General features: G+C 38.9%; 3 protein-coding genes across 3 annotated transcripts; 1 reads left to right on the top strand and 2 right to left on the bottom strand.

Moving 5' to 3' along the window:
* Positions 1-2,744: 2,744 nt before the first annotated feature.
* Positions 2,745-12,488, bottom strand: mapre3b (microtubule-associated protein, RP/EB family, member 3b). The gene is made up of 7 exons (XM_053509104.1): positions 12,396-12,488; positions 9,217-9,344; positions 8,391-8,536; positions 7,507-7,663; positions 6,875-7,020; positions 4,793-4,945; positions 2,745-4,097 (listed from the first exon to the last, which is right to left on the bottom strand). Exons 2-7 carry the CDS (start codon positions 9,335-9,337, stop codon positions 4,032-4,034), a joined length of 789 nt encoding a protein of 262 aa, XP_053365079.1. The 5' UTR covers positions 9,338-9,344; positions 12,396-12,488; the 3' UTR covers positions 2,745-4,031.
* A 5,830-nt stretch (positions 12,489-18,318) lies between these two features.
* sobpb (sine oculis binding protein homolog (Drosophila) b) lies at positions 18,319-34,437 on the bottom strand. Its single transcript, XM_053508246.1, has 7 exons — positions 34,273-34,437; positions 32,070-32,205; positions 29,573-29,758; positions 29,301-29,452; positions 26,994-27,095; positions 23,374-25,165; positions 18,319-19,197 (listed from the first exon to the last, which is right to left on the bottom strand). Exons 1-6 carry the CDS (start codon positions 34,363-34,365, stop codon positions 23,381-23,383), a joined length of 2,454 nt encoding a protein of 817 aa, XP_053364221.1. The 5' UTR covers positions 34,366-34,437; the 3' UTR covers positions 18,319-19,197; positions 23,374-23,380.
* Positions 34,438-53,587: 19,150 nt separating this feature from the next.
* Positions 53,588-128,339, top strand: LOC128534250 (glutamate receptor ionotropic, kainate 2-like). The gene is made up of 16 exons (XM_053508598.1): positions 53,588-53,612; positions 78,183-78,350; positions 79,860-80,117; positions 82,593-82,774; positions 87,272-87,325; positions 90,382-90,555; positions 105,692-105,835; positions 107,285-107,392; positions 107,510-107,623; positions 107,940-108,146; positions 116,539-116,762; positions 119,576-119,694; positions 121,782-121,999; positions 122,248-122,473; positions 124,870-125,120; positions 125,289-128,339. Exons 1-16 carry the CDS (start codon positions 53,591-53,593, stop codon positions 125,451-125,453), a joined length of 2,634 nt encoding a protein of 877 aa, XP_053364573.1. The 5' UTR covers positions 53,588-53,590; the 3' UTR covers positions 125,454-128,339.
* Positions 128,340-144,179: the final 15,840 nt, after the last annotated feature.

Raw genomic sequence — 144,179 nt, 5'->3', positions numbered from 1 at the left:
GCCTTGTACCTTCAGGGGCGGGGGTTCGATTCCCCCCGCGGGGTCTGGGTGCATGGAGTCCAGTGGCGGTTCTGTTCTACACTAAATTGCTCCCCGGGCGAGACTCCCTCCTGGCGCCCCAAGACACCCACAAAAAAAAGACAAAACTTTACATTTTGTACACACCACACGTTTTTTTTTTTGTAGTAATACTGTACTTTTACTATACTCTAGTGAAACAGGACGTGAAAAAGAACATTTTCTTTTCTAAAAAATTCTTTCATTTTTGTGAAGCTGCTTTGAGACAATGACCATTGTTAAAAGCGCTATATAAATAAAATTAAATTAAATTGAATTGAATTGAATTGAATTGACACACTTGAAATTGACATCAAAAGACTGTTGGCTACAATAATACTCTTAAAAATCTTAAAAGCTAAAAATTTAAATAAACATGCCCTACATGCAAAATGTCTGTCATTAGACACTTTATTAATCTAATCTAATCTAATCTAATCTAATCTAATGGAGGAACAATTAGCTCCTTGGTTAGTTACTGCCTCAAATTAAATGCTTTGTCACATAACAGAGTTATAGCAAATGGAAAATGTCTTTTAAACTATCTACACATATGTAAATTACACTGGCTATTTACAGTATACTGTAAATATATTGTAAATACATTGGCTATAGCCAACATTAACATAAACAATGGGAATAAATAACTGTACTTGCAACAGTTTTGTTGCAAAGCATAATTTTGTGGTTAAATTTAATTAGATCTCATGTTGTATACACTGCTGAAAAAAGAATAGAACCCTGCCCAAAAATAATAGAAGATGTAATGGATTTAATGGTTATAATGGGAATTGTATTGATTTTAATGGTAAGTATAACAATGTCTGCTGGTATATGATGGATTCTATTGGTGGGTGGGATGGTAAATCTTTTTGGAAACACACAACAATAAGGAATTTTGTAATAGTTACAATGGAAAAAAGTTAATAGTTCATAATGGTATTTAATGAAAACCATTAGAATTTCTGTTATGGTTTGTATATTAGGCTTTTATTGTGTTTTTTTTTTTTTAGCAAGGTAAGCATAGCAAGCATCATAAGCAAGAAGGCTAACAAACCTAAGAGTTAACGTTATACCACTAATTAACATAATGACATGAATACCTTAATTATACGGAGAGAACATTGTTACATACCTTTATCTTTTGCTCGTTTCTCCTCATCTTCTTTTTTTTCTAAATTGGGCACCTGACAGCTTTGGCCTTTTTCTCTCCATCGCTGTGTTTACTTAGTAATCGATGATTCGACAATCAACAGATTTCCCCCCAACGCTGTCACTCACGACCAGAAGTCAAGACTAAACCAATTCACCTCCACATTATAATAGTTTTGATTACCTATTTTTATTAGCCATTTTACACAATTAAATAAATGAAAAAATGACCCACTACCCCTCTCCCCCACCTCATCCCCTCTCCTCTCCGCTCAGCTTCTGTGCGGCTCCTTAAGCAGCAGGGGCAGCACAGGTATCATAGATAATAGAAAATCGCACATATTATTATTTTTTCCTACAAGTTCGTGTGCCGCCCCCCACGTGTTATGAAAAAATGCCGCCCTGGGCGGCTGCCCCATTTGCCCATGCCTAAAACTGCCACTGATGGAGTCTGCGTGTTTGTTGTGGGTTTCCTCAGGGTACTCCAGTTTCCCTTCATAGTAAAAAAAAAAAAAAAAAAAATGCAGATTGCAGAAGAGGCTAATTGATGTTCTCAAATTCCCTGTTCTTTAAAGTCAAATCTTCCTCCCCCAATTTTTTTTATGTATTACAATAAGCAAATTCATATGTTGTAATCTGCCTTTAACTTGGAATTTTATTCCATGTGGCATATTGATTTTATATATTTTTTTCTAAGTTTGGCAGAGTTGCATTGGTTTTTTTTTGTGTTAAAAATTTAGTTAGAGAAAAAAAAAAAAAAAATATTATTATTAATAATAATAGTTAATTATTGCGACTTTATTTAGTCTACGTTCCTTATACCCAAACCCGCATATATACATGACTATCTAAAGGAAAAGAAAGAACAAAAATGTCTTAGTAAGGTCCAAGTCATAGTAAGGCCACCACTAACCACCAGAGTAGCTTTAAAGACTGACACAGAGCATACATGGTTCTCAAAATTTATATTAAGATATATTAAGAAAGTATGTTAAAAGGAAGAGAAAAAATTAAATAAAGTCACTATGGCAAATACCATGTAGTGTACTGTATAAACATTAAAATAATTGAACACAGACAAGACTGAGGTGCAGGTTAGCATATCTGCATATAATACATAATTGGCGTTTCCAAATTGCCCATAGTGTGTGAATGAGGGGATGGATTGGCACCCAGTCCAGGGTATACCCTGCCTCATGCCCTAAACCCCTGGAATAGGCTTCAGGTCCCCGTGACCCTGCATACAGGATAAAGCGCTACAGAAGTTGTCCTGTGTACACGCAAATCTTTGGCAGACAATAATGAATATCAATGAGTATGCAAACTGTATATGCAAGTCTCTGGGATGACCATTCCTCTGGAGGATATTTCCTAGGATATTATGCAATCCAAAAAAATATATATATCCCCATAGGTGGTCAAAGAAGAACCCAAAGATCACAATTTAAACGATTGGGTTGTTAAGCTGATAAACATGTTAAGACTTTCAATTAGAGACACAAACTCTACTTAAATAAAAAAACGGTAAAACAACATTCTTTTCATTGGCAGAATACACTTTATTTTACATAGTAAAACTCCAAATAAACCAGGGACAAAATTAATGAGTTACAGACAGATCCTGTCAATCAAAATCAACCTTTATGGCATTAATGCATGTGAAACATAAAAAAAAAAAAAATACCACCGCTGTAGCTAAATTTTTTTTAAATAGTTTTTAAAAGTTTTATAGTTTAGTCAGTAACAAAAAAAAAAGAAACTTCACTAATGCCATATTTTCACTATAATATATTCATTTCCTTAATGAAATCCAAGTTGAAGGTTGGTTTAAGTTCATAGGCTATTTTATATTCATATTTAATAAATAAATATATCTCAAATTCTTACAGCTGCAAAGTGCACACTAAATTCTCATTAATCAGAAAGACCACACTATACCTTTCCAGGCTACCAAAATACATAGAAAATAAAATTAATCACCAGTGTCACTGTTTTCCTATTTTGCTTTAGTATGTCCATCCTCACACGTTAAAGAATGCAGGTGGAATACAGGTTTGTTCATACAATTGTAAAATCCGCAGGGTCTTCCTGACCACTGGTTATTCTTTCGTTTTTAAAACACTTCAATTACTTCCTATATAATAAAAGCACCCTCTCCCAACAGCTGAAAAGCAAATTCAAATCACAAAGGCAATATGCAAACCATGTGGACATTTTGCTCTCAAATAAAGCAACCTCTAAAAAAATAATAATAATAATCTCAGCAGATAATCATCAAATGCTTTAAAACAATCAGGTACAGTAGTAGTGCAGATAAAGTTAATGGTGTATGTGCATGAAGTTGTACATGTCAATATGCAAATAAGAAATTCGTATTTTCTCCATAACTTTCTGACTTTAAGGTTTTAGTTTTGGTGTACATGTCATGGCATTAGTGTTATTTAAATAAAAACTGTTTTGAGTAGCAATGCTTAATACTCTATACAAGTTTAGCCTCATGACCAATGGAATAGTGAGAATAATACTAGAACTCTACCATTAAGTACAAATGGTATTTAAAACCGATTACATTAACCAAAACGACGTTAGCCTTTCAATCAGTACACCACACCCATGTGTTAAAAGCGGAGATGTGAATCCCAATCTGGTTAAAAAGGAACAAACCAAAACAATACAAATACTCAGGGTGAGTAAATTAACAGAAAAATAAGTCAAGATAATCGAATGATGAGATTAATCTCTTCTGGATGTTGATGGATAAAAAGGGGGAGTGGAGTGAGTGAACACCAAGTTAAAGGATGTACAGATGCATGTTTTAGTGTTTAGTACTCGTCCTGCTCACGTGGCTGGTCGCCAATTTTTTCATCTTTTGGAGGGGCGAAACCATCCTGAAAATACAGATCAGAGGCAGAAATTTAAAAATGACTCATCTTTCTTTCTGAGTGAGTGTGAGGGCGAATTCTTATCACTTTAGCTTGAGCTCACTTCCTGACTTCTAATTTCAAACCAAATTGCCGTGTATGAAACTGGCATCATTGTGCAAGACCTCTTTCAAGCTTAATTTGTATTACAGCTCTCACCATGTCGTTTAAATAAAACATCTTCGAAATGAGTCAAAATCTAGCCAGCCCTTGTTTCCTTATATTAAATAAAATGAAATTAAATAGAAACACTTCTTTATCCAACAACCTCAGCAGCAACCTCATTTCCCCTCTTATCTGTTCCAACCTCATCATTCATCATCAGCAGTATACTATCACCAGCCTGATCATCGGTCATCATCTGCACCTGGTTCACGCCTTAAGATAGATGCTTTTCTAATGCTTGAATGATTCATAGGCCACTGTGTGGCTTAACAAACAAAAGCATTGCTCTAAAGCTGCCCAGATGCAGGGACTGGCAAAAATCTTGCCAAAAATTAGAGGCATTAAAGTCCTTCAGAAAACCTGGAGAACTATTCCTCAAGACTACGATAAAAATTATAAGCAATTCTGGCCCTTTGGAAGCAAAATATAAAAAAATGAGACGGTTTTGGTTAGTACTGTATATACTGTATTATGTATTATATTTGAGCACTTATCACCTCAGTAGCGTAGAGGATGTCAATAATCTTTGCAAGAACTGGGTTGTTTTCACTCTCATGCTGCTGGCAGATGAGCTCGATATCACGCAGTTTGCCAAAGTAAAAGTCTCTCTCCTTCTCCAGGCCATCTACTGTCACCTTCAGGTCCATCAGCTACATGTGGAGCAAATTTCAGCCAGAAAAAATAAAACAGATTTCAGAGTCTGATTTTGATTTTAAGAAAAATGCTAAGAACAGTCCAATAATCGATAATCAATAAAGGTGACGTATTCTACCCCATTCAAATTGGTCTTTAATCGGTGTGAACACAAAACCCATAATTAATAATAAAAAAAATAATTACCTGCTGTTTATCCTTTTCCCATTTTTTTAATATAATAATAATTATATTATTCCCCCTATTCTGACCTCATATACTAGACTCTCCCAGGTCAATCAGTGCTCAGATATGCAGAGATCATGCCCCGGGTGCCATTTTTGAGAGCTACAATAAATACCACTAGGCTAGCAGTTACTGCTAAACAGCTAACCGGGCCGTCTTCAGCTCAAAGTTGTATGGTATGCACTAATGTATACAGTACTGAAACTCGCATCCCTAACACGCATATCCTCTAGTTGCTAGGGCAAAGCTCTAACTGCACATGTTCCCAGTAGTTATAGGGAAGTGGTGCTGTGCAGTTAATGCTGGAAATGGGTCTCTCAGCAAAGGAAAAAGTATCCATAGTTAAACAATTCCCTCCCATACCTGTCCAATTCTCCTTACACCACCTAATGCCTACTTGAGAGGCATGTTAAAGGGGAGTGTGTTCATTTGTGAAGATCTGCCAAAAACTGTGACTGCATCGCGCGAGCAAATTGTCTTCTTTTGTAGGAGCGTGAACGATATGATCACTGTCTAAGGCGGAGTGGTGCACACTGACATTACGCATACCGTGGTAAATCAACACGTAAAGTGTGTACGTTTGTTTCTTTTAGGTGAAAAATACTCACAAATGACGACAAGGTAATAATGTTTATCTTTTGATTTCAGTACTGTATATTTTGGCGCATACTGTATTTGATCTGATTGAACCTTTAGGTCACTAAATATTGAGGACATCATCGTGAATTACCACTCCTATATACAGTACATATATTTTCCCAGACCGATTTTTCATTTATTATTTTTTTTTTTGGTATATGTAAAATGCAGATGTGAAAAGCCTGATAAGGAAAAAGGATATTTCATGTATATGCATTGTTTGGCTAGGAAATGCATTTCCTCGAAGGGGAGTTTGGGGGCAGTGCATTTATTAATTTAGTTTAGTATTTAGTATTTGGATATAGCTCTGTTCACTGAAACAGTAACCTCAAAGAATTTCTCTGCCATCATTAAATTCGTTCATGCAAATTATCCGATGATTAATTAACACTTTCAGCTCCTGTGTCCACATTTATGGACAGTTGATATAAGGCTTTTTTTTTATTATCGGAGGAAGATCTAAAGATGTTAATTAACTCCAAATCACTTGACAAAGTTATTGTTAACTAACGTAAATTTCTGTATTTCTTGAAACTATTTGTAATTTTCTGTCTTTATTAAATTCCTACATAAATACATAAAAAAAGAAAGAAATTAAGGTAACAGGTTTTTTTTTTTTTTGGTACCAATCCATTTAACTTTGTTATTTATAAAACCTGATTATTATTATTATTATTATTATTATTATTATTTAACCATGTTGTTTTTGGGGGAGATCGTGTAGTTTAAATATTTTTGTCTATTTTGATCTAAAGAGCTACAAAGCTGGAAATGCGTGTACATAATTTATACAAGAAAGGGTTAAAATGCGACAGACAATAATGCACTTTTTTTAAGAAATTTATCAGGAAGTAACTTAATGGGTGTAATTTAATATTGGTTAATGGAGTTGCATGCTTGTGTTTGTGTTTGTGAGTGAAACTCTCGACAGGTCCTTTTCCTCAACAGTCACAACTAATCATGCATCACTCAAATCAATAAATAAAGCATCTTGGAATTAATAACCGAGCATGTAAAGGTTTTTGTAAAGGTGTGTGTGAGAAGGAGGGTCGTCTACGCACCTGCTGGTTGAGTTCCACAAGCTCTGCCTCGCTTCCTTCATTCCGTAACACAGGAATGCTTCGTTTTACATTGGTTGGGGCAGAGCTGATCGGCTGATGAGGGGTTGGCATGTTTTTGGGTACTGTAGGCGATGTCCTCTGGGGTCCTACACCAATCAAGCATCATTAGTCCAACAAGCAAATGTGTCACAAACTTATGTTTCTATGAATCCTGGATTGTACCACTGGTCACCACTTTTAACCACATGGATCATTCAAGTGACAGTGTCATAATTAAGAGATATCCCTTTGTGCTAACTGATTATTTTCAGATATTGAAGAGATGATATGGAGCGGTATGATGAGAAATGGATAATAATTCCAGGGAAAGATAATAAAGTTACATAATGTTCACTAGAATGGTAAATGTGTACAAGGTGAGAGGAAGAAAGAGAAAATTCAACACTGTATATGTGAAGTGGTTCTTATTACCCCTGAGGATTAGGAGGGGTAAATCTGATCTGCCTATACAAGCAACCATACATACCCACTTGAGTATTAACCAAGCTTGGTTTTTTTCCCCCCCAACATGTTTTTTTTTTTTTAACCTGTGGATGAAACTCCCTACTAGATTTGGGTGTTAATGTTTTCACCTGTGTTGGGTACAGGTGAGATGTCCTGGCCTTGTCGCGCCGCTTGAGGGTCGTACTCTTTCCCATCGTAGTTTGCATCGAATAATTTCTTAAACCACTGAACAAACTCGAAGTTGTCCTGGAACCTTCCTTTTACCAGCTTTTCAACTGGGATGATCTTTGACAAGACATAAATAAATAACGTTACAGAATGGCAGCATGAGGCACGACAGTTAATAAGCGATTTTCTTGCTACATACAGTATACGGTCTCTATTGGTTTCATGCTGCCTGAATTTGCAATTATTTGCAATTATGGGGCGGTCATGAAACTTGTATTATCATATAAAAAAAAGGAAATTATTTGCCCAAATTAGGTCTCCTGAAATGTGTACATTCATGAACATTTCTTCTTGTTTAAAAAACCTGCGGTATAGTTCTGCTCAATGCTGCTAGAGGGACAAAACCAAGGCGAAGCGACGTGGAATGCTCACAAAGGGGGGTTCGCTTTCTTCATGACAACGTGCCGGCCCATTCAGCTTACGAAACGGTAAACCTTGCATGTCTGATCCCCCTCCTACTCCCGCCAACCTCGTGGCAGGCGTTTGTCGACGACGTGGTGAGTACCGAGGTGGGACTTTTTTCCCCTCAAGAGCTAAAAAGAAGGCTTCTTTAAAGAAGGTGGAGGATATGTAGAAAAGAACTAAGTTCACGACTTTTTCATTACATTATTTTTTACGACAATTTTATGACAGCCACTTGTACTACATTACTCGTACGATGCATCCTAAAGCGGACATTATATACAAATAACAGGTTTCATACACAATTGTACTAGGTGCAATAAAAGATCAATTGAAGTACAGGTGATTTCTTCCTTTATTTATTGTTGTGGATGAGGTTCACCTTGTCTACATTCATTCTCTTGAAGGCTGCTTGTAGCACTTTGAAGTTGCGGATGTACTCATGCTCCAGTTTGGCCTGGAACTTCACTTTCTTCAGAAGAATACACCCGGGGAAGAGCATGTCCATAAACTGGCAATACGCCGCACCTAAGAAACACAAGCCATTTCAATATGGGCCAAAATCTGTCCAAGTATAGACGTTATTAAAGGCAGTCAAATACACGGGGCTCCAAGTTAAACCGGGACTTGTGATGAATTTATTTTTGAGTAACGTTTTACAGAAAATTACATCCATCAGTGATGACCCTGGCTGAGGCGGCTCAGGGCCCACTGCAGTCGTTCACGCAAACATGCAGCAAGTGGAATGACTGATCCTAGAAAATCAACGCCAACTTGCGGAAGCGTCTGTCTGTACACACAATCATTCACACACACCATCTGTATGCTACAGGAATCCGGCTGGGAGTTATTGCCACAGTCCTGACCTCGCTCGGGAGGCGAGCGTTTCAGATGTGAAGCAGACTGTCTAATCATGGCTCCGGTGTACTGAAAAAACTTTGATGGTCTCCAAGCACTAGTGAAACGCTGGGATAAGTGCGTTAGTGCAGCAGGGGATTATATAGTGAAATAAAAACAGTCCCGGTTTGACCTGAACACCCATAGTAGTTGGGATTTCCTGCATTTCCAGTCTACAAATAAATAAACATTACTTTCAGAAAATCTAGTTCTCATGCTTAACAAGTGGCTAAGAGAAATAAAGCTCCGAAAGATTTTAGCAACATAAAACATTTCTTCTGGGGTCTGTGAGTTCTGTGAGTTCCACCTACCTGAGCAGAGCTGCTCTATTTTAGTGTAGCTGAGCTGCAGAGAATCGTTGACCCAAGCGAGCATGTCATGTCTGCTCATGTTCTCTATGGTCATGGAAGTGGAGAACACATTCACCGCCATCCCCCAGCTGGACAGACAAGACACAGAACAAACACGATGAGTCAAAAAAGAAAAAGAAAAAAAGCTTTTACTTCCGAAGAGAAGAACTTCTACGTCAGTTTTAGCAATTTGTATCTGAGCTCAGGCATTTTTTTCCTCATACAAATATTTTTTTTTAAAACTGAGATGTTACAAGCTATCAGAAAAAAAAGGTTAGCGCGAGTCATCTTTCTAATGTGGAGATGTTTTCTGTAAACGCACACACAATGATTCAAGGTCAGAGCAGCTTTTTATGTCAAGCACATTTAAGGAAGCTGCACTTAAAAGGTGAAAAGTCAAGGTTACGAATGAAAAGTAAGATTAGAGTCATATAGAAATCTTTTACTGAGTGTATCATATGACCATATTTCATGACCATATGTACTGTAGGTACTCAAAGTACAAGAATCCTGAGTCATAACTGAACTGGGGGCTGAGGAGCTGTGAGGAGGCACCGATACCCGCTGTGCCAGTGTGCCTCTATCAAACCTGTTGTGATGCTTTAACACCACTGAGTATAGTGAATTAGGTAGTCAGGATAGTAAACAGTGAAAAAGATATAATCTTGGCTCTATTAATGGCCCTTTAAGGTGTTTGAATATAGTAGATTCGACTCCATAAAAGTTTTTGGGAAAGCATAGAAAGCTTATTTTCTTCCAGATGTCACCCAGGGACAAAAGAATAAAATTCTTAGATTGTTTATTTAAAATTCAGAATCTTCCATGTTTTAACAATCAATCTTCGTGACAGCTGACAGGAAACACTCTGACCAGCATGGTATGTACCTGGTTCTGTTATTTATGTGAAAACACCCAGGGTGAGATCATTCACAGACTGGTAACGCGTGACATGCCAATGTAAACCAATGACATAATGCAGTACAAGACCTATATCATGGCATAAAGGATCATAATAATAAAAACCAGCTAACTGTTTACTAGTTTTGCACATAAATAAAGCTCTGATAAAACAATAGGGCAGTGTCATGATCATAAGCTACTGAACATCTAAAACCTCAAACTGTGTATAACCCAGTATGGTTTTAAATCTTGGTAATATGACAATAAAATCTTAAGTAAATAAGGAACCACAATAGATTTCATTAAGAGATTCGGCTACAAATGTTTTAAGCTGAAGCTCTTGCAATCCTCAGGAGACGATGAAACACTAAATGAGCACGCAACCTGAATAAGTGGAACAGAAAAAGACTATTATGGCATTTTCTTTCACAACCTTTCCAGACAATCTAGTTAATTGAACCCTACCTATCAAAAACCATCTCTGAATTCCTAAAACCTTTATGAGTGTACCTCATTTATTGATTTATTGCAAGGAATGACTTTGCTGAACCTGTCCGAACACGCCTACGATCCAGCATGGCCTGTGATGAGGTGTTACTTGATACGACTCTGCTCTTCCTTCGAAAAATGCACTAAAGACATGGATATTAATAGCTGCAAAACAATCCATGCAGGAAACTCTACTATCTGTAATGCACACATTTAAATTTTATTTCCCCAACACAGTGGGTAGGTTAGGTACCTAGGTGCAGTTATTACAAACCATTATTACACCAGCAACCTGTTGTAACTCAACCAAAGTGGCACATTAAGATATTTAAATTCAACTAAGATATTTAAAGATTCCTTGATGTATTGAAATTCCTTTGTGTATCAATTCATGTATCCACATTGATTCCAAAATCGATTTGCAGTTGCTTTATAATCCTGCAGGTGGAGTGACAAACTATTCACTCACTGGCAGGCAGAACAGCATCCTGTGTGGTAGCAGCAAATGATTCAGCAAGTTTGTATATTGTTTTATACAATAAATAGACCAAAAAATATATACATGCTTCTACAGTAGTTATCTACGCTCTCTGTAAAAACTCGAATTGAATTATTGCCCCCATGTGCATGTCTGTAATGTATGTTTCCTCTAAAGATGTCACACCATCATTGATGATATCCATGCATTTTTTGTGCATTTTTTTTTATGTTGATGTGTGTAAACATATACAATATTTAAGTGTATATACATACAGTATATGTATATAAAGTCAGGATATTTATAAAAATGTTCATAAGAAGATATTTATAAGAAGATTCACTAAAGACTGGATAATTTTTTTTATATTCCATACAAATACAAGGAAATATACAAGACCATCAAAGATTAAATTGTCCACACGTTTTGTGTAGTTACTGAAAATTGACAAATATTATTGAAATGCTATGGTAATTTTAAATGGCTTATTTTTTTTTTTTTTTTATAGATTTACAATGACTGCCTATATAGAGATCTGAATCATAACACAAACATGACATTCAGACACCAGCTGGAAGAAAATTTGATTGATCTGACCTTCTTATATTTTAATCCAGTAGACCTGCTGTATAGTAGAACAGAAATGAACTTTGCACTTTCTGATGCTGCAATGAATTTGCAAAATTGCTACTGAACACTTACAAGCTACCAGTAGGTCAATGCAGCAATTTTTAACAGGTAGGTGGGCTCGATATTTGCATAATCTCCGCCCATGGTTACGAAACTCCGCCTATAGGGGGCTCTAACGGCCCATAGAAATGATGTCTATGATATAACTGGACATAACACAAACAACTTTCTAATCCTTTTTTTCCCTAAGGCCATATCGGAATATATTGCTTTTATTAAAATGATTATGTTCTGCACATCTAGTAGGTACGTTGTATAAATAAGCAATTAAATAAAATGTTAAAAATGAAAAAATAAATATTTTTTGCGCCTTTATATAACGCTGCAAGTTGCATAATAGCCAACAGTAATTCTAAGAGGTTTGCACATCATGTAGAAAAGCTATTGTACACTATAATACTTCTAATAGATCTGATGCACTAATCCCAACTCCACTGCGTAAGTACCCAAGCTATGCCTAGCGTTAGCACCTGTAACGATAACACACACTTACTGCTAACTATCAGAATATCACACTAACTATAGCAAAATAAACATTTACCGACATAACGCTAAACCAAACAGCATTATCTATTTTACTCACAATCCTCAGAAGAGGGGTTTGTTTGTCGCGTTAGGTGTCCCTGGGTGCGTTGTTGCTGCGTGTTCTATTCGCGCATGCGCTGTTGCTAGCTGCTTGTTTGTGGCAACACGACGCACGAATCACAGCAAAAAGATTCAGCCATCGAAGTCCAGCGCTGACTTCCGCGTTCGTCACAGGGGGGCGGGACTTACAGCGGGAGTAACTAACGGAAGAAGTTTATTCCAGGTTAATGCTATTAACCAGGCTGTCGTCAGGGGATAAAAACATGGCAGTTAGTATTATAAAAGAGCAAAATCAAGAAATAAAAAGATAATGTAAACAATTCACAAATAAAATATACATTTGCAGCTCTTAATGGCACATCCGGTTTTTTCCGTCTGTTTTGGACAATTAAATCTTTATATCAGTTGAGGAAAGCAGATGAGCCATATACATATAAGATCATAATGAGGTTAAAATCAGATATAAATGAGATGCATGAAACAAATTAGAAATATTATAATTTTATTGAACATATAAAAAATCCTCAGTTGACAGCAGGCAATATAATAAATTTACAATTCACAAAATATAACAGACACCAGCAAAATCTGGCAGATCAAAAGACACAAAATGATACAAAATGTCATAAAACCTGATATTAAGAGTCACACTGCTCAACTCAAAGTATGATTTATACAGGAGTTACACAAAGTCCACAGCATTGTGACAATCTTCCAGTGAAAAGAATCAGTCAAAACGGAGATAAACATTTTTTTAAAGGAAAATTGGTTGCCTGCTGTATGTAAAGGCTACAAGAACGGGCCAATGCCGGGAAAAGTTGGCATTCTGGAGTTGCTTAGTATCTAATGCACCAAAAAAAATATATATATTAAAACATTTGAGATTTACCTAAACACCATTCAGTTACTCCATTCCCAACTTTCTTAAGGCTGAGAGATGGGCTTGAGCTCATGGGCTGGTGCTTAACTGACTGATGATGTGCTGATGGAGACTCTGGAACGTTGTAAACATTTTATGTAAGTAATTATGTAAATAATTACCAAGATAACCTTTCCACAAACCAACATATTGATCCTAATTTATAGAATATAATTAACCAATGTCTCTAAAGTTACATGTTCTGATAACTACTGGTAACACTGACACTCTATAATAAAACTACCGGTTTTTAAAAACTGTCAGAGAAGATGCAGAAAACGCCTAAATCTCATTCAAGTCTCAAAAAAGACAAAGAAAAGATTAACATGAGATCTCATCTTAAAGGTTCTTTGCTGTGGAAAGCGGCTTACAAAAGTGCTTTGAAGTTTGTATCATTAGATATACCCTTAAATTCTTATTTTCGTTATCTTTATTAAGTTTCAGCTCAGAAACAGATACGATTAATAACAGAATGCAAACTACATTGATACTCTGCTTAATATTAATATTAAATAATCTCTTATGAGAGACCTGTAATTATCAATATATTTTAAATCTGCTGTCCTCAAAAGTGTTGTAAAGAACAAATGGAAAATCAAATGACTGAAGTTTCTTGAAGAGCCACCTTTATCTGGTTTCTCAGTAAAATGTGTTCAGTAAAACCTGCTGGGATAAATTTAGCCAGTGACTCATCATTATCTGGGTTGGTAGTATTATCTATGGTAGACCTGAATGGCAGATAAAATGGTGATTGTTTTGATGGTGGATCACATGACCGCGAGACTGTGCGTACATTCCATAGGAGTTTATCTGACTTCTAGTTGTTGATGCCATCACTTGGTCACGTGTAATGTCCCTAACAGCACCAACGCTCTTATCTAAAAAATGATTCATAGAGAGGAATATTCACTTTGGTAACTTGCTGTTTTTTCCCTGAGAATTGAGACCTATTAAAAGCTCTTGTGGCAACATGTACACCGATTGTCACTCATGTAGACATGTGGAGAAAACCATGGCAAGCGAGAGAGAAATCCAAATGAAATTTTTTTTTGTCATCTAACCAACCATGCACAGTATGGTATGCAGTGATATGCTTAAACGCCTGGCCATGACCTAAAAAAAGAAAAGATTTCACTACAATAAAGTACATTGCACTAAAGAGTACAATTAAACTTTATGTTTCATACATTCTAGGAAGTTAAACCATTCTGTCTATTTGTCTGTATGTCTGTCCGGCCAGATTTCGTCACAGCATCATGCAAAACTGGCTGGACAGAATTTAATGAAACTTTGCCAGTCCTTTTGTATTTGCCTGAAGTTAAACCTGAAATACAAATGTTAAGTAGAATTACCGTTATGAGCAGTTTTTTGCCAGATTATAAACCACAAGTTTTGACAGCATACTGCGCATGCTTCAAACTGTGGGTGCGTCTTAAATCCCCTAATCCCCCCGGCCCACCCTACCCCCCCCCCCGACCCCCCCCCCCAGACATTTCTATTTATAGACAACTTCATTTCCATAAAAAAGTTCGATAAATTCTATATTTTCTATATTGCACTGCTAAGTTTTTCTTATTTTTCTTATATTATTTTGTATTGCACAAAACATTTTATTCTTTCTTAGTGAAATTTATTCTTCTATTTTCTTTTCATGTTCATTTCCTAATAATAGTCTTTTATTTTAATGTCACGGGCAGTCATCTAAGCATTTCACTGCATATCGTGCTGTGTATGACTGCATATGTGACAAATAAAATTTGAATTTGAAATCGACAGTTGAATAAAATTTAATGAATCTTTTGATTAATTAAATATAATTAATTTCATTGGTGAACAAATACTTCTGCTAGTTAAGTATATAATTGATATGTTTGTTAGCAGTGGTGTGATTGTCCATGTTTCAGAGTGCAGTTGGTCCTATTTATGTGTAAAGTTTGAATATAAGTTCCATACCTATACTATGTATGATGAGATTTGGTCATGGTTTATTGATGATGTAGCAGATTGGTTGAGGTGAGTTCAATTATTTTGTGTCTTAAAAAAATAAATCTGCTACACAATGCGAAAATAATATTGTAAATGATATTTGTCTTCTTCTTCTTCCTACTATTATTATTATTATTATTATTAGTAGTAGTAGTAGTAGTAATAATAATAATAGTAGTTGTAGTAGTAATAGTTGTACAAGGGTGAGTCAGAAATGATCCGCACTCCGGTTATATTGAAACGTCTGTTGCCCACATTTCATTCAAGGCTACAGTCTCCCCAGTGACTGCTGTGCAAATGTGAACGTGTTACATCAGTTCATCTATAACAAAATGGACGCCCCACTTGTGATTTGCATGAAAGAAGGGCAGCACGCAGTGGTTAGTTTTTTGTGGCCTGAGGGTGTACCTGGTGCCAAAACAACTCACAGAAGAGCATAAACAGAAGTGTTTGGATATCTGCAAACAAAATGTAGACTAATATTACAGTATAAGGAAGGTGAAAGTTTTTTTTTTAAGGAGAATCATTACTGGTGGCGAGACATGGATTCATCACTACAAGCCTGTGAGTAAACGGCAGAGTATGGAACGGAAACATTCCCAATCGTTGACCGAGAAAAAGTTTCAACCTTAACCATCAGCTGGAAAATTCATCACTACTTACTGTACAGTTTTCTGGGAGTCTCAAGGGCCAGTATTGGAACATTATCAGGAAAAAGGTTTGACAATCAACAGTGCTCGTTAGAGTGAGACACTTATGGAAGAGCTGAAGCTATTTCTCTTTTTTTCGTCCCTCTCATTATTATATGAGAATAGTAACAGTTTTTGTTTTTGTTAGAACCTTCTTAAACACCTCATTTAAACACCTCAATACATATAATACACCTTAATAAGAACACAAACATGGACCAGACCCGAATTAACTTCCATGTCACTGTGTAACAAGATAAATAATTGATGTACTTCAAAATTTAGGCTGATCTGCATATATTTTACCTATAATGCATTTAATTAACTTAAACTTTGTGATCAAAATCAGTACTCCTGGTGCAGGTCTTCATGCTCTAGGTGGCAGTGCAGGTCACTTCATCAGCACATCCTGGTTGGTCCTCTTCCATACTCAGCACTAGAGTCTGACACCCCTGTGGTGGCTGTTTAGATGGCGATTACAACTGTTGTTTATTTCCTCCAGCGGATCTGCCACAGTTCAAAACTTTCCAGTTTTATCCCTGATTTTAAATATAATCGTAATGGTGTAGATGGGGTGTGCAGATATATACTGTAACCTGAGTAATACATGAGCATTTACACCAAAAACAAAAATGCAAGAAACTAACCTGCCCAAATATGAGGTGTGTTCAAGTCTAACCGGGACTTCTGATTGTGTAGAATAACAGTTACAACAGACAAAACTCCCTTTATTTCTCTATATAATCCCCGGCTACACTAATGCACTGATCACAGTGTCTAACTAGTGCTTGGACACCATCAAGGTAGAAAGTTTTCATGAAAGAGCCATGATCAGACCGCCTGCTTCCTGCCCCAGTCTTCCAGGAACTCCTTTAATTAGCCCAAATATGTGGAAATGTTTTGGAGAGAGGTCAGGACCGTACAGGGGATGTGGCAATAACGCCCAGCCAAGTTCCTGTAATGTGCAAATGGTGTTGGTGAATTATTGTGTGTACAGTTCCCACTGACAGACGCCTCTCTTCTGGAAGTTGGCAACAAGTTATTTATCGATTTTCCAGGATCAGGCGTTCCACTCGCTGAATCTTCACGGGAAAGACTCCAGCAGGCTCCGAGCCACCTCAGCAGGGATCGTCATTCACAGACATACGGCCTTCTTTAAAACGTTAGAGTCTCATCACCGTACTGTGCTTAAAATCTTCCGTAAATATCAAGCTTTAACGCCTTCATTCACAGGAAATTTCAGTCAAAGTCCCGGTTTAACTTGAACACATCTCGTATCGTCTGTTTCAACAGATAAACATGCACGCACAAAAGCACCAGATTTCTGACGTGTTAATTAAAGTTCGGAGCGTGACAATATGTCTAGACAATGTATCTGCAGAGGTTTTCATGTTCCCATCTTAACCCGAAGTAGAAACGGCTCCTCCCTACCGCCGAAGTCTACAACAATTTACGCACTCAAATACGACATGAAAATTCTCAGAACTGCTCAGATTTCACAGTAAGAGAGCTTTTGGGACCAAGATTGGGAGTCAGATTACTCCGAAGGCTTCCTCAAAAGGCTCTTAGAGACCATAAAACTCATACGCACAACTACAAAGAGTGAAAGCGGGAGTGCACTCAGTTTGGCCCAGTTTCTCCTCTGTAGGAAGGCACGTGTTTGTAAATCACCCTCCCAGGTTGCTAGTTAATGTGATAGGGGAGAGATGTATGACCTCCATCAAAAGAAAATTCTGAAGACAGAAAAAAAAAGGGATCTAATTTGCTCGGAGGTAATTTTCCTCTTTCATATCCTTTTACTTGATAAAAAAAGTAAAGCTGTGCTGAAAACCGGGATTTATTGCCAACTCTGCAGGAAAGGTGTTTACAGCTAGTGATGCCAAGAACTGAGTATCCCTTCTTCTTCTTTACTTATTTATTTATTTTTTTTTTTTTTACATTTTAACCAACTGCTTATTGCACAATCCCTTAGTTATAGAGTATCCCTAGTTACACATTCTGGGCATTGCTCTATAATGTCTTTATTATAATGTCCAGTATGATGTCTTTTAAAGTCTAAAATAATGATATGCCACGATGCTATTTATGTCGAACTCAAACCTAGAATGATTAAATCGTTGTATAATTTGAAAGACGTCTCTTCCTGACTTGGCAGAAATGCATATAGGGAAAAAGTTTACTTTGCTGCAACATTACTATTAAGAATTTGTTTTTTAAATGGTCAAAACGTAAATAAAATAATTATAATAAATAGTAAATAAAAATAAATAAATAAAAAAGAAAGAAAGAAACCAAGAAAGAGAAAAGAGACTGCCCCCCCAAAAAAGTATAATGTACAAGTCAACATTTTATTCAAATAAAACAAATTCTATACTCAAAATGAATATGGCAGAATAATAAAAGTGGCACGTGTCCATTAATAGAGTGCAGTCTGTAAATGCTTGACAGTTTTTTTTTTTGTTGTTGTTGTTTTTTTTGTTTTTGGCTGTGTAATGTAGCACACTGGATATGCAATGAAACATGGATTAAAGTATAGAATTTCAGCTTTAACATGTCTGACAGGGAAGATATCCAGCCCAGGCAAAGGGGCTGTGATTGCTTCACGATTGATCTAACTCAGGTATAAATAATCTTAAATTAAATCTATGTAATCGTACAAACACATAATCAGTGTTCCATTATGTATGCACACCATACGCTGTACTGTGAATAAATGCTTGTGTGTGTGTGTGTGTGTGTGTGTGTGTGTGTGTGTGTGTGTGTGTGTGTGTGTGAACATAAACAATGTTACAGATTGGCAAATAGGAACAGCGCCTGCATGTGTAGACCGAAAGCCAAAAACATAAACGTACATCTGAAGTGTCTATATGGATCACACACACGCACACACACACACACGCGCGCACACACACACATATATATACACACACACACGGCACTGATTCTCGCTTCTGTCTAAACCACTGCTGGAGGGGAAATGACTGTCAGCAAGCCCGTGCTGAGGATTCATTCCCTAGGCCGGAGTTATGAAGATATCCCATAGCTGTGGTGGACAAACATCTGGATGCAGCTGTAAATTACGAGTCAATAAGGTTTTCATTCAAGTCTCCGTTATCCCTCATCAGTTCCAGCACCGAGGGAAGGGCCTGCGCTCTGTATCTGACTTCAGATACGCAATAAGGAAGTTAACTCCATTCACAAATGATCTAAAAGCAGTGAACACACAGAGAGACAGAGAGAGAAAGAGAGAGAAAGAGAGAGAGAGAGAAAAGAGATTAGTACAATAAAATTTGTAACTAAACAGAACAGGATTTGGAAAAAGTTATGTTCTAAAATGCATGTTGAAAATTCTCAGACTATTCCAATATGTCCGGTTAAGGACTAAGTGTGAAACAGCTCTCAAAAGTTTGTGTACGAAACTAATTCTGTTCAGATCTATATATATTTACATATATAATTCTCTTGGTTTTAAATGCAAGGCCAGTGGATTGCAAAGTGGAACATTCCGATATGGCAGCATGGAAAAATAATACGCCGCTATCAATTCCAGTTGACATTATTCCCAGTATATTGGTCAGGTCTGCTGCAGAGGTTATTAAAGTATAAAGTAACAGCTTGGGAAGCGTATGCCCTAAGAATGATTTTGAAGGGTAATGTTGCAAACACACAGGCCTTGTTTTTTTTTGTTTTTGTAAGAAACACAGTAACACCACCACAACAATGACTGAAGAATGAAACATGAATCACTCATGATACAGTATATTACATAGATATAGTGCAAAAGCAAAATTTACACTGCTGTGAAAAAGTATTCGCATACTTTATAGTATACATTCAGAAAAGGAAAATAGTATGATGTATATTATATTAATATCACAATATTATCATATATACACAAGTTTGTCTTTTCCTAAGGTATGTATACATTTTTTTGCCTGACACCATATATGTTGTTCTGTTTTTTTTTTTTTTGCATCTTTGTCACACTTTAATATTTGGGATTATTAAACAAATTTTAATATTACACAGGTCAGTTTTTTCCCTTAATTAATTAAATCATAATTTAAGCACTGTATTTTGTATTCAGTCCAAATTAATATTAAAATGTGTTTGATGATCTGAATCATTTAAGTGTGACAAATATGCCAAAAAATCAGGAAAGGTGCAAATACTTTTTCACGGCACTGTCCCTCACTTTCTCCTTTTATTTATCATAGACACTGCCTAAACAAAATCATAAATGTAACCCCAATTACTGGAGGTAAATCAATAGACCCCATTATTTCTTTGTGTGGCTTAGTGGTTAACTTTGGAGTTTTCATGTTCTGGTGGGTTTCCTCTGGGTACTCCGGTTTCCTCCCACAGTCCAAAGACATGCAGATAAGGATAATTGGCGTTGCCGAATTCCCCGTAGTGTGTAAGTTAAAGTATGTGTGTGCCATGCGATGGATTGGCACTCTGTCCAGGGTGTACCCTGGGTCATGCCCCAAGTCTCCTGGGATAAGCTTCAGGCCCTGGCGAACCTGTATACTAAATAAAGTGGTATAAACAATGAGTGTTTCTTTGTTTTATTTAAGTAGATATATTTCCTTAGTATTAGGGGCAGTGGGAGCTCAGCTGGTTAGGGCTCTAGGATTCGAGCCTCAGGTCCACCAAGCTGCCAATGATAGACCCTTGAGCACGTCCCTTACCACTGTCTGCTCCGGGGGTGCCGTATCATGGCTGACCCTGCCCTCTGACCCCAGCTTCCTAACAACCAAGGGATAGGCAAAGAAAAGCCGTCCACTGTGCTGTAAAGTATACAAGACAAATAAATGCTATTTGTTGTTTGTCTGTTTGTTTGTGAGGACCTTTGGCAAAAAAAAAGGTCATTATGGCAACACTTACTAATCCTTAATTTTCACCTTAGTAACCAGATGGAAATATTTTTACTCGAGTTGTCAGAATTGATGTTAACGCTTGTGATTGATTCCAAATTACATTCAAATTGAATATGTGTAATAGACTGGTGACCCAAACTTGCTTCTGTCAAGAGCTACAATCATCAGTGCATACTTGGGTTCAAAAGCACACTTTATTAATAAAGACTGCCGTATGCTTTTGATTACATTAACTGCTAAAATTTGAAAAAAATCAATGTGTTTGTTGAAGTGATCATTTCACATAGAGATTAATACTATACATCAACGAACACATTTATCTTTTAACAGCTATAATAATTAGTCTAATTTTGCCAAAAACACCCTTTTTCTCTGAAGACCGGAGATCCTTAAGACGTCTGACACAATCCTATCATTGTGGGGACTTCTGGTTCCTTTTGGTCCTCACAAATGGTTAAATACACATACACACAATATCCCACAGACCCCTTATTTCTGTAGTAACCTGAGAGTACTTTGTATGGAGGAACCCTCCAATAGTAACATCTGGATCCACACACACACACACTTTATTAGGCAAGCTAGTGTCAGGGGTTTTCAGTTTTATATTTTGTTTCAGTTATTTTTTCTACTGCTGAAACTTTAGAGCGATATGACTGTTTAGCAGTTCTGCGTCATTACGTGGGACAAGCACTAGCACCGTGTAGTTTTACTTAGTAGTGTGGGAGTGTTGCAATTTATACATCCGTTAAATCTCCCTTCTATAAACAAATACATCCACAATTTGACTTCAGCCATAATGAAAATGATTGGTCATGGTCATGAAGACTCACATAAGCATAGGTAATGTTATAAAATGTGGATTTTTTTTTTTTTTTACCCATTAGCATTCATTCATCTTCTATCCTGCTTATCCTGTACAGGGCTGCGGGGACACTGGACCCCATCCCAGGAGACTTCGGGCACAAGGTGTGGTACTGTATACACACACTATGGGCAATTTTGGAGTGCCAGTTAGCCTAATCTGTATGTCTTAGCACTGTGGGAGGAGTCCCTAGAGAAAACCCACCATCAGTATGGAATAAGATCACTGTCAAAAATATTCATGCGTAAAAAAAGATTTGTGTGTAATTCTGTCTTTTGTCTGAGTCGGATTCCAAAATCTACAGCCACGACAGCTTACAGATACGAGATTTTGTGTGTTTGTTACAATGCAACTCTGAAATAAACAAAACTCGTTTTTACAACTCCTCTGTTTCACGGACGAATTGCGAAATTGCGAGGGAAGAGGAATCGATTCGGCGCATGCGCCCCGCCACCGTTTTAAACTCCTAAAATCTAATCTACTATAGTTAAGACATTTCTCTAATTTTACTTCTCTTAAACATGTCCGAATCTGTGAAAAAAAAAAAAAACGTACCTGAGACGATGAGAGAGCACTCGGCTGCTGATCTGGCATTTTGGCGCCAGTGGTTTAAAACAGTGGCGGGGAGCATACGCCGAATCGATTCCTCTTCCCCTGGATAGTAATGCCTGTGCATGGGGTCTTGATGACGTATTTTTGACAGTGGTTTAACACACAGCATTCGTGTGCGTAATTTCGCAATTTGTCTGTGAAACAGAACCCGAAGCAGGATTTGAACCCTTGACGCGAAAGGCCACATTGCTAACCACTAAGCCACCCTGCTGCCTACAAATTTACACTCACACCAAAATGTATTTCTTGCCTGATAGCTACATTTTCTTTGGCCTTTTGAAGTAACAGCAAACTTTATAGTGTACAATCTGACAAAAATATCCGGGTCCCCCGCAGTATTAGAAAGAAGGGAGAGCAGCTGCCTGCCAAAACCAACATTCAAAACCAGTTACCGAAGCATTTCAATCAAAGAAAAAAAAAATAACATCATATCTGATAACATTATGTCATCTAAAACTACACTGTGGACATATTACCGTGAGCATGAACCTCCTCCAATGTGCTGCCCGGTTCATGACTCACCTCCCCGCCTTTTTCATGGCTAACATAAGCTACAAAGCTAACTAGCGTCAAACCCAAGGCTGAATCGCAAATCCCTCTTTATCCCATGAACAATAGCACTACTTGTGGAATGAGGGATTGTACGCCCTACATACATACTATTACATACTATTGGGATTCAACCCCAGAAGAGCCGAGGCTATTCTCAAGCAGAACAAGTAGGAACATAAAGAGAAACTTACAAGATTTACAGGAATGTCCTTAACCTCCGGATTTTATTTTCCAGGCTACATAGTCCTAGTAAACAACTTTTATCTCTGGTTATAGAGTTAATATACTGTAGATTCTATTACCAGACAAGGGACCTAATCTCTATGGTTTTAGCTTATCCATTAACGGTTGGTTAATGGATAAGTTTAAATGCCTAACTGTTGATGTAACCTCAACATTGTGCTCAAGCTTTAACAGCGTGTCTGTATGTAGTGTGTGTATTTATGCAGTTGCATATATATATGTGTGAATACCTGTTCTTCATTTGTTCTGGTCTCTGATCCTCAGGCATCTCCTCTTCAAAGCAGGCTCTATTTCGGCATGCACGCCGCTTTGCTCGGAAAGAGGCGTATGCCCATGTGAACTCTTGTCCCAGCTATGTGTAACCACGTGAGAAAGTGTGTGTGCAGTTGTCAGAGTGACCGTGTGTGCACTCTTTTCTCGTAATTTTGGCGGGATGGATCGTGCATATGCGTGTTCGTCAGCTGCGAGAGCATCACTCTCTACAGCTCCCCCCCTGCCCTCGTCCGAATGGTCCGTTTGGCAGTCTGTTTGCTCTGCTGGACGGGAACAGTTTACGCCTGGTTCCCGCCCCCCTGAGAGGTTCTCTTTGACATCCTCAGATTCAGGATGTGGGCTTGTTCTTTGTTTTGGGTCAGAGTGAACTGTCGAGGGGTGCACGGAGTGTTGCACAGAGTTGCAGTTGTTCAATAGGATAGCTGCTGTGGGGGTGACTACGGATGTTGTGTTGAGTGCGTTGTGGAGTATGATTGAAGCCCGTGGGTTCAGCGAATCCGCTGGGGAAGATGCGTTTTCAGGGGCTGAATTGGATGTGTGTTTTAAAGTGCCTGTGTAAGATTTAGTGGAGGTTTGCTGGCCAAGCGGATCTTCTTCGTCCCCATTCTCATCCCATCCATTCTCTTGTTCGACCCTATTGTGGTCGAACTCTGTTTCACCCTCCTGCTTTACTCTGCATATTGCCCTCTGTATCACCTGTCGTTCTCTAACTTCTTGTCTCTGATCTTCTGGCAATGAGGAGGTAGGACTGACCTGGGGGTGACAAGATAAGATTGGGAAAGTGTGTGATGAGAAAGCAGGAGAATACGGGTCAGGAGATAAAGCCTGCTCTGTCTTTACTTTGTGCTCCACTGAAATGGCATCAGTAATCTCCTGATCTCCAGACATCTGCTCCCTAGGTAAATTTTCAGAGGTGACCGAAGCTGTATCCCTTCCTGTTGTCTCTTTCTCCTTGTTTTTACGAATAACCCCGGCATGTCCGAAAGCCCCTGAGCTCACCGGTATTGGTATCGGAATTGGCACAGGAACAGGGAGAGGAACTATAATCGGATATGGCACCAGGACAGTAGCTTGTGGATATGGCAGACCCAAAGTTGGCAAGAGTGGTGGAATGGGGTGAGGGTAGGTAGATGCACAGGGTATCATAGACCCTGGATATGGGTGCAAGAGCTGTGGTGCGGGAATTGGGCGAATTGTGGGCGTGTGTATCTGTGGAGATGTGTGTAAGGGCCTCTGGTGTGGACTAGAGCCTGGGTTTCGAGGCTGTGCATGAATAGGTACCCGGTTAAAGGATGGAGGCTTTTGTATGACCCACGGCTGCTCTATAACAACACGTGGGGAAGGTGTAGATGGCATCGGAGGGCCAGTCTGGATGTGAGAAGAAACAGAGCTTTCTCTTTCTTTCTGCTGAGCTAAGACAGATGCTCTAACTGAGGACGATGACGAAGACGACGATGACACAGGCGTGGAAACTTTAGGTGACACTGTTTCTTTGCTGTCTCCCTCCATAGAAGGGTTGTTCCATGATTCCGGCGTCAGCAGAGTGTCAGTCTCTCCGGTCGGACGGTTCTCGTTTTCTGGTTGGCTTGGACTAGAGCCAGACGTTGTAAGAGCAGCTCGAGCCTCTCGGTAGAAAATGTCCATTTTATACTGGTTAAGGCACTTGGTACTGCAGAACTGCAGCCTGTCGTCACCTGCACCTAAGTCCAGGTACTTGGTGTGACGCACGTGTTTGCACCAATCGCACACCTGAAGAAGTCAAAAGAGAAATGTTAACACATTATTTTAAATCATGTAATTGTTTAAAGGAAGAAAAGTAAATAAAATTCATAAAGGACGAACACAAACGAACGTTACTTCAGTGTTGCGGTTGTGTTTCATTCTAAGAAAATTGTGTCTCACAGCTTTTTACGTTTCAGACACATGACCTTGCTCGGACCTTGACCCCATTTGGATTTATTTCAGAATGCAATCTGGTGATAATTATAATAATAACAACAATAATAATGAATCCTAAACAAATGGCTGGATGGACAACCCTAAAACATGATGTCCGCACCCTCTCGAGGTGGTGATCTATCCATCTATCCATTATCTGTACCACTTATCCTGTGTAGGGTTGTGGGGGGCCTGAAGCCTATGAGAGGGAACTTTACGCATCAGCATAAGACAGACTACCCCCTGTATGGGGTGCCAACCTGTCGCAGGGCACAAACACACACTTGGCTTCCATATGGGCTAATTTTGAAACACCAGTCGACCTACACCACATGTTTTTTTTCCTGGAGGAAACAGGAGTACCCAGAAGAAACCCACCAAGCACGAGGAATATGTGCAAACCCCACGCTTGCAGGGCAGTGGCAAGATTCGTACCGCCAACCCTTGAGGAGTGAGGTGACTTTCGAACTGGTTATAACTTTGCTTAGGGTACAAAGAACGCGTTAGAGACTCTTTTCTGTTCCTGAACTTCATCTAGATGTCCGAGTCATTAGCAGTCTTTAAATAATGACATAAGATCTACTTGGGTAAAAAACTCTGCCCAACAGGGGTTTGACTGATGATACTTTTAGTCAACAACCAAATGAGCCAGTATAAGAATGCATTTATTTATAGAGAACTTTTGTAAGTCACTCTGGATATAGACGTCTGCCAAATGGTGAGAATACACGTTAAACCACTAGGATACCATACCACCAGTTATATTCTTTTGCTAGTTTTGCATTTACAATTGTGTAATTCTCTTTGGTTGATTTTCAACCTTAAGTTTCTTTGGTATGGTGTCTAGAATCAAGCAATTTATTTACACAAGCCTCAAGCTCCAGTTGAACAGGCTAGCCTTTAATTCAGGAATGCAAACCCTGCCGACTGCAGGGTGGTGGCGCAAGGTACAGTAGTGGCAACAATTTGCAAATTTGTACAGAATGTAAAAATATTGTAAGTAAATATTCCTCCATGCCTGGAGAGAAATGCGAACAGAATCTACAGTACTATGCAAAAAGGTCTTGAGCCACCCATCATTTATTTATTCATATTTTGCTTCCAAAGAGCCAGACTTTCCTGTACTGTATTTTTAATGTAGTCTTAAGGAATAGTTCTCCAGGCTTCCTGAAAGACTTTCCTGTCTCTCATTTTTGGCAGGTTTTGTCTTTCATTTTCAGTCCAGTCGCTGTACCTGAGCAGTTTCGGAGGAAAGTTTTTTTTTGTTGGTTTGTTAAGCCACACAGTGACCTATGAATCATTCATGCATTAAAATAAATAAAAAAAACATCTTAACAACTTAAGGCATGAACCAGTGAGAAACCGGTGCAGATGATGACTGATGATCAGGCTTGTGATTGGTATACTGGTGATGCTGAATGATGAGTGGTTGGAACAGACGAGAGGGGAAATGAGGTTGCTGCTGAGGTTGTCACATATTGTAACCAACCAAATTTTTTTATTTGTATCATTAGACTCTTTACAGCTCTTTTAAATCTACATAACTAAATTTGAAAAAATGTGAGGCGACTTGTTCACAGCACTGTACTGCACTGTATGAATGCATTGTAAAGGAACCCCAGTGCTTATGAGCACTTACTCGTGTGTTGCTGTTCATCTTAAGCATGAGCTGCGGAGAAGTTTCCTCCGGTTGACCAGGGGGAGGAGAAGACTCGTCACCATGCCGGTTTTCATTTTGAGCCTAAAGAAATGTAAAAAGTACAGTTGAATTTTAATATATTTGGTGAAAATCCTAGCTCTCTGGGTAGACGTGTGGATGGTGACTACCCACTGTGTGTTACTGTGAGTGTGTGTAGTGGCTGCTCCAGATTGCAGTAAGCTGATCCTGTGTTGACTGTACCCGGTGCTCTCCCCCGTCTCGCTGGTGTATGGAGTGTGAAACCTGATGCTGTTGCGGTAAAGTATGTGCTGCAAGAGGACACCACTCTCCCCATGGCAGCCCTTACTCCTTCCTCTCGAACAGGCTCTGACTTGATTTTCCATCTCTCTCTCTCTCCCTCTCTCTCTCTTTCATTTACCTCTCCTACTCTTTTTCTGACTTCTTTTTACAGGGCGTTTTATTGCAGAAATATACCTAATAGTATCAACAATGCGATATCTTTCCGGGAAACAGATATTTTTTATTTCCGTTTTTTAAATCGCTGTCGCCGTAGGTAGGCCAAAGTGATAAAATATATTTACAACATACCTGCAGCTTATTAAGCTTTAAGCCCAAGTCGACAGCTATGGATTAAAGGTGAATATCTGCAAATACGCCCAATCCGTGAGTCTGTCCATTTCTAAGGCTGGGTTCAACCACAAGCTAAGCTGAAGTCGCCTTATTAAAGGTGACCTCACATTCAGAAAGGATTAAGAAGCTGCCCTAGACAGCACGCACGTTAGCGCTGAGTGACCATAGCCGTCGTCGAGTAGTCCTGGCAGTCGGATCCGCGAATGTTAAGCAGCTGCTAACGGCACTGAATTCCGTCAGTCAGGAGACACATGGCTCGCATCATGGGGGTGTTAATGCTAGAGCTGAAATACCCCTCACATAATGCATTCTTCAGACCTTAAAATGCATCTCGTTCGCTTTTCCTCCGAACACACCGTTTCGGTGTCTATGGAAATGAGCTACTGCTGAGCCACGCCCCCACCATGAGCAACAAGGTAGAGGAGGAAGAGAAGGGGGAGGGGTTCCCTCATATGAGGTCACTTTAGTTAGAAAAAGTAATTGGCTTGAAAACATTTTTTTTTAACGTTTTTATTGTATATGCACATTCGAGACTCATCTGAATAAGTAGTTCTTTTAGGTTTTTCATAGGAAGTCCAAATTCAGCTCAATTAAACAAAGGCATTTTGAACAGTTTGTTCAGGTTTTATGAATAACCATGCTGTAAGTGGCTCCAAGATTCTGTTTGAACTATCTCTAATTCAGATCTATCCTACAAGTCTAGATCGCACTTGGGGCTTTTACCACTTTAGAACCAGATTTAAAAATAGTATTTTTTCCACTGATCAAGTCCAGTTTTGGACTCCTACACAAAGGGTCAGTTCTGCTATGTTTATCCAAAGCAGATTTAGTGCTCCATGTGTTGTCTGGGGCTTGATCAGATTACTCTCACATTAGGACCCCGGAATTGAACAGAATTGTTCCAGGCTCGAGTCTCGAGCACAGTCCAGAGTATGGTCCGAATCATATATGGAAGCCAATCGTACCTAAGCAGTAAAGTAGATCACTGATTAGATGCGACATTGTCAGTGTCATCGCCCCCTCAACCCCAACGCTCCCCTCCTGATATCTCCATGTGTGCATGCTAATCTCAACTTTCGACCCACACAGCCATAGCTGATATAGTAGGAGGACGTTGCTCTTGATGTTTTACTGAAAAATCTATAATATTAGGCATAGCGCGAAAATTAACTCCCCCTTGTTTTCTTCTTCTATTGTGGTTAAAAGCGGCGTGCACTTGTGTAAATACACTAGTGTACCCGAGTACGGAGAACAAAAACAATGTGACCAGCAGGGGAGTAGGGAGAGTAGAGGAATCATTCCTGGGCATGGTACAAATCGATCTTGCGTAATGTGAAACGCCATTTCGGTAAAATGTTTGTTGAGTCTCACTTTTTCTTAACACATTATTGTTTTGCTAACTAACAGAAAGTGGCTGTGATTTGTAATGTCTGTGGAATCATTTAAGTTCTTTAGTCAATAAAGTGGGCACATAGTACAAATTGAACTGTCGCCTAACATTGAATGCATCTGCATCCAAACATGCATTCAAAACGCCCTTAATTCAATATACATGGAAATCAAAGTTTTTAAATCTTAGGACTTCCACATAAATGCCATAAAGTTGCCCCCGATACACCTCGGGCTGCCTGAAACACCCCGCATATCCATACTGACCTTGTTGCGTTTAAAGTAGGCTCGGCGGCACATGGCGAAGCACTTCTCGCTACAGAAGCTCTTGAGTTCAGAGCCCATGACCAGAGAGTAGCGTTTAAGCCCCTCCTTCTGACACCACACACACACAATCTGAACATTCTGCTGCTCCTCCACTGAGAGAAAGAGAGAGAGAGAGAGAAAGAGACAGAAGGGTGGATTACAAATCTATTCGTGTGACACTGTACATATTTATACATGATGTAATGATGGATTTTTGTGTAACGTGACCACACCTGCAGATGGTTTGATGAGCGGGACCACGACGTGGGTGCTGTGTAGGTCCTTCATGTGGGGGGAGAATGAGGACGATGAAGGAGAGAGTGGAAATCCGGCAGGTTCTTTCACTCCGTTTTTAGCCGACGCAGATGAGCCTGACGTCAGCTTACTCTCGATTACAGTAGGCTTTGGATCTGAATTTTCTGCAGGTGGGGAGTAAATACTTGAAATAAATTACTTCTGTAATTTTTGTGTGACTTTAGAAAAAAAAATTATCGTTCTTTAATTATTCATAAATTCATCTTCTATACCTCCTATTCTGTATACAAAGATGCCATCTCAGAACACTTTGGGCATGAGGAGGGGTACACCTTGGACAAGGTGCCAATCCATCACAGGGCACACACATACTACGGGCAATTTAAGAATGCCAATTTGACTAATCTGCATGTCTTTGGACTGTGGGAGGAAACTCTAAGTACCCGAAAGAAACCCATCAAGATGGGGAGAACTTGCAAACTCCATGCACACAGACCCGATGTGGGAATTGAACATGGACTCAGGAGGTGCATGGCAACAGTGCTAACCCCTACGCCACCGTGTCACCCGCTCTTTAATTAACCAAGTGTTAATGAATTCTTCTTGTATTGTACTAAATAAGTCAAAAATGCTGGAAAAGACGAGATTTCAGCAGACCTTAATTCAAGGAATGTTCAAGTCAAACCAGGACATTTTATAGTTCAGAATAACAACACACAATTACGAGAGTAAAACCTTCCTTTATTTCTCTATATACAGTAATCCTCTGCTACTCTAATGCCTTTATCCCAGTGTTTCCCCAGTGCTTGGATACCTTCAAGGTAGAACGTTTTCTCAGTATGCTGGAGCCGTGATCGGATTGCCTGGTTCACACCTGAAACGCTGGCCTCCCAGGAACTCCTTTAATGTTCCTTTCCTTTAATGAAAAATCCTTCTGTTTTTGTAGGACAATGCATGACCTTATACTGACCCCACACCACTTTACACATCACAGGAACTCGACTGGACGTTATCGCCACATCCCCCGTACAGGCCTGACTTCACTCCAAGCCATTTTTTTACATGTTAGGGGTATTAAAGAAGTTCCTGGGAGGCCAGCACTTCAGACGTCTGATCATGGCTCTGGTGTACTGAGTAAACTTTCTACCTTAATGGTATCTAAGCTTTTGTGAAATGCTGGGATAAGTAAATTAATGTAAAAGGAGATTATAAAGAGAAATAGTTTTACTCTTAAAACTGTTCTGTTGGTTTATTTTTAAAAGACAAGTTTTAGAAAAAAACAAGTCTATTACATATCATACAACAGTAATAAAGCACTGCAAACTATAGGTTCAATATAATGAACACTGTAAAAAAAAAAAAAGCTTAACCATGGTGTCAAATACCGTCCACTTCATCTAGCATTTCATATTGTAAGTTTAGAATAAACCAAATGTAACAACACTTAACCCATTGTTTTATTGGAAGCTTCAAGCCTTACTCCCAAGTGATGCATCAAAAAAAGCCTTGTTTTTTTTTTTTGTCCGGAGATGCTAGTTTGACCTGACAATGCCACACTTATCTATTCCCAGGAGTCCAAAAAAATCAAACCTGCCCCTGCTCTCTGGGTGGCCAGGATGGCATACACTCTCTCCCCCCTTATTAATCATAGTTTGACTAGCCTAACACATGCATCTGTAAACTCATGCATGTGGAAGTGGGTGGATAGCGCTGTCCATTGAATGTCTTACACCGATTTTTGATGCAGCTTGAGCGGCTTTGTGTGTCTTGAGAGGAGCCCGTCGTAGAAGAATAATAGCAGAGTGGGACCTTAATGGGTATTAGTTTGGTTTTTTATATAGTTCTTTAATATTCATTAGTTCATTCATTAATTTATAGCGGAGTGGGACCTAATAATAGCGGGGTGGGACCTTAATGGGTATTAGTTTGGACTAAATTCAAACTCAAATTCTTTATAGGAATAAAAGATTTGAAATGAGATTTGGTTTTTTTAAAGTAAGCATTACCATAGATCAATTTCAAAAGGATTCATAAACAGTATATGGCCAATGTTTTAGGTTCTTTGAGACATTTTTATTAATAGTATCAAATCTTGCAATAAAGATTTCTAATAGAGAATGGTTTTTATCCAGTTTACCAGTATCGGCACCAAATCTCCGGAACATCCAAATACATTTAATACATAGACATTTAAGATAAGGATGGCGAGATTTCGTTAAGGGCTCATGAAACTGAAAGCAAGAACCAAGTTCTATCGATGCAACTTGATACAAAATGCCGAATAACTTCTTTAACTGCTGCCAGATTGTAAAGAATTCAATTGAAAGCCAATGGGAATATTCCTGTATAACCAGTAAAGGCAGCCATGCTTTTGGCTTTTGAAATTCTCCGAGATTTGGACCATCATTGGCGCTCGTTTCAGAGCCCGGGTCTGGTATCCAGCGTCTCTGTGCACTGAGGTGTGTGAGCTCTCACCTTTAAGCACAGACACTTGATGGCGTCTTGCTCTGCCGTTGTGACTCCTGATGTCAGCGGGCTCTGATTCCTGCAGATCAACTTTATCATATCCGTACCAGCCCAGCAATTCATTCATTGTGCTCTCTGCGAAGCTCTGTCTCACACACACACACACATACACACAATTGGTAATTGGTAATAGTATGGAGAATTAGTGAAATGTATACACCATCCAGTGCTCCATCTGTGGTTCACAGAATTTGACTGAAAAATGATGCAGCCGCAAGGAAAAAAAAAAAAAAGAAAAAGTTCTGAATCAGTCTTTGTTATTTTATTCTAAATGGTCTGACATAAAATCTGGCTAAACACTCAAGAGACCTCTCGCTCCCTCGCTCGGTCTCTCAGTTTGAGATTACAGAGGTGGGTAATTTGATTCATAGTTAGCTGAAATCTGAGGAGGACACGGAACACCACAGCTGGGTTTGTGGGCTTCCCAGAAATCCCCCACCTTCCTTCTTCGCCTCATGTCCCCTACTCCTCCAGTTCCCCAGTTCTCCTTCTCATCTTCTCCATTTTCCCTAAAGGATCCAATTCCATCCCCGTCTCTACCGCCCCCCCTTCTTCCTTCCTTTCTACTCCTCTGGTTGCTTTTAAAGCTCTCACTTCACTCATCTCTCCCTGAGAGCTCACAACCAAAACAAACAGTCGCGGGAGAACACTGGTTCGCTCTCTGCCCGCTCGCTCTCTTTCTTCTCCCTCGCTCTCTGTGTTACCTGACTCTTCAGCCCTTCTCGAGTTTCACTCTTTCTATCAAAAACAGGCAGTATGCTTGAGAACAGGGGGATTCTCGCAGGATGGCATATCTGTTACGTCCACTACTCCGTCACTCGATCCGCAAACAGGCCTGCCCATAAAACTGCAACAGTGTATGGGTCTGTGTTTATACAAGCCAGGCATGGATTTTATGTTTTGTACCAGTTTCCTGAGCTTAAACGGATAAATGGGATGCACTGGGTGTGCAGCCTGACCATCATGGAGCCTGAAAAACCGCATCAGTTTCTATTTCTCCTGAGCTCACGCCAAATCCATGCGTATTATTTTACTTTGTTTTCTCATTAGTATGAGGTGGGTCTCCTTTATTTTTTTTCACTCCAATCCCTTTGGTGTTGTTCTTATTTCTTCTGTGCAGCTCAGACAAACATCTGCTTAGAGAGAGAGAGACACACACACACACACACACACGGAGCAAGGGTGAACCCTGTCCCAAAATCCAAAGCAGTTGTAGCCAAAGGCAAGAAAACCTACAGTGACCCCCGCTTGAGCCCCGGCTGCGCTTACATCAGGATCGTGTACGGTTTCACATGTTTGGATTAAAATTAGTTAAGTCGCAACCCAACACCCGCCGGCTCCATGGATATCATGTGCAGTGATCCAAAATCACTCACACAAAAGAGACCTGCGCCCGGTTTCCTCCCACACAGACATGAAAACCCGCTCATGTCTCTCACGCAGATATCCATCTGTACGATTTACAGGCATGACATGGCACACAATGGTCACTTTTAGGAAATAGAAGCAACACCCATGAAAATCATGTGTAAGTACAGTAGGGGATGTGTCCAAGACTGACGGGAAGTTTTAATAAATACAAGATATTATTAAACACATGATAATTTTCTGTTTCGCGCGTTATAGCTATGCATGCATGTGGACACATTTTACATCAAATCACGTCTTTGTACTTGATTCCAGATTTTGTTGCAGGTGGGGTGTCTGGTGTGTGCCTGAACACACCTTATTACCAGCTTGATTACCGAACCAACACTATAGAAAGTTACACGAGAAAATCCCCAGAGTGGAATCAGACACCTGTATAACTTTTCATACTCGGGGAAACAAGTTGAACATTAAGTCTTAATCTAAGCCTAATAAGTTTAATTTTCAGCTCGAAACCTCTGGCGCACATCTGGCACAACTAACGCACATCACTCCACTAGGATAGACATTCCTGCAGTGTGATGTGATCGGATTCACACCTAATCCTAATCCTGAATCTCTAGGATGGTAATAAAGTTGATCTTGAAGTTGAATAAAGAAGACAATGTGTGTAAAAATCAATATATATAAAATAAAATAAATTTAAAAAACCTCGTGCGCACTTTCCGAATGGAAACCGCGCGTCATGAAGGCGACCCCATGTCCACCTAAAGGGGACTCGTACCTTCATCTCCTGGCTGACCTCTCGCTTGACGGGGTGAGCAGGCTTCCTGCTGCGCTTGCTTTCCGGCGGTCTTCCCTTTTCCATCTTTGGCATCGTTTATGAGGGCGCGCGAGACGGGCAGAGAGACGGACGCGGCCGCTCATGGGCAACAACAGTGCGCCAGAGTTATGCGCGCTCACGCCGCACCACGGAAAAATGCGCGCACGCGACAACGGAGGCGGGGCTTCTGTTATGTAACCCAACACCTGGAACCCATTCAGCTCCTGCGCGCGCGCTCGCTCTCGCGCGCTCTCTCTCTCTCAAGATTCAGGATTCAAATGTACTTAATTGGCAGGACAAATATTTACATACGTATTGCCAAAGCTTAGAAATTAGTCACAAGAAGATAACAGGAGTAAAAAAAATAAAATAAAAATAAATAAATAAATAAATAAAAACAAACAAACAAACAATAATAATAATAATAATAGAAACAACAAAAATAATAACAATAAGCAGAATAATAAGGTAAAGAAGCATAAAATAATAAGTAAAAAGAGTAATTAAAAGAGTATAGACAATTAGTTCTGCATATAATAATAATAATAACAACAACAATGATAATAATAATTGGGGGTCAGGGGTAGCTCAGTGGTTAAGGCATTGGACCACGGTTCGGAAGATCCCAGGTTCAAACCCCACAACCACCAAGTTGGCACTGTTGGGCCCTTGAGCACGGCCCTTAACTGCTCAGATGTGTAATGAGATAAAAAAAATGTAAGTCGCTCTGGATAAGAGCGTATGCCTAAATGTAGTAATAATAATAATAATAATAAAGTCCCAATAGGGAATAATAATAGGGAGTATTATCAGTATACTGTATGAGGGACAAGGAGGAAGACTTATTATGACCAGAATAAGCAAAAAAGTGAAATGCCATTTATGTTTATAAAAGATGTTTCTTATTTACTTTCTTGGTTGAAATGATGAAAAATACCGTTTTAATTATTCGTTTTTCTGATACTATGATTATTTAAAAAAGTTTATAATAATTCATGCATTGTATCATGTGGCTTAGTGGTTATCACTTAGTGGCTTACTGGTCACCTTGCACCTCCATGTCCTGGGTTCAATTCCCACGTTGGGTCTGTGTGCATGGACTTTGCATGTTCTCCCCGTGTTTGGTGGGTTTCCTCCAGGTTCTCCGGTTTTCTACCACAGTCCAAAGACAGATTAGAGTATTTGGAGTTCCCAAATTACCCAGAGTGTGTGAATGTGTATGTGTGAATGTTGACCTACCATGATCGTGCAACATGGGAATAAATACAGTAATCACCACTGGCCTCCAGAGTCCCTATTTGGACTACAGAAGTTCCTAGATGTATGGATGGAGAATAATAATAGTAATACTCTTTTTTACTCAAGTGCCTAAATGACTTTTTCTCCAAACGAACAAAAAACAAACAAACAAAACAACAACAACAATCTTTATTATATAATATTTTCCCTATGCTTCCAAAGTTCAAGTCCAAGTTCAAACCTCCAAGTTGCCACTGTTGGGCCCTTGAGCCAGGCCCTTAACCCTAAACTGCTCATATGTATAATGAGATAAAAAAGTTAATCAAATGCAGTAAATGTAATTTGTGCCACTTCATTTTGTAGAGCATTTATGAGATCAGGCGCTGATGTTGAACAAGAAGGCCTTTCTTGCAATCTCTATGGGGTTAAGGTCAGGGCTCTGTGCGGGCCAGGCAAATTTATTTATCCTTAGTCCTTGCTTTGTATAATAAAAAGTTTTTTTTTTTTTTTTTTTTTAAGAAACACTCCCGACCCATGACACTAAACAAAAAGATAAGGGGCATGACAGTGACTGTGCACAAATCGAGCTCCATGAAGGCATGGTGTCTTAAGTTTGGAGTGGAAGTTGAGTGTAGTGACCAGAGCCCTGACCTTAGGGCTGGAACTGGAGCCTCCTTTTCACCCAACATAACTGCCTGATCTCACTAATGCTTTTGTAACAGAATGATCACAAATCCCCACAGCTACCCCACAAAACCTAGTGCAAAACCTTCCCAGAAGAATGCACAAGTGGAATATACTGTATGTGAAATGGGATTTTAAAATGGGTCATGTATTAACAAATTTTGGCCATATGTTGTGTTTTGGAAGTATAAGTTAGTCTTAGTCTTGGGTGTGCATGTGTATGAAACAGAAATCAGAAATGAAACATTTTTCTCTCAATACGGGACTTCATGTTTGAAACAATCCACAAACTGTGCAGCGTGCCCTTTTTCAATGGTGCTATAGCTCAAATTTCGGACCCCTCCGTAGCTCTGAGGATGATATCTGATCTCAGATGGCTTGGAATCAATGCAGCTATGATGGTAGAGAGTACAAGTAGGCTATGAGTTAGGATTTGTAAATATATAGTGTATATAATATTCTGTAATGAACTGAATAGGGATATTCAGTTAATAATAGGGTTACAAAATAAAAACAAATCTTCTAAAGTAATAATAGAATAAATTTAGTCTTATAATCTTAGGGAAAAACAAGTTTCTTAAATTTTTCTACTAAAAGACCAATCAATGGTTCTCATTTTCCCCCCAAAAATTATCAGGTTCTAGACAGAAACATGACATGGCATTTTAATGACTCCTAAATCTAAACATCAGTCTAGCCTGGTAGTCACCTCCGTGTTGCCACTTCAGGCTCCCTGGTTTGATCCTGAGCTCGGGCCACTCTGTGCTGAGTTCCTGTGTATGATCTCCCAGTGCCCTTACGGGTTCAGATCAGGTTCTCCAGTTACCATCAGTCTCTCAAAAAACATGTCAGTAGGTGAGTTTGTTAAGATAAATTGCTCGTGATTGTGCATTTAGGGTGTGTCCCCACTGCATGTACAGTGCTCATGGGATTGGCTCCTGACCTAGAATGACCCTGACTAAGGCTAAGGCACCTACTGACATGTGAGTGTGTGAGTGAGAAATCAGCATTACTGTAATTGTCATAATTTAACATTTACACACTACGGGCAATTTGGGAACGCAAATTAGCCTAATCTGCATGTATTTTGACTGTGGGATGAAACCAGAGTACCCAGAGGAAAACCCACCAAGCACTTAGAGAACATGCAACCTCCATGCATACGGATCCCACCCTGAAGCAGGATTCAACCTGGCCCCTGGAGGTGCAAGGCAACAGTGCTAACCACTATACCACCGTGCCGACAACTGTGATGATTAAACTAAAAATATTATTTATTAAAAAAAAAAAAACCTTTACAAAAATTGCAAACAAACAAACAAACAAACAAGACCTGTATAATCCAGGGATGATGTCACTGTTAACATAAATAAGCTTGTAAAAGTATAACTTCTTTAAAAAAAAAACACTTCACAAATCAGTTAAAGAGTCAGTTTTAAATTAAGATAAAAGAGATAAGCGGAAACTTGCTACGTGCTGCCATCTTGTGGTCACCTACTGAATAGACACGGATTCATTTAAAGAATCTACTGTACTGTATTATTAATGTGATTTTCCAGGAAAAACACTGGCTCACATTAATAGACTTGTAAACATATCATGGTAGGTTTTTCATAATTACTTTAGACTACAGATCCAAAAAATACACTTTGTTGTAATGTAACCTTGTTTTTAAAACTTAAAATATATAAATCCTATTCCAGAGCTGTGCCCAGAAGGTATCATTTCACCATTTCATAAGCTACCAAATGAAATAAATATAAGAGTATGTTCATCATTAGTTTTGCAATAAGATTACAGGAACATTAGAGTTTAATTAGAGCAGACTAAGCAGCCTGAAGTCCAAATGTCTCCTGGAGCACACTGCATAGGGGATGTTCCTAACCTAGTGCCCCCAGGTAGGAAGCGAGGCACTGTTTGGGATTGAGCCCATAACACGTCACAGCTGCAGTGCTGTTATAAAAGTCGTGAGCATTTAGTTCAGAGTCACTCCTGAGGTACAAAAGAAGCAGGTGAACTTCTTCATCACATGATGGCTCACATTACGGCCTTGCACCTGGGGTTAATCTTCTTCCTAACCTGTTTAACAACACAGGTATGAATTATTATTATTATTATTATTATTATTATTATTATGTGCCATTACACTAGATATAATGACACCAGGTCTTTAGTTTTTATACATATCGTCAATAGAAATAAGTGATAAGTGATAAGAATAAGTTAAGTGATGATGAGAGCAGGTAAAAGTTAAATGAATCAACATCACTTTCTATAAAATTTATTTATAAAAATATTATTTGAGAGGATTCAACAAGGACAAATTTAAAGCTAAATATTCTTTAACAATCCAGCTTAGTCTTTTAAAACAGAAGACTGCAATCTCTGCATTTTGTTAACTTATTAAATGATAAAAATACCCAGAATACTAACACATCATGCAGTTTCTTTAAGGGATTTAAAGGAAATACATTGTAAGATGTCGCAACGTTTGGTCTAGCGTACTCGTCCTTTAAGCATTATTAAATAAATAATTTACTTCCCCATATCCGTGTCCCAGTTGGAGATCAGGTGTCCCCAAAGCCGACATAGAAACTTGATGCTCCTCTTATCCATTATCTTTTTCCTGCAAATTTTGTCTGCTTGTGGTTCTGCTGCGTCATTGTGGGTTCCTGATGATACCTAGACGTTCACAAAAAATGTAGTTGTCACTAAGAAAACTTTTATTATATTGTCTGTTCATGTTTTAGATTTTTGTTAGTATAATAAAAAAATATAATATTATAAAGCATTATGCACCGTATTGTATCGATCATATTATAACTGATGATATCAAGAAATAAAACATTCCTGGAAAAACTGCATTTAAAAAACAAAATAATTAAAAATACTTTTACAATTAAATATACACTGAGAAATGTAAATGATACAAATTTAGCCTGAAACTCTACGGAAACACAACTAATTTTTAAAAGAACTACAAGTCAGTGACATCAAGTCCTCGAAACTCAAGGTGTGCCAAGTTTCGACAGGAAATCTGACCCTGTAGATATCACTCATGACCAGGTTACTGGCTTGACAACTTCGCAATCGGGATTATTTTTTCCCAATGTACAACGAATTAATGAAGGCTACTACAATACAGGCAGATTATTTGACTACAAACTGATAAAATATGCCTTATTATTAGTTATTATACTTAGTCACTTATAAAACAACCTAGATCCAATAGGATACTTGGAAGTACAACAATAGCTAGGACGTGTACTCAGGTTATTACAAGAAGTAATTTGGCTAAATACTAGCTGCAGTTTATTTACAAGCTAGCTAGCGACTCTCTAGCGACTCTCCCTCTAACAGCTAGCTACTGAATATGATGCTGTTCGGCTAATCAGGGTTATGCACCAAATTAGCAATGGATCTTTTTTTTTTTTCAATTCATTTGCCATGACATTTTTTTTAAAATAATTTTTTGGGGATTTTCCCTCGATTTTCTCCCGATTTTCAGTCGTATCCAATTCCTCCCCGTCCCTAGGGGTCTCCCACATCAAGCTTCTACTACCCCCTTAGTCGGGTGGGCCGCAGATTATTATGTGTTTCCTCCGACCCACGTGACATCACCGATCGCATCTTTTTCGAACTGCTTGCTCACGCACCATTGGTGGCGGCGTAACACACTCGGAGGAAAGTGCTATCCACTCCTTCCGCTTGCGTGAGCTCACAGACACTCGGCCAATCGGATCTCTCTAGGCCTCTAGGCTGTGAGAGGTTAACAGCATCACCCGGGGGGTGAGCACTTTACCACTGCACCACTTGGAGGCTGGCATGATGTTTTAAAGAAGTCACCAAAATGCAGAAGACACCAACACCACTTGGACTCACCTTTGGGATGAACTGGAACACAGACTGGATCCCAAGCCTCCTTATGCAACATCAGTAAATGATCTCATTAATGCTATTGTTGCTCAAAGATCATAAATCCCCACCTGCCATTACTTCAACATCTAGTGAAAAGTCCTCAGAGGACAAGGTAAAAGCATATGAACTTATGACTGTGTGACGTCCACAAACCCTTGACTTTCCCGAAGACGTGTTGGAAATGGGAGAAAGTACATCTCTATTTTGATGCTGGTGGTGGGAATGAAAACCTTCAGATGAAACGTTTGGTATAATTTTCATTTCTAGCACGAGCTCAGTGCATGCAGCTGTGGGAAAAAAAAGGGATTTCAAATTTGTTTGTCAATGTTGATTATACTACAGTACTGTATATCGGAGAGATTATTCATGTTATTTATGTTCATTAAGTGGAACACAACATGAAAAAACCTAGACGAAGACATTTCATCACAGGGCAGTATAACACTCTCTATCAGTCCCCTTCCACATACATAAGGAAAGTCAAAGATGCCAGCAATTGTCTAGTGTCACTATGATTGACAAGAAAGGAAGAGTACAACAGACCTCGAACCCAGGAAGCACAGGACAGTTTCGTTTCCTTGGCTGACAGCCACAGACGTCTCTTGCATCATCATGGATTCGTCCCCACAATCTTTACATGATATCACGAGTGCTCTTTAGTTGCACCACATATTATCATGTCTGCAGGTATTTTAGGATTTTGCAGCATCTAAGTAAGTTGTTTTAAATGTGCTTCATAAATAAATGTAACTTTGGGGCAAATAATAAAAACAAACAAATAAATAAATTAATTAATTAATAATAAAAATATTATTATTATATTGAAAAACCAGCTTAAGTAAAGATCTCTTCCAAACAGTTGAGACGTCCCTTCATGGTAAAGGTATCAATCCGTATAAAAATAACAACAACAAAAAGTAAAATAACCTGTTAACACATCTTCAAAAGTTCAACACATCTTTTAATAATATTTAGTGACCTGAAACATACAGTAGAACATTAAAGGGTTAAAAAAAAAACAGCAAGAATTTCAAGAATCCCAAGACTTTTTGCTATGCTACAAAGCTGTGTGCTGCTTGCTAATGATTATGATGATGATGATGACGATGATGATGATTTACTTCATATCAGTAGTTCATTTTACATGAGGCTTGTTTAGTTTTGTCTTCACTTCGGCCAAAAATCTGTAGATTTGCGTTTATGAGCCATAGATGTTCCTACATCGCGTATTTCTTTTGCTAGCAGTTGCGTTTTTTTGTAAACGTTTTTATCTCATAAAAATTACCAGAAAATATAAATAAAAATGTAAACTATTGTGCATCCTTGTTGTTAGCCCAGCGGTTTCTGCTAGGAACATAGTTGTACGATCATGATTATTGGCTTGTGTAACATCTATGGAAAATTGTACAACAACTGATTACAATTTCAACATCCAAACATTTCCACAAGCAACATTTTACAAAGCGTACAACTTTGTTTTTTATCCCCTACTCTATAGGTGGTGTCTCAGGTCACAATGTCTCCAAACATGACTGCAATGAACCACACAGTTAGCCCTGTCAACAGCACGATGGCAGCAACTCAGACGACGACCGCTCCGGCTGGCGCCGCCTACCAGCTGCAATCCAGCTCCGTCTTTGTGCTGATATCTGGAGCCATCTTGACCGTGCTGATTGATAACCGCTGCTGAGCCACATCTGTATACGATGATCAGTCTTCATCTTCCACTTGAGTCTTGCTGGGAAATGAACATAAAGGTCCTTGTGCTGTTCCAGCACTTCCACAAAACCCCTCTGAAAGAAAAGCACCCCTCTGGATTACATCTACTATGTCTTAAAGAAAATTGTTTGTACTGAAGAGACGAAAGTGAACATTGTTTTTCTTATAGTGAAATAGTTTGCAGTAGTGTTTTATATCCCCTCATTCAAATTGATTTTTACCAAAATCAGAATGTATGCTGAGAAAAAAACTTTTATTGATTTCTTTTTTAATGTAAGGCTGTATTATATCAAAATCTTACCTGAAGCCTACAACTGTTTTCAATTGCTGGATCTTTTTCCCTGTGTGTTGGTTAATACCGAGTAGAATTCCTGCTAAGGAAACTTAGGAACCAATACACTATTCCCAATGTAATGATGAACATAATGTGGAAAATCTATTATGATAAGTTATGATTAAAAAAAAATCTGTTCTTATATAGCTTTCTGGGGAAAAGAAATCATGCTACAGTAACACTTTACATGCAATGTTTGATTAGAGTTATCCCAGATTACCGCCATGGCTGGATCGGATGTCTGTTTAAAGCTGATATATGAGGTGTTTGGTGTCTTCTATACCATGACACCAACACAAAGGCTGGACTGAGATGGGCGTGTTAGATTTTATTTTGCATAATTCATCATGTTTAAACAATAAACAAGCTTCTATGAGAACTCCTAAGGTCTTGTAATTTCTAGAGTAAAAACAACAACAACAACAACAACAACAACAGAAAAAACAAACAAAATGCATTATTTAAATTTCTTAAATGGGTTCTTTTACCTATTTGCAATCACATTAACATTCATTCGCTTATATTCACCTGTTTACATGCAATTACAGTACAAACATACAAACACACCATTACTTACTATATTCTTAAAAATAACCTAAAGATCAATGTAAAATAAAAATAAAAAATCTTTTGTTTTAAAAACATTTGTTGTTTTTAACATTCCACTTTTTTGTGCGTTTTTTTAAACATCAACTGATAAAGGTGTAGAGGACGGGAAGTGTATATCTGTATGTGTGTGTGTGTGTGTATATATACGAGGTGTGCTCAGCAGCAAGCGATAAACAGACAGACCATGACCAAACCTGAATCTGCTGAATGGGTATAACAGTAAATCAGTTGTACACGGATGAGTGAAAAGGTGACAATGAAAGAATAGAGAGATGAGTAATGGAACCAGGCGGGGTTAGGGAATAAAAGAGAGGGGGATAACGCATGCATTGTTGGTCTTGTGTTTAACAGGATTCCCACAGTGCTGACAAATATTTAATCGGTGAGTTCAAGAATCTGGGAAGAGGAACAGCTGGAATGAAATCAATAACAGAATAAATGTGTTCTTTAGTCTCTATTGTAATTAAAATGTTTAAACACATTAAATTATTAAAATGTTTAAACATATTAAATTTGTACATATTAAAAATGCAGTATGTACTGTAGTTTTGACAGAATAAATGTGTTCTTTTGATCTTTGTGATCAGGCGTCTTTTATAGACAGAGATCAATTGATGATAATAATATTAATATTCTTATTAATAATAATGATAATAATAATAATTCATGGTCCAACTAGTATTAGTAGTAGTAGTGAACCATCAATACAATGGGAAACAATAAAATCCTTCTAAACATTAATTACCTATTTTAAGCAGTTAAACTCTTTAAAATATAAAACATTACTATACAGTATTTAATATAAATTACCAAAATGTGGCTTAGTGGTTTGATTCCCACTTTTGGTCTGTATGCATGGAGTTTGCATGATCTCCTCATGCTAATGGGTGGGTTTTCTCCGGGGATACTCCTGTTTCCTCCCACAGTCCAAAGACGTGTAGATTAGACTAATTGGCGTTCCCAAATTGCCCCTAGTGTGTAAGAGTGTGTGTGTATATGTGTGTGCCATGCGATGTATTGGCATTCCATCCAGGATGTGCCCTGCCTTGTGCCAGGGGTAGCTCAGTGGTTAAGGCATTGGACTACGGTTCGCAAGATCCCAGGTTCAAACCCCACAACCACCAAGTTGCCACTGTTGGGCCCTTGAGCAAGGCCCTTAAACCTCAACTGCTCAGATGTATAATAAGATAAAAAAAAATGTAACTTGCTCTGGATAAGAGCGTCTGCTAAATGCCTAAATGTAAATGTAAATGCTCTACGACTTCAGGCGCCCTGCAACCCTGTATACAGGATAAAGACAGAATATAGCGGTAGAGACAAATAAGTGATTAAGTAAATCAGGTAAAGTCATATAAACAATGATCAACAGATGAAAAAGTGGAAAAATTTCAACAATTACATATAGGATTATATAAATATTATCTAGTTTAAGCTTATCTTATAAATATAAAGGTAAAGAACAATGGCAATTTGGAAATGCAGATCATCTATATTACTTTGTATGTCTTTAATGTACAACACATGTCCTGGAGTACACAGGGGAGAACCACAAAAATATAAATCAAACACTCGGACCAGAAATGGGATTCAAACCCCTTAGTCCCGGAGGTACGACACAGTGCCACCTATAATCACTGATTATTGTTAAAATAATAAACATAACAACACTGACATTAGGCAAGTTGGACCCTATTATCCCTTTCAATAAGCTTGAATTTGTTGTTTAGCTAGAATTTTAGTGAATTAATAAAATCAGTTGTCTCCGGGACACGAATAGGTATGAAGAAGTATTTAAAAAAAAATCTACACACAGATGTTGTTTAGAAAATGATTTGCCCTGCTGGGGTTTGATGAGCTGTAAAGTGACCTCTCATGCCAGCTCATGTTTCTGTACGCTGGTAAAAGAGCAGGCCAAGCTGTTTTGTTCACATTTAGCAACACAGTGAAGCTTCTAGGCCCAAGCCCCCCTGTCCTGGTGTATTTCCGACTGTTTGTGTGTGTGTGTTTTTTCCCTATAATTCTTTCCTGATTTATCAGGAATTTAGGAAGGTGTTACACTAACTAGATTAGTATATGTCAAATCTAAAAAAAAAAATAGACAGAACAACACAAGACACCCTGAACTCCATGTGTCCTAATGGCCTTATACAATGTGGTGGCCATGTTAGGCCAGATGCAAATCTAGGGTGGATGGCTTTCATGAAAAAATGTCCCCGTTGGACAAAAGGCACACACCAAAGCAGTTTTTTTTTCTTCTTACTTGCTTAATTACTTCCCATTATGCCCACTACCTACTGTACTATTTGACCGTTTGTAGTGTCCGGTTTGTAGTGTCCTTTTTATGCGTATGCCTAATCCTCCTCCATTGCCTTCTTATAATGATGATGTTTATACCGCCATGGCCAAAAGTTTTGGAAATGAAACAAGTATTAATGTTTACCAAGTCAGCTGCTTCATGGTTTTAGATCTTTGCTTCATGGCTGTGTTTTTAGGCAAAATTGTAAGCTGAGAAGCAACCACTTTATAGATGCTTTACTAAGGCTTTACTGGCGGGAGGATGCAGTTAATAAAATCCACAAATTGTGACAAGCGCCAAGATTTGATTATGGAAAGATGGGCTGCCATCAGGCAGGATGTGGCCCAGAAGTTGATTAACAGCATGCCAGGATGAATAGCAAAGAAATGGTTAAAAACACACCCTACCCAGGGGTGCCAATAATAGTGAGCATTTATTTTGTTCATTCAATTCAAGTTGTTATTCTGACCCACTTGATGTGTATAGTTCCAAGGATAGAACTGTCGGAGAAATCAAGATCTTGATCTGTCTTCAGTTGCCCCAGTGTACTGTATGTTCAGCAGTGTTGGGAGACGGTACTTTTTAAAGTAAAAATATTTCTTAAAAAAGTAATCAGTTACATTACAGCGGTACTTTTTGCTAAAAGTAACTAGTTAGAGAACTTTTCCATTGCAGAAAATGAAAACTCCTTCATGATTCTGCATGCATGTTGTTTTAGTCAAGACCTTTATAATTATTCTACCATCATCTCTCAGCGAAGTTTGGCTCAAAATCTCTTAACTACTAATACCCCTATCTCATATATGCGGTCTCGTGTGCTGGCCGTAAGTACGGTTTATCATGATTGACCGCGAGTTTTGGCGCTGTGATTATGTTTCCATCTTTCTGTGCGTCAGTCCGCGCATAGTCAAACCACACAGGTGAGATAGGGGTATAACAGCAGGAATAACAGTGGGGGCGGGTTATCGGGGGCGGGGCTTGTAGGACGACTTTCACACACACACACACACACACACACACACTAACAAATTGGGAATGACTGCTATCTGGCTCATGAATTACTTAAATTGTCTTAATAACGGATTACCTTTTTTAAAATGTAACTAAATAAATGAGTACTTAAATAGCGGACCTAATGCGTTAGATTACTCGTTACATCAAAAAAGTAATCCAAGTACTCGAACGCGTTATGTTAGAGTACTATGCAGTGCTTATTACTTACCAAAAATAGTCTAAGGACGAAATAAGGTCTAAGGAAGGAAAAACGCTGACCTGGTGGCAGGTTACAGACATGTACAGTTGTTACTGTATTTAAGTACATATTCCACAAATGTGTACTTTACTTGAAATTTTTTTATTAGAATATATATATTTTTTGCTCCACTACATTCTACAACAAATATCTGTACTTTTACTTCACTACAATTTTGTATATTTTAATGTGTCAATTTATTAATATATTGGGTAATCAAGGTAAAGCATCTAAAAATGCTGGCCACACATTCGACAAGCAAAGATCAGAATTATTTTCTTAATTTATCTCTATGGCTATCAAATGCTAAAACTTGTTCCTTATGGTATTGCCACTGTTTTCTCTGGCTATGTGGCATCATCGCTTCGAGTCATTCAATAACAGGAAATAATTAACCAGTTGTTTACCAGGGCTATGCAACTTGAGTCAGCATGATATCAGTTACAGGCACGCAAGCTGTAAAGCCCATATGCTAAACTATAATAAGAATAATGTCACATCTTTTTTCTTAAATGTATACCCTACTTTAAACATCTTCATGTACAGTAATCGACTAGTTGTCCTATTACATTACCTGCACTCACTACATTTGCCGTCCATCAGTAATGTGTGTAAATAAATAAATAAATAAGATATAATAATTGATTAATTTAACTATATGAAACATCAGTTATTATATTATCAGCCATATTCCAATGCACATGAGACTGAAACTAGAGCATTTTCACATTTGATGTGAAACATTCTGAAATTTTTAGTACACATATCCGCTTGTTAACTCATGAAAAATGCATATACCGCGTGAGGGTAATATTACTTTGAGTTTGGACTGATGAGAAGAGAGGGAGACTGCACTCTTGAGGCCTATTTCCATAATTATGTAAATGGCACAGATGGTGAATTAAGCTCCTCAGTTTGTAGTGTGTATGTCAGAATATTGTGTACATATTTTTGTCATTTGTTTGTTTGTTGTCCCCATGTATCGTGAACTTGACCTTACTTTAAATTTTTAATATATCAAAGCGTAATTTGTAGCAGAAAGTCAGGAAAAGTTTTTTTTTTTTGCTTCGCCAGATTGCAAAGCATAAGTGGCACATAGGGATAAAAATCCGTTGTCTCTAGTTACTTCATTTTTTTCTTCTATAGCATAAGAAATAGCACATTCAGAGGGCTTCCTCGGAAGACTTACATCTTTTTTTAGTACAGTGCTCTTTAAATACTTGTAATTAAAATACAGTATGTTTTCACTATGACATTGTACATTATCTTATTGGAGTATGGTGCAGATGTTATGGAGTATGTGCAGGTACAGGCGATGATCAGCCGTGTACTCCCTATAGTGCATGAGCACATGGAAATAGCCCAAGTCGAGCAGCACAAAGCCTACAACCAACAAGCACAGTTCTGAGAATCCTAACTGGCCAACTGAGTGCTTCTACTGGTGCTCAGCATCAAATGTAAATCGCCTTATAGCAAAGTCCCTACACCATCGTGAAACGAGTGGGGCCAGTCAATTACAGACTGCGACAGCTGGGTAAAAGAAAAAGAGATAAGCTATAATGTATTCATCTTTTAAAAAGGTGGATAACAACTGCCAGATGTTTCGACCCTTCCCTCTCTTTCTTCTCAGTGAAACGCTCCAGCATGAAGAGAAGCTCACCCTATCTTTGGACCAAGAGCTAAATAAGCTGGTCAACCAATTTCTTCACCAAATCAGGACTCACTTATATGTTGTGGCATGACATCTACCAGGAGTAGTTGTTTGCAGAGCCCAGGAGGCCTGGCATTGTGCCATCAAAACCAAGGTTGCTAAAATGTTGCATGATGGCATCTTGGAAGAGTCCACTAGCCACTGGTTCACCCTCGTCATGGTAGTACCCAAACCTGATATGTCCCTTGGGTTTTGCAATGACTTCTGTTGCCTAAACCAGGTCTTAGAGTTTAACACCTGTCCATCGCCACAAGTGGACAACCTCAACCTCACTAAACTTTCTGTAGGAACCCATTTAATTTCGACAATTGACTTGACCAAGGGCTAGTGGCAGGTGGCTCTAACCATGGAGGCAAAGAAAAAAAATCTTCAAAGGGCTCCACAAAGCAGACAGCAAACTTGAAACTTGCCACCTCGTGCTGATCAAGACACAGGACCAGTGGCTACAAGTCGAAGTGGTTCACACCTATCCACACCTATCTTGGGAATAGCTAGCTTTTACAGAAGCTTTGTGCTTAACTTCTTCTCTATGGCATACAGCAAACCTTTTTCGATCTCCTTAGGAACTTGAGAAGGATGGCAGAAGCAGAAAAGGCCTTTTAACTTCTGAAACCCCACCTCAACCTGGCGGGCCAGCAATTCACCCTTGTGACCAATCATGTTCCTTTACCCTGGATGGCAGTGACTAAAGAAACCAACCCATGGATTGATCGCTAGTTCCCTGCAGGATCACTCGTTCTCAATCTTTCACGGGGCCGGAACAAAACATGGCAACGCAGACAGCCTCTCCAATTTGTTAACTGTTGAAAATGCTTATGTTGTACTGTACATTGTGACATGTTGCTCAAATAAGCACCTTGTTGGATCAATTTATTAACTTTTAATAAGAATGGGTTTGATTTTTTTTTTTTTAATGAAGATGGACTACATTATTGTGATGTCCCATAGTGGATTCTCTCACTCTTTATCTCTCTCTCTCCCTCTCTCTCTTAAGCATCCTTATCCACACATTTCCCTCACTCTCCCAGTCTAACAAAGATTCTCTTCAGCCTTCAGGATAAATGCAAGTCTATATCAAAGCCGGCTTTCTTCCCCATTCCCAATTCACTATCCATTGCATCATTGTGAGTCATTACTCTAACCAGCCTGGAAGTATTTTAAAAGAACATTAAAGCCCACATACTGCTCTGTACTTCTTACTTTTGAGGATGAAAAGATTACAGCACAAGTTCTGTAATTTAGAGCAATTTACAGTATAAGTCAGAACCATACCAGAAGGAAATGGATTTCTTGATCAAGCTAAAAAAAAAGCCTTAATTCATATTTCAGTGTCTTTTATAGGATTGATATTCACGCCATATAGTTACCCAGTATAGTAATTACATTTAAATATAAAATTTGAGGAACTTTTTGAAAAGTGGTTTGAGATATGAACCCAAAATGAACCGTGGATGGGTTTGCTGGAAGGAAAAGAAAACTTGTTAGGCTTTTAAAATAGAGTTTCAATTTTTCTCATAGGTAATAATGCCATTTTAAAAATAAAAAAATGCTTCTTGTAGATATCAGTCTTCTTTTGTGTTTTTTTTTTTTCTAGACTTTATCTTTATATACTGTACTGTGCAAAAGTCCTGCAAATCAATGCTGTACATCTAGGATGTCATGCACTCTATAATAAAAAAATGTTCCCACTTTCTGACCAGCACACTTCTGATAATTGCAATACACCTCTATTAATACGAAGAAGTGATATAATATAAAGTCCAAATAATAACACATTATTTGTACACGACAAGTATTAGCTAATTAGTAAAATTAGCAAATTGGCAAACACTCGGATATCTGTCAATCAATGTATGTTAAAGAGTGCAGATATACAAAGGGCATTCATGGCAAACTGGGACTTGTGATGTAAAACCGATTGACATTCACAGGACACTTTAAGCATAGTATTGTGATAAGACTCTTAGCCGCAGAAAAACAATCCCGGCTGAGGTGGCTCATAGCCCACTGCATTCATCCTTTGAAAATTCTGAGAAATTTGAGTTGAATGCTTGATCCTTGAAAATCGACAGATATCTTTATTTTTATATCTCGATATTCTTAACTGTGCACAGAATCATTCACCAAAACCACTTGCACATTACAGGAACTCGGCTGGGAGTTATTGCCAAATCCACCATACACTCCTTACCTCACTCCAAGCCATTTCCACATGTTTGGACCGTTAAAGAAGTGAACCAGGCAGACCAATTGTGGCTCCGGCATACTAAGAAAGCTTTCTACCTTGATGGTATCCAAGCACTAGTGAAACACTGAAATAAGTGCATTAGTGTAGCCGGGGATTATATCGAGAAATGAAGTGAGTTTGTCCTCTCATAGGTACTCTGTATTTTGTTATTCGGTTTGACTTGAACAGCCTTTGTAGTGCAGCTGTTGCTATTTATTTGTGTTAGCTACTGTAGGTTTTTGTTAGCTTTCAATTTTCCTGGCTGATTGGTAGCTGTTGAATAAGAAAACCTGGCTGGCGGGTGAGTAAACAGCTAGACAAAAATTTTGAGAAAATATATATAATAACAGATTTCCGACAGCCCAATTTTTCCCATTTAAGCCAAATTTAATCTCATAAATTTCCCATGTCAGTACATGGTGCATAATACATTCTTGATTTCTATTGTTGAGCCAGCAATCAAATAGTCATGCATGCAGAGAAAAGCAGTGAACAAGCACTGTGAGCTGTAAGGGAGATTATTAAAGACTGGCACACTACATCTGCAGCACCACCACAACAAACACAGCCCCTTATGCCCTCAAGGTGGTGCCAGAACCATGTAGACATGGACTAGACACTCATCAAATGCAGCTGACTTAGACAATGGAAAATAAAAATGGTTTGGTGAATAAGATGTCTGGGAGACAACGAGTGTCTATATACACCATCTCTATACAGTTTTCCTGCAGCTCATGAGTGAAACCCTACTACATTGGTGTACAGTGTCCACACAAAATAATAAAACACATACTGTATCACTTACTATATGTGTAATCCTAATGATAATACATAACAGGATTCTTTACAGTGGGTAGCATTGTTGCCTCACATTGTTGTCACGCTCCTGGGTTTGAACCAGAGCTTGGCTAATTGTCTGCACATCTCTGCTTGGCTTTCTCTTCAGGTTCCTCACACTCTCTAAAAACATGCACACAGGCAGATTGGTTATAGCAAATTGCCCCTTGGTGTGAATGAGTTGATAATTGGCTATGATGGACTGGCATCCCATCTAAAACGTATTATCTGGCCTTTTCTATGCCGTGTTAACTGGGAAAGACTCCGGATGCAGGATAAAGCCATCACTAAAAATTAATACATTTTTCTTCACTTTCCCACTCATTTACTCTCATTAGCATTTATCCTGTACATGGTCACGAGAAGCCTGGAGAGAGACTTGAAGCAGGAATCAAGGCCTAGACTCTGGAGGTGTGAGGCCATGATGCTAACCACTATGCCACCTTGTGCCAGATAAATGTTTCTTTAATTCTTTGCTATTAGTTCTTTAGTTTGTCCCTCTGGAGGGTTTATATAGAACCCTAAATTAATAATTATTATAATTCCTTTTTAAAAGGTTTCAACGATACCCCTCTCCTGACATTCGGGGGAAAAATACTTTGTGGCCACGACTTTCTATGGTGCAGGAATGAGACACTATTTTGTGGCCATGACTTAATAAACCTGGGAATGAAATAGTATAATGTGCTATGCAGTTAAGTTGATGCTACAACAGTATGCAGTGGCCAAACCTTATTTACTATTTTATTCCATTGTGTTATTAAGTTGTGGCCCAAACATAAAATATCTCATTCCCATGCCTTAATAAGTAGTGGCCACAACATAGTGTCTCATTTCATTGCTTTAGGAAGTGATGGCTACAACATAGTATTTCATTCCCATGCCTTGGTTTGTTGTGACCACACCATAGTATGTCAATCCCATGCCTTATTAAGTCATGACCACAACAACGTTTCTCGTTCCCATGCCTTAGTAAGTCGTGGCCATAAAATGTAGTTTTCCCTGAGGGCCTCCATTAAAAATAAATACAGTATTATGGAAAAAAAATATAACGAGATAGTATGTCATAACCACGACTTACTAAATCAGGGGAACGGCATGCTACTGTATGTTGTGGCCATGACTTAAGAATGTGTGGTAATGAGATAATTCATAGCATCTCGTTCCCACACCTTAATTAAGTTGTGGCCACAACATAGTGCACAGGGTCATAGGGGGCCTGGAGGCTATACCAAGCAACTTACTGATGGAACATTATTGTGGCAACATAGTAACTTGCCTTAGTAAGTCGTGGCCACAGAATATTTATTTTTTCCTTGACTGACACCAAAGGGTCTCTCCAAGTCCTAGCTTCTGTAGCACTTTTAAGAAACAAATTACAAAAAAAAGGATCTATTGGTTGCAGTGTGTTTCTACACCACAGTAAAGTCGTGACCACGGAATTCTTATTATTTTCCCCTACTGAATATCACCAGAGGAGCTCTGTACGTCTCCTTTCCAAACCCTAGCACTTTTTTTTTTTAAAAAGGGATATAAATTATATATTTAAAAAAATTTAAATAAAATGGGTGCAGTGTGTTTCTTTGTCATGCATAAAATGTAGAGGTTCTTTCATTCTTTCTTTCCTTCCTTTTTTTTCTTTCTTCAGTTTTAATCAGTTAAGTACCCTGGAAAGTTGCAAAGATTTATGAATGCCGTATTGATTTTCATTTTCAACAAAATAATAATAAAAAAAGAAAAGAAATAAAAAAAATCTAACCCATTCAGTAAAACTTTCTGCAGTGTAAGGAGAAGAACAAGACCTGAATGAATGAACAATGAATTAGAAACTATGGGATACCACACGCCTCTCTCTCTCTCTCTCTCTCTCACACACACACACACACATTCACTCCACACACACACACACACACACACACACGGCTCGACGTCACAGGCGGTGCGGCAGTGCAGTATACCCGGGCGCGTGGGCAGCTTCTCTCTTTCTCTCTCTCTCACACACACACACACACACACACACTCTCTCTCTCTCTCTCTCTCTCTTTCTCACACACACACATTTTTCTTGGGCCTCCGGATTTTTCACTGTCACAGATGGAGGTCGCACTGGAGACAGTGTGCGTCCATGCCGTGATGTCTCCGCCACGTCAAGAGCCTTTATAGCAACACACACAGACGCACGCGCGCGCGCGCGCGCACGAACGCACGAACGCACGCTCGCGCACACACAGAGACGCACGCACATGCACGAAGGCGCGCGCGGAGGTCCAGGCTCGTTTCCACCTGTAAGATGGAACAGAACCAGCGGCGGTAAAATGGGCAGAGTCAGCGCGCGGATCGTCGGTTCCTCACCGAGACCACCAGCACCAGCACCACCACCACCACCATCACCACCATCACTACCATTATCACTGCTGCTGCTGCTTGCGCTCTTTACGCGCTGCAGTCTCGCCATGCCGCACGTCCTGAGATTCGGTAAGTCCTCCTCCTGTCCTCCGGTCCTCTGTCCCTATCTAAGTTCTCATGATAGTCCAAGTTCTTCAGTGGCGACCCATTGCACAGATAAAAAAAAATAAAATAAATGTCATCATGTCTCATTAGTTAAAACGAGCAGGTGCTTGTTGATGTGCCCACAGATGCATGGCAGAGGAAGACTAAATAAGATCATAAGAATAAGATTCAGTTATTTAATATCCACATGTACCTTTCACAGCATGGTGAATTAAAAAAAAAAAAATTTCTCGCATACCCCAGTTAGGCATCTGGGGTCCGAGTGCAGGGTCAGCCAGGATACAGCATCCCTGGAACACATAGGGTTAAGTGTCTTGCTCAGGGGTTCAACAGTGTCAGCTCGCCTGTGCTGGGGCTCGAACCCCCGATCTCTAACGCAAAGCCTTCATGTTAGAGCCACCACTGCCCCAAAGAAATCCAATCTACATCCAGTCTAACTAACATTCCTTGCACATTACACATGCAATGCATGTGTTTTACTTTATAAGTGTGTGTGTGTTTGTTTCAAGCCCTGATGCCCTAACAGCTGGTTGATGTTTCTAAAATGTCTTGTCTGCATCGTTTAGTCTGATACAAAGCCTTGAAATATCCTTCAGTGTGTGTGTATGTGTATGTGTATGTGTGTGTCCTCGGATAAATTCAGACATATCCTCGAAAATGCCTCCTATCTGTGGCTTCATGCTAGAAGCCACAGCGTCCATAATTCACATAGGTACAAGATGAATGACTTTGAGTCGGCTTGTGACACATATATCAAAACCCCAACCTTTTGCCTCTCTCTCTCTCTTTCTCTCTCTCTCTCCTCTGAGGATCGCATCCCATACATGCGTTTACTCGTGCAGGCTTTCTGCTTTTCCTGTGCATTAAAAGAAAGCATTAACCATGTATAGGCAAAAAAAAAACAAATAACAATGCAGAATTCAACAGCATTGTGCTGGAACGAACCTGTGTAGCTCTTGTGTATTGTATTGTGTGCACTGTTCTAATGATCTGTGCCATCTACATCCATCATTGTCAAAGTAAGCTGACAGTCTCATTCTTTCCAGTGCCCAAGTCCAGTGCACACATGCTCCGTAACGTCTTTTGCTGCCACTGATATTAGGCTCAACGCATTGATCTTTCAACACTTTCTAACACACCAACAAGGCAGTGTGAAGCTTACATCCTACTTTTAAAAGATTCTTCGAGCTTTGTATTTTGTTCACGCAGCTGGGCGACCTTGTATTGACACGCAAAAAAAGGAGAAATGTTCCAAGATTCATAAAGCATTTCCTCTTGTGTGTAAGGCTACGACTTAACTGTAGAAAATGAAAGACATAAAAAGCAGTGCTATATCTGGGACCTGAACAAGAGTTTTATTGGCATTATGATAGTGTTTTTGTAGTGAATGGTCAGCACCATGGACAGCTCCATGCTGAACAGTATGTACTGTAGTAGAGCTTAACAGTGAAAAATGAAGAAAAAATAAACAATAATCTGACAAAATTAAACCTTGAATCAAAGTATAACATTTTCATCCACATGTTAAACTCATGTGTGCATGTTTAAGATTAAGAGTGCACTCAACCTTTGTTGTTATAATGCGCTCCTCTCTTCTGGGAAAAAATATCCACTAGATTTTGGAGTGTAGCTTTAGGGATTTATGATAATTCAGATACAAGAGCCTTACTTAAGGAATGTTAGGCTGATGAGGCTCCAGTTCCAGTTCACGCCATACTCTAGGTGTTTCTTAAGCTGAGTTTTTCACAAGACACAGGATCATTATTATGCTAGAACAAATTTTTAATGCTCCAGCATAGAAAGAAAGTAATTCTGTCACATATTTACTGTTTCCATCAACAAGAAACTCAATTTTCCAGACTTCAAGGCAGCCTGCAAACATGGAAGGCATGCAATACAACTCCTAACAGCACTCTTTTTTTCCTGCAACACCTGTGTTCAGACAGGCAGCACCTAATTAAAAAGGACTCTAATCCTCAGTTCAGTGCAAAGTATTTAAGCTCTAGTCTGACATTACCAAACCATTGTTTTGCCTATGAGATTTGGATTTAGACTCTGCTTGTTTTTTGATTCTGATTATTGGTTTTGCCCTTGAACATTCTGGTTGAGCCTCGCCTGACTCTTGCGTATTCTTGACCTCGATTCAGCCTTGTGTTTTGGATTGTCTGTTATTGATAAATAAACCAATGCTGATCTGCACTTGCATTTAATACCGTGCCACATTCTATACAACCAAGTCCAAGAGTTTAGGGACTTGGACTTGGAGTTTATGGTGTGATGGTCAGGTGTCCATATACTTTTGAAAATATAGTGTATCCGTAATCCAAGCTTTGATTTTTTTTTTTTTGTGCAACGTTTTCCCGTTCAAACAGTGACTTAATTATAAAGACCATAAGTCAGCTAATCAAATAGCTGTGTGTACAGAAGGTTTAACCTCCAGCCTAATATTAAAGCATACTGATTAAATGATTCAGAACCTGCAGAGAAAATATAAAAAAATGGCGTGTGGTAAGCATTACTGTTTATTCATTCGGAGCAAATAAGTTATATAAATTCACTCTATGGGCAGATACAACTTTCTGAAGCATGTAGCTGAGAAATTGAAGATTAAGCATTTTGCTTAAGGGACAAGCAGGGACTTTGTGGCAATGCTCTGGTCTCGTAGCACAGTACATTAACCTCTGAGCTGCTAAAGGGCCTGCTAAATTAATAAATACAAATCTTTATACTTCTGATTATAATGTTTTCTGCACAGCACTACAAATAAACTCTTTAATGGTCCTCTGTCACCAATATTGTTACGTTAAAAAAACCCTTTTTGGAATCTGATTACCCAAAGAACCCCTTAAAACTCTATGAGGATCTTTTTTTCTATACTGTGCAATTGCAGCAGTGTTGTAGGATTATTGCTTGTCACACTGTACAAGGTGCAATTCTACATAATCTGCGTGTAAGATAAATATAGTTTCTACGCTCTGCCATGCTGGGTGTGCATTGCTGCACAGGTTTGTAGCTCTTCGACTGGAGAGGTTTTTCTTTTTTCTTTTTCGAAATAGTAAATAAACTCTATGAAGAGCCTTTGCATGCTAATTAGCTTGTTACACACCTGGAATCTGTAATTAATCCTCTGTTTCTTTCCATTTTATCTCCTTTTTTTGTCCTGCTGTGATATAAAGTGTGATGAGACATTAGAGAGGGATATTCAGTCTCCTTCTGCAATTTAGCGCACTTCTCTTCTTTTAACTCCAGTGGCTTTTGTTCATGTTTTTGTCATTGCTGCTGATCTGTCCTGCGCTGTCAGGCTGTATGGTCTTTTTATGCATAATCTTACAGTTTACAGAGAATAATCTGAAAAAGAGAAAATATCCAGTGAGTGGCGGTTGTCTGAGCAAAGATGCCTTGTTGATGCCAGAGGTCAGAGGAGAATGGCCAGACAGGTTGGATGCTGGCTGATAGAAAGGCAACCCAGACTCTGTATGTCAAAAAGCACCTCGTTACACCAGAGGTATGGCGAAAAAAATGTATCTCTAAATATACAACCTATAGAAATTTCAAGTAGATGGGACAGGCAACAGAAGACAACAATGGGTGCAAATGGTCTGCTTAGTCTCTATTTCTGCTGTAACATTCAGGTGGTAGGGTGAGAATTTGGTGCAAATAACATGAAAGCATAGATCCATCCTGCATTGTGGTGTAATGTATATATAGTTTTATACACTATGTAGGCAAAAACAGGCACTACGTAGGCATTTTTTTATTGGACTGTCTTTGGCTTTGATTGCGGCCGAGGCATCATAGCTTACGTATTGTCACGACATTTATTACCATCCAGAGTCGCATTAATTTCTCTCCAAGATCTTGGTGTAAGTATTGATAATGGGAGAGTCAGACCACTGCATAAAGCCTTTTTCCAGCACATCTCACAAGATTCACAATGGGTTTAAGGTCTGAACGTCTCATGCTCCCTGAACCACTCTTTCATAATTTGAGCCCAATGAATCTTGGCATCCTCATCCTGGAAAAATGGCCATGCCTTCAGGGAAAAAAACAAAAAACAATCGATGGAAAAACCTGGTTAATTAATACGTTCAGATTATCGGCTGACCTCATTTTCTGAGCACATGACATTGCTGAGCCTACAGTAGACCTGACCAACAGAAGTAACCTCAGATGATAGCACTGCTCCAAAGGCTTGTACGGTAGGCACTAGGCATGATGGCCATCGCTCTGGGAAAGGGGAAATCTGGACTTATCAGACCAAATGACCTTGTTTCAATGCTCCACAGTCCATTCTTTATGCTCACTAGCAAATTGAGGCCTTTTCCTTGATTAGTGTTTAGTCTTAATCACTTGAGTTCTCTTCACGTTGTGCGTGTGGAAATGCCCTTACTTTCACAATTAAACATAGCTGTGAGTTTTACTGTGTTTTTTTTTTAGTCATTTGGTTTCACTAAGAGTTTAAGTGATCTCCTATCAATCTTATCAGGGTGTTTTTCCCGACCGCATTTCTTCCTCGATGATGATGGCTCAACATTAATAATGCGTTTTACAGTTCCTAACCCAATTTCAGCAGCTTCAAGAATCTCAATAGTTGTTTTCTTTTGCTTGACACATCACACTAAATTGACCCTTCTGAAACAGAGTGACATCTTTGCCCCGACCACAGGATGTGTCTTCTGACATGGGGGTTTAAGAACTAAGATGCTACTCACTGCATCATTTAGGGTTAAATAACTTGTTGTCAGCTGAACCGTATTAATTACTGCAATTATTATCCAGTGGAAGACTCTTAACTGTTTGCTTAGTTAAATCCAGATGTTGGCTTTTTTTTTTGCCTGGGTGTTATCACAGCTTATGCTTATCACAGCACTGCTGTAAATAACATCGTCAAAATCTTTAAAAAAAGGATTTGTTTCTATCCACATCTACCCCGTCTGCTTATCCTGTTTTTTTTTAGTTCTTTTTATACTTCTTTCGCTTACCTGATCTCAGCATGAAACTGCTATTCCTGTCGAAATTCCTATTCCCATGATAAACTACCAAAAGGACTATAACCACTGCATGATAGGAGACAGATATTTGCTCCAGTCATGAGTGATGTGAAGGAGTTGAAAATGGAAAAGAAATGCTGATAGCAAAGACCGATCTTGGTCTTCCACCTGACTGCCCTGCATATGCAGCATGTTTCACGGTGTTATTAGTCGGATTAGAAATAAATTGCTTCCACTTCCTTCTTGTGATGTATATTTTCAGAGACTTTTTTCCGAGACTGATGCCAGGTGAGCCTAACAGACACTGGCACATCATTTAATATAGGCTCCTAATGTAAATATACTTCGTACATTTGCCCTCGTTGACTTATTTTATGACTAAATCGATTTATATACAGATACATATCCACATTTGTTCATATACAACATTTACATAAAAAACAGGGTACAGACTGAAAGATGAATATAACATCGAATTTGAAATAGAAATAGAAGACCCAGTTCGACCCAAGGTAAGGCATAACAGAACAGAACAGGATATAATGCTTGTCAGTTGTCTCTATTTTTGTAATCATAGCGCAAGCGTGAAAATATGATATGAGTCATATCAAAGGCAGGAACCTAGTGAAGAGAAAGCAGTGTAATGGTTCGTATGCCTGGTTGAGGTGGAATGAATACATTATCAGGAAATGTGGTGAGGCGTAATGGACTGGTCTCAGGACAGCATGACACACGGAAGAAAGTGGAGTCGACCTTCTTCTATATACATGAGCTCACAAAAGCCCATAATTGGGGAGTGACTCACAGGGAAGACAGAGTGTAGGCCATTTCTCAACCTCAGCATGCACAGCCAAATTCACTCCTTAGGCTTGTGGCCATAGAAGGCTCTGACATCATCAGGATCTCTGGACTCTTTTCTAATTAGTTGCTTGTTAAATCATAACCTTGTCTGTCCAGTTGTACAACCATATGTGACAGCGTCATGCTTGTGCAGCCTACGTAAAAGATCACAGTGTTTATGTAGTCATGACTACAATAGAATATGCTGTTTGAGTCCCATTTATGTTTTATTTTAATTAAAAGTAAACAGTGTTGCGATAACAGCTAATCCACCATCATCTGATCCCAGTACATAACATTATGGAAAGCCGACAGGTGAACTAAGCAGCATTGATCACCAACTTTACAGCAGTAAACTGGTGATAGGATCGTGGACACCAAACGTTCACCCATGCAAGTGGGGTCCGATCCCACAGTGCAGCAAAAATTGCTGGAAAATAAGTCAGTGCTGGTGATTGGACCCCCAAAGGCACAAGAACACCCAGTGCACTACAACCCGGCCTCCAAACTCCTCAGATCTCAATCCAATCCAGCATAACATGGGATAAACCGGACAAATAAGTCCAATCCACAGAGACCCCACTCTATAACCCACAGCATCCATTTACATTTACGGCGTTTGGCAGACGCCCTTATCCAGAGCAGCTTACATTTTATCTGAGCAGTTAAGTGGTTAAGGGCCTTGCTCAAGGTCCCAACATGGGCCACTTGTTGGTGCTTAGGGCTTCAACCTTGGACCTCCTGATCAGTAGTCCAACGCCTTAACCACTGAGCTACTATGTCCTAGCCTAGTCAGATACAATAGCACACCACCAGAGCCGTATCCTGAGGGGCAAGAGCTGAAAGAGGAAACCAAAACGACTGGTAATGATTTTATTGTTATGACTGTTCATTGTACAGTATACAGTACCATATATCATGTCTGGTTACGTCTGGTATAAATTCTCTCCATCTAGGAGCCTATGTAGTCCCACTAGGACCGTGGAGGCGAGTGGTGACCATTGTGTTTATTCCCATTTCTTATACGACCGTGGTACAGTGGGACATCACATTCCTACATGGTTCAACTTTCATGGTTTGAATTAAAGCTAGGTAATGTGCAGCAATACAAACACAATGTTATCGGGAATTAAAATTAAAACAGTGCTGTTATTTAATTATTCCTGAGCACTCGGATATATTTGTGATGCCAAGTACCAAATAATGTGTTTAATAATTAGCACTTATGATCTGTGCTAAATAAAAGAAAACAAATAACAAGAAAATAGCAGAACTCTTTTAGTGCCAAACAGTTTTGAAATGGTTTTACGAGGAATCATAAACAGCAATTTCCATTTCCATATCAATAATTACATTCTTTAAAGCGCATTATTGTACATATGCGTTTCTATGAATTCCTGAGAACAATTATTTAAGAATCATAAAAAACACCTGCTATCGATATACACATAAAAAAAAGCTAATTAGACGCACATTTTTTATTTTAAAGCACAGCAGAGATATTCTTTATGGAGCTAAATTAACCCATATTTTCTACAGAAATATGATAAAAATAAGCTTTTATTTGGAGTCTCAGCAAGTCAGCAAAACAAATAGTTATTTAAATGAACTTGTTCTTCTTAAACGTTCTCTGCCCCATGATGTGTGAATGTTTTCCACGTATTATACATTTATGAGAAGCGTTCAAGTCAAACCAGGACTTTTTTTTTTAATGAAAAAAAATGTAAAACCGATTGACATTTACAGAAAATGTCAAGCATGGTACGGTGATGAGACTGTTTGCTGCAGTAAAACATTTGAACAGTGCAAACTTTTTAAAGCAGGCTACAGTATACATCTGCGAATGACGATTCTAGCCCAAGGTGGCTCAGAACCCACTGTAGTCATACGCATGATTATTCAGTGAGTGGAACATCTGATCCTAGAAAATCAACAGATAACTTGTTGCCAACTTGCAGGAAACAGCTGCTCGGCTGGGAGTTATTGCCCCAGGTCCTGTTCAATCCTGACCTCGCTCCAGGCCATTTCAACATGATTGGGCCGTTAAAGGAGGTCCTGGGAGGCCGGCGTTTCAGACGTGATGGAGGAAGTCCAATCATGGCTTTGGTGTACTGAGAAAACTTTGCACCTTGATGGTATTCAAGCACTAGTGAAACACTGGGATAAGTGCATTAGTGTAGCAGGGGGTTGTATAGAGAAATAAAGGGAGTTTTTACTCTTGTTACTGTTTTCTGTTACTTGTTTTACCTGTTAGCCTTAGATAACAGGGAGCATATGGTGTATAAACCTGTACGTACGTACTGTATGAGCTGTTACTATGGGAACATTAACATAAAAGGATGAGTGCATTAATACATGATTTACCATGCACTCTATGTTACAGCTGGAATCAGGGATTTGGAATTTTGACAAGTCGTGTTTGAAACAAAATCAGAATATAGAAACAGAAAACACAGTCTGGTTTCTTCAAACACATTTTGTCATAGTAGAATGCTTGTATGAATCCAATATGACTCTCGGGTTCGTGTGGTCGCTAAAAGATCTCCACATGCTACATCCCTAATAATATTAGTCCAAAATAGTATAAGAATAGGCTAGGCCTAGGATAAACTTACATTTAGGCAAATATACAGTACATGTAAGGAGTCGAGTATGTGAGAGCTGCTATATGGCTGGAACTGTGCTTGGAGATGCTGTTGCAGAACCTTCAACACCTTCTAATAAAAAAAAAAAAGAAGAAAAAAAATCTAATTTAACATGATTAACAGATGTTTGATAAAGGTTCTGTCGTGAACCATATAAAACTAGGTTCTGTCTAGTATGATTAATAGCCATTTGATAAAATGTCTATGATTTTGAGATCAAATAGCATTTACATATTAATAGTATGTCTATTTTCTTACAGTAGTACACTACATTTATTTGTTTTACTACAATAGATTAGATTAGATTAGATTGAACTTTATTGGCACTACACGTTTGTGAATGGTGGGTTGTGTGGACGTGTAAAAGACCTTAGACATTGCACTAAAAAAAAAACCCCTTTAACATCCTCGGTAAGATATTGTAAATGCAATGTTTTTTTTCTCTTTAAAATTCTTTCCATTTTTTTCGTCATATTATGTATTATCTTATTGATGGTGGCCTGTTATAGCAGTATAGAAGATAAATGAATTAATGTGTAAATTAAATTTCTATACATACGTAATTCTATTAAATGAGGTATATATTATATTATATTATATTACATATGCATACAACCACAATGTTTATTATTATTTATCCTAATCATTTTTTTCCACTTGATTAATTTTAATTGAAAATTTAACAATTAATTTACATAGTTTTGATGTTGATAGACACATTATTTTTTCCCAGTGTGTTGAACTGCACAACCGACATTTTCGACATTAAGTGTAACCCTTTTAGTAAGTTAAGTACTCTTGACTATCCAATGAAATAATTTTTACCTAAGGGCGTACTGAATGAAAGGACAAAAACGTGATGTAATGCGAGGTTCATGAATTGAGGGTGAAAAGGTGTTCGCGGTTACAGCGCGTAATGTACCGCTGCTCCGTGAGAACACGCAGTTGACAGCACATTCGAGTCTCATTTACACAGTTTACTTTCACGCCAAACACTGAGTCACTTAATCTATCATTCATCAGATTACTCATCAGAATCCACGCACACACGCATGCATGAGCAAACATCAGTGGAAGAGTCCTCTAAAAATCTGTTGATCTAAAAGCCTAGAGAGAGAGGGCTTTGAGTGAACACTAGAGTGGTACAATATTTACCAAATGCCATGCTGTGATTCTGTTTGTCATTCATTTAAACGCCAGTTATAGACTCTTGGCTTGACATGGTGAAAATCTGGCCTGATCAAATTTCCATTTTCCATTCGCTCATTCATTCATCGAAGCACAGACGCACTCATGTTAGTCAGGACGCCCACAGCCGCTAATAAATCTAGTGATCCGTTAAACAGCTTAATTACTGTACATAATGAAAGCATTCTGTTATATATTTAGCAAATGATGTTATATGATATTTCCAAATGATACGTCCGGTGGGCATAATAATGAGCTTTTAGCAGGTATGCACTTAAAAATGTGTGCAACATGCATAAACTGTACTACGATGATTCACGGGATGTTGAAGGAAGTAATACAGTGATCTTAGTGTTTGTAATTCGTTCTAATCAAGAAATCATAATTGTGAATTCCAGCAATTTTAGGAAGATGATTGCAGTTATTTAAAGCGCTATCTCAGCATATGAATGCCCCGCCTCACAGATTTTCACCTTAAGAACTGAAATTTAGCAAGTAATTAGCTCTGCCATACAAGGCATTTCCAATATCCTGTACGAGCGAACGAACCAAGCTGGTTTTGCACGATTTAGTGAAGACGGGCCCCCAAGTGGCGTAGTGGTAAAGTGCTTGCCCTATCATCTGGAGATCATTGCTTTGATTACATTTACATTCATTTCAGCATTTGTCAGACGCCCTTATCCAGAGTAACTTACATTTTTATCTCATTATACGTCTGAGCAGTTGAGGGTTAAGAGCTTTGCTCAAGGGCCCAACAGGGGCAACTTGGTGATTGTGTTATTTGAACCTGGGACCTTCCGAACTGTAGTCCAATGCCTTATCCACTGGGGTCCCCATGATCCCTATAGTCGATTTCCGGGTGATGATACCTGGAAAGTACAGTATCTCTAGAGCAAACACTTCTAAGATGTTGTTCTTTTATTAATCACAATAATCCATAAACTAGCATTTGGTGCGAGGGTAAGACGAAAATTTGTGATCCGCTGTGATTAATGTAAGAGCACTTAGTAGCCTCTCGCAGCCGCGGGCCTAGATGGATTTGATTGAGCTCACAGAAGCCGAAGGACCGGGTAGTGTCCTCCGAGTGTCCTCGAGTGTGTTATGCCAACCAACCTCCTCTATTTATTTCATATTTTACTTTGTTTACATGTCTTTTCTAAATGTTCTGATTGTTTCCATATGCAAAATATGATTATAGTGTTGAAAATATTAGTTAATATTAGTAATATATTGGTAATATTTTTGGGTGGCTGGAACAGACTATCTATCTTATCATTTACACTATTTACTATGGGATAATGTGTTACGCAATACAAATTTATGCCTTACCACTGTACTAAATGCTAGTTTATAGATAAGTGTGATTACTAGGTAAATATACTAGAATCCTGTTCTTGCTCTTATAGATATTTTCCAGGTACTGTCCCTGTCTGGAGCACACAGCCCCATATACACTGGTTTCTGTTTAAATGTAAGGGTATTTATATAAAGAGAATAATTTATTTTTTTGAAGGGTACATACACTAGGGGTTCATAACACATTTATAAACATTATATAAATATTTAATAGGGCAAGTACTGTAGTATTTATGGCTTATTTCACCCCAAGAGGCAAGAGAGATTCCTGATGTCTTTATAGCAAAGAGAGAAGAACCTGCAATTATTATGTGACCGCTTTAACCTGATGTATTTATTTTTCTTTACTTTAGGATTCAGTCTTTACTAGCAAGTGTTAGGAATTCTTGTATAAACCGGCCACCTGTCATATTTCCTTTCAGGAGGTGTAGGTACGGTATCTATTTCTTATATAAGCTGGAAACCGCAAACTGAAGGTGTCCATTTTTCGGTGGCAGCTGGTGATTTCTAAATATAGGGGAAGCACAGGTGTCTGTCACTAAAGCATTTTTCTTTGTGTATGTTTTATGAGAGGGATAAGAGGATTTTATTAGCAGACAAGGCCAGCACTATTTACACACGGTCACAACAGGCAGTCAACTGTAACAAGAGAGCTGAAACGATGTGGGCTTGCTCCTTGACATGTGAATTAAATCTTGTGTATTAGGCTGCTTTCTTGTTTAATTCTCTGTCTCTATTCATGCGTAAAAGACTCAAAAGGCTTTCCCAAAATCAAGTTGACATCATTAGGAGTGTCTAGCAAACGGGGGTAAAAATGTGTATGTTCGATAAACTGAAAACGAAAGCACATGCTCACTAACTTGACAAAAATGTTTTAGGTCTGGGTTTGAGTCCCACATCATTGTCTGCGTGCATGGACTTTGCATGATCTCCCTTGGTCGGTTTCCTCCGTGTACTCCGGTTTTCTCCCACAGTCCACAGATATGCAGATTAGGTTAACTGGTGTTCCCAAATTGCCTGTACTGTAAAAATGTGCATGTGAATGTTGACCGGAGATACAACCATGGTCGTAAAAATGGGAATAAATACAATAGTCATCAATTGGCCTTCACGATCCCTAGTTAGACTACAAAGGTTCCTAGATGGATGGATGTATCTTTAAAATGATGAGAGTCCTGTTACTCAACATTTTAATAATTTGAATTTCGGTAATCTCCCAATCGTCATGTGGAGATGCTTGACCTGCAGGAATATTTAGGTAGTTTTTGATATGTTGGAAGCAGTGGCACAAGAATGCACTATGGGAAGAGCAGTATGATGCTCTAGACCAGTGGTCTCCTCTTTTGCACCATGAAACAGTTTTATGTAAGGAAGTTTTGCCAACTGTATAAATGGAAGATTATCTGATCTCTTTTCAAACTAAAACACTTTGCAAACTTTATCAGTCAATAAAATAAAATAAAAACCCCACCATGTTTTAAATTCCTTGAACACAGCCTGTACCCATTCATCTACAGCACGGAACTGTCCATGGTCCTGCAGTTGGGGAACGCTGGTCTAGACAATGTGGATGTTACTTTGAGATGTACTGTACCACCTAAGCATTGTTGCAGGTCAAGTACACCCCTTTATGGCAACTGTGATTCCCTAATAACAGCATCCTCTTTTAGCAGGATAAAATGTTCTGCCAGAAATAGTTTGAGGAACTCTGGATACTGGCTTTGTTTCTTTCTTTCTTTGCAAAACTCTTACATGATAGCCTCGACTCTCAGAGAAGCTGCGCACTTAGTCGAAAACCAAAACTGACATGTCAAAAGCCTGTTGTTCAACGAATGTAAATCTTTGCTCCATTAAAACTTAAATCTGTCACAGGATCTCATTAAAGCTTTCCATCAGAGCACTAGATGTCTACTGGCTTCTCTGTACATTTTAAAGTATGCTGCGATGCTTACCAGTAACAATTTGCTTTAAATAAATGAACAGCACACTGTTTTCAGCAAGATATTTCATTTTTTTATCTGCTAAAATATTAAATTCTACCACAAGAGATGAATAATGAACACAAAATTATTAAAATAAACATTATTGTAATAACATTTTAATGAAATTTTGTTTAAGGTCAAGTTTGCTTGCTGCAAATATTTACAAGTAGTAATTTAGCACAATTCTGGCACATACGTCATTTATTGCTAGTGAGTCTTTAGAGTGTTTCCATCCATTTTTCACACCAGTTTGGAGGTTACAGAGCGGAGATGGATCAGGTTTTAGCATGCAATGCACACAAGAAACCTACAGGGAAAGGCTGAGGGAGGGAGAGCGGAGGGAGAAAGCAGCTGCATGGATTCAGGAGGTCATGTTCAAAACTCCCAGCTGGAATAAAAAAAAAAAAAACATCAACCTTGAAAGTGTACTTCAGTTGGTGTGAGAGTTGTGGTTTAAAGATCTGAAGATAACATCACTGTGAACTGTAATTGCCTTGAGGACCGTATGCTGACAAATGAATGAATTAAATGTCACATTGAATTAAAATGAACCGTGTTCAGTAAAACATGAAATCTCCACCCCACTGATCCAGGTCACGCCATTAGTATTTAAACGGTTTGACTGCAAAGTCAGATAAATCCATTTTGACTGGTTGTAAAAATGTATTTATTTATTTATTTTTTCATAATAAGCAAGAGGTTAAAGAACTTTATTATTGTGTTAAAATTGATTTTATCATTTCAGTATGAATTTGTTGTTATTATTATTATTATTATTATTATTTTGCCCAAAGCTATATACAGTATCTTTGCCACCAATGGGTAAATCAGCCTCCAGTTGTATTTGTGCTCATGTAAAAATGATTGAAGAGGAATGATGTGTCACATGTACCTTACAGCACAGTGAAATATTTTTTTGTATAAACCAGTTAGGGGGTCAGAAGTTGGGGCCAGAGCACAGGGTCAACCAGGATACAGCACCTCTAAAGCAGATAGGGTTAAGGGTTGAACCCCTGACCTTCTGAACCATAACCAAGAGCCATAAATATTTAAGCCACCGCAGTTGAATATAAATAACCTTTCAATTGAACAAACTATTAAAAGTCATCATTCAACCTTTTCTGCACCAAAGACCAGTCTTATGTAAGACAATTTTTCACAGACCGGCCATTGTACGCTCGTAACAAGCAGAATTAATACAACATACCATAGTGGGGTGGAACATACCATAGTGGAAAGGAGGTGAAGAGGCGGGTACAGGCAGGTTGGAATGGGTGGAGAAAAGTGTCCGGTGTGTTGTGCGATAAAAGAGTATCAGCGAGAATGAAAGGAAAGGTGTACAGGACAGTGGTGAGACCAGCGATGCTCTACGGCTTAGAGACAGTGGCGCTGAAAAAAAGACAGGAGGCAGAGTTGGAGGTAGCAGAGCTGAAGATGTTGAGGTTCTCTTTGGGAGTGACTAGGATGGATAGGATTAAGAATGAGTTTATCAGAGGGACAACCCACGTTAGATGTTTTGGAGATAAAGTCAGAGAGGCCAGATTGAGGTGGTTTGGACATGTTCAGAGGAGAGATTTTGAATATATCGGTAGAAGGATGCTGAGGTTGGAACTGCCAGGCAGGAGGTCTAGAGGAAGACCAAAGAGGAGATTTATGGATGCAGTGAGAGAGGACATGAAGTTAGTTGGTGTGAGAGAAGAGGATGCAGAGGATAGGGTTAGATGGAGGCAAATGATTCGTTGTGGCGACCCCTGAAAGGGAACAGCCGAAAGACAAAGAAGAAGACCATAGTACAGAATCATTGTGTAAGCCCTAAGCATGTTTCCTTACAACAAGATGGTCTTATCTAGGAGTGATGGGAGAAAATGACACCCGAAGTGCATTCCTCATGTCCTGTCTGTACCCTCCATATCACACAGATAAATTGTTGGAAATGGAAGCAGGGTTTTTCAGTGCTTTTGTGGCGATCTCAGGGTATTCCACCTTGTTTTTAAACCAGAATGTCGGCAGAGTTGAAGTTGTCTCAAAACACACTTTTAAGGCCATTTCTATTATACAGAGTGGGTTTGGAGCATATGAATCATATGTTGCTAAAAAAAACCTGTAATTTAAGTCAGACTCTTGGCATTTTCTTTTAAATGTACTTTTCTTTTTGTTGGTAGTCTAAGAGTCTCATCTGCTGTCTCACCATTCGGTATCACTAATTTTAGCTCATGTTAGCTTCATTTTATCAGGCATCAAAACCGATACAGAAAGAAATGTAAGAAAGTGGTAAAGATGAAGGCTTATGGGAGATGATCTTATCAATTTAAAAAATAAAACACTGCACACTCTTTCGTTCAGTGCAGCCCGAAATCATCTACAGCCCGGTATCTGTTTGCAGCTCAGCAGTCGACCACTGCCTTACACAACACATAAATTGATACATATGATATACAGGGTATCTGAATTAAATATAAATAAATCAGCTTGATTCCATTAATTATGTGATGGGGGATAAGTACATGAAACCTCCTGACAAATGACAGGAACTGCAGTTGTGGTATGTTGGTTTATGAACGCAATTACCAATCATGTCACGTAATACATTTCATGAACATAATCTGTTTTATTAAGTGTTTATTGATGTGATATGCTAATTGATTTGTCTTCATTATCTTGGTCAGATATGCAATGAAATCCAAACAGTCAGATCTTAGGAATGCTGTTCCGTACGACGGCAAAGGAATCTTAAAGAGCTAATCAATGAACTGAAAATCTGGAAGGACACGCTTCATCTCCTCCATACTCCCATTTCTTATGTTTGTTGTTCTCTCTCTCTCTCTCTCTCTCTCTTTAACACACACATACACAAAGATGCACCCCCACACACTCACACTCTCCAGCTAAGCTCTCAGCTGGATTTATGGATTAGTTTTTTTTTTTGGTGCACATTTTCTATGACCTAAATGTTGTAAGTCAGGTATCCCGCAGAGACTTGAATAGCCTCTTTATTTAGGCTGGTCTGAGAGCCATAATTGTGTAGTATAGTAGGTCAGAATACTAACAAGGTTGTGACAGAAGCAAATCCACACTCCTAGCTGAAAATATAAAGGTTAGGCTTTAAAACTATACATGGCTGGGACTTCAAGGAAATGCAATTTGTACCACAGTGGTGTTGTAATCTTAACTTACAGTATATACATGGTCAGAAAGTGTTTATTGTATATTAGTGTATATGTTAACGGCATATAAAAACACCCTTAGCAGTAAGGCAAATCACAGATTTACATTAATATGCTCTTCCTAGGTTAAACTTTAATGATCCTGTTGTACTGACCTGAACTTGGCCTTGTCTATTGAATGCGTCAACATTTTAATGCTAAAATTAAAATGATTTCAAAAGACACTAGAGACAATTCCTGGAGTAAGTGTAATATAGGGGCGCTCGATGCATGCTTTTGCGGGGCAAAACTATGAAAATGGCTTTGTAGGCCATAGGGTTCCTGAGATATGATCATTCACCTATCCTGGGTATGTGAGTGTGTGTAAGTGGAGGGAGCATGGTTAGCAACGGTGCTGGCTGCATGGCTGAGTCACACAAAGATAATGTAACCCAATATCTTCAATCGCATTGACTGTGGTGCTTATTTGTTGATGTCTTGTGGAGTTTTAATTGTTAAAGTTGAATTGTAAAAAGTCAGAAGACATGGCTGAAGGTTTCAATATACTGTAGGTTTTGTGGGTGTGTGAACAAAACTGAGTGAGATTCAGCAAGAGAGAAACATAGACAGTTATTTTGCTATATTTTTCATCTAGAATGGCATTTATTTTCAAAGGGGAGAATTTGGAGTACGGTTTAGAAGGGGGTTAAACGGGTTACCTATTTTTGATCGACATGAAATGGTTGAAAACAGTGGAGAGTTTAATCTTTTCTGCTTGGACCAAAAATGAGCCCTCACTGTAAAAAGTGGGACTGGGCTTAATTAACAATTGTTAAATTAATATTAGTGACAAGTACATAATAAAATTTACTAACTGCATTCTAAAGTCTAATTAAGCTGATTTAAACAAATGCTGATTATTATTAATTCTATTGCAAGTCATTTTTTTTTGTCAGTTTAGGTCAACGAGGAAAAATGGGGAAATTTTAATTCTATTTTTCTGGCCACGTCACAACTAAAGAAATTTTGTAAATTTTACTCATTTAGAGAGACTAGGTTCTACTGCCATGCAATTTCCGCCAAAGTTTTTAGTCCAGACAAGGTGCCACATGCTGCAGGATATGCATTTTTCTTAAGATGAGATTTGTTTAGTTAGAAATAAGTATGTACAAATAATTTTGTAGCAATTTTTTTTTTTTTTTTTTACAGACAGTTGTAAAATATACAAATTCTATTTTGTGGTTAAATTCAGTTAAGATCTGTCCTCTCAGTCTGTTCTAAAGCAAAGATGTCCTTTCAGTCTGCTCTGTTTTTATTTGGCTAGCGTGGTAGTTAGTTCAGTGTGTGAATTTTATTACAAATTGTGTTATATAGTATATAATATTCTTTAAAGAGACAGCCGGGCTATTCAATGTTTCAGAGTGTTAGCGTTAGCTTCCCCACTCTAACAAGTGATTAGCTGACCTTGACACTGAGGTCTAACTGCAGCAGTTAACCGTTGCTCTAGAGGTGAGTAATTACCTTAAAGATTTACCTTTTGTGTTTTGAATTGAGCTATAAAATATTAAATTAAAGGGGACACGTGTAGTAACAGAATATTGTATGTTTCTTTATGATTAAAATGGCTCACCTTTGTAATAGTCTCATAATGCTGTTTGCTAGTTTTAATGATTAAAAACTCCTGATGTTTCAGATGAAACATATTTGGCAGTATAATCTTTTTTGATACACAAAGTATACAGTTACTGTCCATTTTACCAACTTCTGATGCTGCAAAAATGTTGGACAATGTTTATTGCGTCTGCAAATACAAATGTTAAATGCTATCCTGTTGTTTTTATGTCAACCCAGCACAAGCATTTAAGTAACTTAGAAATATTACAATTGTTTTAATGAAGTGAAATCCAATATTATTAAGTAGATTTGATTTTTTATTTAACTGTATTTAGGTGCAGATGAAGATTTATCTGTAAAGGTAAACCAGGTTCACTTAAATATTTAATTAATGTTAGTCAATTTGTCTCAGATATTCAATAAAAATAAATTAATCTCTTCCAGATTTCTCTCAGATATCCATTAAATGTAACACATTGTTTCTAGTAAAGGTAAAACTGTTTCCTTAAAATTATTTAATTTAGCGTAAAATATTTATGCTGAATACATTATATTTTTAACAGTTAATATTAAATCCAACACAATAAAAGACTTGATTTCATTTATAATTAAATATATATTTTGTCTTACATTTAAATAATTTATCCAATGTTTCTTACTCATTATTATTAGTAATAAAATTTACTTAAATATGTTAGGTGTCAATTTGTTGCCATAATTTTTTTTAAGTAAACCCTACTGTGGGTCAGATTTTTTACAGTGCTGGTATAAAAGCAAAACTCCAGACAAACATAAATCTTTAGGAACCAGAATTGAAACAGTAGCTGTGGGTTCAGGAAACCTAGTTACTGTATCTGTGCTTCAGTAGCATTATGTGGTAATGATGACTGAATACTGATTGAGTCTGGCAGGGATGACTGTACCTGAGAACTTTCACTGCTTGACTTTCACTGTTTGACTTTCACTGTTTGACTTTCACTGCTTGGTCGATGGGATGCGGTGTGGAGGAAACTTTTTTTTTATATGTTGCTTGACTGAAATTAGCTAATTTTGGCTAGCTAGAAAGCTAAGCTATTGCACACCTGTTCGTTAGCATGGCTAAATACCCAGGGAGTGAAAAAAAATCAATAGGATTTCTTTTGGCCATTTAACATTAGTTTTCTTGAGAGTTGTTGCTGTTTCTTGACAAAAAATAGCTAACTTTGGCTGGCTAGCCAGCTAAACTACTTCACACCTGTTAGTTAGCTAAAAGATACGGAGAATAAAAAAGGTAAGAAAGGAGTGAAATTTTGACGTTAATAAAATTTTGTCAGAAAAAAAAAAATCTCATCAGAAGTTTTGCACGCGTTTGTCGGCACATTCAATTTGGAAAGCGTGTGAGACTACACAGGCACACGTTATAGTACAGGAGGACTGCTTTCAATAACAAGAGCGCAAGAAAAACGTTCACGAGAGTACAACAGTTGAACGGTCTGATGAACTGTCTTATTTTTACAAGCGCACTCGTTATTGAACGTAGCCCTGTTGTACTATCACATAGGCTCACGTAGTTACATCCCAGGTAGGCAGACGCAGCAGAGGAGAGAGTCTATCACAGGGTTAAAGATGGCTGCATGTTTTTTGTGAGGGACAGTTACTGCTGGTGACTGTTAGGATAAATACTAGTCCCTAAATAAAAACATTAGACTCATTGGCAACCACTTCAGTCACCATCTGGGAAAAAACTGAGCCGAATCAGAAAAATGTGAATTTTGGGAAAACTGTCGAAGGCCCCTCTAATAAATATGTTATTAATAAAATAATAAGTAAGACATAGTATAATCACTGGGATTGTGAAGCTTGGTATAAACAGAACATTTATTTACCATCAGAGTATTATTTATCAATTTATAATACATATGAACCGCTCAATCATCCAGTGAGCAGTTTTCTGTTTGATTGTCTGTGATTGGTCACCGTCAGATCAGCCTCCGAAATAAACGATTCTATACCGAGAGCAGAAGGTTCAGAGTGGCGCAACAGAAACATTATTTTTTATTGCGTTTATTGCGTTACATTATTAAAAATCCTGTGTTAAAGGATCCAATCTACAAACTCTGCAAAACACCGCCAGCGCTAATCGTCTAAAATCTACAGTAGTGCCTGCGTGCTAAACCTGCCCGCTCACCATCAAGTTGAGCTTTGAACCTTTAGAGGCATTTGTGGCGCATTTTAAACAATTTTACATTTTCATTCCGTGTGGTGGGAGTGAATTATTTGCAAATTTGTTTGGAAATAATAATTATATCGGAGGACAGAGATATGTGTTGCTCAGGTAAATGTTAAACTCTAAAATGTTATTTAAAGTTAGTTTATTTTGTTTAAATGCTGTATTTGGCTTTAATGTGAAAAAACTAATGTTATATGCTACATTTAATTCTTTATTCAACTTTTTTAAAGGTTTAAAATTGTAACAAAATCATGGGAAAATGCAACATCGAAACGGGATATTTATAAAATCGTGATACTTATACAATCGCAATTTTAGACAAATCAGCACCGAGGTCTTGTAATAATATCGGATCCGGAGGTGGTATGTTGTCGCGTAGGACAAGCAAAACAATTTTGAGCCCCTTTTTCCTATAACAGCATGCAATCTTTATTGAAAAACAATTTCAGCACTAAGTCACTGTTTACTTCCACCCTTCCATAATTTCTGGTTTATCTCTGATATTTCTGTATGTATTTCCTATTAAACCATTTGAGACCTACTTTAGAGAAATTACTAATCTCTGATAACTACTGTATTTATTCATGTTCAATACATGAACTCTCATTTCAAGCTGAATGAAAGATTGTAAAACTTACAGTAAGGTGCTCGTGGGACTTGACCTTTTGCATGGTTGCCAAGTATGGCAGGAATTTAGCAGTGAAAGAGGTTATAATAAAGCTGTGAATTATAATTATAGTGCTGTTAAAATGTGAGCATATAAAAGAGAGATGCAGAGATAGGAAGAGATTCATCGCTACATAAAGTAAAGACATTTAAAAGGGTTTCGAATGCTAAAAACTGTATTAGGGTAGCACTGCAGTCTCACAGCTCCAGTGGCTCATTGTGCAGATTTACACATTCACCTCATGTCTGAATCGTTCCATCTGTGTTAACGTTTTTTTTTCACCCCATGTTGGCAAGTACTGTAGACTGACTGGTCTAAATTTTACCTAGGTGTGAATGATTGTTTGAGTGGGTGTGTGAGTTTGGTGCCCTTCAATAGACTGGCATCCTTTCTTAGGTGTATTGTGACTTCAACCAGGATGAAACGGTTACTAAAAAGGAATGAAGGATGGGTATAGACTTATTTCCCAGAAGATTCACGTTAAACAGGAAAGGCAGTACAGTCGGTGCTGAAGGAGGCTGCCATTCAGCGCATCAGAAAGACCTATTCATAGTGTCCAAGGGCAGATAAACACAGACAGCTGAGAATGGTGTTTTCAAGGACAATGAGATAGCCCTTACACGCTCACATGTGGTGCATGACGAAAAAACTGAAACGGATTAAATGTAACGCCTTCTGTAATTATAAAACATGCCTATTACAACAGTTATAAATTGCAGAATTTATTTGCAGCAACAACGTATTGATATTTTTGTCTTATTTTTTTCCTTTAGACCTGCCATTCAAAAAATATCAATTCTAAAGGTCTTTACACACCAGAGGCAAATTTTATAAGCTATTTTTTTTCTCTTTTGCTTGTCAATAATATTTTTCAAACCAATAAACACGCAATGAAACATTTCATATCAATGACGGAATGTCCCTGTGTGAAAAGTGAAAAGCGACATTTTTTTTCTTTTTTGGAACGGAACGTTACTTAAACACAAACTTTTGTTACAGCGATGCATTTTTTTAAAGGCTGTCAATATTAACATGTTAACGCATGTGATTAATCTAGAATTTTTAACGCATTAATATTTTTTTATGCTAATTATTCATATGACCCAGTTTGACCTTAATGTCTACCCATATGCAATGAAGACCCGGGTTCGATCAGCATCATCGGTGGGTAGACACACCCTATACTACCCAGCCACTGCATGCAGTTTTGCATTTCTTTATTCCAACAGTGCACATTTATACATGTACAGCTGTAATACGGGTAATGTAATAAAAGTAAATCTGAGTATTTTAAAATTGTGATTAATCACAAGGACAAGGACAAGGACAATATGTGGAGACGGATAGCTGAAGAGCTTTGGTATTGCAACGATTTGTTTACACCGAGCTCAGTAGTTTTTTTTTTCTTTTTTTATATTAAATTAATTAATATTTTTGTATTAAATTCTTGTACTACGTGTACTTTACACATGTACTTTGCACTTTACTGTGCAAAAGTCTCGAGCCACCCCTTATATGTTCATATAAAATGAAATGAAATCATACAAAAATGGATTGTTTAGGTAGTATACTAGCAGTATACTCATCACCGGCCTGATCATCTGTCATCATCTGCACCTGTTTCTCAAGGGTGCATGTCTTTGTTGGATTTTTTGATGCTTAAATGATTCATAGCTTAACAAACAAAAGACATACATATTAAACTGCTCAGGTACAGGGACTGGACTTAAAATGAAAGACAAAAGTCCTTCAGAAAGGCATACATTTTCTGTATTATATGTATAACATAAAATAAATGCACCAATACTGTGTTTTGGCTATTTGATCACGAATTCCAGATGGACGATATAAGGTCTCCAATCTTCATCTCTCATGAAGAATGGAGACCTTATATAGTCCATCTGAAATTAGTTTGAAGATGAAGCCTTCTTTTTCCAGATACAATAAAAAAAAAATTCTCATCAGTCGAATGGAAGGTCATCTATTATAAATCATTATAAATATGAGAAGAAGAATATAAGAATTTTAGTGCAAAAGTGTTAATAGCATTTTGAAGATACAATAAGTATCTATGGGAAACTCAAAGTATATCCTACTTTTATAAGCTTTGAACCAATATATATACACATATTCACATACAGTGGTGTGAAAAACTATTTGCCCCCTTCCTGATTTCTTATTCTGTTGCATGTTTGTCCCACTTAAATGTTTCTGCTCATCAAAAAACGTTAACTATTAGTCAAAGATAACATAATTGAACACAAAATGCAGTTTTTAAATGAAGGTTTACGTTATTAAATGGCTGATAACGTAAACCTTACGTTATCAGCCATAACGTACTGAATGGCTGAAGAAAAACAAAATGAAGACTTTGGAGTGGCCTAGTCAAAGTCCTGACCTGAATCCTATTGAGATGTTGTGGCATGACCTTAAAAAGGCGGTTCATGCTAGAAAACCCTCAAATAAAGCTAAATTACAACAATTCTGCAAAGATGAGTGGGCCAAAATTCCTCCAGAGCGCTGTAAAAGACTCGTTGCAAGTTATCGCAAACGCTTAATTGCATTTATTGCTGCTAAGGGTGGCCCAACCAGTTATTAGGTTCAGGGGGCAATTACTTTTTCACACAGGGCCATGTAGGTTTGGATTTTTTTTCTCCCTAAATAATAAAAACCATCATTTAAAAACTGCATTTTGTGTTTACTTGTGTTATCTTTGACTAATAGTTAAATGTGTTTGATGATCAGAAACATTTTTTGTGACAAACATGCAAAAGAATAAGAAATCAGGAAGGGGGCAAATAGTTTTAATGTTTAATGATAGATTAATAATAGATTATTGTTTTGTAGTTAACATGTCAGTGATCATAATGTTAGGGCTTATCAGATTAATCCCACCTGATAGAAAGGCTATGGCAACTTAAATAGCCACCTTTTACAATCGTGCTTCACAGAAAAGCATCTAAGCACATCAAACCTTGAAGGAAAAGACCAGGGATGTTAGCCAAGGACAGGAATCAGAAGGAACAGTAAGCACAGGCTCACTGGAACTAGACAGCTAAAAAAATTGAAAAAGTTTTTCAATCTTCAATTGTCTAGTTAATGGCAAGCCTGTGTCCATTGAAGCCTTAGATTTCTGACCATAAAGGAACAAATAGGAAATATAGGGTTTTTTTTATTTAACCCTCTTCATATGCTCTGAACCATGAGGCAAGCTGTCATGGATCGTTTTATTCGTGCTGTACACTGAAGGAGAAAGAAATAGAAAGTGGGGGAGTTTGGTGAGAAAGGAAATGACCATGCAGTATGGAGGTAACACTGGGACTAAAAAAACCTGATATATGAATTAAAGCATGGAACAGACAGTATACAGAATATATGTTTATGTAATGTGTAGTCAGAAATTCTGGTTGGTTTTTAAGTAGAATCATTAGCACCTTTTCACTCTTACAGCATATTGGGTGTTACTGGTGGCAGAGAGTGGTCGAGAGAGAGAGAGAGAGAGAGAGAGAGTGACCATAGATTGTTCCAGATGGTGCTTTATTAATAATGTATTTCCTTGGTAATTCACGCTCACTGGTGTATACTGTATGCAATTCGCACTAAGCAGTGAATTGCCTCTAAACACACAGTTATCAGGGGAGTTAGCGATAAACGAGAGCATCGGTCTTGGCAAGCAATGGGTTTCTCGACGCTCTGTGGTGCAATGCACTTGAAAATGTAAACTGTTTATGTAGCGCGAGTAAAAATGTAAAAGATCACTTTACATTTACATGCATCCAGTTTTTTTATTTTAAAAGGTGGATTAAACTGAGACAATAGATGCGACAGTGTGAGACAAGATTTTAAACTTCATGACTGTCTTTACTACAACATGTAATTCTAATATTTTCTCATAACAGGAGGCATTTTCGAGTCTATCGAGAGTGGCCCGTCTGGTGCTGAAGAACTGGCCTTCAAATTTGCACTGAACACCATCAACAGGAACCGGACGCTGCTGCCCAACACCACGCTCACCTATGACATCCAGAGGATCAATGTCTTTGACAGCTTTGAGGCCTCAAGGAAAGGTGGGGAGGAGAGAAAGCTTCACAAGCAACGCCACAAGGCTGTTTTGTTTCATTTAAATATATCATTAAAAATGTAATATGCTTTATCTTACAGTGGTTACTAATATCCTCAAGGGGTTGCGAGTGGGCTGGTTTGTTATTATAATATAATCCTAATTATACCCTTTGTGTTCCCCTGAGACACTGCTCCTCTTTCGTCGGCGTTGGTAGAAATCACATAATGAACATGGTTTAGAGCCTAATCGGTGGCCTCTGTGGTGGCTTTTGTTATTTACAGAACAGCATGCATAAAATCAAGTCTGTTTTCATTTGTTACAGTTTCACACTGTGCCTGCTTTTTTTTTGCACCTGCTATAATACGCATTATCCGTGCCATTTTGTGTCGCTGGTGTTTTAGCTTCTAACACCGTTTTAGACCCAGTTCCATGGAATGTTTAAATAACTGATAATTAAAGGTCCGGTATTTTACTATCAATTTACCAAGTTAACACAGCCCTCAGAGCTCCCACAAAATGTGTGTGTGTGTGTGTGTTAATGCTCCAGATGAACTACCCTTTAGATAATGCGTTTTTCATACCTCTGTCTCCCTCTGTTTCACCCCTTCTTCAAATGCACTGTTTCAATGTTTTGCGAATGAGCTCCTGCTGAACCACAATCCTTCAGAGGACTGAAGATCTTCTTCCCATTCCCTGGGATCTTCTTTCCAGGTCAAAATAGGGGAACATCTAATTACTTGTTTAAACCCTCGTATAAAAATGTAAAAGGACAAAAACAGAGATTTTTTTTTGATTAGACAAGCACAGTGTATGTGGTACAGTTACGCACTGTTGACTTGCACCTTGTGAGTTTGATACCTGTCTCGGGTCTGTGTGCATGGAGATTGGAGAATGTTCTCCCTGTGCATGGTAGGTTTTCTTTCAGGTACTCTGGTTTCCTCCAACAATCCAAAGACATGTAGATTAGGATAATTGGTGTTCCCAAATTGCCAGTAGTGTGTATGCATGTGTGTGTGTGCTCTGCATTGGATTGGTACCTTGTCCAAGGTGTACAGTCCCTGCCTTGTGCTCCTGTTCTCCTGGGATAGGCTTCAGCCCCCCCACACCCCTGTATAGGATAATACCCCATTTAACCTTACGTGGCTTGACTCGGGGTGTTAGGCACCATGAGCCATTGTGAGTGACTGCCCAATGTCCTATGAGGTTCCGCCGGGTCCATGAGCTTCTGCGAAGACCACCCAACAAAGTAAACCCTCTTATTTTTTATGCGGAGAGATTGGAAACGTAGTCATTTCGCCAAAACTCGTTGTGAATCGGGATGAACCATACTTGACCGCCCCGTGAAACTATGCTACCACATAAGCGGTGTAAGTTGTATAGACAATAAATTAATAAATTCACTGTGCAGATTCATCTTAATGTAAAAAAATGCTAAAATGTAAATTTGGCTAAATTGATCACCTTTAAATATTTTTTTTTGTCATGACTGACATCCTTTACCTTCTCTCAGCAGCTTGTGAGCAGCTCTCTTTAGGTGTTGCAGCCATATTCGGGCCATCACACAGTTCCTCAGCCAATGCAGTCCAGTCCATCTCCAATGCACTAGGAGTGCCACATATCCAGACCAGATGGAAACACCAAATATCGGATAATCGTGACTCATACTATGTCAGTCTTTACCCTGACTTCTCCTCACTCAGCCGTGCCATCCTGGAGCTCGTTTACTTTTTCAGGTGGGACACAGTTACGGTGGTGTACGACGACAGCACAGGTGAGAAGGGAAGCTAATCAATAATGTAATAGATCTTTTAATAGATTTTAAGGGGTTTGTTGTAAAAAGTGTAAAACTAATGGTTTCTGTAACCGTTGCGCCAGATGGTTGTGTTATATCATGTGATAAGGTGTATACATTTATTCCATGGTAAATGGTAAAATATGAAGATGTTACATTCACATGCACATCATTCAACAGAAGTGATGATTTATTTTAATTCCTTATCCCTTTTATTGATCATAGAAATAAAATTAAAATAATGAAGACTGAAAGTATTACCGGGATATTGTTATCTGTAATCCTGCTGTGCAATTTGTTCTGAGAGATTAAATCACATATCCTATGACAATTTAGTCCGATTATTAAATTACACCGCAATAACTAATGATGTCAATTACTTTTCGTCCTTATGTAATTACTCTATATTAGGATGTATGACACAGGAGGGATCCAGTTCTACTTATTAAACCTGTTTTTACCACATGCAATAAAAAAAGAGGAATGTTTAATTTAACTACAAAAATAATACAGACCATTTTATGTGGCATTTAATCTTTAATGGCATTTAATCAAGCAGCGTAGGCTCTAGGGAATAGCTGATTTGTCTTTTTCTTCCCTTTGTGTGTCATAGTGTTTATCCCATGGATGAGAACACATGCTTACAAGATGAATGAAATAATGCATAATATGAATAGATGAACAGAAATTCTGAAAAGGTCCCACTGAAAAATTATAATTGAAGTAGAATTCATAGGAAAAACAAACATGACACCTATACAGCATGGACTAGGACTAAGGCAGGCTTGGGACAAATTAAAAAGCGACTGGTCGCAATCCAGTGATTTTAATGTATTATGCAACTATGCACAAAAAAAAAACTTGTCTCTGACTCCTCAGTCTTAATCCCTAAAAAAACACCTGTCCAACAAATCCCACACAGGTATAGATCTTTACCACTCACTTTTCCCAGCTCTGTTCACAAAATACCACACCACCGCCTCCACATACCCCCACCAACTGTTTCAGGCCGTCCAAGCAACAATCACAGCCACCTCGAACCAATGTCCAAAGTTCCAGATATCAGTGGGTGATCAAGTCACGCATTGGCATTCGTCGTGTAGTGGAGCAGTGTGTAGTCTGAACAGACGGATGGTGAAAATCTATTAAATAATTCTGCCTGCAACTTGACAACCTTTGTGTTTGGGATGCTGAGAGGTAGTCGCCACAAGTGGCCAGGGTGAATTAAGTTGTTGGTATTAGATTCACTTCTGGTCCTAGCTCCTTGCATTCCAGAATGACTGTTGCCAAAGCCACAGGGATCATGGTTTAAAGATATTGAAGTGGTATATCTCTTGGTCATGCCCTCTATCAGTTTGTTTTACCTACAGTAATAGGCAACATCCAGACTCACTGTGTGACCCTTACCACTTGGTGAGCAATTTGGAGCTCGTGGTAGGCAATGATATGGAAACTCTGCAAGGGAGTATCCTGAGGGATTTTCCTGTGTTAATTCCCCTAACGTGTGGAGTTTTGCTCTAATTTGAAGAATTACCTGAACTTTACTCTTGCTCCCCGAAGGTCTAACAAGAGAGAAATAGAGAGGGAAAAGGGTGAGGCTTTTCTGCTCCATATACTGTACTCCACCAAGTTGAACTGACACCGTCATCTTCTAGCTTTGCCGGATATTGGCACTGGACCCATTCTGCCACCTCCTCCGGTACTGGAGTAATGAACTGCTCCATCGCTACGAGATTGACTACATTGAACACTCCTCTGCCAGCAGCCAATTCCAACAGGCGTCTCTTAGGCTAATGTGAAACAGGAGGCCAAAGTCCCTAAATGTCAGCAAGTGGAAACATTGCAAAATAGCAGGCTTTAGGTCAGGGTACTCCAGCAGGTTTGCGACTAACGCTGTGGGGCCAGTAGCGAAAGTAGCAAGTGACCACCCACTTCCATGCTTTCACAACCTGCTCAAAGACGTTGATGAATGCTTTCAGGTCGTTCAGCAGGCTGACATGCTGTCTAGGCGTAGAGGAGCGCATGGGTAAGATGCTCCTGCTCCGTGCATACTGTACCTCAGGGAGGGCCTGATGTTGTCAAGAGTCCCACTGATCTCCACAAGTGGCGAGGACATTATGATAACAGATCTTTCTCAAGCTCCCGGGTTTCGGAACATTCACAAACCAGCAGTCAGCCATGCCCCTGCCTCCATGATATCCTTCATATTTTAAATACAAAGCAACAGCAGAAAGACAAAAACAACAACAATCCCGACAGCTTGTTTACTCGTTTTAATGTGCTTGAGGATTTTTTTTAATCCTCTTAGCAAAAAGATCCCATTAGAGTGGACTGTATGTTCACCAGTATTTATATAGCTGTGAAATATCACTTAGTAGGTGAATGTGTGTTGAATGAATAAATGCCTGAACACTCTCTCTCGCGTGCTCTCTCTCTCTCTCTCTCTCTCTGTAGGTTTGATTCGTCTGCAGGAGCTGATCAAAGCTCCCTCCAGATACAACATCCGTCTGAAAATCCGCCAGCTCCCTGCAGAGTCTAAGGATGCCAAACCACTTCTTAAAGAGATGAAAAAAGCAAAAGAGTTTCACGTCATCTTTGACTGTGGCCATGAGATGGCTGCATGGATACTCAAGCAGGTCTGTTTGATTTTCTCTCCATGCTTTCACGCTCCCCTTCTTACATCTTTCCCAGACTAATTCAGCAATCTGTTTTCCTCCAGTGTCTTTTTTTTAAATGGTGGTAAACACAAGTACTTGTGGCATAAAGTTAAACCTGTAACATGTTTGGATGTTTTTGAAAATTATTTAAAGTTAAGCAAATACAGTGACCAGGTTAACCTTTTTGTACAAAAGGCCAAAATTCCAAAGTCTTTGCTCTGCATTAAAGCGTGTATTCACACAGAACATTCATGGATTTGATCTCAGCCCCAAACACAGTATTGGTACTGATTTAATGTTTTTATGTTATACATATAATACAGAAAATGTGTGTGGCCAAAGAAACTACTTTTGAAGTTCATGCAACATGGAAGTGACCAATCTTGCTTCCCTAAAAATTTGCTAACTTCAGACGTTCGGAGACATGGTTGCCCGAAAATTTTTTCGCATTATACTGTCTCGCTTCCAAGAATAATCATTTAAAATGCTAATTATTCATATATCTTCATGAGTATTGATACTAAAATTGGTGCTTAATTTTTTAGGGCAAAATAAAGGATTCCCCCCCCCAAAAAAAAAATTATCTGTAGTGTCCGTAACCATGTCGAATTCATGTAGCAATATCTTAACAATTTTGCATTTTAAGTTAATACACCTTTTCAGGTTCATGTCTTTGTCGAGTTTCATCATTGAAAGATTTTAATTAAAAAGTTACGGACACTACACAAAAGGCCAGGAAATTGTAGTTAGCAAATATTTCTTTTTATCTGATAGAAATATATTTGTATGCATATTTACAAAAAAAAGAAGAAGCATTAAGTATTATGAAAAATAAAGTGTTATATGATCCTATCTGAAAAGACACTTTTTAGTTGTTTTGGCCGTCTATATATTGTATATAGTACTAGTCAAAAGTTTGGAAAAATTGTGTTATCGAGTGAATTTGGTGACAAGTTGGTCACTGCAAATCAATTCACAGTTATTGAAGGTTTTGATTAAACAGTGTAATATGTATAAAAAATTATGTAATTCATGCTATATATAGATTACATACAGTAGTGCCAGAATTATTATTGAGTTCGACTTTGCAGAATAACAGGACACAGTTTTGAGGGTAAATATGCAACTTTACACAATCGAAAGAATTATTTAAGTTTATATGAAATGTAAATTTGTATGAATCAAAATGGTCAGTTTGTCCCTGGTGAGCAAGCCGAGGGCGACCGTGGCAAGGAAAAACTCCCTGAGATGGTAATAGGAAGAAACCTTGAGAGAAACCAGACTCAACAGGGAACCCATCCTCATTTGGGTGAAACAGAAAGCAGTAAATGATCTGCATTTATACAGTGTGTAGGGTGGAAGGCAGTTCAGCTATAATAGCTGATGTTAATTGATGTTAATATGGAGTCCAGGTAGTTATTGAAGACTCAGGTAGACATGTAAGAAGTTCCAGTCATGAACTATCGAACTGTCAAGTCCCCAGAGAAACAGTTGCCAACACCAGTCAAGGCCAGAACCAGCTTCTAGGTAGAGAGAATAATCCCCAGACACCAGACGCATCCCAGAGAGACACACGGGGCATCCATGTGACGAGATCTTCAGCCAGAAGCGGGGCACCAGGATGGGTCAGACAGGTCTGGAGGGCAGAGGGAGTCTGGATCACTGGCAGCTCAGGAACGACATGTGTAGCTCGACAGAGAGAGAGAAAGAGTGAAAGGGGGAGACAGGAGGAGAGAGGAAAGTGAAAGAGGGGGGGAAAGAGAAGAAGAGGAGAGATGGCAGTTAGGTATGGTCACAGTCACACAATGTATAATGTGAATGTATATTAACTGTAGAGTGCAACCAAGGCCTCTCTCAGGACTAACTATAACAGAATAACTAAAAGGGAGAGCCAGAAGGAAACACAAACATGAGGGGGAACTGAGATGTAAAGCAAACAATCACCTCACCGTCAGCAAACATAAGTGATCAATGAGAGTGAGGAAGACAGCATCCAAACATACCAGTTCACCATAATACTCTACGTCCATGAGTCCCGCAGATCTGTTCCTTTACCTAAGGCAAATCTATTTACAAAAATGCTTGGCTAAATAAATAAGTTTTTAGCCTGGACTTAAACACTGAGACTGTGTCTGAGTCCCGAACACTATTTGGAAGACTATTCCATAACTTTGGGGCTTTGTAAGAAAAAGCTCTGCTTTTTCCCCGACTGTATTTTTCATAATACTGACAAGCAGCCTGCATCTGCACCGTTCATGTTGACACCATGGGGTAGGAAATCCAAATGAATGATGCCTTGTTTATTTTGGCCGTAACTTTAACTGCTGAAGCGACTTCTAAGAATTTTTAGTTAGTGGTTGAGTCTGTTCAATTCTCACTGTTTTTGCATGACAACTTCTGGTTTGTCTTGAACGCCACTCATAAAATGAATATCAAGCAGTACCCTAGGTGTTCCTGAGGCTTGTGTTCACAAAACACCTTAAAATTAGTTAGCGTTAGTTTTAAAAAAAAATTTTTTTTTTTATGTTTTATACAGTCTATGGGCCAAAAACCTAAGTAATTTAATTGAGTATGTACTGACAACAGAATATATGATGATGCATAGAGAATCCTTAACACTCTCATATTACCACTAGAATAAACTATGGCATTATATACTGTATAGCATTACAGAAAAAGAACAGAAAAAGATTTGTATATTTTAAATCTACATAGCCATAAATATTAAAACAATATATAAAGTGTTGTTAATCTTCTGCAAATAACATATGTTTATGTTTTTTTTTGCACTATTTCTTTGGTTTTTGGCCCTTGTGTTGCTGTTAATATAAACAGCCGAGTTAATTGTTTCCCTGACACCGTTGTGTTTTATCTATTGGAAATCTATTAATACATTGTTGTTTGTGAACAGCAGGTCAACCTGTCTACATGATTAAATTCCAGTTTATACAACGGGGCACAGACAGGATGAATTTATAACATTAATAACCCAGTAAAGAGACAGGTTCAGTCCTTACCTTTATTTTGGGTTCAGGATGGTCTCGTATACAAGACTTCTAAAGCTAAAAAAATATATATATAAAAAAAATTGTTCAGTTCCATGAATACAGTTTAATTTTACACATACTGTAGACTTTAATAGGAACACCAGTCCATCTGCTTATTTGTGTAGGTGTCAACATCACATTGGGTAGAACGGATAGAACCGAATAGAAGAGCTTCATTTGATGTTCAAACATCAGTTTGGAGAATAATGTGATCTTTAATCATAGCATAGTTCTTGGTACCCGTATAAAAAAAGAGCTTCATTATGTCAATCATATGTTTTCTGAAGAGCACTTTTGATGGTCAACTGTGGGAGCTCTGATGGTCACCATTTTGACAAGAACTGGCTCCACCTTAATATGGTTAATCAATAAATGGGCCATATGGGTGGAGCGAACAGCCTGGCTGTTGGTTAGAACATGCGTACTTACCTCAGTTATCACAAGCTAGCTTAGCTAAGGTAGCTAACATTCATTTTTATGTCTTTGATTAAACTCCATCATCCATACCCGGCGCATCGTCCCATGTAGTTTTCAGATCAGCCACGCCCCTAATTAGGTATAACTTTATGCCTGATTATGGGATTAGTGTAGTTGCTAACCAGTGTTGGGCGACTTTACTTTTTAAAGTAACTAATTAATTTACAAAATTACTGTCTTCAAAAAGTAATCAGTTACAGTACATCACAGCGTTACTTTCTGATAAAAGTAACTATTTCGAGTACTTTTCCATTGCAGAAAAATTTTCTTTATGATTCATGCATGTTGTTTTAGTCAAGACCTTTATAATTATTTTACCATCATCACTCAGCGAAGTTTGGCCCATAAATCTTTCGCCAGTTTTGGCGCTGTGATCACATTTCCATCTTTCCACGCGTCGGTCCTCGTATAGTCCAACCGCATAGGTGAGATAGGGGTATAACAGCAGGAATAACAGGGGGAAGGGGGAAACGGGTTAGGGGAGAATGGGAACTCTAGCTATTGACACCAAAACCATTTTTGTACCAGACTGCAAACATGTTTATTTCAGTCGGGCATTTAAACACGGGGCTCTATGGGAATGGACTCACCTTTTTGAGCCCTGCATGGTTTGGTGTTTTTTTCAGAACCGGAGGTTGCCCCTTAGTTGGTACCAGATGGCTGGTTTAAGTGTTTAATGGGTTAGTGAGTGAACTGTGACTCATTCAGTGTGTTTTCACTCTATTTTGCATAAACTCTAAAGTGTGTTGTGTGTAACAGTCCCTGGAGATCAGCAATTTCTGAAGTACTCAAACCATCTGGTACCAAAAACCAGCATCACTAAGATTACACTTTATGTATCTGATGTTTGATGTGTATATTAACTGAACCTCTTGACCTGTATCTGCATAAAATGATGTGTTGTGCTTTTTTGCATTTGAAGTGTGTAATGTTATTGTGTCGTATTGTGTAGGCTCTCTCTATGGGGATGATGACAGAATATTATCACTACATCTTTACAACACTGGTGAGACATACCTCACACACACACACACACACACACACACACACACACACACACACACACTCAAATTATTACTATATACTGTCTTATATAGTACATGTACATGCAGAAGCTATTTATAGGCCTACTTTTCTGACACAGAGAAAAAGTGTTCATTATACACCACACCTGCATACAAATTTATACTGAACTGCCTGAGTGGGTTCATAGTTGCAATATTTCACATAAATCCAATTTGAATAACACGAAGTTGCTAAAATATATGGAAAATTTATAGTACTTTGAAAAAAAGTTGTTTTGCAGTAGGCATGATCCATTTCTTGTGTCCAATTTCCACCCATTTTGTTGGGGCACTCCCCCATCTACCAACCAGGAAGTGGGTAGGCTAACACGTGCTATCATTGGCGTACATGAAGCCACAGATTACGTCTTTCTGAACTGCTGCTCACGCAAAATTATAAAGTTGCGTAACACAATTGGAGGAAAACGCTATCCACCTCTTCCGCCTGCACGGGCTTAAAGATGCCCATTTTTGGTTAGTGTTGCCATGATTGATGTGGGAGTGCGAGGATGCCACCATCCACCCCACAAGTAAATGTGGCCAGTCAGTTTTCTGGATTCACGGCTATGGGATGGTCGTAGCATCGTGTAGGAATCGAACGATCGCAAAGCCCAGATGATAGTGGCGAATTTGTGTCACGATTGGGGTGTATAGGCGGATATTGATCGCTGTGGGCGGAGAGAGCAGGCATAACGGCAGAGGGGTATTTTACCAAAAAGATTCTTTTAATAAGAGTTGTCACAGAAATAATAAATACACAAAACAAACAAAGGAACAAACAAACTCAAACAATACTTAACAGAATGGGGTTAAACATGGACTCTCTGGGAGGACACAGACAAAGGGACACTACTAGGCACTAATACCTGTTACACTAGGTTTGATATTAGTAGTGAAACACAGGCTAAAGGGTGCCTAACACGTTCTGTGGCGAAACACAGGCAGAAGGACGACTAACACACATCCTGTGGTGAGACACAGGCAGAATGACGATTAACACGTAACAGGACACACAAACTATACGTGGAGCTGAAACTGGACACAAGACAAAACACCCGACGAGACGGGAAAGACACGTAGAGACTAGGAGAGACACGTAGAGACTAGAGACAGGAGAGACACGTAGAGACTAGGAGAGACACGTAGAGACTAGAGACAGGAGAGACACGTAGAGACTAGAGAGAGGAGAGACACGTAGAGACTAGGAGAGACACGTAGAGACTAGAGAAAGGAGAGACACGTAGAGACTAGAGACAGGAGAGACATGTAGAGACTAGGAGAGACACGTAGAGACTAGGAGAGACACGTAGAGACACGTAGAGACTAAAGACAGGAGAGACACGTAGAGACTAGGAGAGACACATAGAGACTAGGAGAGACACGTAGAGACTAGAGACAGAAGAGACACGTAGAGACTAGGAGAGACACGTAGAGACTAGGAGAGACATGTAGAGACTAGAGACAGGAGAGACACGTAGGACTAGGAGAGACATGTAGAGACTAGAGAAAGGAGAGACACGTAGAGACTAGACACAGGAGAGACATGTAGAGACTAGAAGAGACATGTAGAGACTAGGAGAGACATGTAGAGACTAGAGACAGGAGAGACACGTAGAGACTAGGAAAGACACGTAGAGACTAGAGACAGGAGAGACACGTAGAGACACGTAGAGACTAGAGAAAGGAGAGACACGTAGAGACTAGAAGAGACACGTAGAGACTAGAAGAGACACGTAGAGACAGGAGAGACACGTACTGTAGAGACCAGTAGAGACGAGAGACAAAGAGAGAGACGGGACTAGGGCTAAAGACATGGCAATCAGCTAGGCATGGCTTTTAGCTAAACATGGTTAAGCGGTACTTAACCATGGCAGTCAGCTTCACATTCACCTAGCTAAACATGTCTTTAGCTCCAACATGCGCTAAGCTACACTTACCTAATAGCTCAACACACACTAGGGACTTGGGGCACAGAAACAAAGAGACGGAGGATACCCCGTGTTTCCGTTGCACCACTTGGGAGCTGAACTGATTATCTTTTAGGACGGAACATGACACGAATAATAATAATAATAATAATAATAATAATAATAATAACTATACTTTTTTTGATCTTCTCTTCATGCTTGCTGGGTTTCCTCCGGTTTCCTCCACCAGTCCAAACGTGTGCGGATTAGTCTAGATGGTGTTCCCAAATTGCTCGTAATGTGTGTGAATGAGCGTGTGAGTTCTGTGTGCTGTGATGGACTGGCACCACACCCTAATTCTTCTTCTTCTTCTTATTTAATAATGTTTTAATGAATAGAAAAAAGGCGGATGTATAAATAATCTGTATGTAAACAATCTGTGGAACGCACGCACGATGCGAAACAAATTAATTACTGGCCCTGCGTTCGTCTGTGCTGTGTAATTGAAGGCTCTCCAGCTCTTTTTCTCTGTAAAACATGGCCGTCCTTGAAGGACTTTCAGTAATCATGCCAGCTTTTCCAGGCTGCCAGACTACATTCTCGCACATTTTCTTTTTTCTTTTCTCAGTACTGAGCACACACACACACACACACACACACACACACGCACACACGCATACGTTCTCTCTTTCTTTAATACTAAATATTGTATATACATTTCCATTTCTGTGTGTAACTGTGCGTTATAACTCAGTAAAGCAGTTGTGCATTACAAACAGAAGAGGAGTAGCAGAGCACAGTCTAGAGAAAATGGTTATACAATATCTATCTATCATTACAATGAACATGAATTTCAATTGCTTATTGTTGCATTACAAAATTCTATACCATTCTAACCACCCTATATACTTTTATACCTCATAAGTATAGTGCATTATTGTATGTTATGGCGTAATTATTGTTTTATTAGTAAACATACAGTATAGTTCACATCATTCCTGCTTAATGTAACGCTTACACAGTAAAAAACAAAAACAAAAAAACTAACAAAAGGTTTGGATTTCTATTCTAATAATCTTATGATATCTCAGGATTTGTTTGCGTTAGACATGGAGCCGTACCGCTTCAGCGGCGTGAACATGACCGGCTTTCGGATCCTGAACACCGAGAGCGCTCAGGTGTCTTCGATCATAGAAAAATGGTCCATGGAGAGACTGCAGGCGCCGCCAAAGCCCGACTCAGGACTGCTGGATGGATTCATGACGGTGAGGCAGACAACAAAAACATTCTAATAACGCATTGTGCCACTTTATGTTGTTTCTATGGCTAAATCAATAATGCGTTAAACCGTAACATTTGTATCACAGGCTGCTGGTGTGAAGTAGGAAAAAAAAAATAAAAAGAGGCTGAATTGCTTCGAGAATAGATGGCTTCTGCAGAGGAAATGGGGGATCTAACAACAGGGAACACATGCATGCTTAATTTGGCTGCCTTCACACACACGCACGCACACACACACTCACAAATACACACACACACATACAGTACACACACACTGCCTCTACAGGTAGCTGATGTTTGAGCCAAGGTCACCACCTGGTGTTAGACATAATGGCCATTTATCATCTCTGCCAATTAGTCTCATGCTCTACAGTAGAAAGAGACTTGGTTCCAAAATCATTTCGGGTGTGTGCATGTCGCACACACACACACGCAGAGAGAGAGAGAGAATAAATAAAGCCTTTTAGGCTACCTTTATAGGTAGGAAGACGGTGATAAGGTGAAGGGAAAGCTGATTTTCCAGAAATGTCCAGATTCACAGTTGTTGTCCTCAAGGATAATTTGCCCTAATAAGTTGATTTTAATAAGTTGAGGCCTGAAATACCGATGCACTTTCTGACCCACCTGTTACAAATACACAGTATACTGTACACTCACTGGCTAATTCATTATATACAGCTGTTCAACTGCTCATTAAAGTATCTTAAAATATCTAATCAGCCAATGGCATGGCTGCACATCAGTGCATTTGGGCATCAGAATGGGGAAGAAAGGTGATCTAAGTGACTTTGAATGTGGCATGGTTGTTGGTGCCAAATGGGCTGGTCTGAGTGTTCCCGAAACTGCTGATCTAATGGGATTTTCACGCACAACCATCTATAGGGTTTAAAGAGAGTGATATGAAAAAAAGAAAATATTCAGTCAGTGGCAGGTCTCTGGCTGCAAATGCCTCTTTAATGCCAGAGGTCAGAGGAGAATGGCCAGCATCTCTGAATCCTCAACACATGGAAGCTTGAAGTAGATTGGCAGCAGAGTGCCACACCACACTGAGCTAGAGTAAGAACAGGAAACTGAGGCTACAATTCACATGGGCTTTCCAAAATTGCACAATAGAACATTGCAAAAATGAAATGTTGCCTGGTCTGATGAGCCTTGGTTTCTGCTGTCAGATGGTAGGGTCAGAATTTGGTGTAAACAACATAAAAGCATCCTGTTTTTTTTTTTTTCAACAGTTCAGCATGGTGGTGGTGTAATAGTGTGTGTGGGGGGGAGGCTTCAATTTGCTATGGAACATAAAGATTGGATTTTGGAGTAATGGAAAAGGTCATGTGGTTTGATGAGTCTGGATTGACCCTATTCCAGAGTGATGGGTGTGTCAGGGTAAAAGGGATGTGCATCCATGGTGCCTACTGTACGAGCCTCTGGAGGCAGTGTTGTGATCTGGGGTTGCTTCAGTGAGTCCGGTCTAGACTCAGCAACATTACGTGGCAATAAAATGAAGTCAGGGCAGCAGGAATCATTTTGACCCAAGAACTGGACACCACAGACTCCTGAGCCTAACCCCATTAAAAGTTTTAGGATAAAACTATGAATAGTTTGATATTGCATAAGGTTGAGGAAGGAATGCCAGAGCGCGTGCATGTTCGTAATCAAAGCGAACGGCGGCACAACAAAAGGTTAGAATGTGTGACTTTTCTAAACATTTCTGGCCATGCAGTGTACAGAGCAATTTTCATGGTACATTCCAACAATTAAGTCTGCAACTACTGGAAACCCAGTGGAATAAAAGATCTCATTAGATTCTAATTTCTGTGCTCAGTTACAGTTCGTCCTTGTTTTTGACCTTTGCCTGACTGTAATTTTCAATTACTCTCCTGGCTAAGTATGACAAACAGAAATAATGATCTAAAAAACGATCAATAGATGGGTACCAGCAATTAGGCCCAGCAGACACACAGGCTGGGATTACACAAGGAAGCATGTAAGACTTTCCAAGGATATACATCGTGATTCAAAGTCAGAGACTGTGGAGAAGGTGAATTATATTTGACTGTTTTTTTTTTTCTTTTTCTCTTAATGGATTTGACTAGATTCCAGTGATGTTTCCGAACCTGTAGCAAGGATACTGCTGCTGAAATCTTCAATATATGCTTGGTTAAGATCATAGTGAATGAGTAGAAGTGCAAGTTTTTACAGTTGCTATTATACAATCCTTTAATTCTCATGTGCTCATAAATAAATGATGTACCACTGACAAATAAGTCTTATAAAAGGGTATTATGTACCGTATAAGAGGCGCTCATTTCAAACACGGACTTGTGATGATATTTCTTGTGAATGAAGGTTTAAAACAGATTTATAGAACACTTTTAGCGAACTCCGTTGATGAGACGCTGAGCAGCAATAAAACATTTAAATGGTGCAAATGTTTTAAAGATGTTCATAAGTGTGTAAGTGACGATTCCGCTCGAGGTGGTTCGGAGCCCGCTGCAGTTGTTCCATTCAACATTCCAGGATAACTTGTTGCCAACTTACGAAAGCGGAGACATATATGTCTGTGGGAACTGTACACACAGTCACTCACCAGCATCACTTATTACCACAAGCCATTTCACATGTTTGGGTCATTAAAGGAGTTCCTGGGAGGCCAGCGTTTTAGACAATGAGCAAGGAATAAGTGCATTATTGTAGCAAAACGGTAACTAGAGATATGAATGTAGTTTTTACTTTCATAACAGAAATCAAATCAGAATCAAAAGTCCTGGATTGACACCCCTTGTACTATAGAACAGGGTGCATAAACTACTGTAGTATCTTTCAATACTGGTTCCTTCTTGTAATTGCCTTCTTTGAGATGGAATAGAACCTAGAGGCAAGTGACTGCTTGAAAAAAGACTTCTAAATCATGTAATTCTTACGGATGGATAAAATAGCACTCCAGAATTTACTAAATAATAAATATGTCCGAAGGTTTGAGCAGGATGGTGATAAAATGCTTCATTAAGGGGCTGTGTTTATGACTTCCCCGGAGATATATATCTCACTCCAACTCTGCCTGTCTATTGATCCAGTTTGTCGCTGTCCTTGGTTTCCTGAAACTGTTTAAAAGTGATCAATGTCCTGTGACTTTGGGCCTTTTCCAACGTTCCTAAACTTGTTCGTGAGAGCGTGGCTAATTGAAGTTTTTTAATTTCTTAAAAGATATAGTTTGACTATATCTCTTCATAATATCCTATGAATTGGATACGTATTAGCCATGAAATGTTATGATGTACTTACGAGTCACTTACGATAGACTTTCGAATCTGTTACGAACTGTGTTAAACCCGTCACTAACTTTCTCAAATTAAAAACAGCTTTAATTTCCCTTTGTTCTGGCACGATTGCTATGTTTTTTCTACGTTGTGGAGTTTTTAATTTAACTACTAACAACACCCTGGACCCTCCTGGTTTAGATACCTCCCTACCATTAAGCATTTAAATCCAGATGGTGCAAAATATCGTTTGCCTCCAAATAATAAGCACTAATAAGCACGAACAGTATCTGCAGGGCTGACCTTCAAATCACACGTTCAGGTGCGATACAGTAGGTACGTTATCTTCCTGGTCTTTCAGCTGAACTGAGAAGGTTTTAATCCTGAACATTGTTTTAAAGCACTTCTGTCCTAGCTGGTTAATCCAGTTGTCATAGAAAAGCATGCATTTGTCTGGAAAAGGGCTATCAGGGAAATCCTGGTGTCACAATGAGCCTGAGGGTTCCCTCTTCCTTACTAGCTCACTGAATCCTTATTTAAATATTCTCAAAATAGGAGTTCAACGTTTATCGTTTTACTTTTCGTTTTACTTACTGTATGAACAAATCCCACTGGCCATATCTCAGGAGCTGGACATGATACAGCAATAAACTTGGCACCGAAATGGTGCTTATTGAACCATGAGTCTGAAATGATGTTTGAACTCAATCGCCCAAAATGCGACTTAATACCTGATTTAATGTTATGAGTCACAATTTATTATATTACTTCTTTTCTTTCTTTTTTATTTATTTTTTCGATAGTTACTAAAATGGTGAGTCTAAAATTACCTTTGTCTTATCAGTGCTTTTTCTTCAAGGCTACTGTTTCCCCAGTCACTGCTTTGCAGGTGTGAACATGTTGCATCAGTTCATCTGTAACTGCGGCGCGAGCAAAAGTGGCTGCTCCAATTGGGATTTGCAAGAAAGAAGAGCAGAGTGCAGTGATTCATTGTTTGCGGTCGGAGGGTGTACCTGGTGCCGTTATTTATCGAAGACTTTGTGCGCAGTATGGAGAAAGTGTTTGGATATCTTCAAACACAATTTGCACTGATACAGAAGAAGGGTGAAAGTTTCTTAAAGAGAATCATTACTGCTGACGAGACGAAAGGATGGGACGGAAACATCCTCATTCACCTCGGTTGCTAGGAAAAAGATCAAAAGTCAACCACCACCTGGAAAATTCATCATTGCTTACAGTTTTCTGGGATTCTCAAAGGCCAGTATTGGAACATTATCAAGGAAAAGGAAGGAGCTGAAGCCTAAACTTTGGATTAAACTCAGAGGACTGATATCCAATGGCGTCGTGATGTCGCCCACACTGCCGATACTTTGCAGAAACTTTGTTTTGAGGTGTTAAAGCATCCTTCCTATAGTCCTGATTTCGCTTTATCGGACAGCCAGTCCCCTTCAAAGCAGCCCTACGAGGATGGAAATTCACTTTTGATGAAGAAATGAAGACAGCAATTTCATTCATGGCGTCAGCCTAAAACATTTTTTATTGAGGAAATAAGGTGGAGTGAAAAGCAAGGAGATTACAGTATATATATAAAAATATATATATCGAATTTCAATTAAAGCCTGATCGAAATATAGGTCCTTTTGATTGATCTACAGATGGACAACTATACATAGTCTGAACATTTTAACACCTGTGTGTATGTAGACGAGGAGAGAGAGTGACTGACATGTCTGAAGAAAAACAATTATTAGTCTTATCATATTTTGCTGTTTTGATCCTGTGTCTGAAATCACAGACCCTTTGACTTTACTATGACACACACACACACACACACACACACAGAGTCCTGACAATCATCTCTATAGTGGTTGCTACCAGAGATGTGGGGTTGCTGTGGAAACAGCAGCTGGCGCAGTGACCTGGTGGAGCTCCTTTGCAGCAATTTCAGCCCATCCATCAGTGCAGTGATTTATTGCTGTCTAGAAGCTCCCTGCATGAAGAGAGACGGAAAGACATGTTTCAAGAGGGGGGGCAGAGAGAGCAAGAAACAGCTGTATTAGACTGAGACAGATGTCTCCAGTTCGGCCATAGGAAATGAAGCAAAATCACCAGGAAATCAATTGTGTATCAAAAGTTTCATCAGGAGTTTTCTGTCATGTTAAAATCCCCTCATTGCTGCCGGAGCGTGTCTGTTTAGCAGGATGGATGCATTGCTGTGTAGACACAAATCACATCTTGGACCTTCTTTTTGATCTTCTAGAGTGGGGACAAAATAAAACAAAAATGCAATGCGATACTTCAGTTGTCGTATGGACAATAGAGTTCGGAAAAGCATGCGATAATAAAACCCATTAAAGATAATAGGAACACTTGAGAACTTAGAGATTATGCAAATCATAATAAGAAACACTTTAATGCCTTTTTGGGATCGTTGCACTCAAATAGCAATTTTTAGAGGTAGTGGGTAATTCAGTGGAAAAGGACAAAACGAGTAAAATCATGCATTTTGCAAAGTGATTGAATACCTACAAGACTTTAATAGTCATAACACACACGACATAGCCGACAAAGGATGTGGACCATCACACATGTAAGTTTCTTCCTCACACGGTTGCCACAAAGCTACAATAAAAGCACACAATTGTATAGAATGTCTTTGTACTTTGTTTGTTGTAAGCATTACAAATTGTCTTCACTGGGTAACTAAGAGGACCGAATGTGTTCCAGCATCACAATGCGCTCCATGACGCTCCATGGAATATGCGGATACGATATTAGATTTCTCCCAGATTTTCTTGCAATTTTAAACCTTTAAAAATGTTAGAGCGCCACCTGTAGGATTATAAAGAAATGGTGATGTTTTATCGCCTTAAATGCCTCCAAAGTCTTAAAACTAAACTTGACAGTGAGCGTGCAGGTTGAGTGTCTACTAGAGGCTACTACTGTAGATTTCCGACTAATTAGCGCTCACACTGCTTACAGAATTTGGATAAAAGGGCAGATCAGAAGCTTTTAATGTACACAATTTTTGATAATGAAACGCCATAAAAAATGTTGTAGCTGTCGCTCAATCGTATAGACATCAAATATGATCTGATCCCACACAGCACAAGAACTAACAGATGGTTAATAATGAAGAAAAATTAGCTATACATTAGCTACATGGGACAATGGAGATAATTATAATGTTAATAGATAATGTTATTAGGGATGGGAATACCGCTGGTAAGTAATCATATGGCTTAAATGAATTAATCAAGGGAGAGAAATGATTTAATGAATGAGGATTGTTTGAGTTATTGTTGGTGTTCGAGTGAGAGTATACTGAAGAAGAGTAGCGTGAGCAAAAGATAGAGAGCAAGCAGGTAAAGACAAGACGTTCTGCAGAAGATCCAGTATCCTTGCTTTCAGATTATTTTTTCGTCCTCTGGTTTCAAACACCTTGCTGCACACCCTTAAATATCTAATGTGTAGCTTTACTTTGGTGTGTTTTTTATGTTTAATTTTTCGTAATTATTTTGTTTTTTAATGTATAATTTCTCGTCCTTTTGTACCCCAAAAGGACATACACACACAACATGATTGCAAGAGACCTGCAGTAATAGTCTGAGCAACCTCAGGCTACCTAGTTATACCTTCTATTTGTCTGTAACAACATAATGCATCATTTGAGACTCGTAATATCAAGAAATGCACATTTTAAATATGTAAATATATTTAAGTTGCGATAAAAAAAAAAAATAAAAGAGAAAACTATAAAATGTATAAATTAAACAGGATGTGCAGAATGTGAATGTGCAGGATATGGCATAAAGTGGGACGAAGTGATGTGAGTCACCCGCAGTGTTACTGTCCATGTTTTTAAGTGCAAGTTGGTCCATTTGCACTTCTGCATGTGCGCAGTAGTGCAAATGTACAATGTGGTGAGTAATGTACAGAAGTGTGCTCCAAAACATGTAAGGAAACAAGGCACGTCCAATCGTTTGAGTCCTATGTGATGTTCTGTGGTGTATTTCAGGAGTAGAAGGGAAAGTAGAGAGGTTTCCCTTTGTCTTATTACATGTATGCCATAGAATCCTTGTTTAAATAAAAAAAATATCAATCATTCATGTGACTTGATACCTGATTTAATGTGACTGTCAGATTTTCTAAAACAATTAAACAAATGTCCCACTAACAGGTCAGGACTAGATAATCACTGTCCTGATGGTTGAATTTCGCATTGACATAGTACAAACAAAAAAATCTTAAATTATGGTAAAATGCAGACATTCAGTTATATTGCAAATCGATGCAACAGAATATTATATACCGTGACAGCTGTATGCCAGAATGCTCGTTTATGTCTTCATTTTTATTTATCAGAATTGAGTCTACACTTTTTACACTGTGTTTTCACGCCCCAAGTTGCATTATATGCCGCTAGGAAACTTAATTAACTTAGATTTCTACTCTATCTATCTCCTTATTAATAGCCTGTTCTCTCAATTGCTTGTGGTTACATTTAGCTACTGGGCCATTTTATTATGTGTGGGTTTCTTTCTTTTTTTTTTCCCTTTCTGGTAATTGTTAAAGTGATTTGCACACAGTGAACAAACACCTCTGGTTTACCATTGAGGTTGTGTGTATTGTGCGGAATTTACACCACATCAGCTTACTTGTTGCGTATACTGTAGGATGTAGTACATCTAATACCACTTAATTGTGTTATTGATTTCAGGATAGGTCAACATTGTGTCAAGGTGTGTATACATGTGTACATTTTTTTGTGTGTGTGTGTGCAGTCCAATTAATTAATATTATATTAATTATATTATTATTTATTATATTCATAAAATTAGGCGGCACGGTGGTGTAGTGGTTAGCACTGTCACCTTGCACCTCCAAGGTCCGGGTTCGATTCCCGTCTCACTGTGCATGGAGTTTGCATGTTCTCCCCGTGTTTGATGGGTTTCCTCCGGGTACTCCGGCTTCTTCCCACAGTCCAAAGACATATAGATTAGGCTAATTGGCGTTCCCAAATTGCCCGTAGTTTGTGTGCCCTGTGATGGATTGGCACCCTGTCCAAGATGTACCCCGCCTCGTGCTCTAAGCCTCCTGGGATAGGCTCCAGTTCCCGGCGACCCTGAATACAGGATAAAGCGGTATAGAAGATGAGTGAGTGAGTGAGTGATATTCATAAAATTGTAATCAATTAAAATGATTTGAAATCAATGTAAATTTTCATCTTTAGGTTAATATGAGAATACACCACAATAACTTGCAGAATTGTACAACATTTGTAAGAGAGAGAGAGAGAACGTGAGAGAGAGCGTGAAACAAAAATCAAAACACTTGCTTGGAGGTGGACATAAACAAAAATACTTCTCTATTCTCCTTTGTCAACACGCACAAATGCACGCGCACACACAGACACACAAACACACACATGTGTATGCACATTGAAATGCATTCTGTAGTGCTAGAAGAGACATCTGCAATTACTCCCTTCGGAGCCAGAAGCGATCATTAGCTTAGTAATGCTTAGTAATACATTTCACACAGTGACAGCTGAACTGCACACACACACGCACACACACACACACACGCACACACACACACTATCTCGTTCTCACACAATCTCACACTTCACTCTCTTTACACAGTGAACAATTCTGTGTGTGTCTGAAGATCCAACCAGCAACGAACCGGGTGACTGATGATGAATCTAGGGCAAGCTGTCGCGTCAGCACTGTGTTCCTGAAGATTAATGTAACATACTGTACGCCAGTGGGGTTAAACGTTCATTCACCCACAAGTATCAATGGATCACGGTTCATATCATGCAACAGTCATCCTACACTAACTGTATAAGATAAGGTTTCAAATTTATAGCAGTATTAGTGTTTATGTAATTGTATTATTGTAAGCAATGTGAAGTAGCTCGGAGTTATTTCAGCCGGGTTATAATTACTCTGGAAATTGAGGCAAATTAGTGCTTTTATTATTGGGAACCAAATGCAATTACAGATCATAGCATAAAATACGTAAAAAAAATTTAGCTGTATTAATGTGCAATTAGAGCAAATCGTTTGTGTGTTTGTTATTTTTAATAAACATGCAATTACATTTTATATGCCAAAGAAATTGGTTATCTGTAAATAAGGAATAAAAGTATGACCTATTATTTTCTCTAATATTACATCCAGAAGTACTTTATTCCTCCTATACCATAGCCATTTGCCAATAATAACCTTTATAGCTATTCCTTTTTAATTTCCTGCAGGTTTTCCCTACGTTTTGTCATCTGCCAATTCCTTCTCAGCGGTCAGATCTAGCCTATCATACTACTGTACAAACTAGGAAGGGTGGAGGATAATTCATGCTTCTGCTTTTTGAATTGTATGTTTTGAACTGCTGTTTATGTTAACATGTACCTCGGGAGTATTGACATCTAGTGTTATGTACAGTATACCACCCTCAGAAATACAGCGCACATGATTGCGTTCAAAACAACAAGACCAGATGAACTAAGTGTTAAGGTGCTATCCATGCACTTTTACTGTACATACTAAGCACATACACTCACTAAACACAGCAGTTGGGTCAGAGGTCACCGTCTCGCCAATTGACTGTCATTTCTCATGGAATAGGCGCTCTAAGCTGCCTTTAAGTCCTCTTTTCGCACTCTAGGATTGGCTCCTATTTCAAGGCTCTGGCAACCTAAGCAGATAGACCAATTCACATTCCTGTAACTATTCATGACACAGAAGGTGGAAAAAAGGTTATTTGTACACCTGACTTTGTCACTTTATCCAAAAATAAAAGCCTGCCTCGGTCTCAGGTGATCAGTTAATTGTACTTAATTCACTCCAGCTTTAGCACTATTTAAACGCTGCGGTACACCTAATCTATTCTTTATAATGTATCTGTGGTCTAATATACTTTATACAAGATATATGTGGTCTGATTTACTTTATTCAAGATATCTGTGGCCTGATCTGGTCACTATAACGTATGTGGTCTGACCTACTATATTTAAGATGTTCCAGGTTAAATCTACTCTATATCAGTAGTCTGATTAGTTCTATATAAGTTTTCTGTGGTCTAATCTACTCTATGAGGTGGCATATATCTCATATATCTAATATCTGATCTATAAGATATCGGATGTCTGATCTGTTATGTATAAGATATCAGCAGTCTGATTGGCTCTATACAAGATATATGTGGTTTGATCTACTCTATATAAGATATGAGAGGTCTGATTTACCCTGTATAAGATATCTGTGGTCTGATCTACTCCATATAAGATATGAGAGGTCTGATTTACCCTGTATAAGATATCTGTGGTATGATCTACTCCATATAAGATATGAGAGGTCTGATTTACCCTGTATAAGATATATGTGGTCTGATCTACTCTATATAATATATCCATTGTTTGATCTACTCCATATACGATATCAGTGGTCCGATCTACTTTATGTATGATATCAGTGGTCCCATCTGAGGTTTACAAGATATATGTGGTGTATCTGGATCTACTCTATAAAAAATACCTGTGGTCCTATCTACTCTATACCAGTGGTCTGAGTAGCTCTTTAAAGGATTTCCATCATCTGATACTCTATACAAGATATCACTGCACAGTGTAGATCAGACCACAGGTATCTTACATACAGTACCTGTGGTCTGATCTACTTTGTGTAAGATACCTGTGGTCTGATCTACTCTGTGTAAGATACCTGTGGTCTGATCTACTCTGTATAAGATATCAGTGGTCTGATCTACTCTGTATAAGATATCAGTGGTCTGATCTACTCTGTATAAGTATCAGTGGTTTCTTATATAGCCACAGATATGGTTCCCACTGGTGTTTGTGTCTATGCCAGTCATCTGATTGGCTCTAGATACGATTTCCGTCATTTGATCTCCTCTATATAAAATACAGTATCAGTGGTCTGATCTACTCTATATAAGATATCAGTGGTCTGATTTACTCTGTGTAAGATATCTGTGGTCTGATCGACTTTATATGAAATATCAATGGTCTGATCTGTTCTGCATATCTGTGGTCTGATCTGTTCTATACATCTGTTTTCTGATCTGCTCTATGCAAGATACCTGTGTTCTGATCAGCTTTATATAGGATATAAGTGGTCTGAGCTACTCTATACAAAATCCCATCTCGCCCCTGTCACTACCTCTGCTACCGTATTAAAGAGGTTTTAGCAACGACCCGAGTCTGCTTCCGTTCCATTCATACAGAACGCCGAGGCACAACAATCGTGCAGTACTTCCTGCACTGAACCAGCTGTGTAAATAGGGCTTATGATTGACAGGATACCCCTCCCACTCGGAGAGCACAGCCGGTTTAGTTCAGAGAATCGAGCTCTCACTTTTCTGTTGTGCCACTTACAAACAAGTTTATAGTTATGTTTAATGTTTAATATGGAATGTCTGTGGAGTAAGCTAGTTCCTGTTATCACTTTCTTTATAGCAGCTATAAACAGTCATTCCCTCAGCAGACTCTTTATTCTGTCTCTTGAAGTGAATAAAACAAAAGCACAGCCTGTCAAGTGACTGAAACACCACTATTAAAAAACTTTTCTTTTTTTTTTAACCATTGCTATCTTCCCGTGAGCCTGTGAGTTGCTTCTGATTATTTGATCATTAGTTTGATGGTTTTTATGTTCTTGTTTTATGACTTTATTAACAGCTGTATATCTGGAATGCATTCTGTCTGATAAGATACATACAGTACGATGCTTTGCATGATAATGTGTCAATGTTAAAAAACAGTAAGCAGCACAGAGTAGATTGTAACTTTCTGGAGCATCTCATTCTAAAACTGTTAGTCCGTACCGTTATTATCAACTTTCTGCTTTAAGGACGTTCTTCTCTAAGGCATCTTGCAAACAATAACAATTTAACCTATAACAATCGTAATGACATGAAGCTGATCTATATCTGTACAGTAGCTTTTTGTAAAAAAATCTTTTAAATGTGAACTTGAATAGTGCGCTGTATATTAAATCGATGTGGTGGAGACATTTTAGATAATATTTTTTTAATTTAGTACTGTAATATGAAACTGTAAAAAGGTCTGCACTTGCACTTGTCAAAACCTGAAATAATAATGATGGAAGAGTTTCTTGTGTATCAGTTAATGTAATTGCTCTGTTGCTAATCATTAGGATTTGATTTATTCACACACACACACATGACCGAACCACTGACAAGTTGCATTTCCTGGTACAAAATATTACTGTTTAGTAATTAAAAAAATTTTCATTTCTGTAATTGTGATGGACTGGCATCCGATGGCGGGCGATTAATTCAGCTTTGTGCCGAGTGTTACTGGGATAACTTTTGGATACGTGACTCTGATAGGCATAAAGACATTACTGTAGTCCAATGAGTACAAATTTTGAGTCTAAATATGAAAACAAAGATATGACTCAGAAACCAAACTATCAATTAGCATTTAGATTACCGTTGTCATAGCATCAACAGTATCAAGAACCAAATTAAACTCAATTTCTATATGAATAAAAGAAAGAAATATTCTGTCTCTATATTAATCAAAACTTGCTCTTTCAATAATATTTATGGAGGACCCACAAAAAAATTCTGTTCGTTTGTCTGTCTGTATATCTGTATGTCTATCCAAATGATTTTGTCACAGCATCACACAAAATTGGCTTGACAAAATTTAAGGAAACTTTGCCAGTCCTTTGGTATTTTCCCAAAGTTAAATAGGGATAGGGTTAAGGGCCTTGCTCAAGGGCCCAACAGTGGCAACCTTGTGGCGCTGGGGATCGAACCACCAACCTTCCAATCAGTAACTCTGTGCCTTAGCCCTCTGAGCCAACACTGCTATATTTTTGGGATGAATATACTGTAGCTAGCACTTTTGCCCTCTAGTTGTGCGTGGCTGCACGCGTCACTCAACAGAGCCATAAAACACAAACAAATGCGCGACACAACATGGATTACTCCATAAAAAGCTATGTAATTTTTGAAAACGGAATATTTAAAGATGAATGGACGGGCCCTTGTATGTTTATTCTTTCTGAACGACGTTTAAAACCAGTTTGTCTCATATGGTCAGAATTTGCTCTGCTAATTAAATCAGTCATGTGAAGCGCCACTATGAGATATGAGTCACTGGATCAAACATATCCTCAGGAGTTCGTGCTGAGGGCGTGTAAAACACCCGAACTGACAGTTTAATGCGCTTAAATCTAAATGTGGAGTAAAAGTAAACAGTCAGGTCCCGGATGTTATAATCTCCTTTAAACAGGGAGTGTATTTGGCTGATGACGAAAGAACTAAAACTTAGTGTAAACAAGGCATAAGATACTCAACCTTACAAAATGTTATTTCTTTCAAATAATAAGTTTAACAGAAAGACATGTACGTGGCCTTCAACCTGAAATAATACAGTAATATCACTGATTACATTAAAACTGATCAGATTATTTGTAGCTCCAACCTTTTAACTATTTCTACAAACTATTTAACCGTCAACAATGGGTACTGGTTCTAGTCTCGAGCAAAATGTTTGAGGATCAACAAGCAACAACAGGCGATGAAACAGAAAACATGCAGAGCTTAACTCATTCGGGCCGGACGCCTTCTGTAGTGAGAGTAAAGTAGTAATGATGTTTCTATCACCTACAGTATATTCCAGTCCCTACTATAGTACGGTTTATTTTCTTGCTTATTGCAGCGTTTATGGGGAGTTGGGTTTCGGCCTACCTGGTGACATCATAGGCTATACATAGATAATATTGCATGGCTAAGCTGAAAGTTAGTGCGAAAATGGCAGCAATAAATGGGACATGTATATAATCCTGCTGAAGTTTTGGAAGTTATATTTAGAGAAGCAGTTAGCGGTTACCGCTATCACCTTGCATGTTCAGGGTCTGTGTGCATGTTCTCCCGTGCTTGGTGGGTTTCCTCAGGGTACTCAGGTTTCCTCCCAAAGACATGCAGATTAGGTTAATTGGTGCTCTCAAATGGCCCGTAGCGTGTGAATGTGTATATATGTGTGTGCTCTGTGATGGACCGTCAATGTGACCCTGAATACATGGTAAAGTGGTATAGATGATGAGCGAGCGAGTGATTTTTTTTGGTCCTTGCTTTGTTTATAAGACTAGTTAATAATAAAGAAAATGTTTTGTCTACATGTTACTATATGCCAGTGATTTAAACAGTACCTTCATTCCCTTCTTTGGGTTGTATGACGTTGATGTGGGGAAATACAAAAGCCCCAAAATAACCCGGGCCAGGACATCAATCGTACAGAAAGAAATAAAAAATCCTTGGGATTGAAGGGGTTAAGTAAAGTCACTAATCAAGTAGAGACTGCAAACATGACTGCTGGCATGAATACCAAACAGGATGTACGCATAACCTTAACCGAAAATCCAACTGAAGGCTCGGCATGGCATGAAGCAGTACACCATGACATGGTTTCTGTTACAGTGTGAAAGTGCGTCTTTTGACAGAAACAATTTCTGCAGATGTAAAGGATGAAAGTGTGATATTGAGGCTTAAGTAAAGCTTACCCAGGGCTTGGGCAGACATCGGATGTTAATGAGAAGAGGCGAACTGGCATCAATCCACACGAGCAAGAGCTGACAAATACACATATGCTTGCTCTTACAAATTGCTTCAATTCTACATGCCAAAACCCATCTACATACAGAGAATACAGTACACGGTACCGCGCAGGATGATTGCTACGCAATGCTGTATATGTAAAATATAACTGAGTTCCCTATAGTCAGAAAAGCACCTTGGGTTATATTCAATTTTATGTATCATCATTCCTTTTGGTGTGTGTGTGTGTGTGTGTGTGTGTGTGTGTTAACAGACAGATGCAGCTCTGATGTACGACGCGGTACATGTCGTAGCAATAGCTGTGCAGCAAGCACAGCAGATCACTGTGAGCTCTCTACAGTGCAACCGGCACAAGCCCTGGCGCCTCGGAGGGAGGTTCATGAGCCTCATTAAAGAGGTACACACACACACACACACACACATATATATGCATTTCTCATACACATGTACAGATGCACTGTTTATAGTGTATAAAGCAATTTTAAGTACACTTCATCCAGAATTCTCCCAAATGGCCTTTCAATGCATAAGTAAATTGTGTGAGAGATATAAATAAATGCTTGCATGGTTAGAAAAATAAATAGTTACAGATATGTAATGCATGTCGTTCTGTAGTGAAATAAACAGAACGGTTCATAGTGTGCAGCTACCAGTTATTTGTGATGAGCGTACCGGTTCTGTTTACTGTAAGGATTCCCGTCATTATCATTGTATTGTGTTCGGGGTTTTGTGTTATTTTGTTCATAGTATGTTCAGTATTTTGTCTGGAACAGGACTGGATCAGACTATTAAGTCCAACAGTACTTCTCTACTTGCTTTATGACATCCTTAGTATTTTGACACGGTCGTATTTTTAGATGGCATTATCATGGGCACTTTGTGCAAAGGCCGCATGCCGCCCCATCCCTTTCTTCCTTTGTTGCGCTCTCTATCTCTTGAACTTCAACCTCTTCTTTCTTTGTCTTTGTCTTTGTCTCTGCCTAATTCTCTGACAGCTTTGAAGTCTGACTTCAGAAAGTGTCACTTTCAGAACAATGAACAGAGCATCTTCTTTGTAGTGCAATAATGTGCCCAGATGTCAGCGCTGATACCCTTTTGGTCACACTTCTTATTATCAGAGAGAGCGAGAGAGCGAGAGAGAGAGAGAGAGAGAGATTGATCTCTTAACAGAATGTGTTTGTAGAATGTTATCTTGCTATAGGTTATATAAATATATACTGTATGTGGGGCGTTCAAATGAAACCGAGACTTGTAATGAAATTTTTTGAAAGACTTCAAGCGCAGTAAAGCGTAAAATATTTGAAGGGGGCAAACATTTTAAAGAAGACCATGCGTCTGTGAATGACCATTTTGACCGAGGAGACCCTGAAATTTAGCGGGTGGTGCAACACCTGATCCTTAAAAATTGACAGAAGAAAACAAATCTGTCTGTGGGAACTGTACACACAATCATTCACCGAAACCCCTTGCACATTACAGTTATTGCAACATCCCCCTTACAGTCCTGACCTCACTCCAAGCCATTTCCAGATGATTGCTCCATTAAAGAAAGTTTCTGGGAGGCAGTCTGATCATGGCTCATCTACCCCGGTGGTATCCAAGCACTAGTGAAACACTGGGATAAGTGCCTTAGTGTAGCAGGGGATTATATAGAGAAATAAAGGGAGTTTTTATTCTGTGCGCAATCAAAAGTCGCGGTTTAAATTAAACACCCCTTATGGTAACAATCCACTTTTGAAACCAACCATACTGGATTTATTCTACTGTGTGTGAAATGAAAAGCACAGCTATTTCCACAGCTATACAATTTTAAAACATCTAAAACGCCTCATTGTGTTCTCTGAAGGCTTCGTGGGACGGTCTGACGGGACGAGTTCTCTTCAACAAAACCAACGGCTTGAGAACAGATTTCGATCTAGACGTAATCAGTTTAAAGGAAGATGGCCTGGAAAAGGTATTGTGTATTTCTCTCTCTTTTTCTCTCTCTCTCTTTTTCTCTCTCGCATATCTGTGTACAGTCTACATTTGTTCATGTGAATATTAAATATGCGTACGTCCTTTGGATCAACAGATTGGCACATGGGAGCATCTAAGTGGCTTAAACATGACAGAACATCACAAGAGTAAAGCCACCAATGTTACAAACTCTTTGTTCAACAAATCACTAAAGGTCGCCACTATTCTGGTAATGACACACACTTTTAAAAAAAAAGTATTCATTTTTTTTTTTTTTTTATCTCTGATTGTTTACTTATTATATTGTTTAAGATGATGACATTTCAAGCTGTGAAATGAAAAACATTAGTCTGCATCTGCAGGTTCCACTTTAATTTAGAACCAGATTCTAAAACCACTTACGATGATCATCGTCGTTGATAATTTGTTTTTTTTTCGTTCTGCACTCTACAAAACAAAGATCACTCAGAGCTCATTTCTAATTCCCTCTAAGACAGTAGAGTTTGAGGATAGTTTTTCATTCCCTTTATTGCTTATACATACAGGAGGAACCCTATGTGATGTTTAAGAAGTCGGATAAACCTCTCTGTGGCAATGACCGCTTTGAGGGCTATTGCGTGGACTTGCTGCGTGAGCTCGCCGCCATTCTCGGATTCCATTATGAGATCCAGTTGGTAGAGGATGGAAAGTATGGAGCGGTGGAGGAGAGCACGGGCCAGTGGAACGGCATGGTGCGAGAACTTATAGACCATGTAAGTCTTTGTTTTGGTTTCACAGAGATGGACTTCATAGAGTGTCCCTCCATAGATTTCCATAAATGTCGTGTTTATTTATATCAATCATCCATAAAATTAAAACCATTAACATTAAAACCACCTAGAGTTTAGGTTCTTCTCATGTCACCGGGGTGGCTCTGGCCCTTTGGGGTGTGGCTCTGCATTCTTCTGGGGGTTTGCTGTAGTGTTTGGAATCAGATCCCTTGGGTGTTGTGGGTTGCGGGGTGGGTTCTCAGGACTTGTTTGTCCAGCACATCTCATTAGTGCGCGGTCACATTGTGATCTGGGTTGTTTGAGGCTGGGTTGACAGGCTTGGGCTCTTTTCCTGCTGTGCTGTGTATGTGGTGTGTTGTGATGCAATGGGTGTTCTGTTGTCTTTCTATCTGCTCCAGCATTGATTTTTGGCTGATTTGTGATGCTTTGGCTTTTCCTGTGGAATCGGACCAGTCAGGCTAGCCTTTGCTTCCCACGGGCTTGGGTGAGCCTTGAGTGGCCATGATCTTTTCACCAGTTTGCTCGTGTATAGTGAATATACTGTATGAAAACTGACCAAAGACAAATTTACAGTTTGACAAACCGAATGTACATCGGATAATAGATAGATGCCACAAACTAAAATATTTAAGGTTTCATATACTGTATACAGACCTTAAATCGATTGGACCTAACTGTATGTGGCACATTTGGTATCCAAACATCATATATATATTGACTTTCCAGGCACAGTAATGGATTCAGTTGGAGAGTTTATTAAAGTACCAGACAGTCCAGGCCAGTTTGCCAGGTCAGCACAAAATGGCGTAGCAAGAACAATAGGGTTAAGCAGATAATGAAGAAAAACATGGCCAAGTCTTCAGAATTATTTGCATCTACAGTAACCTGCAGTTTAAATACACAGTTGTTGGCCAGAAGTATGAAAACAGCATATGATATGTATTATACTGTAGTTCTCCCTGTGCACAAAACAGGTGACTTCCCTAATTAGCTCTCGCCTATCTGGCTGTAGAGTTGTACTAATTAACTGAACAACTAGTGAAAAACTGTCTACAGTATGTAACAATGGTCTTCAGCTCCTGGAGCTACAGTATGGCCCTAGGTCATCTCCAGACATAAAGCCAATAGAAAACCGTTGGAGAATGGTGAAGAAGGCAGTAGCAGGCAAGAAACGGTCTTCTGTACATGATCTTCAGGAAGCAAACAAGCAGGCATGGGTTGAGAAAGTGACACCAGAGTACTGCAGACGTCTTTCTGACTCTCTGCCCAGTCGGATCCAGCAGGTTTTAGAAAATGAATGACTTCATATTAAATATTGATTATTGAATATTTTGGCCCACTAAATGAGAGCCTCAAGCAGTCTAACGTTTTTTGTCGTTGATGGTTTGCTAACTGTAATACTGCAAATTCACAGCTTTTGTGGTTTTTATTCCCAAGTATTGGAGCAGTGGTAGATGAGTGGATTAAGGTTTTGGGTTATGATCAGTAAGACAGCGGTTTAAACCACAGCTCCACCAAGTTGCCACTGTTGGGCCCTTCTGCAGGGCCCTTAGCCTTGTCCTTTCCATGACCAGTAGTGGGTGTAACACGTTAAAAAGTAACGCGTTAGTGTACTTGGATTACTTTTGTGATGTAATGAATAATCTAAGACGTTACAGTCGTAGGTCCGCCATTTAACTACTCAGTTATTAATTTTTTTTTCAAAGATGTAATCTGATATTTAGAAATTTTATGTAATCCGTGAGCCCGACAACAGTCATTCCCAATCCGTTATTGTGTGTGTGTGTGTGTGTGTGTGTGTGTATGAGAGTCGTCCTACAAGCTCCGCCCCTGATAACCCGCCCCCCTCTGTTAGTCCTGCTGTTATACCCCTTTCTTACCTACAGTATGTGGTTTGACTATGCGAGAACTGACGCGCGGAAAGATGGAAGCCTAAACACAGCGCCAAAACTCCGGGTGAATCATGATGATGAACCGTACTTAAGGCCACCGCGTGAAACCGCGTAGGTGAGATACGGGTATTACTGGAGTAGTTAACAGATTATGGGCCAAACTTCGCTGAGTAATGATGTTAGAATTACATTTAGGCATTTTGGCAGACGCTCTTATCCAGACATTTTTATCTCATTATACAGTACATCTGAGCAGTTGAGGGTTAAGGGCCTTGCTCAAGAGCCCAACAGTGACTTGGTGGTTGTGGGGTTTGAACCTGGGATCTTCTGAACCGTAGTCCAATGCCTTAACCACTGAGCTACCCCTGTTTTTGGTTTTGACTAAAACAACATGCACGCGAGTCACAAAGGAGTTTTCATTTTTTTGTTATGGAAAAGTAGTTACTTTTATCAGAAAGTAACTACTACTGATGTAACTGATTACTTTTTAAAGATGGTAATTTTGTAATGTAATTAGTTACTTTAAAAAGTAACGCCCCCCCCCAACGCTGATCATGACTGACCCTGCGTTTTCTGACCTCAGCTCCCATGGTTTATGTAAAAAAAAGCATTTCGCTGTGCAGAAATGTATATTTAACAAATAAAAGATGAACCTTAACTATATACAGTACAGTAATGGTAATAAGCATTATTACTGAATCAGGTTACGAAAGCTACACCATTCATCCCGCTCTCGCATTGCTTCTTATAGCTCTTGGATTTGGCCCATGCTCGCTGCCAGCTCCGGTTTGGCTCTCTTTCTTTACTTTCCTTGAGCCTTCGACCCATATCTGTTACTGCTGTGATAACACAGCGAAAGGATCCTTCTCGACAGTGGAGGCATTATGGGTATTGGTTTGGCTGTGCATGTGTGCATCCACAATTCCTGCTCTCAAAAAATGAGTGGCTGAATGTTTTTTGGATTTGTCTGAAATTCTAATCGTAATCAGATAATTTGATTTGATTCGATTTTGGAATTAATCCATCAGGGTCATGGTCATTACAAGGACGAGGGTCTGACACTGGTTTTCTTCAGTAATGTCCTTTTAAGGTAAAAAACATATATTTAATAGAGATTTATAACAAGAAACTGAAGGAGTTTGTATTAGATTTACGAACGGCGGCAGTAATTTCTTTATGTTTAACTACAGTATTCCTCAGGGCATTTTTTTGTATCAGCCTTATCCGGAAGTATGTACTGGCATCATAAATATGATGCAGGTTTTTTTTTTTTTTTCAATAAAAGCATATTGTATATGTCCTGAGAGCACCTGGTCCACCATGAGAAGTCTTTTGTCTTTGTATCCACAGTCTCATTATCAGGAACTAATTAACACACAGCACCCCAGGGTGAGCTCCCCGACTGAGGATCTGTCCTGCCATAAAATACATTGTCTCACTGCCATGTGGTTCTCTGGTCTTTATATATTTCAAAAAGGCCCGAGGGTATAAAAAGGTATGCATTATGTAATGCAAGATGAATTCATCATTGTACGTTATGTCTGCAAATCCACTGGCTCTGTGAGCTCTCTTTGTTTTTTTATTTAATGTGTGTAAATAGGGCCATTTATTACTTTTACTAACTAAAATATTATTCTTTGGAATCGGTTATGTTATGTTAAGTTACAGTATTATACACTCGAGTCAGATTATACTTGGAAATATATATTTAAATCATAAACCTATAAAAAAATCCATCTATCATCACTTTAGAGCATATAAGGTTTTCCATTCATCCATCTCTTTAGTCCAAATAGGGATCGTAGAGGCCAAGGGTGACCTTTGTATTTATTTCCATTTTCACAACTGTGCTGGGACTGCCGGTCAACATTTACACAGTGTGGGCAATTTGGGAACACCAATGAGCCTTATCTCCATGTCTATGGACTGTGGGAGGAAACTGAAGTACTCGGAGGAAACCCATCAAGCACAGGGAGAACCTAGAACACAGACCTGAGGCAGGAATCGAACCCAGACCCTGGAGGTCATTGCAACAATGTCGGACCAAATTCCCAACTTTGTGAGGTGGCCCTGATCTGGTTCCAATCAAACTCTACAGTAGCATAGTTTGATTTATTGAGAAAGCAAAGCTGAAAAGTGACATTGTAAAATAGGCATGAAGCTAAGGCAAAGGACAGAGCTGAAGTGATGTGGAAATGTGACGCTCTCTGGAGAGTTGGATCGATGAACAAAGAGAAACAAATGGTGGAATTAGATACACAATAAAACACTGTGGTTCTTTCTCTAATCATCTAGAACAGGGATCTGGACCGTGGTCCAGACCCAAACCGAATCACATGTCTATGTGGACTCTGATGCTTTTTTGATAAATGAGAATAATTAATACACTAGTAATCTAGCATTTTTTTCTCTCGAGGTGTGCGCAGCTATAGGCGTCATTAAGCAGAACCAAATATAAATGAAAGTGTAAGACAGCATGAAAAGCAAACTTTCAAAGAGGACCAGAGAGATTGTTGGTCTTTCGGCTGCTTCCATCGAGGAGTCGCCACAGCGGACCATCCGAAACTGCACACAAATTATACACCAGATAAAACCCCCTATTTCATCCAGGCTTTGGACCAGCACAGCATCCAGTGGCTTGACTTTGGGCATTGGGTAGGAGCCTAACCCAGGCCTTCTGCATGGTAGGTGAGCAACCTATCAATGCTCGATGAATGGACAGATTACACACTTCCTCACTCATTGCTTTATTATGAGTACACCCTGGACAGGGTGCCAGTCCATCGCAAGGCACATACTGTACACATACACACACTACAGGCAATTTGGAAACACCATTTAGCCCAACCTGCTTGTTTTTGGACTGTGACAGGAAACCAGGGTACCCGGAGGAAATCCACCAGGCATAAATAAAACATGCAAACTCCATACACACAGACCTGTGGTAGGAATCGAACCCTAGAGGCGCAAGGCCATGGTGCTAACCACTACGCCACCATGCCACCCATGGACAGTATGTTTACTCTTCCTGCGGGAAGTTTAAAAGCAGTTTGTCTCATATTCTCAGAAACCGTGGAGATAATAAAAAAGCAGTAATGTGAGGAGCCACTAGGAGACAAAACACAGATCATTAGAGCAGACATATCCGCAGCGGTCCGAGCTGAGGGAGCGTAAAATACCTAAACTGAAAGCTCAGTATGAAAGAGCAACTAGAGTCCCTTCACATTCATTTACAGTCCTGCAGAGCGCAAATGAATGTTCGCTCAACGTTGCATGGATTTCGGGGCAACACAAAAAAACAACATTTACTGTTAGGACATTATTAAAAGATTCTATTTTCTGTTCAAAGAAATATGATTGGGATTGGAATACTTTATTTAATTGTCTAACACATAGTTTATTTTAAAGAGTGTTGTTAGTATCCCATACAAATACAGGAAAATATACAAGGCCATCAAAGATCTGTCCACATTTTTAACGTAGTTCAGAAAATTTACTATAAATATTACTGAAATGCTAGGGGAAATTTTTATTGCTTTTTTTTAATAGACTTTCACTGACTGCATAGAATGTGTAATGATCTGAATCCTAACACAAACATGAAATTTGGACCTCAGCTGGGAGAAAACTTTATTGACCGGACCTTATTAAATTTTAATTCCGTACCTTTGGTCTAGCATTTTATCGAGTGCAGCCTGAGTGATTCTTGGTTTCATGATTGCCAAAAGTAACTTGTTTTTTTGCTGTATTTCTCTAAAAGTGCCTGTACAAGTGATATTGTTATAGGTTGTTTAAACTGCTGTTGTTTAAACCGGCTATCCAGTTGGACACTGAAACCCCATCGGCTATTGTTGAGTTTTTTTCCAGTCTTATTCTTCTCTGCCAGCAGCCACATCTGAAATGCCCCGGAGCTAGTAAGCTTGCTTGGGATCAGGCAAAACAAACCAAATCCCCTTCCAATTGGGATGAGGTAAAGCACCAGAAAGCTGTAGCAAGAGCTCTGGAGCACCTGCTAGTCCTTGTGCTTTAAAGAAGTTCCTCAAGTCAAAGAAGAGCTGGATTTGATTTCCTTGGCAAAGGGCAGTGGCGATGTACAGTTTTTTTTTTTAATTACAGTGATTTTCAACACTCTTGCCAGCATAAATGATTTAAATACAATAAAGTACAATAAATAGTTTATTATAACTAATTTATAAATGTATAGACTCAATCATTAAATGATCATTGCATCACGGCTTCTATCACAATAAGGTGTTGGTCCACCACAAAGGATCATAACAGTTTCAGGGAGCTGTGTTTAAAGTGAATGTCCATAACTATTATTACATTTTTACATCTTTAGTTTAATTGTACTCTCGAATGCCCTTTACTCATTGTAGCGAAATGTTCCTATTTTAGGTCAAGGACAGCCATACAGTATAAACACTTCACTGCTTATCATACTGTTTTTTTACTTGATAAATAAAGTTAGATTTTTGTTTTTCATTTAAACACTCCTGTAAGGTAGTGGGTTTGATGACACTCTGATTTTTCGGGCGGACTTAAAACTTAAATCTGTTTTTAGATTAGATCTGAGTCACTTGTGTACGTTCGGTAGGTGGTCCTAGATTGGACCTAATGTGTATCCAATGTGTGGTCATGTGACTGGAATAAGAACGGTCCAATCAGAATTTGTGCTGCTTTTTGCTTCTGCGCATACAGAATGACATTGTCTGTTGCGTTCTTCCTTCGTTTGGAACTCAGCAAATACAGATAACTAACTGCTTGTCGTCCTCCAGAACAAAATCCCAAGCATGTTTTTGCCAGAATCATATACGTTGTTTGAAATGAATACGTCGTTGCACAGATATGTTTTGTTTTAACCCAAGCAAAGACGTTTTGATGTGCTTATGCATTTTATTTTACAGGACTCATGCTTCCATGATAAAGTCACATGAAAACCAATCGTAGTTATGAATGCGAATCGTCATGACATGCAAATCCGATCCGACCAAAAAATAATCGGAATTGAACTCAATATGGCTTGTAACGTGAACGTAACCTACTAGATCTCTTGCAGCCTGTGGATCGAAAGAGACCACTTGCATCACTCGACATGGCCAGTCAGGATAAATCTTAATAAGAACACAATAACTTTGTCAGGATTTGAGGGAACTCTTTTCGCAAGTGAACCAAAACTATACCAGCAAAAGCCTCCCACAGCATAACAGCCTTCTGCCTTTTTTTAGCTGTTGACTGTCTGTATTCCTTTCTTAATTGGGACATATGGGGAATCTTAGCCCTGGGAGATAATGACAGCTGGAGGAGATGGATGAGAGCTTGGCAGGTTGGAGGAGCATTGTTAATCTTTTCTCCTGGGATGTTATTAACACACACTGTAGCCAGAGCATGTCCATGTGTGAAAACACTCCATCATTCAATGCAGTCAACAATCCTGAATTAATTACTGATGTAATCCTTTATTATTTCCCTTAAATTAAGTGTGTCATCAGCTGAACACTGGAAGCTCACACTTGCTTCATTGTGGATCTCATCTGGATATTTAAATGATGTGTAACATACAGTACAGTTGCATCATCATTAATTACTTTCAATATTAATAACAGGACATTTTTAAATATTGTTTGAGTTAACCAATTCAAATCATATTAGAACAAATAACTGGATTAAAATAATAAATGTGTTTAAAATGTATGCCACAGAGAAGTATGACATCATCTGATCATCTGATGGCCTTGGGACAAATCATTTATGAGTTATAATATGGAGTTCTGTTAGTTAGTAACTTAGCTGAATGCAGGCAGACATTAATATATTGAGAAATAAAAATGATCTCAGTAAGAAAATCATTAATTCATTCAATCATCCTTTATATCGCATAGCCGGGAGCCTGTCCCAGGGGACTTGGGTCACTAGGAAGGGAAGACCCTGGATAGGGGTTTAACCCATTACAGGGCACATACTCACTCACCCCTTGACCCTGGAGGTGTGAGGTCACAGTGCTAAGTACTATACAAATATATACATGAAATATACTATGTAGGAATCTATAAAAAAAAAAAATTACATGTTTTTTCTAACTATTTGGGAGAGTGAAGATAGTATTGGAAAAATGACAATTATGACAATTTTCAAGCTAGGACGGACGTGAGATGTACCCGAAATTATAGCATGACTCATCTGTTATTTTAAAGGTACAAACCAACGCAAGTCTTATATAGTCATCCATAAATATCTCCCTCAAGCAGCCTGTCATTTCATTGTGCCCTGATATTTTTTTCCAGAATTATGTCATTTCATACTGTATCTTGTTAATTTTGTCTCATTAAAATACATTTTTGGTAAATTTTGAATCAGCATTTCATATGAGCTGGTGAAGGCTGTGATAAACTAGCCAGACCAGAAGGAACGAGTCCATTATTTGCGAGCTATTAATCAATGTTTCTTAATTGCTTCTCTCTCTTTGCTGTTTTGTTTGACAGAAAGCAGATCTGGCAGTGGCTCCCCTGGCCATAACGTATGTGAGAGAGAAAGTCATCGATTTCTCCAAGCCCTTCATGACTCTTGGCATCAGCATCCTGTACCGCAAGCCCAACGGCACAAACCCTGGCGTCTTCTCCTTCCTCAATCCCCTTTCCCCCGATATCTGGATGTATATTCTGTTGGCTTACTTGGGTGTCAGTTGTGTGCTGTTTGTCATAGCCAGGTAACATGCCAACTTTGGTGGAGAAAAGAACAAAAAATTCAGTTTTTTCACGATAAGAACATTCTCAAAAAAACTCTACTTGTTTACTGTATATTATTATTTTTCTTTCTTTCCTTCCTTTAACCGCAATACTTTTGAGTGGTGTCCTATTTCTAACACCCTCAGAAGTATTGTGGTTAAAGTCTCCCATGTGTCCTATTTCAGTGTTACTGGAACTATGATATCTAAAAAGAAAAGCCATAATTGTCACCTAAGTTGGTTCAGAATATGCATAGAACAGTTTCTTTTATGACACTGTTGTATGATGGGTAAGTTTGGTGCGCCTCATTATTGTAAGCCTCTACATACTGTACCGCTGATAAAGTTGATGTTGTGGTTGTTTTTTAAGGTAGGAGGTAGAAATTTGAACATCATCAGGAAAAATAATACAAGGATCTACTGTAGTAATAAAGCACGAGAAAGGTCACATGATCTTAAATCAAAATGAGTTCATATAGTCAAGCTCCAATTATCAATAACTTCAACTGGTATTCTAATGTACACTCCCTGATTTTTGTCAATAACATTAAACTTTAAATTGTTTCACATCATCATACAAAATGTAGTATAAGGCAAGAAGAGAATGAGAAAACAGAAAATCTCCCCTGCCCACCCTTGGGAGAAACTTTAATGAACGCGTTTGAATGGTTGGATGAACTTCCCATTTAAGGTTTTGTTGCAGCATCTCAGTGGGGTTCAAGTTAGGACTTGACTAGACTGCTACAAAACTTTATTTCATTTTGTTTTGTTTGAGCCATTCTGACGTGAACTTTGCCCTTTGGATCATTGTCCTGCTGCGTAACAGAATTACAGTTAAGCTTCTAATCACAGACTGGCTGAGATTCTCCTTAGAGAGCAGAATTCATGATGTTATTAATTATGGCAAGTCGCCTAGGCGCCTAGAGCAGCAAAGCATCCAGTCACTATTACATAACCACCATGTTTGTCGCTTGGTTTGATGTTCTTATAAGGGAATGTTGAGTTAACTCTATTTCAGATGTAACAGGAACCCATGACATTTTAAAAGTTTCATTCTTGACTCATCAGTGTGTAGAGCTTTATTTTAATTTTGTCAGGTTTGTCAGCTTTTTTTTTTAAATTGGGCATTTGTTAGACATGTCTTTATGTTCTTCATGATTAACAATTACCTAGTAATTTCCTTGTGGTGGAATCGTCAACACTGACCTTTACAAAAGGCGCACAGTTTCATACATATAATTTCTTTGTGACTTTCTGACTGAGTCATCAAAAGGTTCTTGGAGAAATTTTAGTCAACTAGCCACTTATTACCATTACCATACTTTTTCTCCACTTGGATATCATGGCCCTCAGTCTGGTTTTATGGAGTCCTAGAACTTTAGAAATATATATATATATATATATATATATATATATATATATATATATATATATATAATTTCTTTTTTTTTTTTGTTTAGTGATTTATTTTCTACATTCTACAACAATACTGGGGCTTTCAAAACTATAAAATAACATACTGTATGGAATTAGGTAATTACGTAACAACAAAAACAACAATAAGTTATTTAAAAAAAAAATATATATATATATATATATATATATATATATATATATATATATCCATAGTTCTATATTTCAACCTTTTCATCTTTTTTGGAATTTCTTTTGGTTGTGACATGGAGTGCTGTTTGCTGAAGTCTTAGAGCTCCTCCAGACTATGTCTGTTAATTCTCTAGCTGAAATACTCTTTAGATAATGCATTTTTAGTACTTGTTGCACTTCTCTTCCAAATGCACCATTTCAGTGTCTATGTAGATATCTATATATGTAAGTACTGTCAAACCACACCCTTTCAAAGAGCTGCAAAGCTGAGACACTTCTTATATGAGGAATAAATATGAGGGAAAGCATAATTGGCTTGTTTAATCATAAACTAGACATTTGGTGAACAGTTTACATCCAAGTCATGTTTAAATTTAGCAGAACCAAATTATCAGATCAATTAGATTTTAATAACTGGCAGAAATAATTACCTCAGGAGGATACTTTTTACTCCGTGCCATCGGGTGTTGGAAAACTGTTTCCCTTCAATAAATGAAACGATAACTTACACACTGTAATTTTTGTTTCGTTCCAATAAATCTGGGATTGACTCTCCATGACCAGGCCTCAATTCCAGTCCTGCACGTTAGCAGGGTTCGGAGATTCACCTGCTCTAACGCTCATTACTCGACCTGGTAATGAGCTAGTGATTTGAATTGGGTGTCTTTGATCAGTTAAAGCATCAAATCATGTTGGACTCTGGACAGTCTGGACTGGATGTAGACACACCTAAGCTCATGTGTCTGTTTAAGGTGATTCCTTTCATGTTATAAATTTCATTGGGCCAGGACACACATATACATCAGGCAGTAAAAAACATCTTTTTTTTTTAGTCTTAAGTCAAGGTGAAATGCTTAATCATCTAACAACAGGACTTCCTTAGAGAGCTCCTTAGAGAACAGAGTTACAGCTACTGGATGTTGAGTGCTTATTCATAATTTAATAAATCTGCTGAATTATTTAAAAGGGAGGCATTTTTTTGGCATGAAATGAATGGATAATGTAGTGTAATAAAATATTCAAATATCCTAATGGTTTTTAAGACAACTCTAGATAAATCCTTTAAACAGTAAAGACTATACATTTAATGGAATTAAGGATCAGTCAATCCAGGTGTTTTATGTATTGCAGTTTAAATTTCCCTTTAATGCCTGTCTAATCATCTTTTATCTCTTTTTTCTCTAAATCAGGTTCAGCCCGTATGAGTGGTATAATCCTCATCCCTGTAACCCTGATTCTGACATGGTGGAGAATAACTTCACTCTTCTAAATAGTTTCTGGTTCGGAGTTGGGGCTCTCATGCAGCAAGGTAGAGGCTTCAGCCTGTCTGTGCAAAATTTCTGGCTCACTGTAGCCCAGTCGGCTTCTCTGGGGCCCCCTTCTGGTTCAGAGCTGCTACTACAGGCTGCAAAGGACTCTGTATGTTAATGCACTGTAGAAGTTACTGAGATAAAGCTGAAGTTTATAAAAACAAATAACACTTTAGCTTTATAAGTCTCAACATTCTTGTAACAGTGATTCCCAGAATATTTTCACAACACTGATATTCTAATCCGAATTAGAGACAGAAAGATTTATCAGGAAGATTTAGTACGCTAAACATCACTGCTATTCATTTAATAAATAAAAAACATTAGAAATAATTGGCGGCATGGTGGTGTACTGGTTAGCACTGTTGCCTCGCATCTCCAGGGTCCGGGTTTGATTCCTGCCTTGGGGTCTGTTTGCATGTTCTGCCAGAGATTGGTGGGTTTCCTCCGGGTACGCCGGTTTCCTCCCACAGTTCAAAGACATGCAGATTAAACTAATTGGTGTTCCCAAGTTGCCTTTAGTGTGTGAATGCACATGTGAATGTTGACCGGAGGTCGTACCACGGTTGTAAAAATAGGAACAAAATCCAATAGTCACCATTGGCCTCCATGATCCCTAGTTGAGATCCCTACAGAGTTTCATGGACAATTGATGGAAAGAAAGTGTTGCAAAGGCCGGTGCAGTGCTCTTTCATACTTGCACTCAAAAGAGTAACAGCACAAAAAGGATTCACAAAAAAAAAAAAAGGATTTACATATTAGACTGATTTTACCTAAGTTAAATTTAGGCAGTTTAATTTCTATAAACTGCATAAAATTTATATAGTTTAATAAAACATCTTTTAATCATGACATGAGTTTATGATACCAGAAAACAGTGTAAAACCACAAAACCACACATGGCTTAGCTGACCTTGCTTAAGAATTAATGATACGTGGATGCCCAGAAGTCACTGTTTAAAGTCCTCAGTGAAAATATGGATCTTAATATGGAACACATAAAGGATGATACCGCCATACACTTCACCCTGGGGGAGGAACACTACAGAGTCCCTTGCCACTGTGGTTTGCCCCATAGAGGTCAGTGGGAAGTAGTGGCGAGGTTTGAAGTTACCTTGAGTGCATGAAAGTGAAGACCCAACAAGGTGTTGTTTAGTTGGGCAAGAGATAAATCCTCTACTCTAAGAAAGAGGATTAGACCCACCATTGAAATATGTTTGAGTTCTGACTTTTTTCAGAAAAAGACTTTTTTAATCAGGATTTGATTAAAATTTAATTTTAAGTTTAATAAGTTTAAAGTTGTAATTCAGATTTAAAAAAAAAAGTAATTTAATTGAAATTTCACAAACAAACTTTAATCTCAAACAAAACCTGAGATTAAAGTTAGAATTTTAAGATTAAAGTTAGAATTACGAGATTTAAATAAGAGTTTCTGGACATTTTTTCCTAAGAAAAAAATCAGAATTCTAATTTATTTTAATTAATTTGTAATAAAAGAAACATCTCAGAAAAAAATCAAGAACTCAAATAAATTGTTTAATGTGGCACTATTTTTCTTCCATACTGTTTAACCAAAATATGTTTTAAAAGGAAGGGTATGCAATTACATGCTAGTGTGCCATACATTTTTTCCATGTTTTTGAAGTGTATGCATTGTAATTACTAAATGTCTAGAAATGACTTTTAAACCTACAATGTTCTTGTTATAATGATATGTCTCAATTTTAGTTTATTGATAGAGAATAAAAATAAAAGGAGCTGGTATGCATGATCTAAATTACAACAATACTTATTTTACGAAGCATTCTATAGGTAAGTGAAAAGGTACCATTAAACTCTGCTGGCAATAAATTATGAAGCTGAATTATGAACTTTGTACTGTAGCACAAAATTTTGCAAACCGTAAATCAAAAGATAAATACTTTTTATTTTAGAGGATTTAGACCTGCATAAAGCAATAGATACTTCCAAGTACACTGGCTCACTCCTTACCAGGATTTCCCTTTTCATGTTTTCTATTGTTTTCTGTTTTTGTTATCCTTCTCAACACCATTCGCGCTCCTCTTCAATATACTGTCCTCTACAGGGTCTGAGCTCATGCCCAAAGCTCTCTCTACCAGAATAGTTGGAGGAATCTGGTGGTTCTTCACCTTGATCATCATTTCATCATACACAGCAAACCTCGCTGCTTTCCTCACTGTGGAGAGAATGGAGTCTCCCATTGACTCAGCTGATGACCTGGCCAAGCAGACGAAGATCCCCTATGGTGTAGTTGAAGATGGATCTACCATGACGTTCTTCAAGGTGCTACGGCCAAAGTTAACGTCAGAGTTGTTTTCATTTTTTTTTTTTTATTGCCGGGATACACAGTCTATAAGTCTGCTTAGAACTCAGAATGTTTTTTATCTGTCTTATAGGGCCTAAGACAGAACCTGTCTTGCAACTAAATGACCAGAAATTACTTGATGCTTATGAAAGCAGTCCATAGGTAGCAATTTTGTTATTAATTGTTTCAAGTGAATGTTTTTTTTCTCTCTATTCTACTAATGTAGAAAACAAAGATCTCTACTTATGATAAGATGTGGGAGTTCATGAACAGCAGGAGGCAGTCTGTGATGGTAAAGAGTGTAGAAGAGGGCATCCAGCGAGTCCTGACATCTGACTACGCGTTCCTCATGGAGTCCACCACAATCGAGTTTGTCACTCAGCGCAACTGCAATCTCACACAGGTTGGAGGCCTAATTGATTCCAAGGCCTATGGAGTGGCAACACCTATGGGTAAATACTACACTCTGGACCTGGAGCTCATAGTACAACTGTGGTATCTGCATAACCTTTATTTCACACGTTTCTAATATAATTTAAACTATAGGAATTACAATTAAGGGGCTGGAATGATATCAGAATTAATTAATGTTCTACCCCAGTGGGCATGCAGACAAACCCTTACATCTTATGTAGAAGGCTTTTAAAACTCAAGACGTCTTAAGCGTCATCTTCATAAACATACAGTATGATATTACTACAGTATTTACTGCATTTCATGTAGACAACTTTAATTGGTCTTTTATAGGTCTCTGGTTTGTTTGGTCCTGAAGATGTCTTATAGTCCTATACACAACATGACCTGTGCATATAATAAAGTCAAGCATACTCACCATACAAATTTACTAATATGTTAAATAATACAGTACTGTGCAAAAGTCTTAGGCACCATATTATATGCTGTACCAATTTTGTTATATATGTTTATCATGCCTGCATGATTATGTACAAAATCATTCAGTATTTCCATATATAACTTAAAAATTTATAAATAAATATCAATACAGGAGAACATATGCATGACTGTAAAAATATATAGTACAAGACCAGTTTTCAGATGAAAACAAAAATCTTAATATACGCTCCTGGGATTTGTATAAAAATAGAAAGAAGCGAGTGTGATAAAGAACTCATATTCTCCAGCAAGCTCAGTAAAACCTAACAGCTGTTTTCTTATAAAACTCTGTGTCTAAAACTCCTGATTTTAAGCAATGAGTTTTCACTCCAAATATTGACTGTTTATTCTATTACTCTTTATTGCTCTTTATAGAAGTCTCTTTTATGCAGAAATGTTTTTAAAGCATCTTTTGTTTATGCCATATTTTTGTATGTGCGCAAGACTTTTGCACAGTACTATAGGTAAAAAAGCTGTTAGGTTTTACTGAGCATCCTGGAGAATATGAGTTGACGCTCCTTTCAAATCCCAGGAGCGTACATTAGGTTTTTTGTTTTCATCTGAAAACTGGTCTGTCTTTTACTATATATATATATATATATATATTCTTTACAGCCATGCATATATGCTCCTGTTAATTTTATTTATTTATTAATTTTAAATTATATATACTGTAGAAATATTGAATAATTTTGCACATAATTATGCAGACATGATAGACATATATAACAAAATTGGTACAGCATATAATATGGTGCCTAAGACTTTTGCACAATACTGTACTGTATATAGAGAACATTTTTAAGGAATTAACAGATAAGTAACATCTGGGTGTTGTAGGTATGGTTTTGTACCAGAACAGGCACAGCCCATAGACATGTAATGGTCATGGAACCTACTTATATACATGGAAGTCTCATTGTGACTGAGTTTTGCATGATGATGTGACAAAGTCTGGCTGAGCAGACATACAGACAAACAAACAGACATTTTTTTTTTCTTTTTCAGACCAATGTACAGACAAAACTTTTCTTTTATTTATATAGGTAATAAACTGCCATCGGTATGTTTGCTCTAACGACCTTTGTTTTGTCTCATAATAACGTTACTGCTTGTTATTAGCTCAGAACATGAGACAAACTGGTTTTAAACTTCTGTAGGAAGAATAAACATACATTTGGTCTGTTCATTCATCTTTGAAGGTTCAGTTTTTATAGTCTACTTTCCTTTTATTGGAGAAAGTTATGGTGTGTCACGCTTTTGTTTTTGTTTCTTGAGGTTTTAATGCATTACCGTTCTTCATGTGTCTTCCACATACTCTGTGTATACATGGTAAACTACTGAGTTGATGGGCCCCGTTGGATGACATGTATAGCCACTCCCACTTTGACGGAAAAAAATTGTAAAAAAAAAAAAGCGCTAGATGCTGTGACATATTCTTCATAATCATAATCTGCTCACTTTTACTTAACATTTTGATTTAGTTCATGGAGCAGGTTTAATTTCAGGTAAATTCCTAAGTACTGCAAAGTTTCATTAAATTCTGTCCAGGCAGTTTTGCATGATGCTCTGACAAAATCAGGCTGGACAGACATACAGACAGACATACAGACAGACACACAGACAGAAATACAGATAGAAAATTTTCTATGTTTTCCAATGTATGAAATCTAAAAATATAATTAAAGGAGCAAGTTCTGAACAATGCAATGTATAGACAAAACCTTAATTTTATTTATATAGATTGCTTATCCTGTTCAAGTCACTTATAAGCATTGCAGACCATAAACATTACTTAATAGACATATAGCGTGTCCAACCCTTTGTAATTTATGTCCAGAAATCCCATCTGTACAATTCTTAGATTCCTAAACTCACTAAATTTATATATATATATATATATATATATATATATATATATATATATATATATATATATATATTGTCCTTATAGGCTCTCCTTACCGAGATAAGATCACTATAGCGATCTTACAGTTGCAAGAAGAAGGAAAACTTCACATGATGAAAGAGAAATGGTGGCGAGGTAACGGTTGTCCAGAGGAGGAAAGCAAAGAGGCAAGTGCACTGGGAGTGCAAAACATTGGCGGCATCTTCATCGTGCTGGCTGCTGGATTGGTCCTTTCAGTTTTTGTAGCTGTGGGTGAAGTGCTATACAAGTCCAAACTGAATGCACAGATGGAGAAGGTAAGGGTACATCTTGACTGGCTTTTATCTACATATTACTGACAAGGATTTAAAAATATGCTCACCCCTGTCAGTTGAAAATCCTTGGCTCATTAATGCAGCCGGTCTCTATTCATATTTTTTTATTTCTTCCAATCCTTACTTGTTTGTCTCTTTCTGATTTTCCAGCGATCGTTTTGCAGTGCTATGGTGGATGAACTATCAGTGTCTCTGAAGTGTCAGCGGCGACTCAAACAAAAACCTCAGCCTCCCACCATTGTCAAAACTGAGGAAGTGATAAACCTACACACCTTCAATGACAGAAGACTGCCAGGAAAAGAGACCATGGCTTGAGGGTCATCACTTCCCTGCCTCTCTCCCCTCTCAGAGAGGTGTGAGAAAGCGTGGGGCAAGAGAGAGCTTGGGCCAGGAGACAACTCCTCTAATGCCTTCGGGTCCACCGGGACCAACCCAGCTCTCGTCCTCAGAGATGTTTCCTGTGGAAATCCAGATACCTGGGCGGAATCAATCTGTAAACCTTTACGGACGTGCATAGCAATCATATCTGTTTAAAGTCTCTTGCTATGCCTCACACTGTTAGGGACATAAGAATAAGGTTTTACTACTTGTTCTTACTGTACCAGTATCTGTTCGAGTAGATGTTCAACATCTCCGTGGATGGAGAGCCCCAGAGTTAAAATTGTCACATTTTATAATAGTTCCAGTTATCAAATTCTGTTTGTGGTATATTGTTGGTTGTTTTTTTTTTTCATTTGGTCTACGTTTAAAAAAATACGTGACTTAAAAAATGACTTTGAATGTGTACGAAAGTTCAGGCAAACATTTTCAATAAACTTAAACCCCAAGCTTACAACTGCAAACCACACCAACAAACAAAAAACACACCAACAAAGCACAACAGCATTACATCAAAGTAGAATTATGATGTACTATTACATATTGTGTTATTTTTATTATAGGATTAATTCTTTCCTCCAAATGACTCGGCTTTCTTTAGGTGGCTTTTTAACATTTACGTATTAATGATGTTGGATTGGCACCATTATGGTGTGAGTAGTGCCCAGTTGGGGAAGTTACAAACAAAAAAATTGTAATCTACTACAAATGACTAATTACTACTTAAAAATTGTAATTTGATTACATAACTTATTATTACATTAGTATATAGTAAAAAGTAATCAGATTACTAATTATGTTACTTTGAGGTTACTTTAAAAACATGTCACTGTGTGCACCTGTGATGTGAACCTTTAGTCTGTCCTTGCTCACTCTGTGAGCTCCCTATGTAGGCTTCCCCAATTCTGCAGGTGCGCAAAGGGGCGAGGCCGCCAGGTCGGGCTGACTGGCAATAATTAATGTTAATGGGTCTCGGGCTTTCTCCGCATTAAAAATCCTCAGTGAACCTGTTACAAGATCAAAAAGCTGTCTGATGATTGATTAAAGCGCATGCTCGTTAACTGAGGCTGCTGCGCAAAACGTGACTGATTGACTACATTACAGTGGTAACGTTATGTTAATGACATTGGTCACTGTAATCAAATTACATGCATTTAAAATCTGATGCGCTACATTACTGCGTTATCAGGAAAAGTAATTAGATTACAGAAATGCATTACACAGTAACACGTTATACCCAACTCTGGTAGCGCCATATGCAAATTCTTGACAAAAACGTAAAAAAAAAAAATCATCAGTTGGCTGATTTAGGCTCATAATTAAAAACTTAAGCTTGTGATATTTCACAAGGAACTACCCTTTTTAGTTTAAGATTGTAGTTAAAGTTAGCTTGTTTTTGGTTTTGCTATCATGTTTTTCCGCTGTTGCGATTTGCTGTTGCGTTTTCGGTTTGTTAATGTGTTCTGCATTGTACTAAGCTACACCTTGTTTGTCTAGTAATCTTCAAAACTGGGAAAAACTAATTAAGATTTCAATACAGTTTTAACTGACAAAAGATTGTAAAACAGCAGATGTTGTATGATAGTTGTTGAATGAGTGAAATCGAAAATTGAAACTCACATTTTTGTAATTTGGCTGCTTGTTTTAACTGCAATCACTGGAAACTTTATATACAGTTGTGTTTAAAGAAGTCAAACATTAGTTAGGAGAGCTCATCTCATCTCACACAGTGTCTACTGTATACTGGTTTATTCTGTATACAGGGTCGTAAAATGGAAACTTCCCCATGCGGGAGTTGAACCCGGACCCTGGAGGTGCAAGGTGACAGTGCTAACCACTAAGCAACTGTGCCGCCTTGTTAGGGGAAACTTTTCCTTTGATGTTGTTATACATATGCAGAAGTCTAAGCACATTTGGTAACGTAAAGGAAGGCTGAAATGAGCTAAGCAATTTATAATAAATGTACGAAGTTTTGGCCATAAGCATAAGCTGATAAATCTGCAAATATAAAATTCATGATTTTGGAATGACTAAAGGAGTGAAAATGTAACTCTTTTTTTTCTTTTTGGATTGTCCCCCGATTTTCTCCCTAATTTAGTTGAATCCATTTCCCACCCGTCATTAGGGCACTCCCGCATTAAGGCTACTACTACCACTCAGGGAGGTTCGAAAACTAATACAGGTGATGCCAGCTAACTGCATCTTTTCAAACTGCTGGCTCACACACCGATAGGACCGGGGTAACACACTCGGAGGACAGCGCTATCCACTCGCGTGAGCTCACAAACACCCATGATTGGCTGTAGAGCCATGATTGATGTGAAAGCTCTGAGTGCCTCCCATTCCTCCGGTCTGGTAGAGCTCGGCTAATCAGCGTTCTCCAGGCCCCTGGCTGCAGGAGGCTACATCATCACCCGGGATACGAACTTGCGTTCTATCAGCTCTGGATGATAGGGCAAGCACTTTCCTGCAGCGCCACTCGGGGGCTAAAACGTCCAATTACAAAGCAGTGGAACCGCGGCATACGAATGCCCTCCCTTATGAATTTTCACCTCAAGAATTTAAATTTTGTAAGGAATTTGCATTTGCATATGAAGCATGTTCAGCATATAAATGAACCGAACCAAACTGAACATCGGCTAAGTTGTGGGTGTGTTCAGGAGGAGTTTGCGTCAGTGGAAAGGTAAGCAAAGCGAGTTTATAAATTCTGTTTAGAGTCAACCCACGATACCAACATTGCCTTAGACATGTGTTCAAAAGCTACATGATTTGTCTCGTGGTTTTTTTTTTTTTTTTTTTGTAATATTGGTATTATTTTAAGTGGCTGAAATAGATTATCTGCATTTACATTATTTAGCAATTGATTTGCAATGCAATTTTTTTTTTTAAGAAATATTTGCTTCAATTTGTATGCCGAGGTTCTGCTGTACAAGTCAATACACAACACACAGTAAATGCATTTTCATCTTCTACATTTATTAACTCCATCCAGAGAAATGTATTACAAAACAACACAAGGGAATACATTTATGTAACTGAGCTTTTATGATTTAAGAGTGGGTTCTTGGATAGGAACTCATGATAGAACATTAATTTCCAGGTCAGAAACTACAGCACTTACACAAAGCAGCACTACAACACTGCAACTCAATCACCTTACATTTAATAGCATGGGAAAAATTGAATGGAGTATAGTAATCTCATTTACCGCAGTTGGGCATAGTGTTGTTACAATACTAAAATTCCCTTTCTGATACAACATTATGTACCACAACACCATTACAAAATTGATTTCATGCTGTGAAAATAACACATTGATAAACAGCATTCCTGGCTCTCTGCTCAATATGTGCAGTTTACCTGTCATTCAATATAGTGAGCAATAATAGCTTTTACTAATTACACCACATTGTTGATTGCAGGATTGAAGTTTGTATATATGTTTCCTATTGGGTAAAACACAACACCGTTCTAGGATGTTAATTTAATTTGTTACTTTCTTTTTAAGGTTGAAAGTGTAACACTGTCTTTGGTGCAATTGGCTCTGATAAATTATGTAATCATGTAATACAAACAGTACTGTGCAGGACTCTTAGCCCCCCTTTTTTATTTTTATTAATAAAATTAACTTGTGTAGATGAATTTAAATTAAATAAATGAAAGCAAATGTTTTACTCTGACAGGCTACAAAGTGCCTAAAGATACACACAAAAAAAATTAACGCTATAGCAACCTCATTTCTCCTCTCGTCTGCTCCAAGCACTCAGCATTCAGCATCAGCGGTACACTAATCACCGGCCTGATCATCTGTTATCATCTGCACTTGTTTCTCACTGGTTCATACCTTATGTTAGATGCTTTTTTATGCTTAAATGATTCATGGGTCACTGTGTGGGAAGAGCTATTCCCTAAAAATACAAGAAAGTTCGGGTTTTTGGAGGCAATATATGAATAAATGAAGAGTTCGAGACTTTTGGACAGTACTGTATATAAAAGAATTTTGCACATATAAACAAGTGTGCAATACCTGCACAGTGTTAAGTTATTACTTTTAGAGTTAATTTTAGTCCCACTAGACCTATATAAGGATTGTATTTTATTTAACAATGAGGATTTTGCTGCATGTAACGGGTTGTGCTAAAAGCCAGTCATCAACACACATTACATAATGTAATAGGTGATAAATTTATTCCAAATTTTAATGTATGAAACATACTGCGCATATTTACAAGGATCAAAAGATTACTGAAAATGATTGAATGAACTAAAAAGATGTTTGTTCAGATTTCCCGACCTTATTTTATTTAGCATTCTGGGCTCTATCTCTGAAGATCTAAAAATTTAAAGTTGCACATAACTACAAATATTTGTTGCTCTTAGACATTTCCTTATTTTCAGTTTTTTTACTTTCTTCCAGTTAGATTTCCTGACTTCTATAATTTGCTTTCTTTTCTCCTTCATTGCTTTTACCACACACTTCATTGTAAGAATTATTTGTCATTTCTTTCCAAAAGCTAATCAGGTGACATCTGAGTCGTTTAGGTTGTATTTCAAAATAATTTCTATTGTAAAGAGACAACTTTGTAGTAATTTTTATTGGTGCACATGACATGTAGCTTACTGTATTTGTATAACCTTAAAAGACAAATTTTCAAAGCTCAGAATAATTCCTGTTAAAGCCTATGGTTTGTACGATTGTTGTGATGGCTCTCCTCTGTGTTTCTTAGTCCGTGTTCATTAATCATGTTACTTCGCCAACAATTTCTGTTATTGTACGTGTTTTAGGTTGTCTGAGGTGGAACCACTTTATAAGTGATCACGTAAAAAAAGTCAAGAACAGTTTGTTGACTAACCATTAAACAGATTTCTATTTAAAAAGTTCAATAGTTGTATTTTTTCATCATAAAAAAAAAAAAGAAAAAATGCATAATATGATACAGATGTTGTTGGTCTTTCGGCTGCTCCAAGCAAGGGGTCCCCACAGCAGACCATCTGGTCCACACATACACGTTTGGCACATGTTTTACGCCGGATGCCCTTCCTGACACAACCCTTCCGTTTTATCTGGCACAGCATTCAGTGGTTGGGGTTTGGACACTGGCTGGAAATCAAACCCGGGCCTTCCTGTAACAAGACACTAAATTGGACAATTGTATTAGAACAATTGAATTATGCAGCTATTATTACATGACTAGTTTTATTGGTGGATGCTTTACTTTTACTCCATGATCCTGTCATGACCGGGGTGTTGTGGCAGGTGTTGAACGCCGTGGGCGGAAGGAGCAGGCATAGAGGCAGAGGGGTGGTGTAACCAAAAAAAAAAAAAAAAAAAAAAAAAAAAAGAGTCTTTTAATAAAGGTTAAACACAAAGTATAAATAAAGATACAAACAAAGGAACAAACAAACTCAAACAATACTTAACTTTGTGCTAACAGGGGCTCTCTGGCAAGACACAGACAGGGGAACAAAGCACCCGCCCTGTGGCGAGACACAGGCAGGGGGAGACACAAAACACGCCCTGTGGCGAGACACAGGCAGGGGGACAAACACATAACAGGACACAAACGAGGCGTGGAGCTGAAACTGGACACTAGAGAGAACGGGAGACACTAGAGAGAACGGGAGACACTAGAGAGAACGGGAGACACTAGAGAGAACGGGAGACACTAGAGAGAACGGGAGACACTAGAGAGAACGGGAGACACTAGAGAGAACGGGAGACACTAGAGAGAACGGGAGACACTAGAGAGAACGGGAGACACTAGAGAGAACGGGAGACACTAGAGAGAACGGGAGACACTAGAGAGAACGGGAGACACTAGAGAGAACGGGAGACACTAGAGAGAACGGGAGACACTAGAGAGAACGGGAGACACTAGAGAGAACGGGAGACACTAGAGAGAACGGGAGACACTAGAGAGAACGGGAGACACTAGAGAGAACGGGAGACACTAGAGAAAACGGGAGACACTAGAGAGAACGGGAGACACTAGAGAGAACGGGAGACACTAGAGAGAACGGGAGACACTAGAGAGAACGGGAGACACTAGAGAGAACGGGAGACACGTAAAGACTAGAGAGAACGGGAGACACGTAAAGACTAGAGAGAACGGGAGACACGTAAAGACTAGAGACCAAGAGAGGGACGGGACAAGGGCTAAAGACATGGCAATCAGCTAGGCATGGCTTTTAGCTAAACATGGCTAAGCATTGCTTAACCATGGCAGTTAGCTACACATACACCTAGCCAAGCATGTCTTTAGCCCCAACATGCACTAAAGCTACTTACCTGTAGCTTAACACACACTAGGGAATGGGTCACAGAAACACAGACAAGGGACACATCAAAGGCTAGGCTGAGGGACACATCAAAGGCTAGGCTGAGGGACACATCAAAGGCTAGGCTGAGGGACACATCAAAGGCTAGGCTGAGGGACACATCAAAGGCTAGGCACACTGGGCAACTAGGGGGAGAGGAAACACAGGACAGCTAGAGACACAGAGGGGCTATGGCTAGAAGCATGCTAGTTACTGTAACAACATAGATCTTAGCTAAACACGCTCCTAGCCAAACACACACCTACCTACTTACCTGCTCTAGCTAAACACAAGAACACAGAAGGACAGGACTGAATCAGCTCCACTAACACAGACACACAAGATACACAGAAACATTGCCAATAAGAGAGCCCAAGTCAACCCAACTATAATCAAAGTACAAACTAAACAGATAACAAAACAGAACAAACCAAAATGCCCACATAAATGACAGTGGTGGTACCAAAAATGCTCGACCCAGTTTCCCAGTCTAAACAGCTATTTATAGATTGATTGATGGCTACCTCGGATCAGGTGTGCACTGCCTCACCTGACCGAGGTGCCTGCTGGGAAACTGAGTCGGCCAACAAAACTACAAAATAAAAACAGTGACCTCTAGTGGAGGACCCTTACAGATCCTACAACAAATACCCATACTTTTCTATGTCTGACCATGCTCTTGCATTAAAAAAACACTGTAGTATTTAAGGTAGTTACTGTAGGCACCGACTGATCAACATACATAATTGCATGATTTGCCTTCCCAATATAAACTGATCAATCATGCAGCAGGTGTTTAAAATCATAAGTGGAGCTGGTTGCAGACAGTGGCGAAAACAAAATATTCAAAGGTTTTGAAAGAGAGAGAGGGAGAGAGAGATAAACTCTGTATTATGATTTAAAGACTACATTGAGCAAATACAAGCTCATTACTTTTAATATGTAAGTAAATAAAAGACGTCTAATTTTATCTGAGTAATATTTTCTCTGTGAGAGGCTTTACCTTCTTCTTTGTCTTTCGGCTGTTCCCTTTCAGAGGTCGCCATGGCGAATCATCTGCCTCCATCTAACCCTATCCTCTGCATCCTCTTCTCTCACCCCAACTAACTTCATGTCCTCTCTCCATAAAAACCGCATCCATAAATCTCCTCTTTGGTCTTCCTCTAGACCTCCTGCCTGGCAGTTCCAACCTCAGCATCCTTCTAACGATATATTCACAATCTTTCCTCTGAACATGTCCAAACCACCTCAATCTGGCCTCTCTGACTTTATCTCCAAAACATCTAACATGGTTGACTATTCCAAAACATTCATATAACCTTCTTTTAAAAGTTTTTAAATGTCAAATTTTCGAACCATGAAACGGCAGGTGAAATCCTTACCATCAGGAGCTATCCCTGTACTTTAGATGTATTTTAAAACCCCATTGATCAGGAAGGCTGCCACCAGAAATGACTCAAACAACTTAGGGGAGTGCAATGCTTAAGGATCTAGCTACAGTACAGTACAGGTGGCATCATAGATAAATCAACAAGCCCCAGGTCCAGCTCCATGGTAGTGGCTCCCAAACCTGAAGTGACAACCAATTGGTGTAATGATTGTAATTTTTACCATTATTTTAAACAATTTCTCTTTCTGGGTTCCAACTACCATCATTAATTAATAGCTGTTAAGGGCTGCAGTGGCACGTTTACGACATTCAACTCCCAGAAGGTTCCTGGACCAGTGATAATTAGAGCAACCAGTGTGTTTTTAGAAAGGCTCCAAGTCAATGACATAAATTCAGTAAAACAAGAATATCCACTATTACCTGAGATTTCTATTGAAACAAACACACTTTCCACAGATGATCTACTTTACATGTAAGGACCTATTATTAATGTTTAATAAAAAGGAGGGAGATGTTAAAGTATCATTGTACTGTTAGATTGTCGTATTGTCAACACTGTTCAAGACGCCATGTACTAGTTCCTAAAATAATCATAATGCTCTTTATGCATGACGAATGCACGCGCACACACACACACACACACACACACACACACACTCATGGCTATACAGCAACGGGCAGTTTGAATCAAATCATCAAGATTGTCAATAACATGGCCATGGTTGGTCTCATCAGCAAGTAGAAAGAGTCGGTATACAGGGAGGAGATAAGGCACCTCTGGTGAAAGTACTTTTAACAGAAAGAAGGTGTTCCTTAGCATAGAAGATGGTCAGTTCATCAGGTAAGGAGGCAGGAAGGGTTCATCTTGTACTTTTAATAACACATTCCTATTTGTGTCCAACTCTGTGTTGGCAGAATGCAATGAGTTGTGGGCTGCTAAAACGTTTAGCAGCAAAAGGGCAAGGCTACAGTAGCTTGTCAAAATCACAATTTGTACAATTACAGGTTAAATTCTTATGAAATGCATTTCTGCACAGGGCAAAACATTTGTAAGCCTGTGATAAATAAACAAGTTTTCATTTATCTAAAAAATAGGCATTACAAACTACTCCAATATTGGGTATTGCAGACCCAGTTAGGTAATTTACTCGAACAGATGATGAAAAGGGTGTACATCCTGATATATAATATCAGTCCTCGTTCAGGGTCCTGGGAAAAGTTAAGGCCAGAGCCAATATTCATCTGAACATCCGGATCCAGTAACTTGGAGCTGTTGCTGCCCCAGATAAAACTGTACTGGCATTAAGTGACATTGTTACTGTATATATTTAAACTGTATTTGGTATTACATGTGGGGCATGTTGTGTAAATGAAATTTTTGGAAGAGTAAATTACATTTATGTGTTGCAATCTGGCTATGATATCATGCATAGATATCACACTTAACTCCCTCTTTGTCTTTCAACTGTTCCCTTTCAGGGGTCGCCAGAGCGAATCATCTGCCTCCATCTAACCCTAATCCTCTGCATCCTCTTCTCTTACACCAACTAACTTCATGTCCTCTCTCACTGCATCCATAAATCTCCTCTTTGGTCTTCCTCTAGATCTCCTGCCTGGCAGTTCCAACCTCAGCATCCTTCTACCAATATATTTACAATCTCTTCTCTAAACATGTCCAAACCACCTCAATATGGCCTCTCTGACTTTATCTCCAAAACTTTTAACATGGGTTGTTCCTTTGATGAACTCATTCTTGATCCTATCCATCCTTGTCACTCCCAAAGAGAACCTCAACATCTTCAGCTCTGCTACCTCAAACTCTGCCTCCTGTCTTTTCTTCAGTGCCACTGTCTCTAAGCCGTAGAGCATTGCTGGTCTCACCACTGTCCTGTACACCTTTCCTTTCATTCTCGCTGATACTCTTTTATTGCACAACACACCTGACACTTTTCTCCACCCACTCCAACCTGCCTGTACCCGCCTCTTTACCTTCTTTTCACACTCTTCGTTGCTCTGGACAGTTGACCCTAAGTCCTTAAAATCCTGCACCTTCATTACCTCTGCTCCCTGTAGCCTCACCGTCCCTCTTGAGTACCTCTCATTTACACACATGTATTCCGTCTTGCTGCGGCTAACCTTCATTCCTCTGCTTTCCAGAGCATACCTCCACCTCTCCAATTTTTCTGTCGTTCGCTTTCTCTAAATCTACAAAGACACAATGCAACTCTTTATTACCTTTTCTGTACTTCTCCACCAGCATCCTCAAAGCAAATACTGCATCTGATGTACTCTTTCTAGGCATAAAACCATATTGCTGCTCACAAATGCTCACCTCTGACCTTAACCTAGCTTCCACTACTCTTTCCCACAGCTTCATTGTATGGCTCATTAGCTTTATGCCTCTGTAATTGCCACAGCCCTGCACATGTCCCTTGTTCTTAAAAATCGGCACCAATACACTTCTCCTCCCTTCCTCTGCAATGCTCTCACTCTCCAAGATCTTGTTAAACAAACTAGTCAGAAACTCTACTGCCACCATTCCTAAGCATTTCCATACCTCCACAGGTATGTCATCAGGACCAACAGCCTTTCCACTCTTCATCCTTTTCAACACCCTTCTCACCTCACTTTTACCAATATTTGCTACTTCCTGTTCCACAACAGTTACCTCTTTTACTCTTCATTCTCTTTCGTTTTCCTCATTCATCAACTCCTCAAAATACTCCTTTCATCTTCCCATCACCCTCATGGCATCTGTCAGTACATTTCCATCTCTATCTTTAATCACTCTAACCTGCTGCACATCCTTAGAATCTCTATCTCTCTGCCTCGCCAACCTGTACAAATCCACCTCCTTACTGTCCAGCCCAGCACACAAGTCCTCATATGCTCTTTGTTTGGCCCTTGCCACCTCTACTTTCACCTTACGCTGCATCTCCCTGTACTCCTGTCTACTCTCTTCAGTCCTCTCAGTGTCCCACTTCTTCTTAGCTAGTGTCTTTCCCTGTACAGTATATGCTCCTGGACTTCCTCATTTCATCACCATGTCTCCTTGTCCACTTTTCCCTTACCTGATGATACACCAAGTACCCCTCTACCTGTCTCCCTGATCACATTGGCTGTAGTTGTCCAGTCAACTAAAAGCACATCCTGACCACCCATAACCTGTCTTAACTCCTCCCTGAAGAATTCACAACATTCTTCTTTTCTCAGCTTCCATGGAAGTCCTCTGCTCTGCCTTTGTCTTCTTCACCTTCCTCACCACCAGGGTTATTTTACACACCACCATTCTGTGTTGTCTGGCTACACTCTCCCCTACCTACACTTTGCAGTCACTGATCTCTTTCAGATCACAACGTCGACACAAGATGTAGTCCACCTGAGTGCTTCTTCCTCCACTCTTATATGTCACCCTATGTTCCTGCCTTTTCTGGAAGAAAGTATTTACTACTGCCATTTCCATCCTCTTTGAAAAGTCCAAAACCATCTGTCCTTCTACATTACTGTCCTGAAGACCAAACCTGCCCATCACATTTTCATCACCTCTGTTCCCTTCCCCAACATGTCAATTGAAGTCTGCACCAATCACCACTCTCTCACCTCTAGGGCTGCTCTGCATCACTTCATCTAGCTCACTCCAGAATTTCTTCTTTTCAGAGACGCGAAGGGAGACCAGAGACTCCCTGAGACGCGAAGGGAGACCAGGGAGACCAGAAACGCGAAGGGGGACCAGAGAGACAGCGTCTCTGGTCTCCCTGGTCCCCCTTCGCGTCTCTGATCGCCCTGGTCCCCCTTCGCGTCTCTGGTTTCCCTGGTCCCCCTTCGCGTTTTTGGTCTCCCTGGTCCCACTTCGCGTCTCTGGTCTCCCTGGTCCCCCTTCGCGTCTCTGGTCTTCCTGGTCACCCTTCGCATCTCTGGTCTCTCTGGTCACCCTTCGCATCTCTGGTCTCCCTTCGCGTCTCTGGTCTCCCTTCGGGTCTTTGGTCTCCCTGGTCTCCCTTCGCGTCTCAGGGAGTCTATGGTGTACCTTCGCGTCTCTGTTCTCCCTTCGCGTCTCTGATCTCTCTGGTCCCCCTTCACGTCTCTGGTCTCCCTTGTCTTCTTTCGCATCTCAGGGAGTCTCTGGTCTCCCTTCGCGTCTCTGGTCCCCCTTCGCGTCCCTGGTCTCCCTGGTCCCCCTTCGCGTCTCTGGTCTCCCTGGTCTCCCTTCGCGTCTCTGGTCTCCCTGGTTCCCCTTTGCGTTTTTGGTCTCCCTGGTCCCCCTTCGCGTCTCTGGTCTCCCTGGTCCCCCTTCGCGTCTCTGGTCTCCCTGGTCCTCCTTCGCGTTTTTGGTCTCCCTGGTCCCCCTTTGCGTCTCTGGTGTTCCTGGTCCCCCTTTGCATCTCTGGTCTCCCTGGTCCCCCTTTGGGTCTCTGGTCTCCCTGGTCACCCTTCGCATCTCTGGTCTCTCTGGTCTCCCTTCTCGTCTCTGGTCTCCCTTCGGGTCTTTGGTCTCCCTGGTCTCCCTTCGCGTCTTAGGGAGTCTCTGGTCTCCCTTCGTGTCTTTGGTCTCCCTGGTCTCCCTTCGCGTCTCAGGGAGTCTATGGTGTACCTTTGCGTCTCTGGTCTCCCTTCGCATCTCTGATCTCTCTGGTCCCCCTTCACGTCTCTGGTCTCCCTTGTCTCCCTTCGCGTCTCAGGGAGTCTCTGGTCTCCCTTCGCGTCTCTGGTCTCCCTTCGCGTCTCTGGTCCCCCTTCGCGTCCCTGGTCTCCCTGGTCCCCCTTCGCGTCTCTGGTCTCCCTGGTCCCCCTTCGCGTCTCTGGTCTCCCTGGTCCTCCTTCGCGTTTTTGGTCTCCCTGGTCCCCCTTCACATCTCTGGTCTCCCTTGTCTCCCTTCGCGTCTCAGGGAGTCTCTGGTCTCCCTTTGCGTCTCTGGTCTCCCTTCGCGTCTCTGGTCCCCCTTCGCGTCCCTGGTCTCCCTGGTCCCCCTTCGCGTCTCTGGTCTCCCTGGTCCCCCTTCGTGTCTCTGGTCTCCCTGGTCCCCCTTTGCGTCTCTGGTCTCCCTGGTCCCCCTTCGCATCTCTGGTCTCCCTTCACGTCTCTGGTCTCCCTTCGTGTCTTTGGTCTCCCTGGTCTCCCTTCGCGTCTCAGGGAGTCTCTGGTCTCCCTGGTCTCCCTTCGCGTCTCAGAGAGTCTCTGGTGTACCTTCGCGTCTCTGGTCTCCCTTCGCATCTCTGGTCTCCCTGGTCTCCCTTTGCGTCCCTGGTCTCCCTTCGCGTCCCTGGTCTTCCTTTGCATCTGTCCGTGTCTGATGTCTCGTCCTTAGTTCCATCTCTGGTTTTCTATGTCTCTAGTCTCTAAGTGTCTCTGGTCCTGTCTTTAGTCTCCCCATGTTTTTAGTCTTGTCCCATGTAAGCTGCCTACTAAGTGTTTGTATGTGTCCTTAGGCCTGTGTTTCTTTGGTCTCCCTGGTCCCCCTTCGCGTCTCTGGTCTCCCTGGTCCCCCTTTGCGTCACTGGTCTCCATGGTCCCCCTTCGCGTCCCTGGTCTCCCTTCGCGTCTCTGGTCCCCCTTCGCGTCTCTGGTCCCCCTTCGCGTCTCTGGTCTTTCTGATCGCCTTTAGCGTCTTTGGTCTTCCAGGTCCCCCTTCGCGTCTCTGGTCTCCCTGGTCCTCCTTCACGTCTCTGGTCTCCCTGGTCTCCCTTCGCGTCTCTGGTCTCCCTTCGCATCTCTGGTCTCCCTTTGCGTCTCTGGTCTCCCTTCGCGTCTCTGGTCCCGCTGGTCTCCTTTTGCGTCCCTGGTCTCCCTTTGCATCTGTCCGTGTCTCTGATGTCTCGTCCTTAGTTCCGTCTCTGGTTCTCCATGTCTCTAGTCTCTAAGTGTCTCTAGTCCTGTCTTTAGTCTTCCCAAGTTTTTAGTCTTGTTTTGTCCCGTGTAAGCTGCCTACTTAGTGTTTGTATGTGTCCTTAAGCCTGTGTTTCACCACTGGGCTTATGCTAAGTGTAACGGGTATTAGAGCCTGTATGTGTCCTTAAGCCTGTGTTTCAACATAGGGCTTATGTTTAGTGTAACAGGTATGAGAGCCTGTATATGTCCCTAAGCCTGTGTCTTGCCATAGAGCCCATGTTTCACCATATGCTTTTGAGTATTGTTTGAGTTTGTTCTTTGTTCTTTTTTTATTATTATTATTATTTATATTTCATTATTTATTTTGGTTAAAAGACTCTTTTTGCTTACACCACCCCTCTGCGTTTATGCCTGCTTTTTGTGCCCATGGCAATAATATCAGCCTGTAACACCCCGTTCCTGACACCAGTAAGTAGGAACTGACAATCATCTCTAAATGCACTCTCTGTCAGGCAGCTGATATGTAATTTGGTCAATAGGGAAACTTTATTTATGTATTTAGTTTATACTGCAGCTTTATTTATTTCAGCATGAGCCTCCTACAGCTTTAATAAACCTCAGAATCTGATTTACGGATGTGTTGCTGATGTGTTTAAAATAAAGGAAGCACAGCTTGTTATTAAAGTATGTTTGTAACCTGTTTGATTGGTTTTCTCAGTTTTTCCTTATAAAGAAAAAATTCCAGTCTTGTATAGAGAAACATAATTGTCTACTATAGAGGGAAATAACTTTGGTTGTTAGTGTTGTGCAAGCTTCTACTTCACAAGAGCTAGCTCAAAGTTCAGTTCACATACATGAAAAAATAAACTAGCTCGGGCTAGTTATGCGAACGGGTTAACATAATTTGAAAGTTCAGAGCCCCCCCCCCCAAAAAAAAACAAAAAAACAAAAACAATTTGACCAGTTTATATTTGTCGCTGTTTTAAACTACTTAGAGCGGTACAATGCCTTTTTTTAAAAGTAGAATCTCTTCTGACCATTTACCCCCGGGACTTGCAAAAAAGGTTGCTGGATAAAAAGCAGCATTTGTTACAGTGTACCATGCATCACATGCATTGTGTTTTTCTTTAGAAATTTATTTATGTATCGCTCCATCTTTGACTGGTTTGACTAAAGAGATAGGTAACTTACAGGTAGGTAATAGCTATACCTTAGCTTACAGAATGTTAACAGACATTCTATCTTGCAAATACCCATTAGTAAAAGTACAACCCTGTCCCCCACCTACCCATAAGAAAAGTAAAAACATTCCTCATAGATTTGTCTACTTAAACATACTGGTTACCCCTGTGCTTACACACCTGGAATGTCAGGTTGTGCTTAAAGATTAAAGTACCTCAGCTCTTGTGATCTTCTCTGACTGCGCTCCCTAATATATACTGTATATATATATATATATATATATATATATATATATATATATATATATATATATATATATATATATATTTTTTTTTTTTTTTTTCTTTACTTACTTATAATATATACATTATAATAATAATAATTATAATAATACATTAATAATAGTTTCTCATTCCTATCATTATTATAATTAAACTATATGTATGCAAATAAATATGATAAAGTAGGTGCATGGAAATACATGTCTAGCCTCTGTGTATGTATGTACAGTATATTGTTTTACTTTTTTCCCCTTTCCTCCTACTTTTCCTCCTTCTTCTTCTCCTCCTTTTTCTTCTTAGTATAAGTTCTTAGGTCCCTGTTTTTTTGTTTCCTTCTTTAATTAAAACAATTTTTTCTTCCCCACCTAAACTGAATGGAGAAAGTTGGTGTTAATCTTCCGCCGTGTCATTGGCCACCCTGGGTCCTTTGTGGTATTACTCTGGGTGGAACAGGAGGTGTTTCAGGATTGGTCACCAAAAAATTAAAACTACTATACTTTGTGACTGGTTTGCCCAAAAAAACAAGCTGGAAGCTGTTTGGAAGCAGAGCAAGCAATGGGCCAGCCCTAGCCTAATACTCTATACCTCTCATGTTCATCACCCTGCATTCTGATTTGGATAATAAAAACTTTTTGTTGACTGAACAATTAGTTTCTTAAACATTTTAATTTACTGGGAACACTGTGTTTGTTCAACAATAAATCTATTCCTTAGGAATACAACTTACCTAATAAATGTGCTCATAGCTTGTACTTATAAAATACTTTCTGTCATAGCTTAATTGCTTTGGCCACAATGATTTATTAACTCGTCTATCCACAGAAAGTCAAAGCCTCAACTTTGTTGTTCAGGTGTTGCACCTTTTGACTGTAGTCAAACTGTGGTTGTGTGATTTTCATGTTTTTGTTACTCAGCCATTGTTCAAGGGTCTCGTAGACTCACCACATGATTGGGTTTTAAATCAATACAGCTATAACAATTGAATAAAAAATACAGTATACAAATTATACGCACTATAGACAGCATACTGTATATGGTTAATATTTGCAATTTATCTGTTAGATCACAATTATCAATAAAAGTGCAATTTATTTTTGTGATAAAAGTGTAGAGTGCAAGCAGGGACTCCAGCAGGACTAAGTATGACAGCATAACTAAAAAGGAGAGCCAGAAGGAAACACAGACATGAGGGCTCCCTGCTTCCAGTCACTCCTCTGTTAACAAACCTGAGTGATCAATGAGAGTGGGGAAAACAGCAACTAAACATACCAGTTCACCATAATACTCTATGACCATGAGTCCTTCAGATCTGCTCCTTTACCTAAGACAAATATATTCACAAAAGGCTTGGCTAAATAAATAGGTTTTTCGCCTAGACTTAAACACTGAGACTGTGTCTGAGTTACAAACCTTAATTGTAAGGCTATTCCATAACTTTGGGGCTTTGTAAGAAAAAGCTTGGTACTAACAAGTAGCCTAAGTAGATGTGGCGGATTATACGACACTAGCAGGTCACTCAGGTACTGTGTGCATTTATTGCTTTATAGGTCAATCGTAATATTCTAAAACCAATGTGAAATGTCACTGGGAGCCATTCCTTTTTTGGAGAGGATAGGGGTGATGTTCTCATATTTTGGACTCTTGCTGCTGCATTCTGAACTAACTCAAACTTGTTTATGCATCTAGTTGAACATTCAGACAGTAAGATATTCCAATAGTCCAACCTAGAGGTGATAATAGCATAAAATTTTTCTGCATCGTATAGTGAACATATTTCTTATACTGGCAAAATTTTTAAGATGAAAATTGCTATCCCGTTATTATTATTTACATGAGCTACAAATAAACCATTGGAATCTATAATCATACCAAAGTTATTTACTGCTGTGCATGATGAAACAGAAAGGCGATGCAGAGTTACTGTATGATCAGAAAGCTTAATTCTAGCTCCATAAGCAAGTACCAGAACTTCTGTTTTGTCAGGATTAAACTAACATCCATTGATTTATGTCCTTCACACACTGCTCAACTTTATGAAGATAGCTTTTCTCATCTTGCTTTGCAGAGACATACAGTATAACTGTGTGATATCAGCATAACAGTGAAAACTAATACAGTGGAACCTTGGATTATGCGCATAATTCATTCGGCTCGTATTTCAAAACACTCGTAAATCAAATAAAAAAATAAGAAAGATGGAAATAAGAATAAGAGCTTTCTCATTTGGCCTGAGGTTGATGTACCGCCGGCCTAACAGTTGGTCCGCAGGTGTTGGAGGCTGTAGGACCAAGCCAACGCAGCCACCATTTCAGGGGTGCTTATTCAATGTCAGTTTAGGCTGTATTATTTTACTGGCGATTACTGGTCTCAAACATTTTTATCTTATACTGTATTTATTTATTTATGGTTGTTTGTTGTTTTTACTGTTATTCATTGTTTTTCTGTTTTTCATTGCAGGACATGGACACACACATACACTACTAGTAATTTTGGAACGCAATTTATCTTAATTTGCATGTCTTTGGACTGTAGGAGGAGACAGGAGCACCTAGAAAAAAAACCACCAAGCATGTGGAGAACATGCAAACTCCACGCACACAAGGTGGGAATCAAATACTCGACCCTGGAGGTGCGAGGCCACAGTGATAACCTTTATGCCACAATGTTGCCTGCATTATTACTATTATTATTATTATTATTAATAGAAGTTGCAGTAGCTCCATGTTGAACATGTTGTCATATTGTACTGGTTGTACATGGGAGTTCTTTATTAATATTTGATCCTGGATTTGATTTTGAAGTTAGGTTAATGTCTCTTTGGGGATCCTCTGCATGTTCTCTCTTCTAAATGAAATTACTCAATAACTGAAATTCTTAGGTTCACAGGATCACAAAACTGGTCCAATTAAATATGTCCTGATTCTGAAAATATTTTCATTTGTACATTTACAAATTCTAATTCAATGCACCCTCTGAGTCTGCTTGGGTTTTCTTTGGGTTCTCCGCATTCATTCCTCCTCTCAAAAACATCCCAATAGGCAGACATGCTGTAACAAAGTGGGACTCCACACAAGGGTAAGTATAAAGATGAGCTTTAGCTTATTAGCCGCTAGGGCTAGGATAGCATATACGGTAATTTTGGGGCGCACCCGGAATCTGTTAAACTTAACTTCTCCTACTGCCGCAAAGTACTCTGAATTAAATAAAACCTGCTCTACTTTTCATGAAGGAACATGGAATTACTCAAAGTCAAAAACCTGGAACTGACGATCTCCGACCAAGACCCACACACCACAGCAAAACGGAGCTCCACGCTCAGGGACTGTGACTGGAACGCTTCTGAAAGCAGAGGTATAAGGTAAGTAAACAGGTAAGTATTAATCTTCTTACTTGGAAGTTAGAAGTTGGGTCCATACTCATGGGTACGAGCCCGGACGTTGCGCTGATTACTAACAGGTGGTGGTGATTAGTACTCAGGCGATAAAGGGCGCTGTGTCGGATTGAGTTCGGAGCCTGGCCTGACTGTGACACATGCAGGTGCCAAGCATGGTGCCTGAAATCCCATTTAGGGTTTATAATACAGGTATAGGTTCAGATCAGGGTTAGAAGCTAGAGTCACTTTCTGGAACTTTACATTAGATGTGATGTGGAATGCTTGTTTCGGC

The sequence above is a fragment of the Clarias gariepinus genome, chromosome 12 (assembly GCF_024256425.1).
Source record: "Clarias gariepinus isolate MV-2021 ecotype Netherlands chromosome 12, CGAR_prim_01v2, whole genome shotgun sequence".
In the NCBI taxonomy this organism is placed as follows: domain Eukaryota; kingdom Metazoa; phylum Chordata; class Actinopteri; order Siluriformes; family Clariidae; genus Clarias; species Clarias gariepinus.
The sequence above is the reverse complement of the archived record's forward strand: the minus strand, read 5'-3'. Positions and strand labels throughout refer to the sequence as shown.

Coding starts and splice junctions, on each gene's coding strand:
- mapre3b (XM_053509104.1), bottom strand. CDS start 9,337: ATGGCGGTGAATGTGTTCTCCACTTCCATGACCATAGAGAACATGAGC. Junction 4,946..6,874: donor TTGTGGAACTCAACCAGCAG/GTGCGTAGACGA, acceptor CTCCACATGTAG/CTGATGGACCTGAAGGTGAC. Junction 4,098..4,792: donor ACATCCTCTACGCTACTGAG/GTGATAAGTGCT, acceptor CTGTATTTTCAG/GATGGTTTCGCCCCTCCAAA.
- sobpb (XM_053508246.1), bottom strand. CDS start 34,365: ATGCCAAAGATGGAAAAGGGAAGACCGCCGGAAAGCAAGCGCAGCAGG. Junction 32,206..34,272: donor AGGTCAGCCAGGAGATGAAG/GTACGAGTCCCC, acceptor TGTGTGAGACAG/AGCTTCGCAGAGAGCACAAT. Junction 29,759..32,069: donor TCAAGTGTCTGTGCTTAAAG/GTGAGAGCTCAC, acceptor CCCCACCTGCAG/AAAATTCAGATCCAAAGCCT.
- LOC128534250 (XM_053508598.1), top strand. CDS start 53,591: ATGCCGCACGTCCTGAGATTCG. Junction 107,393..107,509: donor AGGAAGATGGCCTGGAAAAG/GTATTGTGTATT, acceptor TTGGATCAACAG/ATTGGCACATGGGAGCATCT. Junction 116,763..119,575: donor GTGCTGTTTGTCATAGCCAG/GTAACATGCCAA, acceptor TCTCTAAATCAG/GTTCAGCCCGTATGAGTGGT.